The 144,179-nt window shown below is 39.2% G+C and overlaps 4 protein-coding genes, 1 non-coding gene and 5 pseudogenes across 12 annotated transcripts in view; 6 read left to right on the top strand and 4 right to left on the bottom strand.

The window, feature by feature from the left end:
• The first annotated feature begins 18,272 nt into the window (after positions 1-18,272).
• Positions 18,273-20,464, top strand: LOC124098529 (serpin B9-like; annotated as a pseudogene).
• Positions 20,465-45,953: 25,489 nt separating this feature from the next.
• On the bottom strand, positions 45,954-108,485 carry LOC124098528 (dnaJ homolog subfamily B member 6-like; annotated as a pseudogene).
• LOC124098665 (serpin B9-like) lies at positions 55,304-63,332 on the top strand. Its single transcript, XM_046453574.1, has 6 exons — positions 55,304-55,471; positions 58,787-58,924; positions 59,515-59,632; positions 61,015-61,157; positions 62,070-62,225; positions 62,928-63,332. Exons 1-6 carry the CDS (start codon positions 55,304-55,306, stop codon positions 63,330-63,332), a joined length of 1,128 nt encoding a protein of 375 aa, XP_046309530.1.
• On the top strand, positions 55,732-56,429 carry LOC124098522 (ubiquitin-like protein ATG12; annotated as a pseudogene).
• On the bottom strand, positions 91,644-91,716 carry Trnal-caa (transfer RNA leucine (anticodon CAA)). The gene has a single exon. It is a non-coding gene; the product is annotated as a tRNA-Leu (tRNA).
• LOC124098521 (pseudouridylate synthase PUS7L-like) lies at positions 92,809-93,789 on the bottom strand (annotated as a pseudogene).
• Positions 94,159-105,995, top strand: LOC124098664 (serpin B9). 4 transcript variants are annotated; one of them, XM_046453570.2, is made up of 7 exons: positions 94,177-94,307; positions 96,315-96,492; positions 100,135-100,272; positions 100,923-101,040; positions 102,398-102,540; positions 103,630-103,785; positions 104,362-105,995. In XM_046453570.2, exons 2-7 carry the CDS (start codon positions 96,325-96,327, stop codon positions 104,764-104,766), a joined length of 1,128 nt encoding a protein of 375 aa, XP_046309526.1. In that variant the 5' UTR covers positions 94,177-94,307; positions 96,315-96,324; the 3' UTR covers positions 104,767-105,995. The 4 variants fall into 4 exon arrangements, with proteins under 4 accessions (XP_046309528.1, XP_046309526.1, XP_046309527.1 ...); XM_046453571.2 differs by lacking the exon at positions 94,177-94,307 and adding an exon at positions 94,337-94,642; XM_046453572.2 differs by lacking the exon at positions 96,315-96,492 and having other exon boundaries at positions 94,159-94,307.
• Positions 108,486-115,736: 7,251 nt separating the features above from the next.
• Positions 115,737-126,712, top strand: LOC124098663 (serpin B9). Of its 4 annotated transcripts, none has more exons than XM_046453568.2 (7): positions 115,739-115,946; positions 117,494-117,671; positions 121,011-121,148; positions 121,967-122,084; positions 123,412-123,554; positions 124,390-124,545; positions 125,658-126,712. In XM_046453568.2, the coding sequence occupies exons 2-7, from the start codon at positions 117,504-117,506 to the stop codon at positions 126,060-126,062; spliced, it is 1,128 nt and encodes a 375-aa protein (XP_046309524.1). In that variant the 5' UTR covers positions 115,739-115,946; positions 117,494-117,503; the 3' UTR covers positions 126,063-126,712. The 4 variants fall into 4 exon arrangements, with proteins under 4 accessions (XP_058438330.1, XP_046309524.1, XP_046309523.1 ...); XM_046453567.2 differs by having other exon boundaries at positions 115,740-116,000; XM_058582347.1 differs by lacking the exon at positions 124,390-124,545 and having other exon boundaries at positions 115,737-116,000.
• Positions 126,713-133,273: 6,561 nt separating this feature from the next.
• On the bottom strand, positions 133,274-134,873 carry LOC124098527 (pseudouridylate synthase PUS7L-like; annotated as a pseudogene).
• A 7,496-nt stretch (positions 134,874-142,369) lies between these two features.
• LOC124098662 (serpin B9) overlaps positions 142,370-144,179 on the top strand; it is a 10,934-nt gene continuing 9,124 nt past the window's right edge. The window contains exon 1 of one of the 2 annotated variants that reach the window (XM_046453564.2): positions 142,370-142,733. The gene's annotated coding sequence lies outside the window, so the exon portion shown is untranslated. Of the gene's footprint in view, positions 142,734-142,803; positions 142,985-144,179 lie in introns of those variants that run through there. The other variant, XM_046453566.2, reaches the window with a different exon arrangement.

Below are 144,179 nucleotides of genomic sequence, written 5' to 3'. Positions count from 1 at the left end.
GTATGGCCACACTGCTTGCTTCCGAGGGCCATGTGAGTGGTATGATTTTTTCCCAACCTTTTACCTTCAGCCTGTGTATGTCTTTTCCTATCATATGAGTCTCCTGAAGGCAGCATATTGTTGGATTTGTTTTTTGATCCAGGTTACTAGCCTATGTCTCTTGATTGGTGAGTTTAGGCCATTAACATTTAAGGTTACAATTGAAATATGATTTGTACTTCCAGTCATATTTATTTATTTATTTATTTTAGTTTGGCTAGTTTTTACTTTTTGGTTATTTTCCTCCCCCTTTACTGAGATACCTCCCGCTGTTAGTTTTGGGCACTATTTTTCAATTCCTCTTCTTGTAGTATTTTGCTCAAAATGCTCTGCAGTGCTGGTTTTCTGGCTGCGAATTCTTTTAGCTTTTGTTTATCGTGAAAAATTTTAATTTCATTGTCAAATCTGAAGCTTAATTTTGCTGGATACAGTATTCTTGGTTGGAATCCATTATTTTTCAGTGTTTGAAATACATTGTTCCAGGATCTTCTCGCTTTCAAAGTCTGTGATGAAAAATCAGTCGTTAACCTAATTGGTTTACCCCTGAATGTAATCTGCCTCCTTTCTCTCGTAGCTTTTAATATTCTCTCCTTGTTATGTATGTTGGCTATCTTCATAATTATATGTCTTGGAGTTGGTCTATTATGGTTTTGAATGTTTGGGGTCCTGTAGGCTTCCAGGATTTGGCAATCAATTCCATCTTTCATCTCTGGGAAGTTTTCTAGAATCATTTCATTTAATATGTTGTCCATTCCTTTGGTTTGAATGTCTATGCCTTCTTCTATCCCGAAGACTCTCAAATTTGTTGTTTTTTTATGACATCCCATATCTCTTGAATAGATTGCTCGTGAGATTTAAGCATCTTTTCTGTGTTGACTACATTCTTTTCAAGTTGATAAACTTTGTCTTCATTATCTGATGTTCTGACTTCTATTGATCTAGTCTATTTGTAATATTCTCATTTGAGTTTTTAATTTGGTTTATAGTTTCCTGCATTTCTAGGATTACTGTTTGATTTTTTTTAAGATCTCTATCTCCTGGTAAAGCTTGTTCTTTGCCATTTTGTGGTGAGCCGCTTCTGCCGTTTCTGCAGACTATGGTCGCCATTACAAGATGGCGCTGGCTCCGCTGTGGTCTGTGACAAACAACTCCTTATTTGGGAGAGTTGGCGCATGGTTTTTCACCACCCTATGAGAAAGCTCCACGTGGCAGCTTCGCATTGGGGCTTGAGATGCTTTATTAAGGCTGGGAGGGGCATCCGAAAGAGAGAAGAAGAAATATCAAGGGCCTGAATAAACTGCTGAAAGAAGATTCCTGAGTTGCATCTTCCTTGCGGGCAAGGGGTCGCGACAAGTGGTGCCGAAACCCGGGAACCAGAACTTTCAGCAGTCAGGGGTGGTGCACCGGTTAGTCCCAGGTAAGTGGGATCCGCGACCAAAGCGGGGTTAGTCCCAGGTAAGTGGGATCCGTGACCAAAGCGGGGCAGCTCCTCTGTAAAGAAAGAGAGAGCATTACATTTTATTGCAGCTGCACTGTGTACTTTCGCTTTTGTTTTCTGTGTTTCTTTTGTTGTGTCATTTCGCTTTTGATTTTTGTGCTTCTTTTGTTGTTGTGACGACAGGGAGGCTCCCCTGTAAAAGGAAGAGAGCGGGGAATTCATAGAACGGAACGCTCCCCTGTAAAAGGAAGGGAGCGGGGACTTTTGTACTTTCACTTTCTTTATAGCTCTAAAAACATTATGGGCGTTGCTTCTTCAAGCCCAATTTTGTTGGCCCTAGATGGGTTGTTACATTCAAAAGGACTTAAGATAAAGCAGAGTACTTTGCAGATGTTTTTAAGAGAAGCTGATATAGCGGCTCCTTGGTTTGCTTTTTCAGGGAGTCTTATGGTTCCCAGCTGGGACAAATTAGGGAAAGATCTAGATTTCGCTCATGAGCAAGGTACCTTGCAGGGTGGCATTATACCACTTTGGAAGTTAGTTAGAGGATGTATAACAGATGGTAAATGCCAGGAAGCTGTGAGTGAGGGTCAAGCTATTCTTGAGCAACTGCATGAGGAAAAATCTGAAGGATCATGTAGTGAAGTGGCAGAGAGTATTAAAAGTAACAGTAGTGAGAAGGCAAAAGAGCCTGAAGATAAAAATAGGAGAAGGCTCTACCCAGACTTGACCAAATTAAAAACGCCTGAGAACACAAGCGACTCAGAGAGTTCTGAGGACCTTGATATATTGTTACAACAACTACATAAGATAAAAATGAAAAAGAAGAAAAAGGAGACACAGGGCACGCAGGCCTACTGTAAGAAGGGGAAGGGAGTTAACATCGGTCAACAAAACTCTGAGGAGGAGGAGGTAGAATATCTAGAAGAAGATATGGTGCCGATTGCCCCACCTCCGTATGGGGGGGGGAGCCAAGGTTCCGGGAGATCTTTTCATGCACAAGTTTGGAGGACAGTTAATACAGATATGGGACTTGCATACCCTGTATTTCAGGACAATAACAGGGGAAGATATCATGAGCCTTTAGACTTTAAGATAATTAAAACCGTGGCAGAATCTGTCCGCACTTATGGCATAGATGCCGCTTTCACTCTCACTCAGGTGGAGGGACTTACTAGATTTTGCATGACTCCCTCACATTGGGCTAGTCTAGTCCGTGCTTGTGTTTCCCCAGGGAAATATTAGGAGTCCAAAGTTGGCTGTTTAATGTTTCTGGCAGTACCCAAGACTCGGAGCGAGGTAGGAGGCTTAAAATTTCTGCAAATAATTCACAATTATCTAATGCTACATTACCCTCCGCAGCAGTCTGTCTCCAATCTCCGTTCCTGTTTATTTTGGCTAATGTTACATTACAGGGGATGCTTAATTGTTCTAATGTTACCTGTCTCTTATCTGAGTGTTGGAATGGTTCTTGGACTGTAGCAGTGGTTATGAAAATTCCAACTTTTGTCCCAATCCCAGTCATTGCGGACCCACATAAATTCCCCATTGTTGAGCTACTTAGAGTCCACAGAGATTTTGGAATTACAGCAGCTATAGTGACAGCTGTGGCAGTGTCTGCTGCTGCAGCGGTTACGGCCGGAGTGGCCATGGCCAGCCAGGTTCAAACTGCTGCCACTATTAATCAGGTTATTCAACAAACATCCACCATACTTGAATCTCAAAGTAGAATTAATCAACACATTTTATCTGGGATTCTGGCTGCTAATCAAAGGATAGATCTGCTTCAAGCTCAAGTTGAGGAATTGTCTGTTCTAGTACATTTAGGTTGTGTTGATCAACGTGCACATTTATGTATAACCTCTGTCAGATTTAATGATTCCAGCAATGCCTCCCACATCATCGGGGAATATCTATCCGGAACCTGGTCCATGGAAGCAGAAAACTTGATCCAGTCTCAACTAACTCAGATTGCTGTTCTGAATAGGACCCGTGTCGAACCAGTGACTTTGGGTCAATTCACCAGTTGGCTATCCTCTGCCTTTTCCTTTTTTAAGGAATGGGTGGGAGTGGGCATTTTTGGGGCAATGTGTTGCTTCGGTGTTGTACTTTGTTTGTGGCTTCTCTGTCGCCTTAAAACTCGCCATGCGCAAGAGAAGGCTATGATCGTACAGGCTCTTGTGGCCTTAGAAAATGGCAACTCACCTCAAGTCTGGCTTGCGCATCTTAAACAGTAAACCTTTGACATGGTCGTTACACCCCAAGTTATTATAACATTGCACTGGGATCGACATGACTTTCCTTGTTATTCTCTTAGTGTTGGAAAGCCCTTGCACTCTGCCAGTCTTACTGCCATTGCACGCAGATGGGTTTCCACACTAGTGCTTTTCTATCGCCTTAAAGTCCGTGCCTTTCTTTCAGGGTGCTGTCAACTTGTTTGTCGTTATGAACAGCCACAGTTCAGCCTCAGCTATCCCCCTTTGTCCACCATCATCATGATACAGGATGCGAGGCAAGGCACTGCACTTGAGTGATCCTTGACGAGGACCTCAAGGAGAGCATGTCCTATTGCATGCGGGTTAGACGCGTCCACGCCCCGCCCCACGAAAAAAGGCGTCGGCTGATATGGCCTCAGATCTGGGGAAGGGCCCTCCTTAAGACTGAGCCATACTATGCAGCCACTTCTGCACAGTGGGATAGGACCTCTACTCTCGCCTGTATTGTTTTAAGAAAACAGAAAGGGGGAACTGTGGTGAGCCGCTTCTGCCGTTTCTGCAGACTATGGTCGCCATTACAAGATGGCGCTGGCTCCGCTGTGGTCTGTGACAAACAACTCCTTATTTGGGAGAGTTGGCGCATGGTTTTTCACCACCCTATGAGACAGCTCCACGTGGCAGCTTCGCATTGGGGCTTGAGATGCTTTATTAAGGCTGGGAGGGGCATCCGAAAGAGAGAAGAAGAAATATCAAGGGCCTGAATAAACTGCTGAAAGAAGATTCCTGAGTTGCATCTTCCTTGCGGGCAAGGGGTCGCGACACCATTTGAATTTGTTTTTTAATTCATTTTCAAAATATACTTTTATTGCTTGGACTTGCTGTCTCATGTCTTCTCTAATATTCCTTTCCATCTGAGTTAGGTATGCCTTGAGTTCTTTCCCTATCCATGTTTCTGATGCTTCTAGGTCCTCCTGTAGATTTAAGTTGTTCTGCATTGTTTGTACTCCTTTTTTCCCTTGTTTTTTCATGATGTTCATGTTACTTTCCAGCTCTATTTGATTGCTGTGTTTCTGCTCTCTTCTATAGATTTGTTTTGGTTTTGTATATCTCTGTTGTCTCTCCTTTGTGTTGGTAGACATTGCCTGCTAAAGTGGATTCCCCTGGGAAGGAATTCCGACGGCCAAGCAGCGAATTCCCCACTGTATGGGAGATGATCTGAGTAACACACACCTGTTTTATTGTTGCAATCTGTCAGAGAGTGGTGGTGGTTACTTCAGCTCTCCAAGATGGTGGCCGCTGGTTTCCTTGGTGGAGTTTCCATTGTGGGGGATAGAACTGTACCACTTCCTTCCCCATCTGAAATCCCGAACTCAGCCCGGGGCTCAATGAGGGCTCAGCCGGCGGATTCCACAGTATCCGCAGCAACGCTTCTCCCTGCTTGCTGGTCGCTTCTCGGCGGTGCCCTGCCTTCTGTAGCCGCAAGGCGGGCCGCGAGGATCAGTTAGCCTGGTTCTCCGGTCGCACAGTTGGCTCGTGTTTGAGACTCAATTACCGGACCTCGGTGCTGGAAATCCTTCCTCTAGGTTTCGGTGCACCCCCATTTTGCTGTAAGTTCCTAACAAGATAGTTTTTTGTCGTTCTAACTCATTATTCACCTGTGCAGTGGCACGGTACACGGGGTGTGATGCACTCTATTCGCGGCCATCTTGGAGTCCCCCAGATCGCTGCTGGGATTATGATTGGCATTGCATTAAACCTATAGAGTACTTTTGTTAATATCACCATTTTAATGATGTTAGTTCTGCCTATCCATGAAAAACGTATATCTTTCCATCTTCTAAGGTCTTCTTCTATTTCTCTCTTTAGGGTTCTGTAGTTTTCATTGTATAGGTCTTTCACCTCTTTTGTTAGGTTGATTCCCAAGTATTTTATTTATTTATTTATTTGAGGATATTGTGAATTGGGTGGTTGTCCTCATTTCCATTTCAGAAGATTTGTCACTGATATACAGGAATGGTTTTGATTTATGCGTGTTGATTTTATATCCTGCCACTTGCTGAATTCATTTATTAGCTCTATAAGTTTCTTGGTAGAACCTTTTGGGTCTGCTAGGAATAGGATCATGTCAACTGCAAATAGTGATAATTTAAGTTCTTCTTTTCCTATCTTTATGCCTTTAATTTCTTTCATCTGTCTAATTGCTCTGGCCAGTGTTTCAAGAACTATGTTGAATAGAAGTGGTGAGAGAGGGCATCCCTGTCTTGTTCCAGATTTTAGAGGGAATGCCTTCAATTTTTCTCCATTTAGAACTATGCTAGCCTGAGGCTTTGCATAGATAGCTTTTACAATGTTGAGGTAAGTTCCTGGTATCCCTGGTTTTTCTTGTGTTTTGAACATAAAGGGATGCTGTATTATGTCAAATGCTTTTTCTGCGTCTATCGAGATGATCATATGGTTCTTATCTTTAAGTCTATTGATGTGGTCAATAACATTTATTGATTTCTGTATATTGAACCAGCCTTGCATGCTCACCATCTCTAGCAATCAGAGAAATGCAAATTAAAACCACTCTAAGATACCATCTCACTCCAGTAAGAATGGCAGTCATTATGAAGTCAAACAACAAGTGCTGGCAAGGATGTGGGGAAAACGGTTCACTTGTACATTGCTGGTGGGACTGCAAATTAGTGTGGCCAATTTGGAAAGCAGTATGTAGATTCCTTGGAAAGCTGGAAATGGAACCACCATTTGACCCAGCTATTCCCCTTCTCGGACTATTCCCAAAAGGCCTAAAAAGAGCATACTACAGGGATAAAGCTATATCAATGTTCATAGCAGCACAATTCACAATAGCTAGACTGTGGAACCAACCTAGATGCCCTTCAATAGATGAATGGATAAAAGAAAATGTGGCATTTAAACACAATGGAATATTACTCAGCACTAAAAAATAACAAAATCATGGCATTTGCAGGGAAATGGATGGCATTAGAGCATCCATTAGAAATGAATGGCATTATGCTAAGTGAAGTTAGCCAATCCCTAAAAAACAAATGCCAAATGTCTTCTTTGATATAAGGGGGGGGGGACTCAAAACAGAGCAGGGAGGAAGAGCATGAGAAGAAGATTACCATTAAACCGGGAGGAGAGGTGGGAGGGAATGGGAGAGAGAAGGGGAATTGCATGGAAGATGGAAGGAAACCCTCATAGTTATACAAAAATACATATGAAGATGTGAGGGGGAAGGGAAAAAAAGAGAGAGAGAGAAATGAGTTACAGTAGATGGGGTAGAAAGAGATGATGGGAGGGGAGGGGAGGAGAGGGGGGATAGGAAGGGGATAGGAAGAGCAGCAGATTACAACAGACATTAGTATGGCGGTATTATAAACATGGCTGTATAACCAATGTGATCCTACAAACTGTACACGTGGGAAAAATAAGAATTCATACCCCATTTGAATCAAATATATGATATATGATATGTCAAGATCAATGTAATGTTTTGAGCAACTAATAAAAAAAATAATGTGAATGAGGATAAATCTCAATAAGGTCAAGATGCAAATGGAGTAGGCCTTTGATAGGGGACTTATAGGGTCAGCAGGGTATCAGGAGATACACATGGTAGAAACAATCAGTCTAGGGAGAAAAAGAGGTGTCAGCAGTTCTGCTTCACTATAAAAGGGTTTCTAAGTCACAGCACAATTAACATTTTGGGTCACATCACCTTTTGTTATAGTCAGAGTCTAACATTTTAAGGATTTGTAGCAAAATCCTGACCTCCACCCAAGAGATGTCAGTGGCACATCTGTCGCCAATTATGACAACCAAGAATGTGTCCAGAAACTACCAAGTGTCCCCTAGGATGTGGGGGCAAAATCATCTTGGACAAGAACTAATGATACAGAATATATGCAAGCACATAGACACATACATACAAGGATACACCCATATACACATGCATGAATATATGTGTGCTTCAGGAAAACCCAATCCTGGTGTTATGACAACAGGTTACCAAAGGTGGAAGATGCCATGAGAACAAAGAGGCAGACAGATCCAGGGTTTCACTAAAGGCAATTTACTAAGGATTCATGGACAGAAGCATGTTTAGGGCAGCAACAGTGCAGGGGAATCCCTGCACCCCAAGGCAGGAAGAAGGGGGAATGCTAAGCTAGACAAAGGGGGGCCATGACCACTGGAATGCACCTGAATTTTCACAAAAATTATTAAAATACCCAATATCATTTTAATAAATAATCCAGGCATCAGAGGCCAGCACCATATGCTCAGCTATCTTAATGATGTGGTTTGTACTATAGGGTCTGGGATGCATGCTAGGGTCACCTGATAGCAAAATGGTGGCTATAACCAAGGTGAATATAGTCAAGTGAAGCTAGATCCTTATAACACACACACACATACATACACAAACACACACACACACACACACACACACACACACATATATATATATATATATATATATATATATATATATATATATATATATATATATATATATATAAATTGCAAAACTGTATAGCTGAGGTGAGTTATAGTGAGTGGGCCTCAACCTAGATGGTGTCAATGAATGGCAAAGAAAGAGTGAGCCAGAGGGATTTTAAGAGCAACTTTGTTGAATGCATTACCATTTAAGATATTAAACATATTTAATGTATAAAATTGGCTGAGTTTTGAGACATTTTTATACTCAAGAAATCAATGTTACTGTCAAGATAGTGAAAAGATCCACAAGTCCCCCAAATTTCTTCATTTCCCTTTATAATCCCTCCATCCTTCTCTGGAGCCCAATCCTCAAGCAGTCATTGATCTTTCTGTCACTGCAAATTGGTTTGCAATTATTGGAATTTTATATAATTAAATAATACAATATTATTCTTTTTTGGGGGGGGCTGGCTTCTTTAACTCAGCCATATGCTATCATTTGAATGTCTCTTCCAACATTCATATTAATTTATTTTCTTTTGGGCTATTGGGGTTGAACCCAGGAGTACTTTATCACTGAGCCATATCTCAGCCCTTGTAGTTTTTATTTTGAAACAGGATCCCACTAAGTTGCTTAGAGCCTCATTAAGCTACGTAAGTCCTTGCTAAATTGGTGAAACTGTCTTGAATTTGGGATCCACTTGCCTCAGCCTTTGAGCTGCTGGGATTACAAACCTGTGGCAAAACCCTGCTGTCATATTGAAATTGAACTACATTTGTAACAGTGTTAAGACGTGGGACTTTAAGTGGCCATGGCTATACTCTCATGAAGGGATAAATGCTATCACTGTGGGAGCAGGCTCCTGATAAAAGGGTAAATTCAGGATCCTTCCTGTCCTTGTGCTCACTTACCTTTAGTCATGTTATGATGCAGCACAAAGGCCCTCACCAGAAGCCAGCACCATGCTCTTGGACCTCCCACTCCCAGAACTGTGAGCCAAGTAGACTGGTATTGTTTAGCAATTACCCAATGTGTTTTGCCATGATATAGCGACAGAAAATGGACTAAGATCTGCAATACGACCAGCACGCCAGCTTCATAAAAGAGGTTTGAAACATAAAAATTAACTAGTGACTTTTAAAATTAAAGAGACATAATTCTCGTTATCTTTAATGCCCAGCTCCAGAGACAGCTTCTCCTAGCTCCCACATCCAGCCACCTAATGCGGTGGGGAGGTTAACACAAGAGGAGAGAGAGAGAGAACACACCAGGGAGTGAGCTTTTATTGGGGAACAAAAAAAATTCAAGGGAAAATTCCATCCAATGAAGGTTGACGGGGGGCAGCATTCCAAGGTCAGGGTCAGTGATTGGTCTTCGGGTCAGTGGCCAGGCACCCCTCCACACGGACAAGCCCTTGCACCTGGGACAGGATGAGGAAGGCTCTGGCACAGTTGTGTCTAAGCACCTCTCACCCAACCAGGGAAGTAATTCAAATCACGTGTGAGAATGGCTTCCCAAACTAGATAGTTTATTTTGAGGCTTATCTTTGTTATTGAGTGTATCAATAATCAACTATTTATTTTTTGTTGAGTATTATTGTGCCACATGGTTATATCAGTTTCTTTATTCCTTTGTCTGCTGATTGACATTCACCCACCAAGGCAAGAGGGAGACTTGATCAATTCTGTTCAATTTTTTGCTATACAGGTAAAACTTAGAAACTATTCTCTACAAATCTTTGGGTAGGCATATGCTCTCCTTTGTAGTACATAGCTTAAAGTTAAATGGCTGGGTTTTATGTCAGGTGATTTTTTATCATTTTAGGAAATTGTTTTCCAAAGTAGTTAGTGTACTAATTCACATTTCCACCAGTTGTATGGACAATCTTTTTCATTTTAATCATTGGTTTCAGTGACTAATGATGTTGAACATTTTTTAGTGTGATTGTCTTTTCCTTGTTGTAGGGCCTGTTCACATCTTTCTGCCCACTTCACAAATTTGGGGTGTTTTTTCCTACTATGTAATATGTTTTATACACTAGGAAAAATATTCTCTTTCAAATATATATCTTACAAGTATTTTGCCCTTGCCTGTGGCTTGGTTTTGAAAAGAAAAGAGGGTTTGTTTTGTTTTGATTTGTTTAATAAAACCCAATATATTGTGCTTTTATTTTATAATTTGATCCTTTCATTTGTCATGCTATGTTAAAAATCTCTTTGATAAATTCAATGTTACATTTTTTTCTTGTATTTTATTTTGAAAACCATGCAATTTTTTTAGCTTCTTCTTTTATTTCTTTCTTTTTGGTGCTGGGGATTGAACAAAGGGCCTTTTTCATGAGGTGAGCACTCTACCAACTGAACAATATTCACAGCCCCCGGATCTCTGCTTTCTTTTGTAGTAAATTTTTGATATTAAAATTACATAAAGGGAATAAACATCGAGATTCCCATTTTTGCATATTTGTGTCCAACTGTCCCATAGCTACCTGTTGAAGAGTTTATAGATTGTACTTTCCCCAGAGATTTGCCTTAGCACATTTATTTTCAAGTAATTCATTATGTATCTGTGGGTCTATATCTGGGCTCTCTGTTCTCTTCCACATGTCTATAAGATATAGACATATTTGTAGATATCTATATATCTCCTTAATTTTATTACTATGTTCTTGATTACTGAAGCTTTTTTATGACTTAAAATCAGGTAGTTTCAATTGTTGAGAGCCACAGCCGAGTCAGAATAGCCCCTGGTATTTTTGCCAGAAGTAGTGGTTGAGAGGTGACGCCAGCGAGCCATTAAGATGATGACTTTTGAATTCTCGCGGAGTTCCCGTTGAGTTCCGGTTGAGCTCTCACAGGGATTCCTGAAGAGTTCCTGTTGGTTGGTGAAGTTCCGGTGGGGAGAGTTCCGGTTGGTGTGTGGTGGTTCCTGGAGGAGCCACGTGGGTGGCGTTCGGGAGAGTTCCTGGGAGTGTGCTGGTGGAGTTTGGAAATAAAGTTTGTTCCTGCTTGAGTGGCTCGTGATTTGTGCCCAGCCAGACTGCGGCATTCAACCTTTCAAATGTTTACTTATTTTCTAAGTTGCTCAAGTAGAATTATCCTAGGTCCTTTGCAATTCCATGTAAATTTTAGAATGAGTTTCCACATTTCTATAAAAAGGCTCCTGAGATTTTGATTGGAATTGCATTCATGAACAGATTAATTTAGGGAGAATTGACACACTAACAATATTGAATCTTCCAATCAATGAGTACATTCTCATCTTTTGTTTTACACCCTTTCTCTGAGCGCTGATTGTAGTTTTCAGTGTACAGGTCTTACATATATTTCAAAAAGTTTATTTCTAAGTATTTCACACTAATTCTAGTGAAAGTGATTTTTTAAAAAGTATTCTCAGTTTCTGATTATTCATTATGCATACATAGATATATAATTGATGTTTATGCATACTATCGCCTTACTGAAATTTTGTTAAATATTAGTTTCAGTAGCTTCTTGAATATTTATTGGAATTTTCTACATGTATGGTCATGTTGTGCATGAAAAAAAGGCAATTTTAGTTTTTGCTGCACAATTGGATGCCTTTAATTTCTTTTTCTTGCTTCATTGAATTGGTTAAATCTTACACTACAATACTGAAAAGGAGTTATGAGAACAGAAATCCTTGCTTTGGTCTTGTTTATAGAGTGAAACTATTCAGCCTTTCACCATTAAATATGTTAGCTGTAGGATTTTTGTTGTCTTTTCCTTTGTTTTTTTGTAGATGTCCTTTATTAGGGTGAGGAAGTTATCATCTTTTTCTAGTTTGCTGAGGTTTTTGTATTACTAAAAAATCAATGTCCAATTTTTTAATGTTTTTCTGCATCTATTGAGATCATCATATTGAGATAACCATGAACATAGTATTTTCATGCTAGAATTAAATTGATTGTGTTTTAAATTGTGCTTAGCATGATGGCACATGCCTATGACTCCAGCTCCCCAGGAGACTGAGGCAGGAGGATCACAAGTTAAAGGCCAGTCTGGGCAACTTAGCAAGAACTTACCTGATTATAAAATAAAAACTGCTCAATGGTAAAACAATATTCATGAGGCCCTAGGTTTAATTCTTAATATCACAGCATATAAGGAGAACAAACACTTTCTATCTCACTGAATCCCTACTTTGTTTAAGGCAGGGACTCAGAATACCGACTTATAGGACTTTCCTCCCCTAAAATCCCAGCCTATCATTCTGCCTTTACTTTCTAGAAGTAGGAAAGCCCAGAGTTCTAACTTCTGTGCTCTGCCCCAGCCCCCATGGTGTTTCCCCAGCCAATGCCCCAAGGCACTCTGCAGAATGCCTATGGTTGTAAGTTTCAGAGCACTTTTCAGTTTCCAAATCTTTGTACAGACCATGTGGTGCCCAATAAGAGTGGCCAAACCTGAATCTGGCATGGTGTTCCAATGTATACTGGTCATTGGTGATAATGACCCATCCCTGGGCAGAGAGGAGACCCTTTTCTTGCCTTGACCCAGGTCACACTGAATGTCCTCCCTGGAGCAGTGCCCTGCAGACTGGAAATCCCACAGCCAAACATGGCTCATAAAAGGTCTCTGGGAGTACAGAGACCCCAGAGTGGACCTGAGAGAGGCACAGCTGCAGACTCCTGTTCCTGTGACTCAGAGGTCAGCACCCAGGCTAACAACATTGAGACCTGAGGTAAGGGCTGTATGGAAGGTGGCAGGTGAGGGCTTCTATGACCAGGCCCAGGAGTGGTAGGACACCAAGAAAGGCAAGTTTTGAAAATCCCAGGCTGCCACTGGAACCAGAAAAAAAAATGAAAAGACAAAAACAAGAGAAACTCAGAAGGTGGTGTCACACTGTGTTTACAGAAATAGCTCCTTGGGCAATCACAGCTGTTAGTGGTGCAGCTGGACCTTGCTCAGATCTGGTCTCAGAGAAGGGCAGCATGATTCCAACAAGACAAAGACACTGCACAGACTCCTGGCTTCTCTGCTTGCATCTTGCCTGCCCCTGTGGCCCTGGCCTTCACCCTGGTGGGTGTTCATGCTCCAACACCACTCCTACCTACTGACCGTATTTTCTCTTCTCTCCTCTCTCCTCAGAGAATCACAGCATGACTTCTTCCTTACCTCTTCTCTGTGCTTTTAATTTTTTTATTGGTTGTTCAAAACATTACAAAGCTCTTGACATATCATATTTCATACATTAGATTCAAGTGGGTTATGAACTCCCGTTTTTACCACAAATACAGATTGCAGAATCACATCGGTTACACATCCACATTTTTACATAATGCCATATTAGTAACTGTTGTATTCTGCTACCTTTCCTATCCTCTACTATCCCCCCTCCCCTCTCCTCCCATCTTCTCTCTCTACCCCATCTACTGTAATTCATTTCTCTCCTTGTTTTTTTTCCCATTCCCCTCACAACCTCTTATATGTAATTTTGTATATTCTCTGTGCTTTTAAAATCTCAAGTATTTAGTTCAAAATCCCAGCACTCACTATTCATCTGAGACTTTTCCCAAATGTGCCCTAAATTGATGGAGCTCTTGTTTTTCCTGAGCATGCTTCCAGTGCTTAGAATCAGGATGCCAGGCACCTTGCCTTCAGAGAACAGGCAGTCTTGTGGGTCCAACAAAGGATGAGACAAGGAATTACAATAAGGAGTTATGAATCAGAGTTGGGGGATGTGGGAGCTCCATAATAGGACATCAGAGGCCTCCTAGTGGAAAGCTTAGGAGGGAAGAGTGAGTGATAGGAGCCTAGTGACATGGATGTAGTAGGGAGTCTTTATAATTGGATAAGAGTGTTTGCCAAGGCTCAGAAGTGATTGGGGGATCAGGGAGGGTAGAGGTGGAGACTATGAGAAGTGGGAGGCTAGAACAAGGAATGGAGTCAGGCAGATGGGAAGCCATTTAGAAAAGGCACTTTGGAGGTTATCCCCAGGGCTACTGGAGATTTAAGGGAGGGTTCATAGGATCAAAATAATACTTCCCTCTCAGGATGCTATGTGTCTGCCCATCTGGGGTCCTGATGGGGGAGTCCATGAGATTCCTCAGTCAACTTAATTTGCATTTTAGTGAGCAAGGGCTGACTGCAATGGAGAGCACAGCAGCAGGGAGGTCAGAGACTCTGGAGAAGAGCCAGGTGGTTTGAACTAGGCACAGGGTCGCAGGAACAGGAGAAGTGGAGAGGGGTAGAAAATTTGGGAGGGGTCTAAAGGCAGGTCTAGAAAATGTATTTGGGGGTACTTGGGAGAAATAAGAAGGAGCCAAGAAGTCTTCCCAGGGTCTAAGTTCAGCCACTGGTGAGGATGGGTCTCACTGCATAGAGCTGCCAACTGGTGTTTTCAGTCCACCTCCTCTGGCTTCACCTACCACCTCCCTGCTCTTGCTTTGACCTGTCTCCTGCTGTTCTTTCTGCATGCCTTTCTGCTCTTCCTTGCCTTGCCGTTGTGCTGTTCTACAGGGACCATTCCATTCCTCACATGCAGAATCTACTCCCATGGTTTTTGCAGGCACTAATAAAGTTTCTCACTTTGCAAGATACATGAGACAACAGAGACACCACTCAGCCCCTTTCATTCTGTTTCTCTTTCTTCTTGGCCCTCAGAACCTGCAACATGGATTCTGTTTCTGGCCAATGGCACCATTGCCATCCAGGTTTTGAAGATGTTGTGTCAAGACAAAACTTCACAAAATATGTTTTTGTTTTTGTTTTTGTTTTTGTTTTTCCTCCCCTGGAGATAAAGGGGAACACCAAGGTCCAGATGGCTCAGGTAAGCTCAACTGTCACCCAGGAGGAGGGACTGGTCTGCAAGGCTTGTCTCCTATCCCCTCCTTGATTGTTTCCACAACTGTTGAGGAAGGAGGGGTGATCCTGGACTATTTCAGGGAGGAGGGTGCAGGAGGAAGGAAGGTGAGGGTACTCCTCCAGTGAGATTTTGAGTGTGTGTGTGTGTGTGTGTGCGCGCACACGGGGTGTGTTGTTGTGTAATCTCTTTTTCTTTTATATCTTTCCATCTGAGCACATTTAAATTTTTTTCTTACGATTTCTAATGTAGTCCATTTTGTATAAATTTGTGTGCTTTCTTTGAGTCAAATTCAAAGAAATCAAGTTCTTGGACTCATAGATCATTTTATGTTTTTCCCTAAATTCCTTGGGAATTTTTCTCTACCTTTTCTAACATCATGAGTTGGGTGTTTTTTTTTATATCATTATTTCCATTGTAACATTAAAATAGTTAATCCTATTTTAACAATTTTTTGGTCTCATTATTTGGTCCTGTAATATAACATTCATTTTGATTATTTTCTAAATCGTATGTCAATATTTAAATATTATGTTAACTAAGTTTTTAGAATCATTCTTTAGAAGTGCAGAAACATTCTTAGAGTTTAACTTTTTAAGGGTAGTCAACATTTAATTATTTGGTTGTTACATAGGGGAGGCATTTCCTTAGGAAGTATTTTCAATAGCTACTTAGTAGGTTAATTTCCATGTTGGTGGTATTTTATTTTTGTGTTGTTCACTTTTAGTTTCCTGCACTGAGGCTACTGAATGTAAATTGTGTGACTTGTGTATTTCACAGTCAATTCAAACACTTCTTGTGGCCCCATACATGACACAATTTTTGAAATATATAGTACCATTTAATATACATATATTATCTCTCTAGTATACTTTTAAGAAATAATTTATACCTATTAATCATATTGCTCATTTTATACTTTTATTTCCTTTCAAGATTATAATTATAATTACATTCCCATCCAATTTTTTCTTGAATTTTTAGTGTTGTAACTGCATATTTTTTGAAAGACAAATTTTAATGAAACATTTTTCTCTGATACATTTATACTGTTTGTGAAATGGAGGACTAAAGAATAGTGCCTTTTCTGAACCTCTCTTGCCCCTTTTATTTTTTTCTATTGCTCATCTATAAACTATGCAGAGAGCTCACTACAAGTATAAGAGCTATAGCTTTTACTCACAGCTTTCTGGCCCTCTCTCCATCTATCCCACCAGTGTAACTTTTCAATTAGAATCAACTTCCTCTCAAAGGATAAATTCATGCAGTATTTGAGAAAAAACATTGCTTGAAATTCTTGTTGAGGCCAAGATCAAAACTGAGAGGGTTTTATTGCTTTCCTTCATAGGTGATGTGTTTAAACACAGAGGAAGACACCCATAAGGGCTTCCAGATGCTTCTCACCCAAGTGATCAAGCCTGGCTCAAAGTACTTGCTTACAACAACCAACAGGCTCTTTGGAAAGAATACCTGTGATTTCCTCTCAGTAAGTTGAGTCAACAGAACAATAAAAGTTGTATTTAAAATACCTGGTGATATACAACCCAGAAGAGAGACCCTAGACACCAGGCAGGATGGCACACTTGGAAGGCTGAGACAGGAGAATAGAGAGTTAGAGGCCATCTTGGGCAACCTAGTGACACCCCTGTCTCAAAGACAAAATGAAAAACATGCCTTGGGACACAGCTCAGTGGTACAGTATTTGCCTAGCCTGCTCAAGGCCCTGGGCTCAATCCCCAGAACTGCAAAACAAGCCAAAAAAAAAAAAAAAAAAAAGAACAAAACCCTAGAGAAATTGAGAACTGGAGCTTCTGTCCTTTGCCAAAGCTACAGAGAAGTCCAGGAAGCATAGACATACATGGGTCTCAAAAGAGACAAAAGGTCAGAATTATGGGTCATTCCTTTCTCCTCCCACCACAGCTCTGTCCTCCCTTCCCCTACTCTCCTGTTTCTTGTCACTGCAAATGTCATTGGTGTTGCAGGAGGTCAGAACAGGGTTGCCTGGCTGAGCATCATGGTGTGTGTGAAACTTAATGGGCTCACAGAAGATCTGATCAATCCTTATGTTATCAAAACCAATGGACAAATAGTATTTGTTTTCCTGGGAACAGAATGGCTGATACAAATGTTAAAGAAACTCATATGCCAGATTTCCCAGTTAATATTTTATATGAGAACATATTGTCACTTCCTGTAATGTTTACATGGCAAGTGACTAGCACCTCTGGGAGAAGATCAATGGCCAGATATTCTCCAAGTCATGCCCTTGGCAAGGGGTTCAGTTTGTTCTTGGGGTCAGTTTGGACTGCATTCCTCCATGTGAACCTGACTTCTACTGCTTCTTTCCTGACTCTCACTTAAGCGCCCTTCATTCAGACATGAGAAGCCTAGACTTGATAAACAGCTACAGAGCCTTTCTCAGGGCTGATCCATTCCACACACTGAAAATACCATCATGGGGGCTAAAACTTATCCATTGCTCTTTCAGAGTGGAAGTTCTAAGCTTGGTCCTCAAGAGCAATGATGGTTTGATGCTTAAAGCATTCAGTTACTGCTGCACCACTCAGAACATCCCTATTTCTGCTAATAAATGAGACCATAAAAAATAGAGGTAGTCCTTTCCACTATTTCTTCTTGGAATCTTTATTTCTTGTTGTCCTCTTGAGGCAGAAAATTTCTAGGGATGCTCTTTATTATTTATTTTGGGGGGAATGTACCACTTGTTATCCAAGTTAAAAATAGTAACTTCACCTACGCAAATCATTATTTGTTCCAGGGATACCAGGTACCAGGAGGATGCAATCATAATATCTCTTCTAGTACTTTCCAAAAACTCCTCCTATGATCCTTATCTGGAGCTATGCAATGTTGTCTGCTGCTAAAATTTTGCTACGTAGCTATACAATGTTAAAACTGGGCCTGACCACAGGGCCTTAGACCTGACACTGCTCTTACCCACACCAGGTAATGTCAGCTCCTACCCAGCCCCTCTCTCCTTCATGGCTTGTCTTCTTCTCCATCCTGGTGTGAAGTTTCTGCTTTATGTCAACATGCTTTCCTCCAGTGAATTAGAAGTCTTTCACCATCTTCAACTTGGTGGATTTTGCAGTGGCCATTGTCATGTATGCAATCCCATAGATGGAATTTTTAACTTTTGTACTTAACCATCCAAACTCAGCACATTTGAAACCAGAATGTTCGGATCTCTGACAATGTTTGTCATCCTTATTCACCTCGGGTTCAGAAAAACAACTGATACAGTCTCTGCTTCTCTTGAAAGTTCAAATTCAAAAGTTGATATTTGTCAATGCCAGCTACTTCAAAGGAACAGTTTGAGAAAACATTCAGAAGAGAAATGCCTTTCAAAATAAACCAGGTAGGAGAAACTTTTTAAAAAATCATAATAGTATAATGAAGAATTTGAATAGAAAAGGTTAACTTTGTAAAGGCTTAAATGGATAATAATAATTTCAAACTTATCATCTCTCTTAATAAATTTTAAAATCATTGGAAAAATGTATAAATAAATAATAATACTGTCTATTATGGTTTCAACCTATTAGCACTCTAACTGCCTCTGATAAAGTCTCATACATGTATTGGCTAAAACGCATTCTGGACATAAAGATCTTCCTATAGACACAAGTAGCATAGATAGAAAGCAAAAAGAGGCGATATATATATGTTTATATATATATATATATATATATGTTTATCAAACATGAGGTAGGGTTTACACAGGGAATGTGATCATACTCTTATTGAATCAAGGGTTTTGTTTTGATTATGTTTTTGCACATTGGGGCATCAACTGTAGGGCTTGTGTATGTTAACCAAGCACTGTACCACTGAGCCACACTCCACATTTTCAATCAATTATTTTTAAAATTAAAATAAGCTTTCATTTGAAGTGTTGTTAATAATAACTTCTCATTATTGATTCAGCATCTGCAGCTTCCTACCATTAAACATGAGAGGCAAAGGCCTTAGTTGACTATGAGATATAATTTCAATTAAATCAGATTAATTAGAATAGTTTGGAAACTCCCTAATCTCTGAAAATACAATTTAATGCAACAAGGAAGCGTGTATGTAATAAACTACTCTCCTCTCTTTTTAAGGCATGTTTTAGAGAACTATTTATTAGTTTTACCAGTGATGGATCACAGAGGAATTGAGAGTTTTCTTGCCCCTTTCATACTTTTTTAAATTTTGTGCTTGTGTTGTCCTTCTTCTCAGGAGGAAGAAAAACCAGTGCAGATAATACATTAGGAAGCCAATTTTAGCACTGCCTACATCAGTGAGGCCCAGATACAGGTGCTGGAGCTGCCCTATGCTGGCACCAAGTTGAGCATGATCATTCTGCTCCCAGATGAGCATGTGGACCTCAGTTCAGTGAGTCGGGGTGGGATGCATTCTTTTGCATGCAGAATTTCTGTGGGAAGAATTGGTTACAGCCTGTGCCCAGTTTTCACCATATCTACAACCCAACAGCCGAAATCGCCCATCCATGTCCTCCTTGCTTCCTTGCAATATGATCCCATAACAAGAGAGTTAACCATCTTCTCAATGGTGGCAGTGAATTGTGATGATCTAAGGGGTCTCTGTGAGCAAAGAAGTTCCCATGGGCTCTCCCTTTGTTTATCTCTCTAACCGTGATGAGGAGTTTCCACAAAGAGTGGCAAACTCCATGTGAGCAGGTGTCCTCTCCAGGAGTGGCTCACACTGAGAGCCCTTCCTTTTCCAGTAGTATTTTTTCTTTCCATCAGTGGTTCCTAGTCTTCAAAACTAAGCCTCATTCAAACCAAAAATACCACCAGAAAACCACCATCCACTGGGCATAGACACTTCTCAGAAGGAAACATATTTCCATAGTGGATGGATAAGGAGGGGCAGCCACAGTCTCCCTGCAGGGAAATCACATATGGGATAGCACATGGGGTAGTGGATGAGTCAGAGCCCTCATAACTTTTCTGGCAGCTGATGGAACTGCCTGTCCTGTGTGGACAGTCAACATAAAATGTTCATGGAAATGTCTGTGTGTTTGTAGATACACACTGAAGTCTGAATGTAAACTGGTGATTCTTGTCTTTCAGGTTGAAAATAACCTTACTTTTGAGAAATTCATAGCCTGGACTAAGCCACATTTTATACTATGGTGAAGATGAAGATTTCCTTCCAGAATTTAAACTGCAGGGGGATTATTACATGGAGACTGTGCTTCAGCGTTTGGGAATGGTTGATGCCTTCCAACAGGGCTAGGCAGACTTGTCTGCAATGTTAACTGAGAGAGATTTGTGTCTGTCCAGGTTTGTGCACAAGAATGTCATGGAGGTGAATGAGGAAGGCACTGAGGCTGCGGCAGCCATGGCCACAGACATTGTGGAAGACTGCTTACCATGTATACCAACTTTCCGTGCTGACCACCCCCTCCTTTTCTTCATCAGGCAAAACTTAACCAACACCTTTCTGTTCTGTGGCAGCTTCTCATCTCACTAAGAGTTGTACTTCCTCTGCATGGAGAGTTTTGCTCTTTCAGTGTTCCCAAAGTCCCTCTACAGTTTCATAAGGATAGGCCTTTAGGTGAACACCAGTAGGAAGAGGAGGGCAAGGTCCCAAGTCTTCTGAACAACTTGCCAGCATGTGACCTCATGAGGCATCATCCTTGTGTTAACCAACATAAAATAGTAAACCAAAAGGTCACCCTTTTGGTTCTCCAAAAATCTCATGGTTTAAGAGATTTCAGGCTTGGTTGACCTTTTTTTTTTTTTTTTTTTTTTTTTTTTTTTTTTTTTTTTGCTTGAGGGCCTATGGCAAGACAATTCATCATGGACACAGTAAGGGATAGAGCAAAGATACTCACTCATTGTGGCCTGGAAGCCAAATGAGGGCATGGCTTGTTTCCTGAATTTCCTTTCAAAGACACACCACCAATGGCTTAACTTCCTCCCACTAAAACCCACCTCCAAAGTTTCTACCCCTCCCAGAATCACAGGCTAGTGATTATACCTTCAGCCCATGGGCCTTGGGGAATATCCCAAACCCAAACTACAAACCACCTCTCTCTAGAAATCTTTTCCTTCTACTCTTCCCCTTCCTCCAACATCCTGTACCCCTCCCTATCACTGGCTAACCCACACTAATCCTTGCCAAGGTTAAAGAAATCCCAGCACCCATGTAATTGATTATTTTGCAGGAGTTGCATTTATTGGACTAGATTAAATTGAGCTGTACTCCATCTGCCTGCAGTAGTTGGGAAACTTCCTGAGGGCAGGGTTTCCTAGGGTTGTTTGCCCTGCACCTAGTTCCAGGACTGGCTTTGCCATCTATGAGGCCCAGTGCAAAGTACAAATGAAAGGCCTCTTGTTTGAATTTCAGGATGTGGACAGCAGAATGTCAAATCAAGGGAACCACACAGCTTGCAGGCTCCTAAAACAGGACCCCCAGAGAAAATGCTAATCAGGGCGTCTCTGAGATTACCTCAGCTTCTGAGCAGGCCACTGCCCTGTAATAAAGTCTTAAGAACAATTTCATATTAATGCTCAAATGGTGCTTGTGATAGTTTCACATTTCCATTAAATGCATGCATTGAATTACTTGTTATCCAAACACAGCAGCTACTCCTTACCATTGATCATTAAGGATTCCAGCCCTCATCTCTAACTTCTACTCTTTCTTGATGATACGTGACAATTCCCTTGGGGGAATTTTCCTGACATATATTATTTTAGCAGACATTGATAAATTTGAAGTTCCCATCTCATGACTCCAAATGACACAGAAGAGAATGAAGTGAGGCACCCATGACCTAGTGAGCCAAGTGAAGTAAACCTTTATCAAATCAAGAAAATCACCTCCAAATGATGTTAATCCCCAGAAAACAGGGAAAATCCAGCCACAACTTGGCATCTGCCTTCCAGGGCACCCTATTGGTTCTCCAAAAATCCTCAAGTAATTTTCAGGTGAGTGTCATGAAAATGGGTCCCTTCCACCATAATACTGACAGAAGTCATCACCCAGATTTCGCAATGGGAAGTGAAACCTTATTAAATGGACTATAAAATTACTTCCATCACCTCCTACATCACTGAAGCCTTCCTTGCCATACTTGCCATAGATGTCTTTTTTTAAATCATCTGAGAATATCCTCACATGTCTCTCACACTTGTTTAAATTTTCTCTCTGCACTTTTTCATTCTCTGAATATTAATCTGGATGTCACTTTACTGTTAGTTCTGATATGCCATTATGATACCCTGGGGTGAGGCTTGTCTCTGAACGCCTAGAACTTCATAGCAACACATCCTGTTTTAACAAATTGTTGAAACAACTTCAGGTCTCTGCTCAGGCTGCACAAAGGACTAAAGGGAGCAGTGGGCCTTCTAGCTCTCCTTGGGGCTCCTCCCACTTTACTGTCTCTTTCCCCTTATTTTCCACTATTTATTTAATGTACTTGTAGACAACTTGGATAATTACAATTATGTGTATTATGTCCTAGACTATTATAAATGTCCTAAATATTTTCTCATATACTCTGTATTTCTAAAGAAATATCCTTGAAAATGGAATGGAGGAAAGGGTGCATGGAGGTAGAAAAGATGGTGGATTGAGATGGACATCATTTACTCTAGGTATAAGTGTGACTGCACATATGGTTCAACACTATCTCATAATCAACCAGAGAAATGAAAAGCTGTGCTGCAATCATGTACAATGAATGAAAATGTATTCTGCTGTCATATATACATAATTAAAAATAAGTAAGTTAGTAAAAACAAACAAAAATAATATCCCTGAAAATGGAGCTGTTGACATAAAAGTTGGGACACATTGTGAAGCTTCTTCCAAGCTAGTACAAAAACATTGTACTGATTTTCACTCCCACCTACACTGCCATTTACACTACTACCTGCTGCCTGACTTATTTTGTATGAACAAAACTAAACAGTGTCTTCTCCTGGCTCTTATTTTTGGACTCATAGTTCATGATCTGTTAAACAAGCCATTCATTACACAGCTCTTACTAAAATTTTACCAAGTTAGACCATGTTCCCCCTTGACTACATTCATTTCAGGGAACACACTTTTCAAAGTGGATTTGGCAAAAAGTGCATCCACAGAACTGCCAAGATGTAACAGAAAGTTTTTTATTTCAACTCCTCCTCTAATTTTTAAAACATACTATTACATTTTTTAATTAGGTATAATTGACCTAATAAACCTCATAACCTGCAATTTGATGAATTTCAACATTGGTTGCTCTAGGAAACCATCACCATCAAGATCATGAGCATATACATTACACTCAAAACATTCCTCTTTTGCAATCCCCCTTTTTTCCACCCCTCCTTGCATTGCTCCATTCATATATTTCAGAACTCATACAATTGTCACAGGATCAGCCTTGAAGGTGTCCCAAAAGTGAAAAGGGGACCTCCACTCAGCTCAGGCAGGTTCTTGACTTACACCACAGAAAGAAATTTCAGGCTGCATCAAAAGACAAACAAGTAGAAAATGATTTAGGAAAGCAAGGAGATTTATTAAATGGAAGCAAACAATAGAGCAGGATACTCACCTAGAGAGAGGAGTGTGAGTGCTCCATAGTGAGGAACTCACTGGGGTCTCACACTCCTTTTGGAATAATTTTGCTGAATTCTAATTAAACAATCTTTTTGTCCATGCCTGTGATTCTCTTGTTACTTATAAGAACCCTCTGCCTCATCCAAGGTAACAGGGATCATCTCCTGTTTCTTTCTTTCTTTTTTCTTGAATTTATTTGACCACAGAAACATGTTTAATGGGGTATCTATATAGTCATGTCCTCAAGGAATTTTTTTATTATTGAAATATTATTAGAATTTATCAGTGAACTTATATTTTGTGATCACAGATTTGTTGAAAGACCATTTATTCTCCTCTGAATTGCAATTGCATCTATTTTCTGATTTCTAGTTAATTCCACTAATCTCTTTGTCTATCATGATTCCAATAGCACACTATCTTATTTTGTGTTTTTTTCTTTTGAAGGCTAGAGACTGAACCCAGGGCCTCCAGTATGCTAGGCAAGTGTTTTACCAATGGGCTACAGCCCTAGTCCTTTTTTATTTTGAAACATGGTCCCACTAGGTTGCCCAGGTTGGTCTTCAACTTGCACTCCTCCTGTTTTAGGACTAAATAGGATTACAGATGTGTGCTGACAGGCCTGGATTCCTCTAAAAGTATTATTGTCAAAATTGTGTAGGCTGGTTTGGGACCTTTTAATTTCCCTGTAAATTTGAGATTTAGCTTACCACATGTAAATATGAATGATGGGTTTGTTGTTGTTGCATTGAACCTAAATATTAAATTGAACAAAACAGCTGTATTAACAATATGTAAACTTCCAACCCAGGAATCAGATATTTTCTCAATTTTTTAGCATGTTCTTCAATTTTTAACAATGTCAATAGTTTTCAATATATAGATCTGTACTTCACATCATTTGTCAGGGTTATTTCTAAGGATATTCTCCTTTTTGAAGCTGTTATACATGTGTTACTTTATATTTCAATTTCTCATTAATTGTTGCCAGTATTGAAAAATACAATTTTTTTCTGGTATTTCAACCTTGTTTATTTGCTAAGGGCACTTAGTAGTAGCTTTTCATACTGGATTATATTGGAATTCTCATATAGACAATTGTATCTATAGCCAATAAAAACACATTTTCTTCTTTGTTTCCAATCTGAAAGTGTTCCTCCCCCCTTTTTTTTCTCTATTGCACTAGGTAGATCCTACAGCACAGCATGCAGTTTTTTTAATAGATGATCCTTATCAGGTTAAAGAAGTTTTCTTCTATTTCTAGTTTGATGAGGGGTTTTGAGGAGGAATTGATATACAATTTTGTCAAATATTATTTCTTTATCATCAAGGTGATCATGTTTTCTTCTAGACTGTTAATACAATGAACTGTATTGCTTAATTTTCAAACATTAAACAAGTCTTGCATAACAGAGTCACTTTTTATCTTTGAGTTTGAACAACTGGATTATGATATGCCTTGGAGTTTATTTCATCATGTCGTTTGTTCTTGGGGGGTTGTTGAGATTTGTGGATCAATAGGATTACAGTTTTTATCAAATTTGGACAATTTAAGTAATTATTTCTTAAAATATTTCATCTGCCTCCCTCCTTCCCAGGACATTCCTATTATATACATATCAAGCTGTTTAACGTAGTCCCATCCTGCCTTCCCCTCTGGATATCAAGTGGTACCTTGTCAATGATGTAAGAGCATCCTACCTAATATACTGCCTTAAGAGGGCATAAGTGGTAAAGATTCCATGAAGAAATGGGGGAAATAATTGCTCAGTCACAAAGGAAACACTACCTTTCATTTTTCACTGTCTCCTATGTTAACAGAAATACGAATATTCCTAGTGGTAATTCAGGGCATGAGTGGCATTTATCTGTGCCTTCTTGAATTCATGTTGAATATAATTCTCATTGTAAGATATTAAGAAATGGGACAAGGTGAGACATTTAATAGGTTCATTAGGTTCCAACCCAATGAACAAAATCAAGAGAACTCAAGCCAATTTAAACCATTCAAACAAAGATAATTCTGGGTTCATGTATTATCTTGAGAGTGGGTCTGATATAAAAGCTGGTTTGGCCATGTGTCTAGCACACTCCTTGTTCCTCACGCAAAATGAAAAGTCATTAAATAATTTATTGTAAGAATTTTAAAAGAGATTTTGGAAGATGACAGAATAGAGGAGCTGCTTCACTGAGAACCAAGAAAAGCAGACAGGCAGCTTTTCAACAAGTGGGTGAATGATCAAGAATTAGAGAGGAGCCAGGTGCTGTGTTGAATGCCTGTAAGCCCAGTGGCTGGGGAGGCTGAGACAAGAGGATCATAAGTTAAAAGCCAGCCTCAGCAATGGCCAGGTACTCAGTAAGACCCTATCTCTAAATAAAATACAAAATAGGACTAGGGATGTGGCTCAGTTGTTGAGTGCCCCCAAGTTCAATCTTTGGTATCTCTCCCCCCAAAAAAAATAACTAGGGAGGACTTTATTGGAATTTAATTTACTAAAGCATACTGGACACTCAAAACAGATCAGGGACTCAGGAGATCTTGTATAATTAAAATAAGGAGGAAAGATAGCCACTCCAATAGCTGCAAACCAGAACAGTCCCTATGTGAACACAGTAAAGTCATAAAGGAATTAAAGGAACCTTCACTCTTTGTAAGACTGAGGTATGTCAGGGTACAGAGAGTTTAGAGACCAGAGACAGTGCTCGAAAAAAAAGTAAGTCATACTGCACAGCATCCCTGTATGGGAGGGAAACCATGGCAGTGTGTACAAAGGCAGCAGAAAAAAATCATTGTGTACCATGGCCCAGGGGCCAGTAGCTGGAGGAGCTGATTACTGGCAGAAGTGAGTCTGGTCAAAAAGTGAGCTGGACAAACCCACATTGTGTGACTGAGAGTGTGCCTGAGTGACCCAAAGAAAATCAAGTGTGGAGAGAGGTTTATACAGGGGAATACTGGTCCTGGAAACCCATCTAGTTTCACCACCACCCTCCAGTATGGCTGCTAGCAGGAATGGCTGGGGGAGAAATGCTGGACCCAGAATTTGAAATGGCAGAGTTGGTCGAGACCAAGTTTAGAAGCAGAGAACAGGCTGAGAAGAGGTTCCCATGCCCCAGGAGTGAAAGCTGAAGGAGATTCCTGCATGCAGCCTTCCACGAGGGACCAGAATTGCTGGTACTTGGAGGTACTCTGACTTAAAATCTCCAGACTAATAGGCAACTGACAGACGAAAGCATACTTAAGCCTACAATCTGTCTCAAAACGTTCCTTCTCCAGGCCAACCTCTCACCCTAGCAACCCCCAACCATCCTGGGGGTGAAGCTTGAATCAAATTCCAGACAACACCAGTTGACTGCTGAGAAAATTTTGAATCCCAAGTGAAATAAATATATAATTTTTCATTGAGATCCTTTTTTTTCCCCCTTTCCCCTCACATTTCTACCATTTTTAAAACCAAGTGTTTTTCATGCACCAATTTTTTAAGACCCGGGATGTCTGAATATTATATTACAGTTTCATTGTGTATTCTTTTATTTTTACTTTTGTTCGGTTTATTTTTAGGGTTTTTTTAAAAAAAAAAAAAAACATGTATATTTTCCTCTCACTTTTTTGATTCTCTTTCTCTCTTTTCTCATGCTAACAGCCAACCTCTATTTATTCCTTCTTTAATCTTCCTCTAATTTTATACTTCTATCTTCTCTCCTCTTCATAACCGTCACAACCTGAACCACTACTGTTCTTTGTCTACCTTTTTTTAAGTCCTTTTGCAAACTTACTGTTTCTATTGCAGACAATAATTGAACAAACCATTTCTGTTTGATATGACAAAACTGTAGATGTCTTAGTGGGACCTATTTGGTTTAAGGCTATTAGTCTTTGCATTGGGTACAGTTATTCTTTGCCTTCCCCTTAAAGATGAGGAATTAGAAACCTCAGGGACACTATAAGTCAACAGGATAGAAACTGTACTGCCTCAAATACACATTGTTGGATGGGCAGACACACACAAAACAACATGAAAAAAACAATTAAACCAAGTGCCCCAAACAAACAAAGATAATCCAATAATAGAATCCATTGACATCACAGTAGAAGAAAAATCAGAGGAGGAGTTCAGAATGTACACAATTAAACTGACCTGCAATGTAAAGGATGAGGTAAGTAATGAAATCAGAGATAAATTACAGGAGGTCATTTCAATAAAGATAGAGATCCTGAAAAGAAATCAAGAAGAAATCTGCAAAATGAAGGAATCAATAAACCAAATTCAAATTCAATAGTAAGTATCACCTCAACAGACAAGACCACTTGGAAGACAGAACTTCAGGCAATGAAGACAAAATATATAATCTTGAAAATAATGTTGACTATGAATAAGTATGGTAAGAAACCATGAACCAACCTTCTAAGAATTATGAGATAACATGTGAAAAGACCAAGTTTAAGATTTATCAGAATAGATGAAGAAGCGAAGATAGAAACCAAATAAATGCACAATCTTTTCAATGGAATAATATCAGAAAAATTCCCAAACTGGAGAACAAAATGAAGAAAATCAAATGCAAAAGATTTACGGGACCCCAAATGTACAAAATTACAACAGACCCACATCAAGGCACATTACGATGAAAATGCCTAACATACAGAATAAGGATAGAATTTTAAAGACTGAGAGAGAGAAATATCAGATTATGTGTACTGGGAAAACAACTTGAATCAAATGATTTCACAATCCAGATCCTCAAAACTAGGAGGTCCTGGAAAATACATACAATCTCTAATAGAAAATGGATGCTAACAAAGAACTCTACAACCAGCAACATTAAGCTTTAGATTTGAAGATAAAATTAAAATCTTCTATGAGAAACAAAAGTTAAAACAAATACACAACTAGAAAGCCTGCAATATACACTCTCAAAACACTCCAAAAAGATTAAATGGGAAGGAAAAAAACAGCAAAGGGAAGAACCACACTAAAGAGTAGTAAACCAAAGGAGAAAATATTTCAAATTAAAAACTGGAAATAAACCAAAATGATGAAGAGCAAAAATCATATCTCAATAATAACTTTGAACACTAATGGCCTAAACTCATCAATCAAAGGACATAGACTGGCAGATTGGATTAAAAACAAGATCCAGCAATATGCTATCTTTAACAGACTCACCTCCCAGTAAAAGATATCCACAAACTGGAGGTGAAAGAATAGGAAGAAACATCTTATTCACACGGATGGAATAAACAAGCAGGGGTTTCTATCCTCATATCAGATAATGTGAACTTCAAGACAATGTTTATATGAGGTAATAAAGAAGAACATTTGATCCTTTTTAAGGGAAGTATCAGCAATACAAAACGATCATAAATAGTTATGCCCCAAACAATGGAACATCTACATACATCAATAACCCTTCTCAAATTCAAAATTAAATAGTCCACACCACAATAATACTGGGTGACTTTAACACACCTCTCTCACTACTGGACAGATATTCCAAATAAAACCTAAACAAGGAAAAATAGAATTAAGTAATACAATCAATAATTTAGACTTAACAGACATATATAGAAAATTTCACCCATCAGTGAGTGAATACACTTTCTTCTCAACAGCACATGAATCCTTCTCTAAAAGAGACCATATCCTAGGCCACAAAGCAACTCTTAGCAAATAAAAACAAAAGAGAGAGAGTACCATGCATTCTATCAGGTAATAATGGAGTGAAATTAGGAGTCAATGCTAAGATTAAAAGAAAATAGAAGCTACTCTTAACACTTTGATACTAAATCATACTCTATTAAATGATGAATAGAGAATAGAAGAAATCAGGGATGAAATTAAAAATACTAGGAAGTAAATGAGAATAACAATATGACATATTAAAATCTCTGGGAAACTATGATGGAATGCTAAGAGAAAAGTTCCTTGCATTGAGATCATTGATTAAAAATATAGAAAGTGAATGAATTCCTAACATTGTATGTCAAATTCCCAGAAAAGGAACAAATCAAAACAAAAAGGGGCAGAAGACAAGAAATAATGAAAATCAGAGCTGAAATCAATAAACTTGAAACAAAAGAAACAAGTCAAAAAATTGAGAGGGTAGGCCTAGATCCATCCTACCAAAAGCAGACACCCGCCAGAACTCAGGTTCCAGCACAGGACCACCTCCTCCAACCAGCAGACCCCGGCTGGAGCTCAGGCCAGCCTAGATCTGCCTCTGCCCACCTGTGTGGGGCACAGGCCCAGTGTAGGTCTGGGTCCATCACCTCACCAGCCCAAACCTAACCTACTTCCATCTTGGGACACTGCAGACATCACCATAGTCTTCCCCATGCAGGGGCCTCTACCTTTCAACAACAGACAGAGCCAAGAAGCAGCTGCATCTTGAAGAAGGTATCCCAAAACCAGTGTAAGGCCCACCATTTCAGCCCCATCTCTGAAAGACACTGCATCCATCTTGGGGCACCTCCACTGCTATCTCAAGTTACCTCTGCTATTGCTGCCAACAACTTTAGATGTGGTAGCATACATTGAGGGACACCTGCAGGGTCTGGAAGTTCAGCATCAAGGTGAGGTACAGATAATCTGCATGAATACTACAAGATTATAGGTAGAAACTGTAATATCTCAGATCCACAATGCAAGAAAGGAAGACACATAGACAACATGAAAAACAAAGGAGGAAAGTGCTCCAAACAAACCAGGATACTACAATAACAAATCCCATACACCGTGAAATTGATAAGATATCAGAGAAAAAGTTAAGAATGTTCATAGTTGAAATGATCTGTGAATTAAAGAATACCTAAATGAGCAAATGCAGGCAAAAAAAAAAATGATCACTCCAACAATGAGATAGCACAGCAAATATGGGTAGAAAAAGAGGACTTCAAGAAAGAGATAGAGACTGTGGGGAAAAAATGAGAAATCCTTGAAATGAAAGAAATAATAATCCAAATAAAAAACTCTATAGAAAGCATCACCAACAGGCTTGATCACCTGGAAGACAGAATATCAGATAATGAAGACAAAGTATAGAATCTGGAAAATAAAGTTGACCACACAGTGAAGATAGTAACAAACCATGAACAGAACATCCAAGAACTATGGGATAGCATCACAAGAGCAAATCTAAGAGCTCTTGGGTTAGAGGAAGGCATAGAGTTTCAAACTAAAGAAATGCACAATCTCATCAATGTGATAATATGAGAAAATTTCCCAAACATAAAGAATAAATTGGAAAATCAAATACAAGAGGCTTACAGGACACCAAATGTGCAAAACTACAACAGATCTACACCAAGGCACATTATAATGAAAATGCCTAGCATACAGAATAAGGACAGAATCTTAAGAGCTGCAGGACACAGAAATCAGATCACATACTGGGAAGACCAATTTAAATCTCAGCAGATTTTTAAACCTAGACCCTAAAAGCCAAGAGATCAAGGAACAACATATACCAAGCTTTGGAATAAAATAGATGCCAACCAAGAATCTTATATCCAGCTAAATTAAGCTTTAGATCTGAAATAAAAACCTTCCATGATAAACAAAAGTTAAAAGAATTTACAGCTAGAAAGCCTGCACTACAGAACATCCTCAGTAAAATAATCCATGAAGAGGAAATAAAAAGCAATGACAAAAGTCAGCAGACAGAGGCATTACACTAAAAGAAAAACTAATCAAAGGAGAAAGCAAGTCAAGTTAAATACCAAAAATCAACAAAAATGGCTGGGAATACAAATCATGCCTCAATAGTAAACCTGAATGTTAATGGCCTAAACTCACCAATCAAAAAATATAGACTAACACATTGGATTAAAAAAAAAACAACAATATACTGCCTCCAAAAGACTCACCTCATAGAAAAAGACATCTAGACTGAAGGTAAAAGGTTGGGAAAAATCATATCACTCACATGGACTGTGGAAGTAAGCAGAGGATTCCATCCTCATATCAAATAAAGTAGACTTCAAGCTAAAGTTCATCAAAAGGGATAAAGAAGGACACTATATACTACTCAAGAGAACCATACACCAACAAGACTTAACAATTATAAATTTATATGCCCCAAACAATGGAGCACCTATGTTCATCAAACAGGTTATTCTCAAGTTCAAGTGTCAAAGAGACTATAATACAATAATTCTGGGTGACTTTAACACACCTCTTTCACCATTGGATAAATCTTCTAAACGACAGCTGAACAAAGAAACTATAAAACTCAATAATACAATCAATAATAGACTTAGCTGAAATCTATAGAATATTTCATCCTTCAACAAGCTTCTCAGTACCACATGGATCTTTCTCTAAAATAGACCATATATTATGCCACAAAGTAATTCTTAGCAAATAAAATTGACAAACATTGAGCCATGCATATGAAGAAAGAAAACTCAAATTTCTAACATACAAGATGAAAAATGAAATATCACACCAGACACTACAGAAATACAGAAGATAATTAGAAATTATTTTGAAAACTTGTACTCCAATAAAATAGAAAATACTGAAAGCATCGACATATTAGTAGAGTCATATGATTTTCCCAAATTGAATCAGGATGATATGCACAATTTAAACAGATCCATTTCAAGCAATGATAGAGAAGATGTCACCAGAAGCCTACCAACTAAGAAAAGCCCAGAAATGTGTGAATACACAGCTGAGTTCTACAAGACCTTTAACAAAGAACTAATACCAATACTCCTCAAATTATGTTGTGAAGTAGAAAAACAGGCAGCACTTCAAAACACATTCTATGAGGCTAATGTCACCCTGATTCCAAAACCAGGCAAAGGCACATCAAAGAAAGAAAACTTCAAAACAATATCTTCAATAAATATAGATGCAAAAATTCTCAATAAAATTCTGGTAAATCAAATACAAAAAAAATACATCAAAAAGATAGTGTACTACAAACAAGTGGGGTTCACCACACAGAGGCAAGGTTGATACAACTTGAAACACTGGCCAGAGCAATTAGACAGATGAAAGAAATTAAAGGGATTCATATAGGAGAAGAAGAACTCAAATTGGCTCTATTTGTTAATGATATGATTCTATACCTAGAAGATGCTAAAAATTCCATCACAAAACTTCTAGGACTAGTAAATTGGGAGTTTATAACCCACTTGAATCAAATGTATGAAATATGATATGTCGAGAGCATTGTAATGTTGTGAATAACCAATAAAAAATAAAAAATAAAATAAAATAAAGGCTATCTATACTAAATCCCAGGCCAGCATCATTCTAAATGGAGAAAAATTCACAGCATTCCCTCTAAAAACAGAGAGAAGACCAGGATGCCCTCTTTCACCATTTCTATTTAACACAGATCTTTAAACACTGGCCACAGCAATTAGACAGACAAAAGAAATTAAAGGGATATAGATAGGAAAAAAGAACTCAAATTAGCACTATTTACTCATGATATAATTCTATACCTAGAAGACCCAAAAAATTCCATGAGAAAACCTCTAGAACTAATAAATGAATTCGGCAAACTAGCAGGATATAAAAGCAACACCAATAAATCAAAGGCATTTCTATATATCAGTAACAAATCCTCTGAAAGGGAAATGAGGGAGACTACCCTATTTACCATAGCCTCAAAAAATAAAATAAAATACTTGGGAAACAATGAAAGAGGTGAAAGATCTATATAATAAAAACTACAGAACCCTAAATAAAGAAATAAAAGAAGACCTTAGAAGATGAAAGATCTTCATTGCTCTTGGATAGGCAGAATTAATATTGTCAAAATGACCTTACTACCAAAAGCACTATACATATTTAATGCAATTCCAATCAAAATCAAAATCCCAATGACATTCCTCATAGAAATAGAAAAAGAAGTCATGAAATTCATCTGGAAAGATGAGAGACCCAGAATAGCTAAAGCAATCTTTCGCAAGAAGAGTAAAGCAGGAAGCAGCACAATACCAGTCCTTAAACTATACTGCAGAGCAACAGTAACAAAAAGGGCATGATATTGGTACCAAAATAGACTGGTACACCAATGGTACAGAATAAAGAACACAGAGACAAACCTGCATATCTACAGTTATGTAATATTAGACAAAGGCATCAAAAACATACATTGGGGGAAAAAAAGCTTCTTCAACAAAGGTGCTGGGAACACTGGAAATCCATATGCAACAAAATGAAATTAGAGCCGTATCTCTCACCATGCACAAAACTCAAAGTGGATCAGGGATCTAGGCATTAAACCAGAGACACTGTGTCTAATAGAAGAGAAAGTAGGCACAAATCTCCATCATGATGGGTTACCACCTGACTTCCTTAATAAGACTCCTATAGAGCAAGAATTATAATCAAGAATCAATAAATGGGATGGATTCAAACTAAAGAGCTTCTTCACAGCAAAAGAAACAATCATTGAGGTGAATAGAGAGCCTACATTTTGTGAAAAAAAGTTTTACCACACACACATCAGATAGGGCATTAATCTTTAGGGTATATAAAGAACTCAAAAATCTTAACACCAAAAAACAAATAACCCAATCAATAAATGGGCCAAGGACTTGAACAGACACTTCTCACAATATAATATACAATCAATCAGCAAATATATAAAAAAAAGTTCAACATCTCTAGCAATTAGAGAAATTCAAATCAAAACTACTCAAAGATTTCACCTCACTCTAGTCAGGTTTTAATGTAATAAAAGTATTATTAGGCTTTTGAATATCTTTCCTACTTTAAAATATTTTAAGGATAGGATTGTGACTTTGGGATTTTAAAAAATATTTCTACAAAAAAGAGGGAGAGTACTGGTGAAAAGGGATTGTCGAATTATTGCAAATTAACATAGCTAGAAAATTGATACTGGGTAAAAGTCATGATTTATTCACTTTAGTTTTCATGTTCTGAGTTTTGCATAACAAAAAAAAATTAGATAGATAGACAGTATTACCTGTACTTTATGAGCATTTTTTTATATTGTTGGGATTGAGCACAGGCCTTGCTCCACAATAAAACCTTAATGAAATAATTTAACAAAAAAAATTGACAGAAAAAAAGTTTGGTTCTTTGAAAAAATAAATAAAATTGGTATACTCTTAGCCATGCTAGTGAAGAGAAAGAGAAAATTCATCTTACCAAAATTCATGATGAAAGGAAATGTTTTTACAGACAGTACTGACATACCGAGATAATCAAACACTATTTTTAAAAGTTACACTCCAATAAAATAGAAAATCTTGAAGACACTGACAAATTTTTAGAGACATATGACCTATACAAACTGAATCAGGAGACCATGCACAATTTAAACTGATCAATTTCAAGCAATAAAATGGAAGACACCATCAAAGCCCTACCAAGTAAGAAAAGCCCAGTCCCTATGGGGAATAAGTTCACAGCCTCTTTCCTTGTCTTTCTTGGGCTCCCAGCCATGAGATGATCTGTTTTGCTCTACTATTCATTTCCTCCATGATGTATTGCCTCACCATAGACCTAAATCCATAGGTTCAAGTAACTAGAGTGGGACATCCCAAACTGAGTAAATTAAATGTTTTCTAACTTGATTACCCAAGGAATATTTTATAGTAAAGGAAAGCTAGATAACACAGGTATTTATGACAATAAATTATTCTGTGCTGGATGGATTTCACCCCAAAATCTCTGCAGAATTAGCAACAGATCAAGGCTTAGTAAACCTTTACCAGAGATGTCTTTAGTGTATTTTAATCAGCTCATCTTCCAGAGAAAACTTTTCCCTGTGACAGTCATTAATTCAAGTGTGGAAATAAATAAAACTTAATATCAGTTAGTTCAAATCACTATTTTTTGAAGCACTAAACCCAGATTTAAGAAAAGATAGACATCTATTCAATTATACTTACTTATTAGACTTTAATATTTTTATAATCACAGAAATGCATTTTTAAAGAAAACAGGTCTTTGTGTCCATTTTTTAAAATTTCTACTTGTGTTTTATGACCTTTATAAAATACATAAATGTTACCACATATAATTTTATAACAATGAATTAGGGATGCATGCTAAAAATAGTACCAATGGGTAGAAACTATTGGCTTGAGGAAATTTTAACATCTGGTTTTGCTTTTAGTCAATTTTCAAAGTAAAGCCACTACTTTGAAACTATTCTTCTATATGCACACCAAACCTAAATACTGCCAATACCATAACAGTGAAAACAATCTGTGTCTGGTGAAGCCTTCATAGCCATCCTCAGAGGATAAACCCTGATGTGAATGATGAGGCAAGAACAGTAATAATAGTAGCTGCAGCAGCAGAGGTGATAGTAGCATAGTCTTCCCTTGGTAACTCAGAGGGAATTGGTTCCAGGACCCCTCACAGATACCAAGATCTGTGGATGCTCGAGTGCCTTATACAAAATGGTGTGGTATTTGTGTAAACTCCATGCAATCCTCTGGATTTATCTCATGTCTAGTTGATCTATAATACCTAATGCACTGTAAATGCCTTATAAAACATTGCTACAATGTATCATTTGGGAGTAATGACAAGAAAAATATATTTGTATCCAGTACAGATGCATTTTTTTCTGGTGCTGGGGACTGAATCCAGGGATTTGCACATGCTAAGCAAGTGCTCTATTACTACTGAGTTATACCTCCAGCACAAGACAAGATGAAGTTTAAAACTATTTTCTGTTCACATTTGGTTGAGTCCATAGATATGGGACCTGGACATAGAGGGGTGACTGTGATAGTAGTATTGGACTGTTAGTGGCAGTAGGGGGAGTGGACTGTCAGTGGCAGTAGGGGTAGTGGACTGTCAGTGGCAGTAGGAGTAGTGGCAGACGTAATGCTAGTGGTTGTCATAGTGGTGGAGGCACTGGCAGTGGTAGGCACAGTAGCAGCAGAGCAGTGGCAATAACAGTAGAGGTAGAAGCAGTGGCAGTGGACATGCAGATACCTTCCAGGTGCTAGGCTGCAGAGACGCAGGCTCCTTGCACTTGTAGTGGTGGAATTATGGATAATTTGTCTATTATCCAAAATGCCCTAAATAGTAACATCAAGGGACTTGGAGAAACAGAGGTGCATTGATGATTGTTGATATGAGCCTCAGCCTGGCCAAAATAACCCTATTATTATTTAGTAAGGGTTAACAGAAGTAAATGATTTGAAGCTGACATTAAATTTGCTAAAATTATAACAACAAACAGTAAGCTGTAATAATTTGGGGTATAGTTCTATAGTTTTTATAACAGGGTCTTAGGAACTGCTTTTTCTAAAAGGTAGTGTTGCTTTGCTTAAGCCAGTCTAATGGATAAGTAAAAGCAGAATTAAAGATCAGGCATCTCATGTATAATGTATCAAAATGTATTCCACTGTCATGTATAACCAAACAGAACACTTTTTTTTCAATTGTTTTTTTAAAGAGGTGTGCATCTCTATCTTCATTTTGTATCTATTTCCTTTATTGACCTTTGGATCAGATTCTTTCCCATTCACACATGTAGGCATATTAATCCTTTAAAAAAATCCTCCTCTTTAAGTTGCAAAACCTCCTACTTCAAGGTTGAAGACTGCAAATTCAAAAAATTAAGGCCTTTCTTTTTTTATGACCTTTATAAAATATATAAATGTTACCACATATAATTTTATAAAAATGAATTAGGGATGCATGCTAAAAAATAGTAACAATGGGTACTTTTTAATATCAAAGTATCTTCTGTTTTTTAAAGGTTAATATGTGCATTACAGGAATAATAAAAACACAAGCAAAGAACAAAGTCATCCAGTCACAAGCACCTTAGTTGGACATGTCTCTCAGGTTGTGTATATACATACAAAACATCCCTTTTTGTGTTATTCAGAATAGAGTTTGTTTCATGCTTTTCCACACATCATGAATAAAGTCACCAATTCAAAATCCCAAAGCTACATGAGTATTTTTGAAAACCAAGAATACACTGCACCAACTCAATCTGTTAGAAAAAAATTGTAATACGTTCTTGGGTACAAAAATTTCACCGAGGACAGAAATGGCAACAGGCCTTTAGATAGATATATTGATAGAGTTACAACTAAAAGAATGCATTCCTTTAGTGCTCAAATAAAAATGAGACAAAGCAACAGAATACACTAAGCTTCTTTCTAGGAGGGATCATTACCAGATTTCTACTACTGAAATATCAGCAAGAATACATCTTCCCAGTGCATTAAAGTATTCCTCTGACACAGCCAGAAGATGCACACACACACCATTGTCCACATCAAAACATTAATCCTTGGGCAGGCACAGTGGCACAGTGTGTAATCCCAGCAGTTCAGGAGGCTGAGGCAGAGTTCAAAGTCAGCCTCAGCAAAAGGGAAGCACTGAGAAATTCAATGATACCCTGTCTATAAATAAAATACAGAACAGGGCTAGGGCTGTGTTTCAGTGGTCAAGTTCCTCTGAGTTCAATATATAGTATCAAAAAACATTAATCCTTGAGCACTTGCTGCCAGCTTGTCCTGGGTGTTTCCTGCTACCCCTGTGCTGCCAGTCTGATGAAAAAGCCCTGCTACACATTGTCCAAAGACAAAACAATTCCAAGTCCAAGATGCACCTTTTCGGTCAATTATAACAAAAAGAATTTTACACATTGGCCAATTCATTAGGTCTACTATTTATAATACACTGTAACCTCAGGATATCTAGAAAGCATAGATGTTGTGAAATAAAGTATGAATTCTGTACACAATAAACACAAGTACTTTACCAAATATATATAGACCTATATATATTTGAATATAGAGATCTATGGTTATAATCTCAAATGATCTTCCATATATGGAGAGAATAGCAAAGAGCACTTCCCCTTACATTTCCTCTTCTCCCTCTTAGTTCAGTGACTAAGTTCAGGACTACACCTAGTTCCAAGAGGTGGATTAACAAAGGGCATTTCCAGAAGACAGTTCTTCCTAAAACTTAAAAATGAATATTTATATAGAGGGCTTTTTTTTTTTTGCTACTTCTAACAAACTTTAAGCATTAGGACTTATCCTTTAATGCCTAGCAATATTAACTAAAATACACACAGAACACTGGCTACCTAATTCAGCTAATCTAAGGGGCACAGGTTGATTTTCTATGTATGCTTTCTCCTTCCCCCACCATCAACTGGTGAATTTTCAACAAACTCTCCAAGACATCAAGTTCAACAATTCCATTCCCCTGAAAGGCACCAATTCCAATGTACTAATAAAAAATACACAAAGGCATTATTTTAACCCTTTACTTTCACCATGTGAAAAAAGACTAGCTGTTTCCAACAAGGACTTAAGTTTCCATGCACACATACAGTAGCATAACAAAGGCTAGACTTTGAAGCAAAAATCTCCTGTTTTTAAAGGTTAGATGTTAAAAGTGTCTTCCAAACAGGAACATTCTGGCCTAGAACCCTTCCCCTTTTCATCTTTAATCAACCCAAGGGTCAGATACATACATCTGTAAAGCTTCACTTCCTAAATGGTTTTAAGAACAGTCTTTCCTATGGATTTTAACACAGTGTACTCAATGTGTTTACTTACTCTACTTTCCTTATATGCTGGTAAACTCTTAAACATCTAGATAGTCTAGATGTAAATTAGGGCTCACTTGTCCTTATATACACAATTTACACAGTAAACAACACCCACAGACATCAGGGACAATGGTCAATATTGCTTCACAGAAAATACATTGGTATAGAGCCCTTTGCATTTTCTTATCCTTCTTCACCCTAAAACAGCACAAATATAATATGCAGTGCTCAGAGAAGTGTTTTGATCATTCCATTTCCAAAAGAAAGTTATCTCCTCATGACTTTTAACAAAAAGATCTCTACAAAATGCTTTATTTACAACCTCTACTTTTTTAATGTTTATTAATATTAACTTTTTTAGTTGTACTCGGAAACAATACTCTTATTTCACTTATTTATTTTTATGTGGTACTGAGGATCGAACCCAGGGTCTCTCACATGCGAGACAAGTGCTCTATCGCTGAATCACAACCCCAGCCCACTATTTCCACGTTTAACATATTTTGTGCTCTTCTGAACATCTACAAAGACAAGATGTTTCAAATAAGTTTGTCCACTATGTATATAGTAGTGTTGAATAAATTGTGCACATGTAACAATGGTTATATAGGACAATGTCTTCTAAGTCAGATTGTTCTGGCCTAGAATTCTTCATTTCTTCCTCTTCTTTCTCCTTTGTCACATGTGATATATGCACAGTATGTAACATCACTCAGAGGTGAAGATACAATTTCACTTCCAATAGTTATTTTCAGAAAATACCTTCCTATAAATTTTAACACAAAGTGTACACAATGTGTTAGTTTAATGTCTCTAGTTTTGTCAAACACTGGCAACCTCTTTCCCATCTAGAGTCTCACTATTATAAAATTAGGACTCCTTTGTCCAGGGTATACACAATATATACTGTAGAGCAAAGTTAAATGAAATGCACCTGCCAGGGCAAGGGATGAGATGAAACTTTCTAGCACATTCTAACAAGACAGCTTGTGCAGCTTCTTTCCTCCCACCTCCCTCAGCCCAGTGAACAAGTACAGACAGTAAACTCTTCAGAGGTAGTTTAACAATTCCAAACACAGTTTATAAAAGCTATTTTCAAAAACTTTCATTCTAATACTTCTACTTTTAAATGTATTAAGCACTTCTAAATATATAGAAAAACTAGATACTCCTCCTAAGAACATTTCCTTGATGGACACAGCACTGGTAAATAAAATTGCACATGGAGTAATGGTTATAATCTGAGGTATCTTCTTGTATGACTATTTTGTCCTTGAACCTTTCCCTTCTCACTTCTTTCTCTCTATTTTCAGTTCAGTGGACAATACAGGCATATGTAAGGCCTAAAGATGGTTGAACATTTTTTTGTCCAAAAGTAATTTTCAGAGGACAAGCTTCCTTGTGAATTGCAACACAAAATGTATGAACTGTGCTCATTTAACTAACAACTTGGTCATACACTGGCAACGACTTTATACATACAGACTAGATATTGCAAATCTGGACTCATTTGTCCACTATATAAACTATGTACACAGCTAAACAAAAAGCACACATCATAAAGCAAACTGATGTCTGAAAATGTCCACGTGTGAACACACTAACATATTACCTTTTGCAATTGTTCCCTCTCACCTCCTCCACATCACTGAATAGGTAAAGACAGTACTATACTGCTCACAGAGGTGGTTTAAGAGTTCCATTCCCAAAAGACTATTTCATATGAAGTTTAGCAAAAAGATATTTCAACATGATATTTTACTACCTCTACGTTTAACATACATTGCACACCTCTAAACATCTAGCAGAATAGATTTTGGAGTAGAAACTCAATTTGTCCACTTTGTCCACTATGCACAGGAAAGTCTGGAATAAACTGCATACATGTAGCAATAGTTCTAATTTGAAAATGTCTTCAAAATATGAGCCTTCTGGCCACTCACCCACCCAATGGGCTACAATATTCAAAGTTAGAGAAGATAATCCTTCCAAGAATTTTAACACAAAGCATACAAAATTTGTTTACTAATTTGATTTTTGTCATACATTGGCAACCTTTTTAACATCTAGAAAAATGAGATGTAGATTAGGACTCATTTGTTCTTTCTGTACACAAAGTAAAACAAAACGCATAGACACAGGAAACAACTCTGGCCTCCTCATAAGCACATTGGCAGGGTGCTCCTGAGGACAAGCACGCTACTGTGTCCTACTCAACAGGGGGTTTGGCTATTGCCCTCTCCCCCCAAAAAATTTTTTCTTAAGATTTTTAATTAAAAGATATGTACCAAATGTGTTATGTTTTACCACTTCTACTTTTAACGCAATTTGGGCATCTGAGAAAAGTCTAGATGTTTTTTAAAGTACTTAGCATTGTTAACTATATAAGCAGTATTGAGGAATAACATGTGCACACAATACAATGTTTGCCGTACCAATGTGTTTTGCTTATAACCAGTCTGGCACAGGACCTCCTCCTCCTTCTCAGGGTTAAAGTATTCTCCATGTCCTCTATCCCACTGACCCAATGTGGACACGTGTGGCTCCTAGAGGTGGTCTAACAACTCCATTTTAAAGTCACTCCTGAAAACATTCCGCAGTTTTTGAAACAAATGGCCATTTATAAGACGTTATTTTCTTGCTCTGTCATATCTCGGCAACCTCCTGACATCTGGAATGTCCAGACGTAGCAAAGCTTTTAAAAGCTTGGGGGCAACTTGTGAGTAGCCTTTTCCCATTATATACACAGGCCTCCTACAAAGGGGCCACTAACTCTTCCCAAAGGGAGTGGGCATCTCCCATTGGCCACTGTACGTTTCCCTGTCCTTTAGGGTAGAAGGAAGAGGCACCGACCAAGGGTCGCCTAAGAGCTCCACCAACCTTCCTCAGGGTCTTCACTCACCTTCCAGGGCAGTTAAGGCCTTTGCCTTGTGCGACAAGGTGCAGTCCCTGGGAGCCAGCACAGAGTGGTCACCAAGGGCCCTGGTCTGCCCAGCTCTCCTGCCTAGTGCGTGGCAGAGCTCACGGGGGTCCACTCACCTTCTTGGCCCTCAAAACCTCTGGCCGCCCTCCAGGAATTCAGAACCATCCACCTCATGCCAAGACTCTCATATGATGCCCCTCACGCCACGCCCATCATGCCACGCCCATCACGCCACGCCTCTCAGGCCCCATCTGCCACCACCCAAAGTCTCCAAGCTCTTAGAAGCCGCTTTTGCTGGGAAGGGCAGGATTGTGCCAGAAGGCCTGAAGTCCACTGGGTGCTGGGTCCCACGGGTCTTTGCCACCATCAGGTCATCCAGATGGGGGTGAGTCTCGAAGCTCTTTCAAGGACTGAGCCACCCAGTGCAGGCCTGAGGAAAGTCCTCTTGAGAGACTTTAAATAAAAATGAAATAATATAAAGGAAAGAAAAGAAAAAATTTCCATCACTTGTTGAAACTCCAATTTTACAAGGATGGGGAGCAAATCTTAGACACCTAGGCCTCTGGGGGACTGTTCATAGCCAAACCACAGATAGAGGTATACTAGGTGGCAAACTGTTCTTTTTTCAGTAGTTTGATTTTAATTTCATGCTTTCAGGAGACACATACAATACAGATGATTCTTAAACTGAATTTAAAGTGGGCCATGTAGACATGTGCACACCAGGTCACAGACTTGTCCCAAGTGGGGAAAAACTGAGTATGGTTACTTTGTGTCCCTGTGAAATTCCCAATGACCCATCTTGCCATTATGAGCCCTGAGCAATAGGTCCCTGTGTGGTTTCCAGCTGAGCTCAAGTCTATCCACCTAAAAGCAATGGAAGAGTATTTATGTACATTGAATCATCAGATTTGTGGTAACATATTGATGCTTAAATAGTTTTGGAATTTGGAAAATCTCAAGATTTCAGAGAGAGAATGCTCAAACTATAGTACTGGCTAAATACCATTTGTCTTCAGTGAGCCTGTGTATGTAGAGTGTCTCATAGTGGAATTGTTGGTCAGAACAAATATTGATGAGGCCTATGAGAGAATTCCAAATACATCAGAATACTTTCCTTTATGCTGAAGCAACAGCCCAGTGTGGAGCCAATAATTAATGAACATGAATCTTGGAAGAGAAGGTAGGGGTTGAGCAAGTCTGTTTTCCAAACATTAATGGACATTTGAATCCCTATGGGCTTAGTTGTGCCCCCCAGCATTCATATGTTGAAGTCTAGTTTGTAGTACCTCAGGAAGTGACTGTATTTGGACATAAGGTCTTTAGAGAGGTGATTAAGTTTAAATAACGTCAGCAGGATGGATTCTCATCCAGTATAACTTCTGTCTTTTTAAGGAGAGAAAATTGGACATAGAACAATAGAAAGGGAAGACCATGTATAGACACATCAGGAAGGCTACAAGCCTAGGAGAGAAGCATGGAAAAGATCCTACCTCACAGCCTTTAGAAGGAACCCTGTGAACACCTTGATCTCAGACTTCCAGCCTCAAGAACTTTGAGAAGAGAAAATTTTGTTACCTAAGCCAGCATCTAGTCTGTGCTGCTTTGTTGTGGCAACCCTAGGAAACTTAACCATGATTCTCCTGGGCTTTTGTGAAAATGCAAGTTCTCATTTGGTAGGTCTGGGGTTTAGCCTGAGTTTTTTCACTGCACAGGATGCTAAAATAGGGGCTCTCTGATTTACCTGGTTTCTCCTATGAGATCAACAGTCTTTGCCACAAGACAAATATGAGATCTGCCATAGCTACTTAAGAGAATTAGGAGAGGCTGAGGATAGAGTTAGTGTCTGGGAAGCTGTCACTGTAACGCTGTATGTGTGAAGGCCCAGGTGATGAGGAGAAGGGAAGGTACAAGTGGAAGCCTTCTCTCTCTCTTTCTTCCTTCTGTATGAGTGGAATGAATGTAAATCTCAGAGGACTTTAAGACAGCTCCCTGGCAGGCAGTTGGCCTGTTGTGTGGTGGCAAACAGGGATACTGAAGCAGTGACCTTTGCTATTTCTTCTGTTCCATCCCCAGAAGCATGCCTCCATTCCTGTTCAGAGGATCGCTCATCTCTTCCTCTTCAACAGGCAGGTATTTGATCTGCCTATTCAACAAGCAGATATTTGTCTCTCCTCTCCAACTAGTTTTCCACTTACAGTGACATGTGCTACATCACTGCACATTGTGTATATGTGGGTATATACATTACATGGATATAATATAAATATAACCAATGGGTTTGAATTTTTTGAAATTAAAAGATAAACATCTGAAACAAGTTTAGAGCAAGTAATTCTTTTAAAAAATCCATGATGCTAACAGGCATTCTTACTGCTGTTTTACTATTTCCCATAAGATTACAGGGAATGGAGAGACACAAATATTTGCAGAGAATCTTGGTGTGTTTATAAGAAAAAAAGTCTATAGACTGTGTGACAGCTCACCATCCACTTGTATAGGAGCCTGGAGTTGGGTAATCAGTGTGTGCAGGAGGAGATGTGGTGTTGTCTGGACCTGACTTTTTCCAGATAGAAAAAAAACACATGTGACAATTTCAGAGTCTAGAAAAATCCAGAAAAGATGACTAAATAAAGTTCAATTTTTCCTTTGTTGGATAAAGAGAAAAGTATAAACTCAAAGTTTATCTTTACCGTTTAGGAATGACTGGCGCTTTTGGGGAAACCAGGGCTGACTATGTTGGAATGTGGACTTAGATATCACAGTGAACAGAAGGTCCAGGGGAAGCAGAACAGGACAAGATTTGGTGCTGGCCACCTTTCCTTTTCTCCACTGGGCAAATCCCATGGTGGGTTCTCTTCTCCATGTAGAGGTATGACTCCTATTCATAAGTCCTTCTCCCTTCTGAATACCTTGCATTAATTTAAATTTTAGAGGTTCAAATTCATGCAGCAGGTGGTTTGTAAATGTCAATACTGAGCATTATGTAAGGTGTAAATCAAAGAAGGTTTGGCCCATTTGGAGCATTTGGGTACTTCTGAGTGGCTCTGACAATTCCTACATACCACACCTCCCAGGCTATGCCCAATAATGTGGGCATTCTCAGGAGCTTCTCAGGGATTCCTGGAGCAGCAGGGCCTCTGATGAGATGCTTATAAACACATTAGGTATAATTACACTACAACTATGTTTGTTTGAAGTTGATAGGGAACAGAGAGATGTGAGCAGTGGGATCATGACGTTAAGGGAATAATTCTATTATGTGTGTGCATGGTACCAACTTCCAAGTGCTTTATTTTTTAAAAAGCAATTTGCCTCCAGTTTTGTCTGGCCTAAGTTGTCAGAATATGTCACATTCCTCAGAATACTATCTGTTTTCTGTAGGAGAAATACAGGCAGGAAATGCTAATAAAGGTTCCCTGAAGGGGAATATTTGTGATCCTTATAAAGACCAGTTTGCAAAACTCAGGGAGATAAGGATCATTCCCCCTAACCATGACTTCTGTACTAAAGTGACCTCGAGTTGTCATGGTGGGGACTTTAAAATCTGATGTCATCCTGTTTTCAGTGAAAACTCAAGAGGTGGAACTGGGTGGGATTTTTTAAACTTCCTTGGGATGGCAAGAGAAGAGTGCCACCCTTCTTTCCTGAGAGGAACCCCCTCACAAGACAGTGTATTCTTTTCCCTTTTTCTGTCCCTTCTAATGAACTCACACCTGTTACTCTGAGAGACATGTCTTAAATCTTTCTGGCACAATTGTAAGAGTTGGGGTTTGAAGAGGGGACTCTGAGACTCCCTCAGCCTCTCAGCAAGCCAGTGCCCTATAACAACATCTTCCAAAAAGAGTTCCTGTTAATCCTCACATGGTGCTGGTGATAGTTTCACATTTCTGTTTTTAATTAATGACTTGTTATCCTAGCTTTGCAGCTACTCCTTCTCATTGCTCATTAGGAACTGTGGCCATCTTCTCTAACTTCTACTTTTTCTTCACCATTCTTGACAAATCTCTTTGTAGTGATTATCATGTCATTTATTAGTTTTGCAGGAGTTGATATGAATTTGAAGTTGCCCATCCCATGACTCCAAGTGACATGGAAGCAAATGAATGAGGCCCCCCGACCTAGAAAGCCAAGTGAAATATAGTCTGTATCATACCCAGAAAAATCCACGTCCAAAGAGTGTTAATCTCCTAAAAGCAGAGAAAATAACAGGCACAACATGGCCTCTTTTTTCCAAGGCAGCCTTTTTGTTCCCCACAAAATTCTCAAATGGCCTTCAAACAAATATAACAAAAATGGGTCCCTTCCACCAAAATATTGCCTGAAGTCATCTTCTGGATTCAGGACTATAAATTCAAATTCAAATGGATTATGAAAATGATTTCCACCATGTCCTTCTTTACCACATTTGACATACATGTCTCATTTTTAGCATCTGAAAAATTCCTCGTGTGTCTCAGTCACTTGTTGGAATTTGCTCTCTGGGTCCTCTTTATTCTCAGGGTTTTTATCTGGATGCCACACATTAGTGCCAGTTTCTGACATGCCTTCTGGATCCCCTTGGGTGAGTCATGTCTCTGCACACCTGGAACTTCCTACCAACACATTGTTTTAACAAATAGTTGGCACATATTTGAAGTCTCTGGCGCAGGCAGCAGGAAGGACAAAAGGGAGCAGTGGACCTCCTAGCTCTCTTCATGGCTCCTCCACTTTCCTCTCTGTTCCTCCTTATTTTTCATCATCTATAAATTACTTATAGACAGCTTGGATGATTACAATGATCTGTATTAGGTGCTAGACCGTAATAAATATGCTAAATATTTTCTCATATCCTTTCTATTTTAAAAGATATATTGCTGAAAATGGTGTTGTGGAGATAAAAGTTGGGTACATTTTGAAGCTTCTCCCAAGCTGGTCTCCAAAATGTTGTGCCAATTTTCACTCCCATGGACACTACCATTCACACTACTAACAGGGGCCTGACTTATTTTTTATGAACTGAGCTGCACAGTGTCTTCTCTGGCTCTTATTTTGGACTCACAGTTCACAACCTGGTATACAAGCCATTTATAATACAGCTTTCACTCAAAATGTACCAAGCTAGACCATGTCCCCCCTTAGACCACATTCATTTTAGGGGACACACATTCCAAGCACTTAGAGGAGACAGGCAAGTGGATCTGGCAAAAAAAAAAAAAAAAACCAAATCCACAGAACCCCAAACCTTGTAACTGAAAGTTTTTAATTCATTTTTTCTCTAATTTTTAAAACATGTTCTTAAAATTTTATTAAGTATAATTGACATGATAAGCCTTTAAATGTATAATCTCATGAATTTCAACATTTTATTCTCCAGTAAAACCATCACCACCATCAAGATAACGAGAATTTTATTACACACAAAACATTCCTCCTTTGAAATCCCTTTGTTTAACTTTCTGTACATCACTCCACTCACATACTTTCAGAAATCATGCAACTGTCACAGGATAAGCCTCAAGAATATCCCCAGCAGGTAGGAGGGGACCTCAACTCAGCTCAGGCAGGTTCTTGACTTACACCACAGAAAGAAGTTTCAGGATCCATCAAAGACAAATGTGGGAGAACAACCTCACACGTGACTGAGTTACACTCCCTGACTGGTGCTGAGGCCTTCAGTCACAGAAATGTGGCAGAGTTTTCCCTATCCTTCTTGGGTTCAAGGGTCAGTGTCTCGTGCATGGCTGTGTCTTGCTACAGCCCCATGGGTGAAGCTATGCCACCTGTTCCTTTGTAATATAAGCCCTTGCCCTGTTTAGGATAGAATCTTCCATGGAAGTGCCTTGTGTATGTCCCCTTCTCTTACTGTGCCCTTAAGCGTGGCCTACCCAGGTGTCAGTCAATCTGCTGACAGTGGACATCATGAAGATAGACTCAGTCCCCTGAAACCTGACCCCTTGCCTCATTTGAATAGTTTCTTCTCAATAAAAGGGGTCAGTGTGTGCTCTCGCTCTCTCTCTTTCTGTGGACACTTAAGGTCACGGGAGCCAGCACAGTGACCCCAATGAAAAAGGTATTTGTGTCTCTTGTGGTTATTTCATGCAGCCCAGTTAGCCCAGTTCAACTGGAGTAACCCCTGAGCCTTTTAGTCATGAGAACAGAAACCCGGCAGACAAACAAGTAGAAAATGATTTAGGAAAGCAACAAGATTTATTCAAAGGAAGCAAACAATAGAGCAGGATACACACCCAAAGAGAGAAGGAGTATAAGTGCTCCAAACTGAGGCATGCATTGGATTTTCAGGTTCCTTCTTTTATAATTTTACAGAATTTTAATTATCAGGTATTTTTGTTTTCTCATTGTATTTTTATCATCACATATAAGAAATATTATTATTAGATTTTGTAATTATATATATTTTGTACTTGCATATGAGGAAAAGACCATTCTTTCTCCCCTGAATTGCAATTGCAACTTGGCCAAAAATGAATGGATCATTTATAATGGGGCTATTTCTCTGATATTTGCATTGCACTGGGACTCTGTCAGCAAGTAGGTCATAACCAGATAAGAACACTTGATCCCTTATCAGAAATGTGACCCAAAGTAAACTGCCCTTATTTTTTCAAAGCAAACACAGTCTGTTATTGTGTTATTAGCAACAGAAGTTGGACTAAGACCTGGTACACAGTACAACTGGTGCAGAGGCATCTAAATGGCTCAAACATCAGGTCATCGTTAATCTCAGGGGCTACGATTAGAACATGTCATTCTCAGAAAAAGAAACAAATGAAGTTTGAACCCAGAAGAAGGGTGTTTTCAGTCTGCAGAACTGCTCAATCCTGAAAGAGTCTGTAGTTAATCTATCAAATATAGTTATTTCAAGTCCAGTTAAGACAGCTTAAATAGGAAATGTGAAAGAAGTAGCTTCTATAACATGTAAAGTTGGTAGAAAAAGAGACGCCCACTCTAGGAAGGGCATCCCAGGTGCATGAGTGGGGAAAAGATGGGTCCATCAGTCTCTGTCTCACAGAGATGGTACAGTCAGTCATCTGACATGTTATGTAGTGGATAAATATTTTAACCCTGGGAAAATTTAGAACTCACCCAGAGATGAGGAAGTAACCAGAACTCCTGTAGTTAAAAATTTGGTGTTCAAAAACTCAGTAGTAAATTAAATACTGACCCAAATTAAAACTAGGCAAAAGCATTTGAATGGGCATTTCTTTGAGAAAGATATTTAATAGATCAATAAGAACATGAGAAGAATCTAGATATCATGATGCATCGGGGAAATACAATTGTGAAAGCTTTAGTGAAACATCTCATCATGCCCATTAGAATAGCAACAAACAGACAATATCATGAAGAAACTGAAACTCTCATTCCTAGTGGGCATTTAGATTTGTGCAGCAGTTTTGCAAATTAGTTTGGTAGTTCCACCGGAAGTTAAATACAGAGTTATCATATGAACAAGAAATTTCATACTTAGGTCTATATTCAAGGTAAATTCAAGAAAATATGTCTACACAAAAATTTTACACAAATGTTCAAAACAACATTATTCTTAACAGACAGATGATGAAAAGGACTCACTTGCCTACCAATTGATGAAATTTAAAAAGGAACATATATGCACTCAATATTATTATGGATATTTTTCCAACACAAAAAGAGATAAATGCCCATACCTTGAACCAACGAGGATAAACCTTGAAAATATCAGGTTAGCATAGCACAAAAGTTAATAACTAGAATCAACAAATGGGACTTACTCAAACTAAAAAGTTTTTTCTCAGCAAAAGAAACAATAAGAGAGGTAAATAGGGAGCCTACATCCTGGGAAAAAATCTTTACTCCTCACACTTCAGATAGAGCCCTAATATCCAGAGTATACAAAGAACTCAAAAAATTAGACAATAAGAGAACAAACAACCCAATCAACAAATGGGCCAAGGACCTGAACAGACACTTCTCAGAGGAGGACATACAGTCAATCAACAAGTACATGAAAAAATGCTCAACATCTCTAGCTGTCAGAGAAATGCAAATCAAAACCACCCTAAGATACCATCTCACTCCAGTAAGATTGGCAGCCATTAGGAAGTCAAACAACAACAAGTGCTGGCGAGGATGTAGGGAAAAGGGTACACTTGTACATTGCTGGTGGGACTGCAGATTGGTGCAGCCAATTTGGAAAGCAGTATGGAGATTTCTTGGAAAGCTGGGAATGGAGCCACCATTTGACCCAGCTATTCCCCTTCTTGGTCTATTCCCTAAAGACCTAAAAAGAGCATGCTACAGGGACACTGCTACATCGATGTTCATAGCAGCACAGTTCACAATAGCAAGACTGTGGAACCAACCTAGATGCCCTTCAATAGACGAATGGATAAAAAAAATGTGGCATTTATACACAATGGAGTATTACTCTGCATTAAAAAATGACAAAATCATAGAATTTACAGGGAAATGGATGGCATTAGAGCAGATTATGCTAAGTGAAGCTAGCCAATCCCTAAAAAACAAATGCCAAATGTCTTCTTTGATATAAGGAAAGTAACTAAGAACAGAGTAGGGACGAAGAACAGGAGAAGAAGATTAACATTTAACAGGGATGAGAGGTGGGAGGGAAAGGGAGAGAGAAGGGAAATTGCATGGTAATGGAAGGAGACCCTCAGGGTTATACAGTGGAGGGGGTAGAGAGAGAGGAGGGGAGGGGAGGGGAGAGGTGGGGAGGGGGGAGGGTGGATGATGGGAAAGGCAGGGGAGCACAACAGACACTAGTATGGCAATTTGTAAATCAATGGATGTGTAACTGATGTGAATCTGCAATCTGTGTATGGGGTGAAGGTGGGAGTTCATAACCCACTTGAATCAAAGTGTGGAATATGATATGTCAAGAAATTTGTAATGTTTTGAACAACCCACAATAAAAAATTAAAAAAAAAAAGAAAAGTGAAAGTGAAAAAAAAAAAAGAAAATATCAGGTTAGTAAAAGAAGGAAATAAACAAAATATCTCATATTGAATGATTCCTTATATGAAATGCTCTCAATAGGCAAATACATAGAGAAAAATACAGATTAGTCATTGCCAGAGCTTGGGGAAGAGGGAGGAGGGAATGGAGAATAATTATAAATGAGTATCCCATTTGTATTTGAAGTGATGCAAATGTTCTGGACTCAGACAGTGGTGACAGTTGTACAGTTCTGTGAATATCCTGAATTGTAGGATTTAAAGGGGTGAATATTGTTAAATCATAATTTTGAGATGGAGAAATCTCTGAAATACATGGGTTTATCAAGCTGTGCATGTTGCTAGCCTGGTCCTAGGGCAAATTCCCTAAGTCACTAGCAGCATTACCAGGTAGCAGCTAGAAATGTCCATTGGATCTAAGGATATTTTGTCATAAAAATCCTGGGAGCAGGAGGTGAATATTACTTTCATTAAGTCTACAATGGATACAGAGAAGAGGGATATAACCTGGGATAGGAAGAGAGTCAGCAGAGACATGTTTCTGTAGCCTCTTGGTTGGTTGAGTCTATAAGCACAATAAAATTTTATCAGGATGGCTTATCTTAAAAACATGGGAAAAAAATACACTGCAGTTATTTATTTTATTTTATTTTATTTTGGTTTACCTTGAAACTATCAGTTAAACTCTTATCTTTCTTTCCTCCATCCTGCTGGTAACTGTATTTAGAATGTCTCAGATTCCTTCTCTTATCAATATTATGGTATGCATATTCACCTTTTAACAAGCATTATTTATCTGTTTAATTGCTTGTTTATTCATTTATTTATTTTTGTATACAGGGAATAAAGCCAGGGACACCTAACCACTGAACTACATCCCCAGACATTTTCATTTTTTAATTGAGTCAGGGTCTTGCTAATTTGCTGAGACTGGGTTTGAACTCTAGATCCTCCTATCTCTGTCTCCCTAGCTGCTGGGATTATAGGCATGTGCCAGAAAATATAGGTGTTATTTTAAAAATGGCATGGCATCTCCAATGAAAATTTTTTAAAGCCCTCATTCTCGGGGTCATGTAAATGGAGGGGTAGCACCTAAGAAAGTGTGCCTGATAAATGTTTTGCCTCACCCTAATTCAGGCACTCAGGAGAGAAAACTAATTTTCATTAATTTGAAAAAAGACAGTTATCAGCTTGATAACTTGAGGTCCTGAGCCATTTTGATTCAGTCTCTGTTTCTGTCACATTGCCCATGAGAAGTAGGACTGCTTATAAACCAGTTCCACAGCCTAAGCACAAGAAGTTGGAAAAGAGCTCAGCTGCTCAGATTTAGGACACCTATGTTCTCTATGAGAGTACCAGACTGGTAATACTGAGTGGTGAAGAAACTGGAAAACAAAATTTTTATTTTTATTTTTGTGATGCTGGGGATTAACCCAGGACCTTGCGCATATGAGGCAAGCACACTACCACTAAATTATAATACACAGCCCATGGAAAGAACATTCTTTAAAATTTGTTTTTACATAATTATGAGTGCATAGTAAGTATGCAAAAAATTATTTAATTGTAGCAATTTCATACATGCATGTAAAGTACTCTAACTGAATCCACTCTACCTGTAACACATTCTTGCCCCCTTATACTTTTCCCTCTCCATTACCTTCCCAATTAGTTCATCTTCAAATTTTATGTCACTTTTTATTATTCTCTAGATTTCACATATGAAAGAAATCATGAGATCCTTGTTTTTCTGAGATTTATTTTGCTTAACATGATGTTTTCAAGTTTCATCCATTTTCCTGCAAATCACATTTCCTTCCTTTTTATGGTAAATAAAACTCTACTGTACACATATACTTACTACATTTTTCTTTTGATGAATTTATCTGTTAATAGGCACCTAGGCTGATTCCATAACTTGGCTTTTGTGAACAGTGCTGGGACAAACATGGGTATGCAGCTGTGTCTGTACTATGCTGACTTTGATTCCTTCACAGGTACACAGAGAAGAGTGGTATAACTGGATCATGTGGTAGGTAGCACTACCTTTAGTTCCTGAGGAAACTCCTTACCATTTTCCATAGTGGTGGGGCTAATTTACATTCCCACCAACAGCATATAAGGGAAACAGACACATTCCGGCACCCTCATAGAGAACACAGGTGTCCTAAATCAGAATCCCACCTTTGTGTCACACAGGAGGCTCAGAATACAGACATATAGGACTTTCCTTCCCTAAAATCTGAGCCTGTCATTCTGTCTTTGCTTTGTGTCAGTAGGGAAGCCCAGAGTTGTAGATTTTGTATCCTTCCCCAGTCCCCACTGTGTTTTTCCCAGGGGACTTTGCAGCCTGCCTTTGGTTGTCAGTTTCAGAGCGCTTTCACTTTCAGAATCCTCTAGAAAACATGCTTTGTCCAAGTCTACCCCAATGTCTCCCTTGGTGTTCCAGTGAAAAGCAGTGGGTGACAGAGGCCAGGCTAGAGGAGCAAGAGCAAGAGGATTAGTGACCTATCCCTGGTCAAGGAGAAGTCCCAATCCCCTGCCATGATTCAGGTCACACTGGATTTCTTCCCTGAGGCAGTGACTTGCTGATTGGAAGGCAGGAATTCCCACAGCCAAACAGGCCTGATAAAAGGCCTCTGGGAGTGCAGAGGCCCCAGAGGCACAGCTGTGGATCCTGGTCCTGTGATTCAGAAGTCAGTACCAGGCTAGCAGCACTGAGACCTGAGGGAGAGACTGTGTGGAAGGTGGCAGGTGAGGACTTCTCTGTGCAGGGTCTGAAGTGACAGTGGACCAAGGCAAGTTTTAGAAACCCCAGGCCACCACTGGGAAAAGGGATGCCAGAGGCTGAGATGAAAAAAGATAATCTAAAAAGTCAGTGTTATTGCTGTGTTTAGAAAACAGCTTCTTGGGAGATCATGGGGGTTAGTGGTATAGAGGGATCTCGCTTAGGGCTGGTCTCAGAGAAGGGGAGAGAGAATTCAAGAAGGCAAAGACACTGCACAGCCTCCTGGCTTCTCTGCTTGCCTCTTGGCTGCCCGTGGCTGGCCCTGGACCTCACCATAGTGGGTGTTCATGCTCCAACACCACTCCCACCACTGGTCTTATTTTTACACCTGTCTTCTCTCCTTAGGGAGCCTTACCTTTCTCTGTGCTTTTAAAATCTCTAGTATCCAGTTCAAAACCACAGCACCCTTTATTTATCTGAGATTTCCCCCTAATTGATAGAGCTCTTGCTATTTCCTGGGCATGTTTGCAGGTGCTTAGAATCAGGATGCCAGGCAACTTTCCTGCAGAGAGCAGCCAGTCTTGTGGGTCCAACAATCAATGAGACAAGGAATTACAATAAGGAGGGATGAGTCAGGTTGGGAGGAGGTGGGAGCTCTAGACTAGGAAATCAGAGGCCTCCTGATGCTGAGCCTAGGAGGGAGGAGGGTGGAGCTTGGTGACAGGGATGGTGTAGGCAGTGTTTTAAGTTGGATATCACTCTTTGCCAAGGCTCAGAGATAATATGGGGGGCTGGGGGGATAGAGGTGGAGGCTGTGACAGAGGTGGACAGCATCAAGGGATGGGGCCAGGCAGCTGGGATGCCATTTACAAAACACATTTTCAGATTCTCGCTATGGCTACTGGAGATTTAATGGTGAGGTCATAGGATCAAGATAGCACTTCCCTTTCAGTATTTTGTGTGTCTATCCATCTGGGTTCCTGATGGAGGGAGCCTATGTTCTGAGGCTCCCCAGCCCACTTGATTTGCATTTTAGTGAGCAGGGGCTGATGGTACTGGGGATCTCAGGGTCATGGAGGTCAGAGGCTCTGCAGAGGAAGCATGTGGTTTGTAGTAAGCACAGGATCACAGGGGCTGGAGAAGTGGAGTGGGGTAGAATGATTTGGGAGGGGGCTGAGGCAGGCTTGGACATAGTTTTGGGGGGATCTTTGAGAAATGGGAAGGAGTCAGGGAGGTTTCCCAGGATCTAAGGCCCTCCCCTGGTGAGGGAGGGTCTCACTGCATAGAACTGCCCCATGGTGTTTACACTCCACTGTCTCTGGCTTCAAGCAGCACCTCCTTGCTCTGGCTTTGACTACTCACTCTTCTTTCTTTTATCTATCAACTTCTGTTCTCCTCTGCATGCTTTTCTGCTCTTCCTTTCCTAGACAGTTTGATGTTCTACAGACACCAGCCCCTTCCTCACATGTCTAATCAGCTCCCATGGCTTTCACTGGTACTCAGAAATTTTCTGAATTCACAAGAAAAATGAAAGCCAAGCAGAGACCACACACAGTGTCCTCAGCCCCATTTCATTGTGTTTCTCTGTCTTCTTTGCCCCCAGACCCTGAATCATGGATTCACATTCAAAAGCAAATGGCACCTTTGCCATCCAGGTTTTGAAGATGCTGTGTCAAGACAGACCTTCACAAAATGTGTTTTTTTCTCCCCTGAGCATCTCCTCTGCCTTGGGCATGGTCCTCCTGGGAGCAAAGGGGAACACCAAGGTCCAGATGGCTCAGGTAAGCTTTCCTGTCACCGATAAAGAGGGACTGGTCTGCAAGGCTTGTCTCCTATCCCCTCCTTGATTTTTTTCAGAACTTTTGAGGAAGGAGGGGTGAGCCTGGACCATTTCAGGGAGGGGGTACAGGAGGAAGGGAGGGAGAGAGCTGAGGAGTTTCCTCCAGTGAGATGTTGTGGGGCTTGCTTGCAGGGGTTACTGTGTAATCTCTTTTTCATTTATAACTTTCTTGTATTTGTAAATTTTCTCTTACAATTGCTGATGTCTGTCTATGTTGGGTAGATATGTATGCTTTTTTTGAAAGGATCAAGTCTTGGACTCATTGAGCATTTGTGTTTTTCTCTAAACTCCTCAGGATTTTTTCTCGCCCTTTTCTAAAATTATGCATTGGGAGTTTTGTTATATCATTATTTCCTTTGTAACATTAAGATAATTGATTGTGTTAAGCTATTTTTAATAAAATTATTTGGTGTAGTAATACAACATTCATATTATTTTCTAAAATAAATAATTGTTGAGAATCATTCTTTAGAAGAGGAGAAACATTTTTAGTGTTTACCTTATTGAGAATCATCAAGGTCTGTGTGGAAGCTCTCTTCAACTGCTGCTTCTGGCATGAAGGACTTACGGATGTCTCCCCAGATACAGCCACTCCACAGCGCCCTCCTTCTGATTCAGTCTTGTCAGGGAGAGGAGCCTTCCAGTGGCACCAATATAAAAATGGACATCCTACTAAAGGCTGTGGGGCACGCCTATCATGAAAACAAAATGTGGGTTGTAGAGAGAACCTTAACCATGCAAGGACTCATTCACTTCATCAAGATGTTCCTTAAACTTGTGGCCTTGGAACAGTGTTCACCTATGGGAATCAGTCCTTTGCTCCTCCCCCAGATGAGGGATGTTTGGGCAGTGATGGTAAACTGGTCCTACATTACTGCAAATCTCAGGCCTGGGCATGAGCCACAGAGGAAAAACAACTTGCTACTCAAAATGGTGTTTCAGAGAGGAAACGGTTCCAAGAAGATCTAATGCTTGTTGTGAAAAGAGACTTAACAGATATGAGCTACTTAGCATGTGTCCACTGTGACTCATGTTTATGCATAAGAAAATATCTGTAGAGTGAATAGACTAACAAAAATATGAGTATGTTAATACACAAATATTACTGAAAGATTGCCATTCCATTACGCCTGTTGCTCCTGCCTGTTACTACTGTTGTTCCAGATCTGCCTCCAAGGTTGAAAAGACTAAAGCTACATAAACCAGTATTACCGCTTTTCAAAATGATTCAAATTGACATTGTACCAATTTCTTTCATGGTAAAAATTAATTTAGTAAAAGGTTTCTCTTTTTGTTTTTAACTTATTCAGGAAACTTCAGTTTGTGTGGGATATAAGATGTTTACATTTTTTTCTCTTGAATTAATGTGTCAAACCAAGTCTCCTTGACCTCTTAGCTGAATGCCTTATATAGTCCAGTAGAGGGCAATCCAGCTGATACAAAGGTTTGGAAATTTGGTTGTACATCTTTACCAGGTGATAAGCCTTTTCTTGTTATTTTCTGGCTAATATTTACCAAAGCAATCAGGTATGTTGACCAACTGGAAGACTGAGAAAATAAATGTTGTTAAATTTAATTATTTGGGAAATGGAAGTAATTTTACAAATTCTAGAAAAATTAGTTTTGTAGCTTTTTTCAATACTGTCATTTAAGATTGCATCCCAAAATTGTGCTGTTCTGTCACTTATTTATACAATGTCAAAAGCCAGTGCTGAGTAATCCTAAAGATGAAAATAGACAAGATGTTAGTTATTTGATTGCTACATAGGAGAGTTATTTCTTTAGAAATTGTTTTTAATAATTAGTTAGTAGGTTAATTTCCATGTTGTTGGTATTTTATTTGTAGTGTTGTTGATTTTTTATTTCCATCACTAATGTTATTGAATATAAATTGTGTCATTTGTGTATTTCAGAGTCAAATGAAACTCTTCTTGTGATGTAATATGACACCTTTACTGAAATATAAAGTATCATATAATATACATATATTATCTTTCTCTAGGGTACTGGGTATTTTATTTTTAATTAATTTTTAATTTGTTTTAATTATACATGACAGTAGAATGTATTTATTCACTTTGATATAGCATACATAGATGGGATGTGATTTCTCATTTTTCTGAGTGTAAATGTTGTAGAATCATATTGGTTATGCAGTCACATATATACATAAAGTAATAATGTCTGTTTTATTCTACTATCTTTCCTATCCCCACATCCAATCCCCTCCCTCCCATCACTTCCCTCTACATAACCTAAGGTAACACTATTCTTCTTTAGTGCCCCCTGCCTTATTGTGAATTAGCATCTTCATATTAGAGAAAACATTCAAACTTTGATTTGTTGGGGATTGGATTGTTTTGCCTATCATGATATTCTCCAACCCCATCCATTTACTGAAAAATGCCATAATTATCTGAGATGAGAATGGAAACCCCTGCTTTTTTATGCAATCCATGAGTGATAAGTTTTGTTCCCATCCTTTCACCTTCAGCCTGTGGATCTTTATCCATAAGGTGAATCTCTTGAGGACAGTGTATTGTTGGATCTTGCTTTTTAATCCAATCTGCCAATCTACATCTTTTCATTGATGAGTTTAGGCCATTAACATTCAGGATTATTATTGATATATGATTTGTGTTCCCTGTCATTTTTATTTATTTCTGGGTTTTGATTTGTTTTAGTTTCTCCTTTGGTTGAATGTTCCTTTAGTGCAGGGTACTGTTCAAGAACTGATTTATTCTTATTAATCATATTGCTCATTTTTCACTCTTATTTCCTTTTAAATATTATGATGATGATTGCATTCCTGTCCAAATTTTTGTTTGGATTTTTAGTTTTTTGAACTGCATCTTCTTTATAAATAAATAGAGGCAAGTTATTTTAATGTTTGAACTGCATTACTTTGTACATAAATAGAGGCAAGTTACTCTCTAATTCTGACAAATTTATGGTGTCCATAGGATGCAGTACTTACCAATAGTCCCTTATCTGAACCTCTCTTGCCCCTTTCATTTTTTTTCTATTGTTCATCTATAAACTATGCAGAGAGCTCTGTGTCATGCAAAACCCATATCTTTTTTACTCAGGAGTTTCCTGGCCCCTCTCTCCACCTATCCCACCAGTGTCACTTCTCAATGACAATCAACTTCCTCTCAAAGGATAAATTTATGCAGTATTTGAGGAAAAAAAAGCTTGCAAATTATTGTGGATATCAACAGCAAAACTGAGAGAATTTTGTTGCATTCCTTCATAGGCACTGTCTTTAAACACAGAGGAAGACATCCATAAGGGCTTCCAGATACTTCTGACCCAAGTGAACAACCCTGGGTCAAAGTACTTGCTTACAACAGCCAACAGGCTCTTTGGAGAGAAGACTTGTGATTTCCTCTCAGTAAGTTGAATCAGCAGAACAATAAAAGTTGTATTTAAAACACCTGGAAATATACAACCCAGAAGAGAGACCCTAGAGACCAGGCAGGATAACACATTTGGGAGGCTGTAGCAAGAGGATGGAGAGTTAGAGGCCATCTTGGGCAACCTAGTGACACCCTTCTCTCAAGAACAAAATGAAAAACTGCCTTGGGACATAGCCCAGTGGTACAGCATTTGCCTAGCATGCTCAAGGCCCAGGGCTCAATCCCCAGTACTGAAAAAATGAGCAAAAACAACAACAAAAAAAAAGAACAATATTCTAGAGAACTTGAGAAACTCACAGTAAACTATTTTTAGTAAAGACCCCAGTTCTACAATCATAACATATTATTTCAATTTAGGCAATGTCTCAAATTTCATTTATTATCTCTGGTTTTTCAGGGCTCAGAAAATATCTACTTACAAACTAAAATGTTTCACCATCAAGTAGCTTAAGATTTGATCATGTTTTTAATTTTAAGAAGAGCCTAAAGGTAGCATTCAGAATGATTTGAAGCTCACTGTCATTTTATTTAGCAACCTGGTCACCTGAATTATTTCTCTCCAAAGACATTTAAGGAGTCTTGTCTTCAGTTCTACCATGGGGAGCTAGAACTGCTGTCCTTTGTTGAAGATACAGAGAAGTCCAGGGAGCATATAAACGCTTGGGTCTCAAAAGAGACAAAAGGTCAGAATTATAAGTTATTTCACTTTCCTCCCACCACACCTCTGTTCTCTTCACTTCTCTCCTCTACCTCTTCTCCTCATTGCTAATGTCACTAGTGTTGCAGACCCATCAGAGCAAGGTTGCCTGGCTGAGCTTCTTGGTGCCTGTGAACCTAGTGGCTCACAGAAGATCTGATCAATGCTCAGGTTTTCAAAACCAGAGGATTAATGCTGTCTGTTTTCCCAGGGCCAGAGTGGCTGATGCAAGTGTTAACAGAAACTTGTGAGTCAGATTTCCCATATAATACTTTACATGTCACTGGCCTGTATTGTTTACACAGCAGGTGACTCTCATCTATGAGAACAGATCAATGGCCAGATCTTCCAAGTCATGCCCTTGGCCCTCCTCTTCCTGGGGGTCAGTTTGGACTTCATTTCTCCCACTTCTACATGTTAAGATGACTTCTCCTACTTCTTCTTTTCTATCTCTCATTTAAGTGCCCTTCATCAGACTTGAGAAGACTAGACTTAGTCAACTACAGAGCCTCTATCAGGGCTGATCCATTCCATGATTGAAAACACCCTGCTTATGAGGTTAAAACATACTCATTTCTGTTTTAGAGTGTGACATGTTCTAACTTTAGTCCTCAAGATCAATAACGGTTTGATATTTGAACCAACCAGGCACTTATACACCACTAGGAACATCCCTATATCTGCTAACAAATGAGATAGTAAAAACTAGAGGTAGTACTTTCCACTATTTCTTCTTGGAATATTTTCTTTTTGTGCCCTCTAGAGGCAGTAAATTAGCAAGGATGCTCTTAGTTCTTTGGAACCATACCACTTGATATACAGGGAAAGAAGGACTTACTTTCACCTACCCAAATCATCATCTGTTCCAAGGATTCCAGGTGCCAGGAGGATGAAATCATAATATCTTTTCTGTAGTTTCCAGAAACTCCTTCTGTCCCTGCTCTGGAGCTATTCAATTCTATCTGCCCCAGGAATATTGTCAGGTAGCTGTACAATGTTAGAACTGGGCCTGACCACAGGGCCTTAGACCTGACACTGCTCTTACCTACAACAGGTAATATCAGCTCCTACCCAGCCCCTCTCTCCTTTGCTGCTTGTCTTCTTCTCCAACCTGGTGTCAAGTTTCTGCTTTGTACCAACCTGCTTTCCTCCAGTGACATAGAAGTCTTTCACTATCTTCAACTTGGTGACTTTTCCAGTGTCTGTCATCATGAATACCAGTCATGCTAAGATTTTTAACTTTTATACATATCATCCAAACTCAGCACATTTGAAAACAGAATGTTTGGATCTCTAAGACATCGTATCATGATTATTCACTAAGGATTCAGAAAAAGCAACTGATAGATTTTGTGCTTGTCTTGAAAGGTAAAATTCCAGAGTTGTTACCAGTGAACTCGATTGATGAGCAGGTCAGGCTGCTTCTTGTCAATGCCATCTACTTCCAAGGAACATGGGACAAGCCATTTGACAAATCATGCACAGAAGTAAGGCCTTTCAAAATAAACCAGGTAGGGAGAGACTTTCAAAAATTATGCTAGTCTGATGAAGAAATTAAATAAAAAAATTAACTTTGTAAATGTATAAGTGATTAATTAATAATTTCAAACTTATCTCATTTAATGAATTTTAAACTATTTGGAAAAAAAGGCTACAAATAAGTAATACTTCCTGTGTATTATGGTTTACATCCTATTAGCACTCTAACTGCTTCTGATGAAGTCTCATACATGTATTGGTTTCATCTCATTCTGGACACAAACATGTTCCTATAGACACAAGTTGCTTACATAGAAAGCAAAAAGAAGATAGATATATATATATATATATATATATATATATATATATATATATATATATATATATATCAGACACAAAACAAGGTACAAACGGGGTGTGACAACACACTTTCTAAATCAGAATTTAGGAACTGATTCAAACATCAAACCACTGTGGCTCAGTATTAGAGTGGTCATGTAGTATGTGCAAGTCACTGGGTTTGATTCACAGGACCACATAAAAATAAATAAAATAAAATAAAGGTATTGTGTCCAACTACAATTAAAAAATATTTTTAAAAAAAAATCTTGCATTTGAATTATTGTTAATCATAACTTATTATAGATTCAGCATTCACCATATTGTATCATTAAATGTGAGTAGCAAAGGCCTTAGTCAACTGTGAGCTATAACTTTAATTTAAATAGATATTAGAATACTTTGCTAAATTCTCTAATCCCTTAAAATACAATGTGATGCAATAAGGAAGCTTATATGCATTAAGCTCCTCCCCTTATTTATAAGGCATGTTTCAGATAACTATTTATTAATTTATAGCAGTGCTGGACCACAGAAGGGTTGAGAGGTTTTTGTCCCTTTTCATACTCTTTTAAATGCTGTGCTCATGTGGTCATTCCTCTCAGAGAGATAAAAGGCCAGTGCAGATGATGTGTCAGAAAGCCAATTTTAACTTCATCTACATCAGTGACGCCCAGACAAAGGTGTTGGAGCTGCCCTACGCTGGAAAGACACTGAGCATGATCATCCTGCTCCCAGATGAGAACGTGGACCTCAGTGTGGTGAGTCAGGAGGGGCTGCACTCCTTTGAACTCAGAATTTCCATGGGAAGAATTGGGTACACCCTGTGCCTTCTTTCCTAGTATTTCAAACCAGACAGCCTAAATGGCCCAGCCCTGTCCTCCTTGCTTCCTTGTGGTATGATCCCTATTGCAAGAGAGTCAACCATCCTCTCAATGGTGGCAGTGCACTGTGATGACCTAAAGGGTCTCTGTGAGCAGAGCAGCTCCCATGAGCTTTCCCTCTGTCCAGGTCCCTAACTGTGAGGATGAGTTTCCACAAACAGTGCCACATTCCACCTTAGACAGATGTCCCTGTCCTGGAGAGGCTCACACTGAGAGCCCTTCCTTTTCCCAGTCTCTTTGGCTTGCCAGCAATGGTTCATTGTGTTAAAACTAAACCTCATTCAAACCAATAAATACCATTAGAAAAGCACCACTGACTCAGCATAGATGCTTTTCACAAATAAACATGTTTTGCTAGTGGATGGATAAGGAGGGGCAGCCACAGTCTTCCTGCAGGGAAATCACATATGGGATTGCACGTGGGGTGGTGGACAAGTCAGAGCTCTCATAAGCTTCTGGGCAGCTGAAGGAGCTACCCATCCTTTGTGGGCAACCAACATGGGATGCTCAAGGAAATGTCTGTGTGTCTATAGATATGTGCCATAGTCTGAATATGAACTTGTGATTCTGGTCTTTCAGGTGGAAAAAAATCTTACTTTTGAGAAATTCACAGCATGGACCAAGGCAGCCTCTTTGCAGAATATTGAAGTAAAAGGTCTCTTTCCAAGATTTAAACTGCAGGGGGATTACAACATGGAGTCTGTGCTTCAGCGTTTGGGAATGGATGATGCCTTCCAACAAGGCCAGGCTAACTTGTCTGCAATGTCAACTGAGACAGACCTGTGTCTATCCAAAGTTGTGCACAAGAGTGTCATGGAGGTGAATGAAGAAGGCACTGAGGCTGCAGCAGCTATAGATATTGACACAATCTTTGACTGTATATCATGTGCACCAACATTCCATGCTGACCACCCCTTTCTTTTCTTCATCAGGCATAACAGAACCAACACTCTTCTGTTCTGTGGCAGGTTCTCATGTCCCTAAGGCTTGTAATTCCCCTCCATGGAGAATTTCCATCTTTCCATGTCCCCCAATTCCCTCTACAGTTCACAAGGATGGGCCTTTAGGTGAACACCAAGTAGAAAAATGAGGGCAGCGTCCTAAGCCTTCTGAACAACTTGCCAGTATGATCTAATGATGCACCACACTCAGCTGTCCCCATACTGCCCACTCATTTGTACCACAGAACTAGGTCATGGCCAATAGACTGTCCTGATTCCCTGTTGTACTTAGGATGCGTGCAGTACAGAGGCCATATGATAGCTTGCAAACTTTCCCTTAGATGGGCCAAACACATTTCCCACTCATTCCACATGCATTTCCTCCTTTCCTGGAACTTCAAACTTGTCACACAGCTGCCTTAGCCTGAATGCCTCAATAATAATAAATGCTGGTATATACTGTTACTACCATTCTAGTTTAAAGAGAAACAACAAATTTTAGTCTGGAGGTTGTCTCAGTGGTAGAGCGCTTGTCTTGCATGTGTGAGGCACTGGGTTAAACCCTCGACACCACATAAAAATTAGTATAAATAAAATAAAGATGTTGTGTCCATCTACAACTAAAAAATAAATTCTGTTCAAATGTCATCTTCTTCAAGATGTTTTCCCATTCTCCATAATCAGATGTACATCTTTGAACTTTCACAATAACTGCCGATGACAGTTGCATTGCTTATTTATTAATCATTTTTATTATTAGTCTTTTGACTGGACCTTAAAATCTTTAGGATTTGTGATTATATTCTACATGCTTTAGTGCAGTAATAAACAATTTGATCATATATGATCTCTGTAGTATGGATACAACTAAATACAGAATAGCAACTTTGCCCATTGCTAATAAAACAAAGAGACAGCATATAGGCAGAAACAGGTCAGTTATTAGCTTCACAATTTGCCTAGAAATGATCTATAAATGCATTTTCCACTGGCTACTTACCATAAAGTGTAAAGAGAGCGTTAAAGAAAATTTGTTGGTTCCTATCATATGAAAGATGCTGTATTCTATTTTAGCAGGGCCAGCATATGGAAAATAAGGAAATTAAATGTTATTACAAAAATGAAGGAGTTATGAGATTCTGGTTAAAGAGGATACCAAATGAGAATAACATATATGTAAAGAATCCAAAACAAAAAAAGCAGTTGTTATTAAAGCGCTCTAGGTGCATGTATGCATATAGGGTTTTTTTCCCGTGTTTATTTTTAAACAATGGAAGTGTCAAAAATAAGGGTCAACTGTGTTAGACTAAATTACATTATTGTATAGACTGTATGGGATACAACGTATTATACTTATCATAGAGAAGCATAATTTGCATCATATTATGGCAGTTTATACTCTATGAAAACCTTCCAGGGTCCCTTTATATTGAAATATCCTATAAACAACTAGACCACCAGATGATGATTGTACAATAGTAAGTGTTTTATTGAATAAAACTAAAGAGATATTTTGAATAATAATTTTAAAAAGGAAAAGAAAATGTAAAATGGTACTTAGAGCTCTTGCTTTCTAAGTACAAAATCCCCTGCCCAATTCAAGGCATCTTAATCTCCATCAAGAACAACAACAACAAAATAAGTTTTGTAGTGCTGTTAAATCTATCATTATGAATACAACTGGTGCAAATTGGTCAAACAGAGTCAACAAACACATGAGTATTTGGGGAACATTCCATATTCAAATGACAATAGTCATATAAACAAATGACCTAATTTTTATTCAACTCTCATTTTATAAATCAAAAAGCATATATTACCATATTATTCTGTCTCATAAGTAGAATTTACTGTAAGTAAAGAGGGGCACTCACCTCCCACAAATGAGTTAATTTAAATTTGTTGGTAAGGTAAAATTCAGAATGCCTAAAATTAGCCAGGAGCAGTGGCTCACACCTGTAATCCCAGTGGCTCCAGAAAATGAGGCAGGAGGATTTTGTGTTCAAAGTCAGACACAGCAAAAGCAAGGCACTAAGCATCTCAGTGAGATCCTGTCTCAAATAAAAAAGTAGGGCTGGGAATATGGCTCAGTGGCCAAGTGCCATTGAGTTCACTCCCCGGTAACCCCACACACACAAAAATAAATAAATAAGTTAATAAAATGTCTAAAATTGTTAATATTTTTCCCCAAGTTTCTGGCCATTCAGGATTATATTTATCTCTGTTAGGTGTTTAAGATGGAATGTCCATTGCTTTCTGTTTTAAGTACAATATCAACTTTTAGGTTTGACAAAGAAATAAGGTGTTAACTATGCTGGTCTGATATCTTGGTTTTCATGAGTAATCAAAAAATGGGTAAATTAGGTAAATATAAGAAGGTAAAAGTTTATAAATGGAGATAAAACATGTGAATCATTTATATATTACAACAATAACAAATCAATTGCTAAATATAAATTCAAGTAGTCTTAGCTTCCTGATAAAAATATCTATTAAGTGTATTTTTATAAATGATTGGTATGTAGGAAAACAACTTACTTTTGCTCTTCCCTGGATATTTAGTTAAAAATAAAGCTTTAATGAGTACAGTGGCACCTACCTGTAATCCAAGTGGCTAGGGAAGCTGAGGCAGGAGGATTGCAAGTTCAAAGCCAGCCTCAGCCATTTAGCAAGGACCTCAGCAACTTCCTGAGATCTTGTATCTAAATAAAATATAAAAAGTACTGGGATGTATGGCTCAGTGGTTGAGTGTCCTTGGGTTCAATTAAAAAGGGCTTTTAAGAGTTAATGTTCAAATTAGCTTGTGCAGTTCTATACAGAAAGAAAGAAAAAGGGAGAAAGACCCTAACGTGTATTTTGATGAAAAATTGAAAAATGTAGTATTGTATCTTATTAAAAAGAAGTAATTTGTCTAAATTTTAAAGATTTATATGGTTTGTTTCAACCTGTAAATTTAAATTTAAGAAAGAAAAAGGCAGAACAAACTTTTTATCTTATTTCAAATAAAAAGTTGAGGGGAAAAAGAGACAAAGAAAGTTAAAAGGATGAGGATATGTCTTTTAGAGAATGTTTTTGAATGAGGAAAATTTTTGTATGTAAATTATGATGTTTGTCCTAAAGTAAAATAACTGAGTTGTTTCAAAATGGGAAGAAAGATAGGCCAAAAGCTCAAAAGCTAAAGGCTTAAACAAGTTGCAGAGTCTAAGCAGGTTGCAGGTTTGTGAAGGACCGATGTCCTAAAAGGAAATGTATGTGTAATTATGCTGTCTATAATCAAGAGGAATTATTTGCAGGGTTTTCAAAAATAAAAATTTAATCCACTGGATGCAAAACCAGGACATAGGTTTCTATGTTTTGTTTTTTTAAAAATTTGTTTTGTTCTGTTAACAGGATTTTTGTTTGACCTGAGGTACACTTAACCCCTGAGCCACATGCCCAGCCAACATTAGCCTTCAGGCTATAGAGAGAACTCAAAAAACTTAACAACAAGAAAAAAATAACCCCATCAATAAATGGTCTAAGGAACTGAACAGAAATTTCACAGAAGAAATACAATCAATCAGCAACTGTATGCAAAAATGTTCAACATCTCTAGCAATTAGAGTAATCAAATCAAAACTACTCTAAGATTTCATCTCACTCTAGTTAGAATGTCAATTATGAAGAACATAAGCAACAATAAATGTTGGCAAGGATGTGGGGGAAAAGGTACACTCATACATTGCTGATGGGACTGCAAATTGGTGCATCCATTATGGAAAGCAAAATAGATATTCCTCAGAAAACCATTAATTGATCCAGCTATCGTACTCCTGGGTCTATACCTAAAAGTCTTAAAATCAGCATACTACAGTGATGCAGCCACATCAATGTTTATAACAACTCAATTCATAGTAGCTAAATTATGGAATGAACCTAGGTACCCTTCAATAGATGACTGGATGAAGAAAGTGTGGTATATATACTCAATGGAATATTAGTCTTAAAGAAGAAGAAAATTATTCCATCTGTGGGTAAATGGATGGAACAGGAGACTATACTAAATAAATAAGCCAATCCCCCAAAACCAAAGGCTGAATGTTTTCTCTTATATGTGAATGCTAATTCACAATGGGGTGAGAGGGCTGGGGAAGAATAGAGGTACTTCAGATTAGGCAGATGGCAGTGAATGGAGGGGGAGGGGGATGGGGGAAGGAAGGATAGCAGAATGAATCAGACACTAAAAACCTATGTGCATATATGAGTACACAACCAGTGTGAGCCACATCATGTACAACCAGAAGAACGAGAAGTTATACTCAATTTATGTATGATGTGTCAAAACGAATTCAACTGTCAAGTATAATCAATTAGAACAAATTAAAAAAGAGAGAGAGCAATCTAATCAGATTAAAATTCTAAAATAAACTATGACCAAAATGTGGGGTTGAATAGGATGTTATCATATGCCCAACAGAGAAAATGGGATCTTTCGTGATGGGGTGAGGATGGGTGGTGGTTGAGACACCTGGGAATCTGCAGACATGGGAGTCAAAGGGTCAGACAGGTGTCTAGCTTGGGGGTAAAGTGTCATTTCTGCAACAGTAATTGAGAAGAGGCAAGTTATGGTTAGGAGGTTTCTGACTAGAGACTTAACCTATAACTCTCTCCCCTTAGTCTCTGCTAAGAAAGTATTTGGAGTTTTTTGAAAGAAGAAAACTCACAGACAGTGTGATGAGAATAATTCTGGGATTGTAAGAAATTATAGAGGCCACAATTATGTAAATGTAGGCTGCCAGCTGTCCTAGATGTTAGCTTTTCTTAATCCATAAGAGGGTGACACTTTCAGATACAGAGACTATTTCACAATCATCATAATGTACTTGATGGACCTCTACAATCCCTGTCTGTTTATTACCAACAGATGCAAGCTTAAGATGCAGGCTCAAGCAATCATTAGGGCACATTGCTATGCTCTATAATTTAGTTGTGGTCCCTAATCTTTTACAATTTAGAGTCTTAGAAAAGCCATCTTGACAATAAATACAGATAATTTAAAGATCTCTAAATATCTGCACAGATTGAGAGGCTAAATGAAAACACTCTTGAATTGGGTGTCCTAAAACCATGTAGTCCCAGCTATGTAGGGGAACTGAGGCAAGAAGATCACGTGAGCATAGGAGTTGGAGAGCAAATTACATCCTGTCTCAAAAAAAATATTTTTGTTTGTTTGTTTTTATTGGTTGCTCAAAACATTACAATGATCTTGACATATCATATTTCATACATTTGATTCAAGTGGGGTATGAATTCTTATTTTTACCACATGTACAGATTGCAGGATCACATTGGTTATACATCCACATTTATACATACTGCCACACTAGTGTCTGTTATATTCTGCTGCCTTTCCTATCCCCTTCCTATCCCCCCTCCCCTTCCCTCCCTTCCCCTCCCATCTTCTCTCTCTACCCCATCTACTGTAATTCATTTCTCTCTCTTTTTTCCCCCTTTCCCCTCACATTCTCTTCTAGTAATTTTGTATAACAGTGAGGGTCTCCTTCCATTTTCCATGCAATTCCCCTTCTCTTTCCTATTCCCTCCCACCTCTTCTCCCTGCTTAATGGTGATCTTCTTCTCATGCTCTTCCTCCCTACTCTGTTTTGAGTCACTCTCCTTATATCAGAGAAGACATTCATCATTTGTTTTTTAGTGATTGGCTAACTTTACTTAGCATAATCTGCTTTAATGCCATCCATTTCCCTGCAAATGCCATGATTTTGTTATTTTTTAGTGCTGAGTAATATTCCATTATGTATAAATGCCACATTTTTTTATCCATTCATCTATTGACGGGCATCTAGGTTGGTTCCACAGTCTAGCTATTGTGAATTGTGCTGCTATGAACATTGATGTAGCTGTATCCCTATAGTATTCTCTTTTTAGGTCCTTGGGGAATAGTCCGAAAAGGGGAATAACTGGGTCGAATGGTGGTTCCATTTCCAGCTTTCCAAGGAATCTCCATACTGCTTTCCAAATTGGCCGCATCAATTTGCAGTCCCACCAGCAATGTACAAGTGTACCCTTTTCCCCACATCCTCGACAGCACTTGTTGTTGTTTGACTTCATAATGGCTGCCATTCTTATTGGAGTGAGATGGTATCTTAGAGTGGTTTTAATTTGCATTTCTCTGATTACTAGAGAAGGACATACCATCAATCAACAAGTACATGAAAAAATGCTCACCATCTCTAGCAATCAAAAAAAATTTTAGCACTTATACATTGTAATTGAAAGGCTGATACTTTATTTCAGAGAGAAAATTCACTAATAACAGCCATGCTCAATACTATCTCCTTGGAGAACTCTCCTGATCAGAATGAACCAACCAACAAGGGTTATTTTAGCACTTTTCATGGTATGCTTCATATTTCCAGCAAATTACCAGGATCCAAAAAAGACACCAAGATGAATAAGAAGTGGGTCTGTCCTTAAGGAGCTTATGGTCAGTCTCTGCAATTTTCAGACAGGAACACCAATGGTAACTCAAGGAAGTATGTTATAAGTGTTAAAGGAGGTGCCAGATAAAGCAACTAAGTGCCAAGAATGTAAATCAGGATAGCTCTCAATAAGGTCAAGATGCAAATGAAACAGGCCTTTGATAGGGAACTTAGGGGGTCAGCAGGTGTCAGGAGGTACACATGGTAGAAACAAGCATTTTAGGGAAGAGATGTCAACAGTTCTGCTTCACTAGAAAAGTGTTTCTAAGTCACAGCATCATTTTTGATATTTTAGGTCAGATCATCTTTTGTTATAGGCAAAGTCGAACATGCTGAGGATTTGGAGCAAAATCCTGACCTCCACCCAATAGATGTCGGTGGCACATCTGCTCCCAATCATGACAACCAAGAACATGTCCAGAAACTGCCAAGACTCCCCTAGGGTGGGGGGCAAAATCACCTTGGACAAGAACTACTGATACAGAATATATGCAAGCACATAGACACATACATACAAGGTTACACCCATATACACATGCATGCATATATGTGTGTTTCAGGAAAACCCACTGCCGGTGTATGACAACAGGCTACCAAAGGTGGAAGATGCCATGAGAACAAAGAGGTAGACAGATCCTGGGTTGCATTAAAGGCAATTTATTAAGGATTCATGGACAGGAGCACATTTGGGGAAGCAGAGGTGCAGGAGAATCCCTGCACACCAAGGCGGGAGGAAGGGGGAATGCTAAGCTAGATAAAGAGGGGCCATGACCACTGGATTGTACCTGACTTTTCTCAAAAACTATTAAAATACCCAACATCATTTAAGAAATAATCCAGGCATCAGAGGCCAGAACCATATGCTCAGCTATCTTAATGATGTGGTTTGTCCTGTAGGGTCTGGGATGCATGCCAGGGTCACCTGATAGCAAAATGGTAGTTATATTAAGGTGAATATAGTCAAGTGAAGCTAGATCCCTATAACACATATGCATATATATAAACATAAAATGCAAAAATGTATAGCAGCAGAGAGAGATAGTGAGGGGGCCTCAACTGATAGTGTCAGTGGAATGGCAAAGAAAAAGTGATGCAGAGAGATTTTAAGAGCAGCTTTGTTGAGGTGCATTAGCACATAAGATATTACACATATTTAATGTATAAGATTGGCTGATTTTTGACACATTTTTACACATTGTTTCATTTTACACCTGAGAAATCAATGTTACAGTCAAAATAGTGAATATACACACAAGCCCCCAAATTTCTTCATTTCCCTTTATAATCCCTTCATCCTTCTCTCCAGACCAATCCTCAAGCATTCATTGATCTTTCTGTCACTGCAGATTGGTTTACAATTATTGGAATTTTATATGGTTAAATCATACAATGTCATTGTTTTGGGCGGGGGGAACTGGCTTCTTTAACTCAGCCATATGCTATCATTTGAATGTCTATTCCAACATTCATATTAATTTTTTTTCTATTTTTGATATGGGATTGAACCCAAGGGTACTTTATCACTGAGCCATATCTCAGCCCTTTTTAATTTTTGTTTTGAAACAGGATTTCACTAAGTTGCTTAGAGCCTCATCAAATTGCTTAAGGCCTTGCTAAATTGGTGAAGCTGTCTTGAATTTGCGATCCACTTGCCTCAGCCTTTGAAGCTGCTGGGATTACAAACCTGTGGCAACAACCCTGCTGTCATATTGAAATTGAACTACATTTGTAGCTGTGTTAAGATGTGGGGTCTTTAAGAGGCCATGGCTATGCTCTCATGAATGGATAATTGCTATCAGTGTGGGAGTAGACTCCTGATAAAAGGGTAAATTCAGGATCCTTCCTGTCTGCTGTGCTCACTTGCCCTTAGTCATATTATGATGCAGCAGGAAGGCCCTCACCAGAAGCCAACAGCATGCTCTTGGACTTCCCACTCCCAGAACTGTGAGCCAAGAAGACTTGTATTGTTTACCAATTACCCAATGTGTGTTGCCATGATATAGCCACAGGAAATGGACTAAGATACTTTATTTTGTGATGCATCCTTCTTACTGAGTATATCAATAATCAACTATTTATTTTTTGTTGAGTATTATTGTGCCACATGATATATCAGTTTGTTTATTCCTTTGTCTGCTGATTGACCTTCACTCACCCATTAATCAATTCTGTTCAATTTTTTGCTATTACAGGTAAAACTTATGAACTATTCTCTACAAATCTTTGGTTAAGCATATGCATTTCTTTCTAGTACATAGCTAAAAGGTGTATTTTTCAACATTTTAGGAAATTGTTTTCAAAGTAGTTAGTGTACTAGTTTACATTTCCACCAGCTGTGTGGACAATCATTTTCATTTTAATCATTGGATTAAATGACTAATGATGTTGAACATTTTTTGGTATCTTTGTCTTTTTCTCCTTGTAGGGCCTGTTCACATCTTTCTTCCCACTTCACAAATTTGGGGAGTTTGTCTTCCTACTATGTAATATGTTTCATATACTAGGAAAAATGTCCTTTTTCAAATATATAACATACAAATATTTTGCCCTGGCCTATGGCTTGGTTTTGAAAAGCAAAGAGTGTTTGTTTTGTTTTAATAAAACCCAATGTATTGTGCTTTATGCCATAATAAAAATATATTTAACGAATTGAATGTTACTCAATTTTCTTTCTGATATTTGTATTTATGCTTTACTTTTTTTTTGGTGCTGGGGATTGAAAAAAAGGGCCTTTTACATGGAGGCAAGCACTCTACCAACTGAACAATATTCCCAGTTCCCTGGATCTATGCTTTCTTTTGTAGTAAATTCACAAATGGAATAAACATTGAGATTCACATTTTTGCATATTCATGTCCAGTTGTCTGATGGCTATTTGTTGAAGAGAATATATTGCTCCATAGAATGGTCTTAGCACATTTGTTTTAAAGTAATGCATTGTACATGTGTGGGTCTATATCTGGACTCTCTATTCTCTTCCACATGTCTATATGATATAGACACGTTTGTAAATATCTATATATCTCCTTAATTTTACTACCACATGATCTTGATTACTGGAGCTTTAAAATGTCTTAAAATAATGTAGTTTAAAGCTTTCAACTTTTTCCTTATTTTCTAAGTTGCTTAAATAGATTTATACTAGGTCCTTTGCATTTCCATGTAAATTTTAGAATGAGCTTCTAGATTTCGATAAAAAGGCTGCTGAGATTTTGATTGGAATTACATTCACCAATAGATTAATTTAGGGAGAATTGACATGTTACCAATATTGAACCTTCCATCCATGAGTACATTCTCATCTTTTCTTTTGTTTTATGTCCTTTCTCTGAGCTATAATTGTAGTTTTCAGTGTACAGGTCTTATATATATTTCACCAAATGTATTTCTAAGTATTTCACACTAATTCTAGTGAAAGTGATTTTTAAAAAATATTTTCAGTTTCTAATTATTCATTATGATATATAGTTGGTGTTTTTGCATACTGTAGCCTTTACTGAAATTTTGTTAAATATTAGTTTCAGTAGCTTCTTACATATTTCTTAGAATTTTCTACATAGATGGTCATGTTGTCCATGAAAAAAGACAATTTTCATTTTTGTTGCACAATTGGATGTCTTTAATTTCTTTTTTCTTGCTTCATTGCATTGGCTAAAAGTTCCAGTACAATACTGAATAGAAGTTATGAGAACAGAAATCCCTGCTTTGGTCTTATTTATAGATTTGAAACTATTCAGCTTTTAACCATTAAATATGTTAGCTGCAGGGTTTTTGTCGTCTTTTGCTTTGCTTTTTGTAGATGTTCTTTATTGGGTTGAGGAAGTAGTTTTCTGAGGATTGTGCATTATTACAAATCGATGTTCAATTTTTTAATGTTTTTCTGTATCTATTGAGATCATCATATTAAGATGACCATAAACATAGTATTTTCATGTTAGAATTAAATTGATTGTTTTTTAAATTGTGCTCAGCATGATGGTGCATGCCTATGAACCCAGCTCCTCAGGAGACTGAGGCAGGAGGATCACAATTTGGAGGCCAACTTGAGCAACTTAGCAAGAACGTATCTGAATATAAAATAAAAACTGCTCAGAAAATACTTTTCTAATATTCATAAGGCCCTAGGTTTAATTCTTAATATCACAGCATATAAGGAGAAAAAACTCATTCCAACTCACTGAATCCCTCATTTGTGTAAGGCAGGGACTCATAATACAGACTTATAGGACTTTCCTCCCCTAAAATATCAGCCTGTCATTCTGCCTTTACTTTCTGAAAGTAGGAAAGCCCAAAGTTCTAGCTTCTATGCTCTTCCCCAGCCCCTATTGTGTTTTCCCAGCCAATGCCCCAATGGATCTTGCAAGTCTGCCTTTGGTTGTCAGTTTCAGAGCACTTTTCAGTTTACAAATCTTTGTACACACCATGTGGTGCCCAACAAGAGTGGCCTCCCAATGAGCAGAATACATGGTGTTCCAGTGTATTCTGCTCATTGGAAAAGGAAAAAAAAGTAGAGTGAGCAGGTGATAGTGACCCATCCCTGGGCAGAGAGGAGATCCTTTCCCTGCCTTGACCCAGATCACACTGAATGTCCTCCCTGGGGCAGTGCCCTGCAGACTGGAAATCCTATAGCCAAACAGGGCTCATAAAAGGTCTCTGGGAGTGCAGACCCCAGAGTGAACCTAGAGAGGCACAGCTGCAGGCTCCTGTTCCTGTGATTCAGAGGTCAGCACCCAGGCTAACAGCATTGAGACCTGAGATAGGGGCTGTGTGGAAGGTGGCAAGTAAGGGCTTCTCTGCACAGGGCCAGGAGTGGCAGGGCACCAAGAGAGGCAAGTTTTGGAAATCCCAGGCTGCCACTGGAAAATGGGATGCTAGGACCAGAAACTGCACAAGGAATGGCACAGAAAGGCACCGGTCTCTATGTTCCCTTAGGAGTTTGTGTAGAAATGTGAGATTGGGCAGGTAGGACACAAGGGGAGGAGATGTGATTGGAAAGTTTGGTTGATTAAGAAAGGGTGCCCACAGAGTTGCTCAAAGGGGCTAAGGCCTGAAGGAGCTCTAGGGGCTGTCCAAATTTGGGTGAGGGCCAACAGCAGGAGATTGGGTCAGGAGATCCTGAGTTCAATAGCAAGTTTAGTGAGATGATCCTTGAGAATGTCATTAGGCCTCTCAACCTTACTGGAGGATTGGGGTTGGTAGGTGATATGGAGCCTCCAAGTGATGTTAAGGCCTTCGGAGACTAGTTGAATAACCTGAGAAGTGAAGGCCTGACCATTGTCTGACTGGATGGAGGTGGGAACTCTGAACCTGGGAATGATCTGCTCAATGAGGATGGAGGCAATGGTGTTAGCAGTTTACCTGGATATAGGGAAGGCTTCTATCCAACCTGAAAAAAGTATCAACCAAAGTAAGTAGGTAGTGAAGCTTTTTGTGCCTAAGCATGTGAGTGAAGATGATCTACCAGTCTTCACCTGGGTGGTGGCTCCAACTGATGCATGGTAAGTTTAGGTTTGATGTTTCCTTGTGGGGATACTGTGGAGCAGACAGAACAAGCAAAGTGGACCTGCAGAGGAGTAGTTCTCATTCTTAGGAAGTGAAAGAGGGGTTGTAAAAACTGTAAAAGTGGTCATGGAGTGTTTCAGGTGGGGGCAGAGTCTCTGGAGCTGGAGGAGTTGGTCATGAGTCATAGGTCTCCGTCTTGGGCATAAGGGGCTGGCAGTCTTAAAGAAGTAGTTATTGACTGGTTGGTGAATTTGTGTAGCTGATCTTGTAGGAACTTCTGTAGGCAATTTAATAGACATGGTCCTATTAGGAGAAACATAAAGAGGACTAATAGGGGTCCTGTGAGGGGGAGGAGCCAAGGCCATACTTGTCTGAACATTCCCCATGGAGACTGTTGGCCTAGTTGCTGTTTCCTCTTTTCTAGCTGTTCTTGTTCTTCATTACTCCCAGGAATGACTGTATTTTGGTTTAACTGTTTTTGCTAGGTGTTTAAGATCAAGCTGGCCAAAACTGACTTTGCCTCTATCTATTGTTAAGAGTCAACCGAGTTCCCATAGAGGTCACACATGGGGGAACTTGATGCAGGTTCTTAGTTCTGATAGTGCCATTTGCAGTAGGATGGGTCCAGGTCTTGCTTGACCATGTAGCTTCCCTTAGAAGCATCAGGGATGTCTCCTTTCTCCAGTGACCCTCCTATTCACAGCAAGTGCACTGATTAGCTTTTCATTCTCCAGTGGTCTCATTAATCTCCCTGATTGGGAGGTTATGTGGCCCAGAGTTACAAAGCTCTTTAGAGAAGTTCCCTGTTCCCTGGTATTCAGACTGACTCAGAGGATAAGAGCCAAATATTGGCTTTCTTGGCCATTTTAATTTAACTTTAATTTTAAGTTTTGTTTTTAAACATCTAGCAAGTCAGTCTCACCAGCCTTAAAATAAGAATACTGGGCTTTAGAGTACTGGGCTGTAGAGCAGACAGAACAAGCAAAGTGGACCTGCTGAAGTCTGGCCTACTTTGGAGTCATACTGACATGTAGTAAGATGGGAGGCAGAGCCTTATCTCAGGTAAGGCGGGGCTCTTTATGAATGTTAGGTAAAGTGTTCTAGTATTGAAACTGATCTTTGCTTCTTAAATATTATTTTATAAAGTTTACATATATACTTTTTCAAGGTAACATGAATATTAGCTAACACAATATGATATCACATTTAAATTGTACCCCAGTGTATAGAACTTTATATTAATCTTATTGATAACAGGTCCAGTTATAAAACATTAAATGATATAAGTAAATCTCCAGTATGTTATTCTTATAAGCCTAAAATTACCATGCAACTTTAGTTTGGAGAACACCAGCTTGATATAATGCTCTTTTAAAGTTTGAACCTTAAAGACTTTTATACCTGGAAAATATGAACATTTTTAACATACTGTGGTTCAGTAATAGAACCACAATTACATTGATGTTTTTATATTAATAAAGTTTAGCTCTTAAAGAAATAACATATTACAATATTGATAAATAACAGTTGTTGTTTAACCACAGTTGTATAATCCTTAATTCCTTCAAGATTACTTGCTCATAAAACTTACATATATAGCCAACGTACACAGACCTTCTTTATCACTTACTTAAACCCTATTATTTACTTAATCATATAGACTTTCTTATCCAGAAACACCTTTTATCCTTTCTATTAAATCCATACCTAGAACCTTCTAATTTCTCTTTTCCATCTGTTAACCCTTCTTTATTCACATTTTGAAACAATCCTTGTAAATATCTGAACTTAGACAAATTATTCCATCTTGATAAGAAAAATTTTGTTATTTACACTATATAGTTAATCACATCTGTTTTCCATTTCATCAAAACCTAAACAATGTTTAAGTATATAATATTATACTGTTGTAGGGATGAACAAGGCAAGGCACCTAAGATAGCACCAAAGATAGGAAAACAGTTTTATTTGGTTGCAGCCAGATTCAGAGGGCACAATTCTGCTGTAATCAACTACCCCAAGTTCAGGTAGTTTCAGAATTTTATATCCAGCATGTAAGGGGAGGGGCTCAGAAGTTCACCATCTACAGAAGTTCACATAAAAGCAGTTGTTTTTTTTTCCTCTGTTCTGGGCAAGTTAACTCCTTAAGGACACTTGAGAAGGGAAGAGCTTCTTTCCCCTTTCTTTTCTACCACCACCAGCTGTTACCATGGAGCCCAGTTAGTAACTCCTCTTATCTTTGAAATGTAGACATCTCTGTGAAGCCCCAGCTCAAGGCCAGAGGCCTTGTTTACATATTTTTGTGAAAAACTAGTAAGGGGTTATCTAGCATATGGAGAGCTGATTTTTTTCTAGCCAGTGGCCAAGTAAAACAGGACAACATGAAAACAGGAAGTTTATCTACATTAAACTTTTTTTAGAGACTTTTTTGCTGACAGTCCTAAAATCAGCTATGGTGAATATTGCTGGAGAAGTTCAGTTAAGACTTTTCTGTGGGCCTGGGTAGGGAGGGGGAAGACGGGAAGGTGGGGATGAGAGCAGCTTGGGTGGACCTGAGAATGAGAAAGGAGATGTAAAAGAATACTGGGAAAAGGGTTTGGGATTTTCCCTGGCAAAGAGAACTTGAGCAGTAGAACAGGTAGAGCAGAGGAGAGGATGGGAGTGAATATCCCAAAAAGCCTGTAAAGGACTTTAAATTTTTAGTAATCTTGTTTTCAGTGATGAAAAAGCAACTTTAAATTTCACCAGATCTTGGATAGGGGTCTGAGGGCTCTCCTCAGCTCATTTGAGCTTTGGGTTAGCTGGTAAGAGGGCCTGGTGGGTCCAGGTGTGGGCAATGATAGGAAAAGAAAGTAGTGAGTGGGTGGAGGGATACCATTAGTACCCGCTACCTCATGCAAGGGGGCAACGGTCTGAGGAAGGGCTGTGGTTTGGGTTTTTGATCTAGTAATTGGAGGGGAGAAAGCAGGTTGTTGAGGCAGAAATGATAGTGCAGAGGCTGGGGCAGAAGATTGAGGGTGAGGACCTATTCCAGCCAGGTGATCTGGTGGAGGTTCATCAGCAAGGTCAAAAGTAGTGGATGAGTCCAGAGGAGGAGAAGGTTGGGGATTGGTGGTTGGGGGACTTGGTTTGCAAGCTAGAAGAATTTGCAGAGGTCTGCAAGAGGTATAGAGAGCAGGATTGGATCAGCGTAAGAACAAAACTTGGATATAAGCTATCTCTACCCATTTTTTCGAATGCTTACAGTAATTGTAAATCCCTTAGAATGGAGGGATCCAGAAACCCAAAAGGCAAAAGGGGGCCACTTGCTTTGGTTGTCTAGGGGATAAGTGGGCCAAGCATGGTGCTATATTTGATCAGTTTGAGGGGGTTGATGTCTGGTGTCAAGGAGAGGGTTTTACAATATTGAAAAATAACAGTTGTTGTTTAACCACAGTTGTAAACCCTCCCATTCACTTAATCATATAGACTAAAAGGCATTGTATCGGATAGCCGACTGGCAGAAAGGACGCAATACCCATGTTGCAAACATAGTACAGTGGGGAGGGAAGGAGACAAAAAGGTAATATAGGGAAGATGGAAGGAGAACCAAAGATAGTATAAGGGAGAAGGAAGGAGACGCAAATGTAGTATAAGAGAGGGGGAAGGAACTGATTTATTGGCAAAAGGGGTGTCCCTGCTAGAGCCAAAAATCAGGAGTGCCTAGTGGCAGGTACAAGCTGCAGAGATTGATTGTCACCAAATCCTGACAGTCAAGGCTCCCGTTCTGGATGAGGGCAGAGCCATGGGAGACCTTGGCCAAGGCTTTTCGGGACCCCTCCTGGAGAGGCCGGAGAGGAAAGAGGAATGGGGAGGGAGAGGGTAAGCATATCTCTGTGGCCAAGTCTTAAAGGTGAGAGGACTTTATGAGGGACACCGTGACTGTGAAGGTCTAGATGGGGTGTGATTTTTAGTTCTCTATTATGTGTCCCTGGAGGTTACACAGTCCCTTGAAGATAATGTATAAAGCCTATGCTGGGGAAGGGGAAGGGACATAATTTTAAACCCAAGAGTCGAATCTGTGGGAGGAGGGAGTCCTTAAGGACCACCGTGGCCTTGAAGGCTGTGGTGGGGTGCTTTCCTCCCCGCAGGTGGGCAAAGAGGTTTGCCGGACGATCAACAGTCAAATCCTCCAGACACCACCATTGGGTTTAGGACACCAGGAAGGGGAACCTCACCAATCAGAGGCCAGTGGTTCTGGAGGTCCATAAAATGGGTTCAGGTCATCTGGTGAGTGGCACTTCCCAAGGAAGAGGGACCCAAAAGTGGGTTTTCACTCTCTTCCCGGGTTTCGGCACCAGATGAAAGGAAAGTGACCACAACACTCAGAGTGACCAAGAGATCTTTAGTGCAGCAGAGAAAAAGAGGAGAAAAGAGAGAAAGAGAAAGAGTGGGGGGAAAGGGAAGAAAGGGAGGAGAGCAGAGAGAAAGAGAGAGTGGAGAGGAGAGAGGGAGCGTGATAGCAAGAGAAGAAAGAGAGAGGGTGAGAGGGAGAGGGAGAGAGAATGAAAGTGAGAGACAGCAAGAGAGAGGACCCAGCAGGAGTGAGTTATTATAGCCAAAATCTAATGGGGTCTTTGGGTCTGCAAGCTGCCTTGTTGGCATAGAGTGACTGGATCATACAGTAGTTGCTAAGGGTGTAATCTTCTGCCTTCAGGCAGATGGGGCAGGAGTCAGATGTGGGTTTCTGTTGCATCAGAGGGGTGGGGCCCAAGTGTTCAGCCTTGAGTGGGTTGAGTGTTCAGCCTTGATGCAAACAGGTGATAAAAGACCAGACAGAGGGGGGTTTCAGTGCCCAGGTTATCCTGCAGCTAACATTCCTTCAGCCTGCCTGAAGACAACTTAGTTCAGCCTGCCCTGCACATAACACCCAGAAGGTGGTGCCACACTGTGTTTACAGAAATAGCTTCTTGGGCAATCACAGCTGTCAGTGGTGAAGCTGGACCTTGCATAGGGCTGGCCTCAGAGAAGGGCAGCGTGATTACAACAAGACAAAGACACTGCACAGACTCCTGGCTTCTCTGCTTGCCTCTTGCCTGCCTCTGGCTGGCCCTGGCCCTCACCCTGGTGGGTGTTCATGCTCCAACACCACTCCCACCTACTGGCCCTATTTTCTCACCTCCTCTCTCTCCTCAGGGAGTCACAGCATAACTTGTGCCTTACCTCTTCTTACCACTTTTAAAATTCCCAATCTCTAGTTCAAATTCCTAACACCCTTTATTCATCTGAGATTTTCCCCCTAATTTATGGAGCTCTTGCTGTTTTCTGAGCATACTTGCAGGTGTTTAGAATCAGGATACCAGGCTCCTTTCCTGTTGTGGGTCCAACAATCAATGAGGCAAGGAATTACAATAAGGAGTGATGAGTCAGGGTGGGGGAAGGGGGAGCTCTAGACTAGGACATCAGAGGCCTCCTGGTGCTGAGCCTAGGAAAGAATAGTGATTTGAACCTGGTGACAGGGATGGAGTAGGGAGTCTTTTAAGTTGATGATTACTGTTTACCAAGGCTCAGAAGTGATTTGGAGGATCAGGGAGGGTAGAGATGGAGGCTGTGAGAGATGGGAGGCTAGAGCATGGAGTGGGGCCAGGCAGATGGGAAGCCATTTAGAAAAGGCATTTTGAGCTTATCCCCAGGGCCACTGGAGATTTAAGGGAGGGGCCATAGGATCAAGAGAGCATCTCTCAGGATGGTGTGTGTCTGTCCATCTGGGGTTCTGATGGGGGAAGCCCAAGTTCTGAGGCTCCCCAGCCCACTTGATTTGCATTTTAGTGAGCAAGGAATGATTGCAATGGAGAGCCCAGGGGCAGGGAGGTCAGATTCTCTGGAGAGGAGCCAAGTAGTTTGGACTAGGCACAGGGTCTCAGGGGCTGGAGATGTGTAAAGGGGTAGAATGATTTGGGATGGGACTGAAGGCAGGCCTGGACAATATGTCTGGGAGACTTGGGAGAAATAGGAAGGAGTCAGGGAGGTTGCCTAGTGTCCAAGGCCAGCCACTGGTGAGGGAGGGTCTCACTACATAAATCTGCCCACTGGTGTTTTCACTCCCCCTCCTCTGGCTTCACCTACCACCTCCCTGCTCTTGCTTTGACCTGTCAGCTTCCATTCCTACCTGCATGCTTTTCTGTTCTTCCTTGCCTTGCCAGTGTGCTCTTCTACATGGACCAACCCTTCCCCTATATGCAGAATCTACTCCCATGGTTTTTGCAGGCACTAATAAAGTTTCTCAGTTTGCAAGATAAATGAAAGCACAATCTTCTGAGAAGTGCCTGTTCAGGTCCTTGACCCATTTATTGATTGGGTTATTTGTTTGGTAGACCAATGGTACAGAATAGAGGACACAGAGACTAACCCACAAAAATTACAATTATCTTAAAGGTGCCAAGAACATGCATTGGAGAAAAGATAGCCTCTTCAACAAATGGTGCTCTGAAATCTGTATGCAACAAAATGAAATTAAACCCCTATCTCTCACCATGCTCAAAACTCAACTCAAAATGGATCAAGGACAACCAGAGACCCTGCATCTAATAGAAGAAAAAGTAGGCCCTAATCTCCATCATGTGGGATTAGGCCCCAATTTCCTTAATAAGACTCCTAAAGCACAAGAAATAAAATCAAGATTCAATTAATGAATGCACTCAAACCAAAAAGTTTCTTCTCAGCAAAAGAAACAGTCTGCAAGGTGAATAGACAGCCTACATCTTGGGAGCAAATCTTTACCCCTCACACATCATATAGAGCACTAATCTTTAGGGTATATAAAGAACTCAAAAAGCTAAACACCAAAAAAAAAACAAATAACCCAAGTGTTGTTGATTTTTATTTTTCTATACTGAGGTTGTTAAATATAAACTGTGTTATTTGTGTATTTCAAAGTTAATTCAAACTCTTCTTATTTTTTGAAACATAAAATGTCATTTAATATACATATATTATCTCTGTAGCATATTGTTTAAGAACTGATTTATTCTTATTAATTATGCTGCTCATTTTATACTCTCAAAGATTATCATTATGATTGCATTCCTGTCCATTCTTGAATTTTTAGTGGTTTTAACTGCATATTTTTTGAAAGATAAATTTTAGAGTCAAGTTTTTCTCTGTTTCTGACACATTTATGGTGTCTCTGGGATGCAGGACTTAAGAATAGTCTCTTTTCTAAAATTCTATTGCCCATTTTATTTTTTTCTATTGCTCATCTATAAACTATGTCTCAATTAGAAACTACTTCTGTTGTAGGAACAGAGGAGGCAAGACACCAAAGGCATATTTATTGTTTATTTATGGTTGCAACCAGGTTCAGAGGAAATAGCTCTCCCTGTAAACAATTACTCCCCCTGAACCCCAAGTTCAGACAGTTTCAGAACTTTATACCAAGTGTGTAGGGGGATAGGCTCAGAAGTTCACAATCTGAGCAGTTCACACAAAAGCCATGCTTTCACTGTTCTGGGCAAGTTAACCCTTCAATGACAGCCCCTGAGAAGGGGAAAGCTTCTTCTCCTCTTTCTTCCTTCCCCCTGCCAGCTGTTACCATGGAGCCTAATTAGTAACATCTTCTCTTACCTTTGAAATATAGATGTCTCCATGAAGCTCTGGCCCAAGGCCAGAGGCCTTATTAAGGTATCTGTCTTTTTATCATACTTTGCATTTACAAACACACTTCCTCCTTGAAAACTTTTATAAACATATAATATATATATTTACATAGTTACTATACTAGGTATAAATGTTTGTGAAAAACTAGTAAAGGGGTGTTCAGCACCTAAAGTGCTGATCTCTTTCAGGTGTGGTCAAATTTAATTATTATAAGGTAGAGCAACATTGAACTCTTTTGCAGAGATCCTTTTGCTGATAGGCCTAAGATCAATTATGGTGAAGATATCTGGAGATGCTTAGTTAAGATTTTCTGTGGAGAAGGGGGTGCTACTACACTTCCTACCAAAGGATAATTTAATGGAGTATTTGAGAAAAAAAAATTTGCTTGCAAATTCTTTTTGAGACCAAGATAAAAATTCAGAGAGTTTTGCTGCTTTCCTTCACAGGCAATGTCTTTAAACACAGTGGAAGACTCCACAACGGCTTCCAGATGCTTCTCCCCAAATGAACAAACCTGGCTCAAAATACTTGCTTACAACATCCAATAAGTTCTTTGAGAGAAGACTTGTGATTTCCTCTCAGTACGTTGAATCAGTAGAGCAATAAGTCATAGTTAAAATACCTGTTGATTTATTGCTGAAGACCCTGAAGCCCAGGCAGGATGGCATAGTTGGGAGGCTGAGACAGGAGGATGGAGAGTTAGAGGCCAGCCTGGGCAACCTAGTGACACCTTTGTCTCAAAAACAAAATGACCTTGTCTCAAAAACAAAATAAAAAACTGCCTTGGGAGATAGCTTAGTGGTACAACATTTGCCTAGCATGCTCAAGGCCCTGGGCTCAATCCCCAATACTGCAAAAACAAACAAAAAATGAACAAAATCCTAGAGATCTTGAAAATCTTACAGTAAACTTTTTTATAAATTCTTTATTCATACCTTGATTATTTCAAATTTGGCTATGTCTAAAATTTCATTTCCTTTTTAATCTCCAGTTATTCAGGACATATCTCCTTAGAAACTTAGATGTTTCAACATCTAGTAGTTTAAGATCTGATCATGTTTTTAATGTTGAGAAAAGCATACAGCTAGCATTCAGAATGTTTTGAAGCTCACTGTCATTTTATTGAGCAACCTGGCCATCTGTACTTTTTCTTTCCAAAGATATTTAAGGAGTCCTCTCTTCAGTTCCACCATGAGGAGCTGGAGATGCTGTCCTTTGCCAAAGCTATGGAGAGTCCAGGAAGTATATAAACACTTGGGTCTCAAAAGAGATGAAAGGTCAGAATCAAGAGCCACTCCTCTCTCCGCCTCCTCCTCACTGCTAATGTCACTGTGTTGCAGGAGGTCAGAGCAAGGTTGCCTGGCTGATCCTCATGGTGTGTGTGAACCTTAAGGAGCTCACTTAAGATCAATGTTCAGGTTCTCAAAACCAGAGGATTAATGCTGTCTATTCTCCTAGGACACAAGTGTCCTATTGATACAAGTGTCAACAAAAACTCATAGTCCAGATTTCCCATGTAATACTTTTCATTAGAAGATCCAGAGAATGGCAAAGCTTTTAACTGAAAGGTTTATTTATTTCATCCCCTTCTCTAATATTTAAAACATATTGTTACATTTTTATTAAGGTATAATACTTAAATGTAAAACTCGATGAATTTTGACTTTGTATGCTCCAGTAAAATCATCACCTCCATCAAGATAATGAACATATTCACTACACTCAAAACATTCATCTCTTTAAGCCCTTTTTCCCTCCCCTCCTTGCATCATTCCACCCACTTACAGAAATCATGCAATTTTCACAGGATGAGCCCTGAGGATGATCCCAGAAGGGAGGAGACTTCAACTCAGCTCAGGCAGGCTCTGGACTTATACCACAGAAGGAAATTTCAGGATGCATCAGAAGACAAACAAGTTGAGAATTACTTAGGAAAGCAAGGCGATTTATTCAAAGAAAGCAAACATAGAGCAGGATATGCACCCAGAGGGAGGAGTGTGGGTGCTCCAAAGTGAGGCACATATTGGGTCTCAGTCTCCTTCTTTTATAATTTTACTGAATTCCAAATTATTAGACCTTTTTGTTCATAAATTGTACTCAAAAGTAGATGGAATTACAGGTGGTGCTGCCACATTTGGATCCCTCTGAAGCTATTATTGTCAAAGTTGTTTAGGCTGTTTTTGGTCCTTTCAATTTCCCTGTAAATTTGAGATTCAGCTTGTCCATAGGTAAAAATGCCTGATGGGGTTGTTTTTGCTGTTGTGTTGAATCTAAACATGAAAGTGGATAGAGCAGTTGCTTAACAATATTTAAACTTCAAACCCATGAACCAGACATTTTTCTCCATTTTGTAGCATGTTCTTTAATTTTTCATAGTCATTTTGTAGTTTTCAATGTATAGATGCATATTCCACATCATTTCTCAGGTTTCTTTCCAAGGATATCTTGCTTTTTTGATGCTGTTATAATTGGTGTTATTTTTTATTTCAATTTCTGATTGTTAGTTGCTGGGGATATGATTTTTGCTGTTGTTGTATTTCAACATTGTTGACTTGCTAAAGTCACTTAGCAGTAGCATTCCAAAATAGATTACACTGGATTTCCTATATAGACAATTGCTGAGAGCCATAGCCAAGTAGGAATGACTCATGGCATTTGGGGTTGAAAGGTGACCCTGCTCAGGGATTAGGGTGGCTCCAGGTTTAGGGTGGATCCTGCTGGAATAGGGTGGCTCCAGGATTAGGGCATATCCTGCTGCCTCAGGCGCCTGCTCCTTGGGAGTTCCAGATGAGTTCTCTCGGGGTTCTGAGAGTATTGGTACGCAGAGCCCGGTGGAGGGAGTGTATTTTTCCCAGAACGTTCATGTAGAGTGCCAGTGAGAGTTCGAGGAATAAAGAGTTGCTGTTTGAATCTACAAGGCTTTGTGGCAGACAATTTTATCTCCAGCTAATAAAGAGCATTTTCTTCTTTATTTCCAATTTGAATGACTTTATCCCCCCCTCTTTTTTTTCTCTCTTTATTTCACAGAGTGGCACCTATAGCACAGCACAACTTTCATCATTATTTATGATGTTAGCTATTTTGTTTTCATAGATGCTCTTTACCAGGTTGATGAAGTTTCCTTCTATTTCTAGTTTGATGAGGGCTTTTTTAAATAACTCTGTTTTCTTTATTTATCTGTAATGTGCTGCTGAGGATCAAACCCCATGTCTCACATGTTCAAGGCAAGAACTCTTCACTGGAGCTACGACCCCAAACTGATGATGAAGGTTTTTAAGAGCAGGGATGATATACAATTTTGTCAAGTGCTGTTTCTGTATCTTCAAGATGATCATATTTTCTTTCAGATTGTTAATACTATGAATTATATTGCTTGATTTTCTAACATTGAACCAGTCTTGCAATACTGAATCACTTTGGACCTTTGGTTTTGAACAATTGAATAATGATGTGCCTTGGAGTATATCTCTTTGTGTCTCTTGTGTTGGGGGGTTGTTGAGATTTGGGACCAATAGCATTATAGTTTTTAACCAAATATGGACATTTTTAGTGATAATTTCTTAAAATATTTCTTCTATCTCCTTTCTCCCTAGGGGGTACCTATTTCATACATTTCAAGCTGCTTAAAGTAGACCCATATTGCCTTCCCCTCTGGATATCAAGTGGTACCTTGTCAATGATGTAAGAGAATCCTACCTAATATACTGCCTTAAGAGGGCATAAGTGGTAAATATTCCAGGAGAAAATGGGGGAAATAATTGCTCAGTCCAAAGGGAAACACTACCTTTTTTTTTATTGTCTCCTATGTGAATAGAAAAATGAATATTCCTCTAGGGCTTGAGTGGGGTTTATCTGTGCCCTCGAAATTAATGTTGAATGTAATTTCATTTTAAGATATTAAGAAATGGGCCCTGGTGAGACTTTTACTAGGTTCATTAGGTTCCAACCTAATGAACAAAATCATTACTCCATTCAAACCAAGACAATTCTGGGTCCATGGATTATCTTGAGAGTGGGTCTGATATAAAAGCTGGTTTGGCCACGTGTCTAGTGTGCTCCTTGTTTCCTCTTATGTTTCTGCCAATGGAAAGTCATTAAATACTTTATTCTATGAATTTTATAAGAGAGCACAGAAAGGTATTATTAACTATAAGAACACTTGCTGAAATTTACCGAGAATTTACTAAGTGCCAGACACGATTCTTAGTTTTTCACAAGATTTTTTAAAATAAATTCTTTATTAGTAACATGTTAAGATGATCACTACTACCTCTATTCATAGTATATATGCATATATGCATATATGATCACTACTATCTCTGTTCATAGTATCTTGAATTTGTATATTTTTCATAATTTGCTTTACATAACATTACCTGTTACTGACAAAATGGAAACTTAACAAAGAAAAATTCAGTGGGTTACTAAAGTCACTTACCAAAGCACTGGTGGCATCTGTTTCTGAGTTCAAGGATTCACAACTACACCAGTATTTCTTAAACTTTAATCATTCTCCACTAAAGAAGAAATAGAAGAAGACCTTAGAATATGGAAAGATCTCCCATGCTCTTGGATAAGTAGAATTAATATTGTCAAAATGGCCACTACTCAAAGCCCTATACAGATTCAATGTGATTCCAATTAAAATCCCAATGTTATTCCTTATAAAAATATGAAAAGCAAGCATGAATTCCTTTGGAAAAAAGAAAGAAATGCAGGATAGCCAAAGCAATCCTTAGCAAGAAGAGTGAAGCAGGAGGCATCACAATACCCGACTTTAAACTATACTACAGAGAAAACAGCATTGTATTGGCACCAAAATAGACATGTAGACCAATGGTACAGAATAGAAGACAAGACAAACCCACATAAATACATTTATCTGATACTAGACAAAGGCACCAAAAACATACATTGCAGAAAAGATAGCCTCCTCAACAAATGGTGCTGGGAGACTGGAAATCCATATACATCAAAATGAAACTAAACCACTATCTCTCACCATGCACAAAACTCAACTCAAAATGGATCAAGAACCTAGGAATTAGACCAGAGACCCTGTGCCTAATAGAGGAAAACGTAGGCCTAAATCTTTATCTTGTCAGATTAGTCCCTGACTTCCTTAACAAGACTCCTAAAGCACAAGAAATAAAATCAAGAATCAATAAATGGGATGGATTCAAACTAAAAAGCTTCTTCTCATCGAAAGAAACAATGAGGTGAATAGAAAGCCTACATCTTGGGAGCAAATTTTTACCATTTACACATCAGATAGAGCACTAATCTCTAGGGTATATAAAGAACTCAAAAAGCTAAACACACACACACAAAAACCAAATAGCCCAATTAATAAATGGCCAAGTATCTGAACAGACACCTCTCATAAGAAGTTACACAATCGATCAACAAATAAATGAAAAAAATCAATATCTCTAGTAATTGAGAAATGCAAGTCAAAACTACTCCAAGATTTCATCTTACTCCAGTCAGAATGGCAGTTATCAAGAATACAAACAACAATAAGTGTTGGTGAGGATGTGAGTGAAAAGGTACACTCATACATTGCTGGTGGGACTGCAAATTGGTGCAGCCAATCTGGAAAGCAATATGGAGATTCCTCAGAAAACTTGGAATGGAACCACTATTTGACCCAGCTATCCCACTCCTCAGTTTATACCCAAAGGACTTAAAAACAGCATACTCCGGTGACACAGCCATGTCAATGTTTATAGCAGCTCAATTCACAATAGCTAAACTGTGGAAGCAATTTAGATGTCCTTCAATAGATGAATGGATAAAGAAAATGTGGTATATATACAAAATGGTATAATACTCAGCATTAAAAGACAATAAAATTATGGCTTTTGCAGGTAAATGAATGAAGTTGGAGAATATCATGCTAAGCGAAGTAAGCCAGTCCCTATAAAACAAAGGCCAAATGTTCTCTCTGATAAGTGGATGGTGATCCATAATGGAGGGTGGGGTGGGGGGAGAATGAAGGAATTTGGATATGCATATATGATCACTACTACCTCTGATTAGGCCAAGGAAAGGGAGGAAGGGGAGGAGGCATGGGGGGTAGGAAAGATGGTGGAATGAGAGAAACATTATTACCCTAGGTAATGTATGACTGAACATGTGGTGTGACTCTACATTATGTAGAGTCTACACAATGAGAATCTACTCTACATTGTGTAGAGAGAAATGAAAAGTTGTGCTCCATTTGTGTACAATGAATTGAAAAGCTTTCTGCTGTCATGTATAACTGATTAGAACTAATAAAAAACAAATTTAAAAAAGAAACAAAAAAAACCTTTAATGGTTCTCATATTACTGTCATAATTACTGCTATATTTTCACTTTTATTTACTGAATACATTTCAATTAATTTTTCCTTTTTAAAATTAAATTTAGTTTTAAAGGAAATACAGTATTATCACATAGACTGGACACCAAAATCATTTGCCATAAATACACAGTAAGTGGAAAAATACATTCAATAAAACAAAGTGATCTCGAGTCTACTGATATGCCTGAGTATGAGATCCTAGCTGTTTCTCCTAACAGAGTAAATCAGCAAACATTACTAATATATGCAAATTAGCATCATCAGCTTTAAACAGAAAGATTAATGAGATGACTAAAAGAGAATTCAGCAACTTTCTCACTGGGCTTTTCTAGTGACATTTAACATTGGGCTAGGATTTTCATCTAAAACAATTTCCTAGGACCAATAATTATTTTGAACTTCATTACAATACAAATCCCAACATATTTTGCAAAATATTGCAAAATGATTTGGAAATTTCCTGAAGGATCTCTTTTACATCTATTTTAGTCACAGAATCTCAAAAGGAATCTTGTTTCTCTCAAGACACACTCCAATATGCCTATTAACTAATAGCAGGCAATATTAAGCTGGCAGACATGAACTTATTATCTAAAAAAATTGTCTTCAGAAGGCAAATATTGGGTAGATGAATTAGTACTGATCTAGGAAACATAATCAAATTCAATTATATACTATCTTCTTTGACCTTAAATAGATCAGTAAACCACTCAGATATGTTTTTAATCCACAGAAAGATGGTGGCAGATGCTTCCTCCCCATGGGGTGGGTGTAAGGATAAAATGAGAGACACTGGCATAACACTCAGTACATGACAGTTGGCTCAAAAGTTACAGGTAACCTTTAGTTTATTACAACTGATAAAACATCCAGGTGTTTTTATCTTGATAAAAAGAATTAAAAATTGTTTCCTTTTACTAATCCAGGAGAACTATTATTCATTTTTCAATAAACCTTGGAAAATAAAACTAAACCAGTGGTTGTGCTTACGAAGATCTGAACCCCATAAAAAGTTTAAAAAACTGGGTGACTGGTTAATTAGTTGGTCCATAATAAAGTCCCTAAATTGCAGAACAAAAATTATCAAGGCAAATATTATTGGTACATAAATTATTTCTCACATGATTAATATCTGAATATACTTTATAATGGCTTGAAATAAATTTAGCGATCCTTTCTTCATGCACGGCTGAAGTATTTACTAAATAAATAAATAAGATGTCTAAGATTACAGTGCCATCTAGAGGCAAAGAAAATAAAGAGCAAATTTCATTCCTTTCATTTTTTCTAATAGCTACTCAACATTACAAGAAAACTAGGATTTTAGTAATTTATATAACTCATTTTGTAATTACATTTATAGGATATAACTTATGAAATAAAGTTAAAACATTTTTCTAATATAAAAATTTTACTACCTGAAAACTATTACTTAATTCTCAATAAACACTGAAAGTGTGAAGGCAATTAAAAAAAATGATAATATAATATCCAATTTTTTGTTTTGAGATTTATTTATTGACAAATTATAGAATGCCAACAACAGTAACTTTTTAGTATTTAAGAAAAATCAAACACTCCATAATCTTAATAGAACATTTTCTAATATTTTTTCTCTTCGAAAATTGCACCTGAAGACATTTATTTAATAATAAGTGCCAGGCGCTTCTTAAAGCTACTTTACATATTAGTATATTAGTTAAATTTCAGGAAATCCTCACAAAAATCCTATGTAGTAAGTAATGTCTATATTAACATACCTAGTGTGAATATTGAAACTGAAGTACAGAAACTTAAATAACTTTCCCAATGCTATAATTAGCAGATGCAGGGTTCAAATTAGGAGAGTTTGTTTCCAATATTTGTGCTCTCAATCACCATGCCAACACCTCTCATTTGTAATACTTGAATTCAGCACCTTACTGTATTTGTAATAACTGTGTTCTGCTTTTATGGAGCAATATTATCTAATGTTACTAAATCCTTCATCACCATTTTTAATAACTACATGTTTGTCATCAATTTGGTATATCTCATTTTACTTACAGTAGTTATTTAATGCTAGTCCTTGAAATTATTTTTAATTTCTTTTAATATATATATATATATATATATATATATATATATATATATACTGACTCAAGCAAACTTTTTGCAAGGCACACAGTATTTTTTTCATTCTTTTAAATTTTATTTTCTTATACTAACACTTCCTAAATAGTTAGACTGACTTACGTAGATAAAAGTGCCATGTTATTGATATATAATATTCCATACGGCTTTTTAGATTTCATCATGATATGATGCAATGAAAGGATGCTCAGATCTTCTCTTTCCAATTAATACATATCAGTCATCCCCTGGCCTCCCCCCAAAAATGTGTGGGGTGGGGGGGTACTGGGGATTGAACCCAGGGCCTTATGCATTTGAGGCAAGCACTCTACCAACTGAGCTATATCCCTAGTGCCCTACATATACACAACTTAACTGATATAATGAATGTTTCATCATATGGGACAGTGAAACCAACAAATATTAAGTTTTTCCAATGGGCAGAATGTTTTTCTTGTAGCAACAGAAAAAGTAGAAATAATCCTCTTACTTATCACTTATGAAGATGAAATTGTCTTGATTCTCAAAAAGATTCCATAACATATGCAAAGTCACTGGTAAATTATCGGAGCTGTATCTGAGCACAGATCTGACTCTAAAGTGTGTTTCAAATAATAACCCAAAAAGTTAGGGGTCAATATACACTGATATATGAAAGTTATATGAAAATATTTATTTAAGCCTTATCAAAGATTATCTCATAAAGGACTAACTATCATAAAGATGGATAATTTCTTTATATATAGTTACGAGCAATAATTTCAAAAGAGGAATAGATGACATTATTAATTAGCAAATGCTTCATCTATGTTTCTCTCCAACCACGAATTATTTCATTGCAACTTAGTTTCATCTCCATTCTAAGGAAGAAGGTAGAGGATATGAATTCTATTTCACAATTTTTTTCTTAAGTGTTAGCTTACAGTGATATACATTCCTACTTGTTTTTAAAAAAATTGGAAATTTTATAACATAGAAAAGTTCACTGAAGCACCCTAAAATAGAAAGAACATAGGCTTTCACATACATCTTAATTCAGACTCTGACACTTATTTGCTATATGTCTCCTGGAACTTTAAAGCATCAGATTCCAGCTTCTAGGGATGTTGTGAAATTTAAAGGTGACATCAATACATACTCCAAAAATTTTAGCTCCCTTTCCTTCAGAGTGACCTATATGTGATTATATTAAGGATATCAGTTTTTAAACATCATGTTTCATTGTTTCCCTCAAACTGTGGCATACCTGAAGTCTGAAGATCAAAAGAGATCAAGTTGACTCATTGATGTGAGAAGCTTCCATTTTAGCATCATAATCTCCCATCCATTGGTATGAGAGGTGATGGGCATGTTTCAAAATCTGTCTATAGCATTCTGGTATCTTCCTTTTCAGAGTAGGTACGTTAAACCTACATGTTTGTAGTCCATCTCTGCTAAGTATTTCATGGTACCACTGCCCAAATTGATTCTTTTGATATAGAATATTGTATCCAAGTACTGGAAGAACCCATGAAATGGGGAAAAGAGAACCAGTCCTGGGTATAACCCTACTCTGTCATGTGAAAGTGATACAATGACTCTAACCCATGTTCTCTTTGAATTCAGGCATCAGTCAAAGTGTGCCTTTAGCATCCTCAGTTTGAAGAAAATATTTCTTTGCTTTATTTATAAGATTATCCATGTCTTCTTGTGTAAGAAATAATTTTATGGTCTTCAGTATTTCATTCTTCAGCAGAGCCAATCCAATTTGGTCTGTATGAACATTCCTTCCCTTTCCAAATCTCTGTGGTCCATAGTAAGTCACAAAATTTTGATTATAACATTTTCTATTGTCTTCAAAATTCTCTTTTTCAGATTTCCAGAATCACTTATGTGATTTTGTAAATTTCTGATAACAATATCAAAGTGATTCCCTTTGAGCTGTCCAAGTCTAAGGGACATTCATTCTTTTCTTTTCAATTTTTTTTCCAATATTTTTCAACCTCCCTGAAGTCAGTTTTCTACAACCATTGCTCAACAGGTGACCGTTTTCTTGTCTTTAAGGCCTACATAACTAAAATCCGAAGGAATCACTCCAAGTTTAATAGCTGAAAAATCTACCACTTCAAACATCTTCAGATTTTCCTTTCATAGGGTAAAAGCTGTATGTATAACTTTTTTTTCCTGTTTTTATTCAAGAAGATACCTTTTCCTGTACTACGTGTTTTTTGGTTTATTTTTTGTTTGTTTGTTTGTTTGTTTTTGTTTTTGTTTTTTTCCAAAAAATCTTACTGTTCTCACTCCATTTAGATCACCAGCACTGTAATTCTGTTCAGGAAAAGATTTGGTTTCTACAAGCTTTCCAAACTTCTGTTGACAACATGATAGCTTTTCTGTGGTCTTTGTATCAGGCTTACAGGTAATTTTGGAATTTTCTTTCTTTGCATCCAAATATTTTAAAAAGTCAAGTGATTCTTCCTCGGATATCAAAGATTTATACTCAATATTTGGTTTATAAAAATTTCACTGTTTTCTCCTACAGGGAGAAGAGCGGTATAACTGAATGATAACGGTAGTCCTACTCTTAGTTTCTGAGGACCCTCCCTACCATTCCCATCACCAACAATCTATAAGGGGAACAGACACACTCCATCCAGGGGAATCCCTCCTTCGTGTCAGGGAGGAGGCTCACGATACACTTACCAGACTTTCCTCCCCTAAAAACCCAGCCTGTCATTCTGCCTTTGCTTTCTGAAGCAGGAAAGCCCAGAGTTCTAGGTTCTCTGCCCTGCCCCAGCCCCAGTTGTGTTTTCCCAGCCAATGCCCCTTGCAGTCAGCCTTGCAGTCAGCCTTTTGTTGTCGGGTTCAGAGCACTTTCGGTTTCAGAATCTTGTAAAGAGCATGAAGTGCGCAACTCCAGCCCCAACCCCTGGCGTCTGGCGTGGTGTTCCAGTGCGTACCGGTGAGTGACAGAAGGGCAAGGGGCGTTAGTGACCCATCCCTGGGCAAGAGCAGATCCTAGCCTGTGACCCAAGTCATCCGGGGCGCCTTCTCTGGAGCTGTAGATTGGAAGACAGAAACTCCCGCAGGAAAACCGGAAGGATAAACGGTCTCTCCTCCTGCTGAGGCCCCAACTGAACCTGAGAGACACACAGCTGCAGGCGCCTGGTCGTGCCTTTGGACGTCCGCACCAGGCTAGCAGCACTGAGACCTGAGGCAGCTGCGGTGCTGAGGCTGGTAGTGAGGACAGGGGACCAGGAGAGACAAGTTTTGGAAACCTGAGGCCACTCCTGGAAGGTGGGATCCGAGGACAGGGGATTGAGCAGAGTAAAAAAGAGAACCCCAGAAAGCAGTACCATTTCTGGGTTTACAGAAATAGCTTATTGGGCAATCACAGCTGTCACCTTGCTTAGGGCTGGTCTCAGAGAAAGGTAGCATGATGTCAATAAGACAAAGACACTGCACAGCCTCCTGGCTTCTCTGCTTGCCTCTTGCCTGCCCCTGCTGGACCTGGACCTCACCATGGTGGGTGTCCATGCTCCAACACAGCTCCCACCTCCTGGCCCTATTTTCTCACCTCTCCTCTCTCCTCAGGGAGTCACAGCCTGACTTCTGCCTTACCTCTTCTATGTGCTTTTTTTTTTCCCTCAAATTACTGGGAAATCAATTTATTGTCATCTTGATTTGGAGATGTGTAACTTTCATTTTTAGGAAATTACAAAAAATAAGTGAAACAGCAATTCCTTTTCCAGATTCATATAATACTTTTTTTTTGCATTTCATATACTAAAATATCTGTTTCTCTGTGCTTTTAAAATCCCCAGTCTCCAGTTCAAAATCCCAGCACCCTTTATTTATCTGAGATTTTCCCCCTAATTGAGAGAGCTCTTGCTGTTTCCTGAGCATGTTTGCAGGTGCTTAGAATCAGGATGCCAGGCACCTTTCCTGCAGAGAGCAGCCAGTCTTGGGGGTCCAACAATGGATGAGGCAAGGAACTACAATAAGGAGGAATGAGTCAGAGTCAGGGAGGAGGGAACTCTAGAATAGACATCAGAGGTCTCCTGGTGGTGAGCCTAGGGAGGAAAGGTGAGTGATTTGAGCCTGGTGACAGAGATGGGATAGGGAGACTTTTAAGTTGGTTATCAATGTTGGCCAAGGATCAGAGGTGATAGGGGGATCAGGGAGGGTAGAGGTGGAGACTGTGAGAGGTGGGAGGCTGGAGCAGGGTATGGGGACAGGCAGATGGGAAGCCATTTAGAAAAGTCATTTTTGAGCTTATCCCTAGGGCCACTGGAGATTTAACGGAGAGCTCATAGGATCAAGAGAGCACTTCTCTCTCAGGATGCTGTGTGTCCATCTGGGGTCCTGACATTCTAATCCCATGTCCTGAGGCTCCCCAGCCCACTTGAATTGCATTTTAGTGAACAGGGGCTATTCCAATGGAGAACTCAGGGGCAGGGAGATCAGAGGCTCTGGAGAGGAGCCAGGTGGTCTGGACTAGGCACAGGGTCACAGGGGCTGGAGAAGTGGAGTGGGGTAGAAAGATTTGGGAGGGGTCTGAAGACAGGCCTGGACAATAGGTTTGGGGGGAACTTGGAGAAATGGGAAGGAGTCAGGGAGGTTTCCCAAGGTTTAAGGCCATCCCCTGGTGAGGGAGGGCCTTACTGCATAGAGCTGCCCACTGGTGTTTTCACTCCTCCTCCTCTGGCTTCACACCTACCACCTCCCTGCTCTTGCTTTGACCTGTCACCTGCTGTTCCCTGCATGCTTTTCTGCTCTCCCTTGCTTCCCAGTGTGCTGTTCTACAGGGACCAGCCCCTTCCTCACGTGCATAATCTACTTCCATGTCTGTTGCTGGCACTAATAATTGAAGTTTCTGAACTCATAAGATAAATGAAAGCCAAGCAGAGAGCACACACAGTGTCCTCAGCCCCATTTCACTGTGTTTCTCTGTCTTCTTTGCCCCCAGACCCTGCATCATGAATTCTGTTTCTGAAGCAAATGGCACCTTTGCCTGCCAGGTTTTGAAGATGCTGTGTCAAGACAGACCTTCACAAAATGTGTTTTTTTCTCCCCTGAGCATCTCCTCTGCCCTGGCCATGGTCCTCCTGGGGGCAAAGGGCAACACCAAGGTCCAGATGGCTCAGGTAAGCTTTCCTGTCACCCAGGAGGAGGAACTAGTCTGCAAGGCTTGTCTCCTGTCTCTTCCTGCAGTTTTTCCAGAACTGTTGAGGAAGGAGGGGTGAGCCTGGACCATTTCAGGGAGGGGGTGCAGAGGAAGGAGGGGAGAGAGACGAGAAGTCTCTCCAGTGACATTTTTATTTTTGTCGGCAGGCATGAATAATTTCCCCAATTAATAATCTGAAGAATTTCTCAGAACTCTTTCAGAACTTTGCCTGGCAGTTTGTTTAGAAAATGAAGCTCAGATCTGGGGGAGTAGCTTTGTGGTAAAGCATGAGCCTAGCATGCGCTTAATCACATGCACAGACCATGAAAACAGGAGTAGTTTAGTTGAACAAGCATTCAGTGAACATCTGGAAATGATTAAGAACCAGTTCCTGCCTCTGAAGGTTTTGCCTGGTAGGGTTGGGGGGATGGGGGTTTGGGATGGGGGTAGTAAGACACAGATGCCTGAGAAAAAGCCTAAAAGCTTGTGTCATTGTTGAGCTCTACCCTTGCTCACACTTTTGGGTGCTGATGAGGCAGTGTGACTTTCTGTTTCCTGGAGCGCCCTTTTCAGTAATGACTGCTCATTTTAATAATTCCGCTGTTCTGATGAAGGAGTGAAGGTTTAGGCATAGAGGAAGTTCTCTCTGCTTATGTCTTGGGATCTGTAGAGTGTATTTTGACATAATATACATACATGGAGTATAACTTATTGTAACGAGGATCCCATTCTTGTGGTTGTAAAGGATTTGAGGTTTCACTGGTGGTGTTTTCGTATATGAACATAGGATATTTATATCCAATTTATCCTACTGTCATTCCTATTCCCATCCCTTCTCCCTTCCCTTCATTCCTCTTTGTCTACTCCACTGAACTTCTATTCTTCCCTCTACCCCATCATTGTGTGTGAGCATCCACATATCAGAGAGAACATTTAGCCTTTGTTTTTTGGTGATTGGCTTATTTCACTTATCATGGTAATCTCCAGATCCATCCATTTACTGGCAATAATCATAAAATCGTTCTTTTCTATGTCTGAGTAATATTCCATTGTGTATATATACCACCTTTTCTTTATTCGTTCATCTGTCAAATGCCATCTAGGTTGGAATCATAGCTCAGCTATGGTGAATTGGACTGCTTTAAACATTGATGTGGCTGCATCACTGTAGTATGCTGACTTTAAGTGCTTTGGGTATAGACCATGGAGTGGAATAACTGGGTATAGACCATGGAGTGGGATAACTGGATCATATGGTGGTTCCATTCCAAGTTTTCTGAGGAATCTACATATTGCTTTCCAGAGTGGTTGCACCAATTTGCAGTCCCACCAGTAATATATGAGTGTACCTTCCCCGCCACACACATCCTTGCCACCATTATGAAAGTCTTAAAAAAGAAAACTAGAAAAGAAAAAGTCCCTGAGGACCCACTCTGAGGAGACAGCCATCTGAGAATGTGAAGTATTTTCTTCTAGTTTCATGTCCTCTTTTTGGCTTTAAATTTTACACTTGATGATCAATGGCATCTTCATGTTCACAAATATTCTTCAATTAATGGGAGGACTCATTGAGATGATTCATCTAAAGCAAAGTTCAACATGAATTAGCTGTTACTATAATAGTGATATCACAGTCTCAGGTCAAATCGCTTTCAGCCTTCAGTTTTCAATTGTGGTAAAATACACACATAATTTGCCACCTAAATAATTTTTAAACCTACAATTCAGTGGCATTTGTTCTGTTTTTGACAGATTTTCTTCTCAATAATCTATAAACTTTATGAAATGAATTTAATTGCTTTTTATCTTTTTCTATAAGACAGTGTGTATGTAGTATATGAGAAATATAGCTGTTGAATATTAGAAAAAAATTATTTCCAAAGATCATCTAAGCCATTTAAAAATTTTATCTTTCATTGTTTTTTCTTTGTATATTCACACTTTTGGTGGAGGGGTGGATTTTTAAAATTAAAATATATTTTTAAATAATAGACAGAAACATGAAAATTTTACATATTTGTGGGGTAACTATGTGATGTTTTAATTTGTGTAATGTTACATTGTGTAATGTTCAAACCAGGGTAAGCAGATCTGTTACCTCAAATGCTTATCATTTCTTTGAGGTGAAAGCATAGAACATTCTTTCTTTTAATTTCATAGCACATTCTTCTCACTATAGTCACCTACTGTACTTCAGCTACCAGAACCTCTTGTTCCTAATGGTAACTCAATGCCCATTGACCAACTTTTCCCCATGTTCATATCTCTGGGCTTTTATGTGGTGATTCATAGTTTACACTTTGATGAAAATAATCTAGTTTTCATTATTTTAACATTTCCTCTGTATCCATTTCTGTGTAATTTCTTTTTCATTTATAACTTTACTTGTGGGTAATTTTAAAAAATTTTTTTCTTTATCTTTTTCAATAGCTGATGTCTATTTTATGTGGATATGTGTGCTTTCTTTGAAAGAACCAGTTCTTAGGCTCATTATCTATTTTATATTTTCCCCTAAATGACACCTTTTCTAACATCATGAGTTGGAGGTTTTGTTATTTCATTATTTCCTTAGTAATATGAAAACAATGCTGTTTTTACTATCTTTGGTCAAATTCTTTGGTCTGGTAATATAATATTTATTTTGATTATTTTCTAAATCATCTGTCATATATTTAGGATAGTAACTTAAATGACTCTTTAGAATCATTTATTTAGAAGAGAATTACTTATTTAGAATAAACAACTTGTTATTTGGCTGTTACATAGAGGAGTTATTTCTTTAGAAAGTGTTTTCAATAATTACTTAGTAGGTTAAAATTCCACATAGTTGGTATTTTATTTGTAGTGCTATTAACTTTAAGCTTACTATATTGAGCTCCTTGAATATAAACTGTGTCAACTGTGTAATTTGTAATTTTAGAGTCAATTGAAACTTTTCATGGCCTAGTATGTGACAATTGTTTTGAAGTATTAAAGAATCTTATATTATCTCTCAAGGGTACTGTTTAAGAACTCATGTATGTGTGTTCAGTGGTAGAGCAATTGCCTGGCATGGGTGAGGTCCTGGATTCAATTCCCAGCACAGCAATAAATAAACAAGTCTTTAAAAATACAAATAAATATATAAGTAAAATTGTAAAAAAGAAGGAACTCTTTGTTCTTATTAATCATATAAATTATTTTACACTTTCATTTCTTTTCAAAGATTATTGTTATAATTGCATTCCTGTCCAATTTTTTCTTGGATTTTTAGTGTTTTTAACCGCATATTTTTTTGTGCGATGAATTACAGTGAAGTTTTTCTCTATTTCTGACACATTTATGCTCTCCCTGGGATGCAGGACTTAAGAATAGTCCCTTTTCTGAACCTCTCTTGCCCCTTTTAATTTTTTCCTAATGCTCATCTATAAACTATGCAGAGAGCTCCGTGCAGGTGCAAAACCTGTATCTTTTACTAACCAGTTTCCTGGCCCTTATCTCCACCCACCTCACCAGTGTCACTTCTCAGTGTGAACAACTTCCCATCAAAGGATGAATTTTATGGAGTATTTGAGAAAAAAAAATTGCTTGCAAATTCTTATTGAGACCCAAATTCAGAGAGTTTTCTTGCTTTCCTTCACAGGCACTGTCTTTAAACACAGAGGAAGACATCCATAAGGGCTTCCAGATGCTTCTCACTGAAGTGAACAAGCCTAACTCAAAGTACTTGCTTAGAATAGCCAACAGGCTCTTTGGAGAGAAGAACTGTGATTTCCTCTCAGTAAGTTGAGTCAGCAGAACAATAAAAGTTGTATTTAAAATACCTGGTGATATACAACCCAGAAGAGAGACCCCAGAGACCAGGCAGGATGGCACACTTGGGAGCCTGAGGCAGGAGGCTGGTGAGATTGAGAACAGCTTGACCTCCTAATAGGACCTTTATCTTAAAAATAAAATGGAAAAAGATCTTGGAACATAGCTGCTTGATAGAGCATTTGCCTAGCATGCTGAAGGCCCTGGGCTCAATCCCCAGGACTCCAAGAAAAAAAAAAAAAAAGAAACAGAATCCTAGATAACTTGAGAAATACATGGCAAACTTTATTTTTTATAAAGACCCAAATTCTATAATCATACCTTGTATTATTTCAAATTATGCCACATCTAAAATTTTATTGCATTTCATTATTCATCTGTGGTTATTCAGGGAATAGGACATACCTCCTTAGAAACCTCAATATTTTATCAACTAGTAGCTTAAAATTTCATTAGGTTTTAAGAGATATTCCTGTTCTTTTTAATTAATATATATATATATATATATATATATATATATATATATATATATATATCTCTAGCAATCAGAATGTTTTGAAGTTCACTGACATTTTTTATTTAGCAACATGGCCTCACTGAACACTTTTCTCTCCGAAGACATTTAAGGAGTCCTGTCTTCAGTTCTACCATGCAAAGCTGAAGCGGCTGTCCTTTGCCAAAGCTACAGAGAAGTCCAGGAAGCATATAAACACCTGGGTCTCAAAAGAGACAAAAGGTCAGAATTATGAGTTAATTTACCCCCCTCCCACCCCAGCTCTCTCCTCCTCTCCTCTCTCCTCTCCCTCTCCTCCTGACTGCTAATGTCACTGGTGTTGCAGGAGGTCAGAGGAAGGTTGCCTGGCCGAGCCTCATGGTGTGTGTGAACCTTAATGGCTCACAGAAGACCTGATCAATGCTCAGGTTTTCAAAACCAGAGGATCAATGCTATCTGTTCTCCTAGGATGAAAGTGACTGATAAAAGTGTAAAAAAAAAAAAACCCCTCATAGGCCAGATTTCCCGTGTAATACTTTACATTAGAACATACTGTCACTGGCCTGTAATGTTCACATGGCAGCTGACTGTCCTCTCTGGGAGAAGATCAGTGGCCAGGTCTTCTCCAAGTCATGCCCTTGGCCCTCCTCTTCCTGGGGTCCCTTTGAACTGCATTCCTCCCACTTTTACATGTGAACCTGACTTCTACTGCTTCTTTCCTATGTCTCACTTAAGTGTCCTTCAAGAGACTGAGAAGCCTCGACTTCATTAGTCAACCACAGAGCCTCTCCCAGCACAGATCAATTCTACACACTGAAAACACTCTCCACGTGGAGTAAAAACTACACATTCTAACCTTGGTGCTCAAGATCAATGATGGTTTGATGTTTGAACCATTCAGACACTTATGTACCACTAGGAACATCCCTATTTCTGCTAACAAATGAGATAGTAAAAAATAGAGGTAATTATTTCCACTATTTCTTTTTGGAATCTTTATGTCTTGTGCCCTTTTGAGGCAGCAAATTAGCAGGTAATACTCTTATTTCTTGGAAACATACCCTTTGATATCCAGGGTAAGAAGGAAGTACCTTCACCTACCCAAATCATTGTCTGTTCCAGGGATACCAGGAGGATGCAATCATAATATCTCTTCCAGTTGTTTCCAGAAACTCCTCCTGTGCCCCTTGTGTGGAGCCGTCCATTCCGGCTGCCTCTGGAATGTTGCCAGGTAGCTGTGCAGTGTTAGAACTGGGCCTGACTACAGGGCCTTAGACCTGACACTGCTCTTACCCACAGCAGGTAACATCAGCTCCTACCCAGCCCCTCTCTCCTTTCCTACTTGTCTTCTCCAACCTGGTGTCGAGTTTCTGCTTTGTCCCAACCTGCTTTCCTCCAGTGACATAGAAGTCTTTCACCATCTTCAACTTGGTGGCTCTTCTAGTGTCTGTCATAACTGAGATTTTTGACTTTTATACATATCATCCAAACTCAGCACATTTGAAAACAGAATATTTGGATCTCCAAGACATCGTTCTCATGCTTATTCACCACAGATTCAGAAAAAGCAACTGACAAGAGTTTGTGCTTGTTTTGAAAGGTAAAATTCCAGACTTGCTACCAATGAACTCTATTGATAAGCAGGCCAGGCTGGTTCTTGTCAATGCCATCTACTTCAAAGGAACATGGAATGAGCCATTTGTCAAATCATGCACGTGTGAAATGCCTTTTAAAATAAACCAGGTAAGGAAAAACTTTAAAAAAAAATCATGCTTGTCTGATGAAAAAATTCAATAGAAAAGGTTAACTTCATAAGGTATAAGTGGTTAAAAATAATTTCAAACTTAACATCTATCTGAATGAATTTTTAATTTATTAGAAAAATTCATATGAATAAATAATTTCTTATCTATTATGATTTGCATCTTATTACCTTTAACTGCTTTTGATTAAGTCTCATGCATATATTGGTTTAACCTCATTCTGAAAACAAAGAATTTCTGTATACATAAGTTACCTAGATTGAAAGCAAAACAATGTGATATATATATATATAATATTATATTATATACACATATATATCTCACACATAAGGCAAGGTACAAAGAGGGAATATGATGTCACATTTCTATAATCGTGGTTTTGTTTTTGTGATATTTGCAGTGCTGTTGATCAACCCCAGGACTTGTGCATGTTAATCAAACCCTGAATCACCATGCTACAACCCAGCCTTTTATTTATTTTTGTTTTTAATTTTTTTGGTACCAGGGATTGAACTCAGGGACACTCAATCCTTGAGCCACATCCCCAACCCTATTTTGTGCTTTATTTAAAGACAGAGTCTCACTGAGTTGCTTAGTGCCTCACCATTGCTGAGTCTGGCTTTGAACTCATGATCGTCCTGCCTCAGCATCTCGAGCCTCTGGGATTACAGGCATGTACCACCATAACCAGCCATTCCAGCCTTTTAATCAATTATTTTAAAAATTAAAATAAACTTTCATTTGAATTGTCGTTAGTACTAACTTATCATTATTAATTCAGCATCTGTTGCTTTCTACTATTAAAAATGAGTGGCAAAGGCCTTTGTTGACTGTGAGGTATAACTTCAATTAAAGTAGAAATGAGCTTAGTTTGCCAAATTCGTTAATACCTTAAAATATAATTTAATTCAATGAGGAAACTTGTATGCATTAAGCCCTCCCCTTTATAAGGTATGTTTCAGATAACTATTTATTAATTTCTAGCAGCCGCTGGACCACAGCAGGGTTGAATTTTCTTGTCTCTTTTTGTACTATTTTAAATTTGTGCTCATCTGTTCATTCCTCTCAGAAGGAGGAAAGACCCGTGCAGATGATGTGTCGGGAAGCCTATTTTAACATCGGCTACGTGAATGAGGTGCAGACTCAGGTGTTGGAGCTGCCCTACGCCGACAAGGAGCTGAGCATGATCATTCTGCTCCCGGACGATGGTGTGGATCTCAGCTCGGTGAGTCAGGAGGGGCTGCAGTCCTTTGCACTCAGAATTTCTGTGGGAGGATTCCAGTTATATCCTGTGCGCCTTTTCAACAGATCTCTAATCCATCAGCTTAAAATGGCCCATCCCTCTTCTTGCTTCCTTGTGGTATGATCCCTATATTGAGAAAGTCACCATCCTCTCAATAGGGGGGTAGTGCACTGTGATACCCTAAGAGATCTCTGTGCGCAGAGTGGCCTCCATGGGCTCTCCCTCTCTCCAGCTCCCTAACTATGATGAAGAACTAAGCCTCGTTCAAACCAACAAATACCACTAGATAAGCACCATCCACTGGGCGTGGACACTTGTCAGAATGAAACATCTACAGTGGATGGATAAGGAAGGGCAACCACAGTCTTCCTGCAGGGAAGTCACATATGGGATAGCACATGGGGTGGTGGACAGGTCAGAGCCCTCACAAGCTTCCAGGCAGCTGAAGGAGCCGCCCATCCTGTGTGGACAGTCAACATGAAATGTTCATGCAAATGTCTGTGTGTCCGTCGATACCCACCATAGTCTGACTATGAACCTGTGATTCTGGTCTTTCAGGTGGAAAATAACCTGACTTTTGAGAAATTCATAGCCTGGACCGAGGCAGCCTCTTTGCAGAATACTGAAGTAGAAGTTCTCCTTCCAAAATTTAAACTGCAGGAGGATTATGAAATGAAGTCTGTGCTTCAGCGTTTGGGAATGGTCGATGTCTTTCAAGAGGGCCAGGCTGACTTCTCTGCCATGTCAACTGAGACAGACCTGTGTCTGTCCAAGGTTGTGCACAAGAGTGTCGTGGAGGTGAATGAAGAAGGCACTGAGGCTGCGGCAGCCACGGGCATAGTCATTGTGGCAGACTGCTCATCATGTTCACCAATGTTCTGTGCTGACCACCCCTTCCTTTTCTTCATCAGGCATAACCAAACCAACACTGTTCTGTTCTGTGGGAGGTTCTCATCTCCCTAAGAGTTGTACTTCCTCTGCATGGAGAGTTGTTCTCTTTCTGTGTCCCCAAGTTTCCTCTACATTTTATAAGGATGGGCCTTTAGCTGAACAGGGTCCTAAGCCTTCTGAACAACTTACCAGTGTGATCTCATGATGCAGCACACTCAGCTGTCCCCATACTGCCCACTCGTTTGTACCACAGAACCAGGTCATGGCCAATAGGCTGTCCTGATTCCCTGTTGTATTAGGATGAGTGCAGTACAGATGCCTAGGATAGCTTGCAAACTTTCCCCAGATGGCCCCAAACACATTTCCCAGTCATTCCACATGCAATGCAATTCCACCTGCCTTAGCCTGAATGCCACAGTAGTAATAAATGCTGGTCTACAATTACTACTATTCTAGTTTAAACAAAAAAACTTTAATGCACATTTTAATTTTATCTTTCTTTAGCTTTCACCATTCCCCTGGTATATGCTACGCACTGAATTAGACACTGGGGATACAAGGGGATAGAGTCATGGTCCTTTGACCCCTGCTTTTTTTATGTGGGTTCCCAATTCATATAGTGTTTATGACAACCAGATTGGATGGTTGTATAACTTTGAACTACTCTGTGATCCTCTTGCAGCCGGAACACCTTGCCTCATGGTATTGCATTGCTCTACCTCCTACCCCAATAGTTAAATGACATTCAGCCCTCAAAGTTAAAAAACAGTTCAAATGTCACCGTCTTCAAGACATTTTCCTATTCTCCATAATCAGATATACATCTTTGAACTTTCACAATAACTGCCCTTGGTAGTTGCATTATTTATTTATTCTTAGTTATGACTAGGCCTTAAACTCGCCAAGGCTTATGATTATGTCCTGCATGTGTTCATGCTATTTATAGTGCAATAATAAATAATTTGAGCATATAAGACCTCTGTAATGTGTGTTTTTTAAGTGGCTGAATATCAACAACTCTATTATTCCTCTTAGATATTTTTATCCCTACGACACTTGCATTTACACAGTCCAATGCCATCAAAATACGTTGTGCAAAGATAATGTGCAAACATGAGTTTTACTGTCACCCAAATTTTCATTGCCTCAAAGAAAAACCCATATCCACTAAGCAGTAAATCTTTATCCCTTTCTCCCTCCAGCCACTGACAACCATGAATCTGCTTTTTGTGTCCATGGATTTACCTGTTCTGCATATTTCATGTAAATTGAATTATGAAATATATTACCTTTTGTGCCTGGCTTCTTCATTTAGTGTGATATGTTCTAGGTTGAATCATTTTGTAGCATGTATCTGTATTTTAATCCTTTTTATGACTGAATAATATTCCAGTACCTGAATATGACACAATTGTTTTATTCACTCATCCAGTGGTGGGAATTTGGATTTTTGCCCCCTTGTGGTTGCTTTTAATAGTGCTGCTATGAAAGTGCATGTATGTGAATTTGCTTGTTTGTGCATATACAGATTTAGGAATGAAATTGATGGTCATAAGATAATTCTATTTAACATTTTTTGTGGGGGGGGCACTGGGGATTGAACTCAGGGGCACTCAAACAATGAACCACATCCTCAGACCTATTTTGTATTTTATTTAGAGACAGGGTCTCACGGAGTTGCTTAGAGCTTGCATTTGCTGAGGCTACCTTTCAACTCTCAATCCTCCTGCCTCAGCCTCCTGAGCTGGTGGGATTACAGGCACGGTTTAATTTTTTGAAGAACCACCAACCATGTAACATTCCTACCAGCAATGTATGAGATTCCAATTTCTCTGCATATCTTTATTTCAAAATCATGAACACACTCATGGCGATTCTTTCCATGGTGTTGGATACTCTGCCTCATCCCTGGTCCAGTGCCCTGGAGCTGGCCAACCATGGACGGAGACTCTGCAACTGTGAGCCAAAAGGAAATCTCCTTCTCCTGGTCATTCTGGTCAGATATTTGGCCACAAGCAATGAAGAACTAACACAAATGTCACAGGTGATTGCAAAAAAGCCAAGGATAAGTGGCCCAGCTATATTCCTGCTCGGGGGTGGGGTTGGGGGGACCCCCCATCTGGTGAGCAGAATCAATAGTTTTCCATTGCTTTTAGGATAAAGATTAAGCTCCTTTTGAAAAGCTAACCAGGTAGTTCCTGATTTAACCTTTTCTCCTATCCCCCTTTGCCATTTCTCAATGTCAATCCTTTACTCTAGCCTCATAGAATTTTTTTGCAGTTTCCAACTATTCCACGCTCTGCCTTTACTCTGGGGCTGTACAGTTGTGACCAATGATAGTTAGCTTCCCATTACTGTGACAAAGTACTTGTGATAATCAACATGAAAGGAGGAACCATTTATCGTGGGTCACAGTTTCAGAGGTTTCAGGCTTGGTTGGCCTCTTTGGTTGCTCTTGGGCCTGTGTCAGGACAGTTCATCATGGTGGCAGTAAGTGATGGAGCAAAGATGCTCACTCACTGTGGCCTGGAAAGCAAAGGAGGAGGTGGCTGGTGTCCTGAATATTCCCTTCCAAAACACACCACCAATGGCTTAACTTCCTCCACTAGGCCCCATCTCCAAAGGTTCCCCCTCCTCCCAGGAGCCCCTCAGGCTGGTGAATACATCTTCAACCCATGGACCTTGGTGGATATCCCAAATTCATACTCCAGCATCATCTTCTCCCTAGAAACCCCTCCTCCCTGCCCACAACCTATCACTGGCAAAACTTCACTAGTGTTTGCCAGGGTTAAAGACTCCTAAGAGCCCAGTGCAAAATGCAAATGAAAGGTCTCTTGTTCAGATTTCAGGATGTGGACCCTAGAATGTCAAATCAAGGGGACCACACAGGTGGCAGGCTCCTGAAGGAAGCTTCCCCTAGAAATTTCTATGAGTGTGGGGCAGGAGGGTTCTGAGACTGCCTCCTCTGTTAGCAAGCCACTGGCCTGTAATATAGCCTTAAGAACAAGTTCCTTTGTGAAATATGATATATCAAGAACTATGTAATGTTTTGAACAGCCAATAATAAAAAATTAAAAAAAAAAAGAACAAGTTCCTGTTAGTCCTCAAAGGGTGCTTGTGATAGTTTAACATTTCTATTAAATGCATGCATTGGATTATTTGTTAACCAAGCATAGCGGCTACTTCTTACCATCCATCATTAAGAACTTTGACAGTCTTTTCTAACTTCGACCCTTCGTTCACCATTCTGGAAAATTTTCTTTGGGGGTGATTTTTCTGTCATTTCTATCTTAGAAGAAAAGTTGAAGTCAAGAAAATCCATGTCCAAATGATGTTAATCCCCCGAAAGCAAAAAAAAGAAAAAGAAAAAAAAACAGCCACAACTTGATTCCTGCTTTGGAGAGCACCCTGTTGGTTCCCACCCCCCAAAATCCTCAAATGGTCTTCAAACGATTATAATGACAATGGGTCCCTTCCACCAAAATATTGCTGAAGCCATCATCTGGATTCTGGAATGTGAAGTCAAATTCAAATGGACTGCGAAAATGACTTCCGCCACCTCCTCCACCACGGAAACCTTCTTTGCCACATTTGATACACGTGTCCCATTTTTAGCATTGGAAAAATTCCTCATATTCCTCAGCCATTTGTTTGAATTTTCTCTCTGCATCTTCTTTATTCTCAGGATTTTTTTTTTCTGGATGCCACATTAGTGCCAGTTTCTGCTATGCCTTTTTGATACCCACGGGTGCGGCATGTGTCTGCACACCTAGAACTTCATAGCAACACATTCTGTTTTAACCCAATTGTTGGAATGAGTTTGAGGTTACCGCTGCAGGAAGTAAGAAAGACAACAGGAAGCAGTGGGCCCCCTTGGTCTCCTCAGGGCTCCTCCCACTTTTCTGTCCCTTCCTCCTCACCTGCCATCATCTATTTAATGAACTTGTGGACAACTTGGATAATTACAATTATTTGTATTATATACTAGAGTATTATGAATGTCCTAAATATTTTCTCATATCCTTTGTATTAAAAAAAAAATCCCTGAAAATGGTGTTGTTGAGATTAAAGTTGGGCATATTTTGAAGCTTCTTTCCAAGCTGGTCTCCAAAATGTTGTACTGATTTTCGCTCCCACATACACTACCATTTATGCTACTAACTGCTGCCTGCTTTTTTTATGAACTGAGATGCACAGTGTCCGCTCCTGGTCCTTATCTTGGACTCACAGTTCATGACCTGTTAAAGAAGCCATCCACAAAATAGCTCTTACTCAAAATTTACCAAGCTAGACCATGTTCCCCCCAGGACCACATTCATTTCAAGGAAGATGCTTTGCAAAGTGGATTTGGCAAAAAATAAATCTACAGAACTTCGCAGCTTGTACCTGCAAGTTTTTTTTTAATATTTACTCCTCTAATTTTAAAAATATATTGTTTCATTTTTATTGAGGTATAATTGATGTGATAAACTTCATATATTTAATATATACTGTCCCAAGCTGTCATGGGCTGTGTGTGGACTGTTGCACACACCAACCTCCTGAGGGCATAGGTCTGGCATTGCAAACTCCCTGTAAAACCTGCTCAGGGACTGATGGCCTGATGCAGGAGAACCTCCCCCTCCAGCTCTGCCTAAGATCTCACGCAGCCAAGATGTCAATCAATCTGCTGACCACAAGACATCACCAAGCAAGACTCTGCCCTTGAAACCTTACCCCTACGTTTAATATACCCCCTTAAAGAAAATACGGGAGACATTTGGTCTTTGTCTAGTTCAAGAACTCATGTGGACTAGATCTATCAGAGGCTTTGCTTTTGTAAATCTATTTCTGAGTGTTTGCGTTTTATTATTTGTTAATTATTGGACATATTAATATTTAGGGTGGCTTAATTATTTAAGATATTAAGATTTGGAGTGGCTATTTAGGGTGGCTTGGATTTCTCTGGGCAGAAGAATCCTCCAATGAGACGCTGGCCATCTTCCCCTTAAAAATATACAACTTAATGAATTGTGAACATTGTATACTTAGTAAAACCATCACCACCATCAAGAAAATGAGCACATTCATTACACTCAAAATAGTCCTATTTTGCAATTCTTCTTTCCATTTCTCCTTATCTCACTCCACTGCAGACATGTTTTTCCATTTTTTAGCATGTTCTTTACTTTATCTGATAGAGTGTCATTTTGTAGTTTTATATATATATATATATATGTGTGTGTGTGTGTGTGTGTGTGTGTCTGTGTTGTACATTGTTAGTCAGGTTTATTCCTAAGGATATTCTGCTTTTTGATGCTGTTGTGAATGGTATTATTTTTTATTTCAGTTTCTGAGTATTTGTTGCTAGCATATAGAAATACAGTGTTTTTTGTATTTCAACCTTGTAAACTTGTTGAAGTCACTTAATAATGGCTTTTCAAAAGAGATTACATTGGATTTCCTATATAATTTTATCTTCAGCTAATAAAGACATATTTTCATCTTTATTTCCAATTTAAAATTCTCCCCCTAGACCCCCCCACCTGTTCTCTTTCTTTTTTTTTTTTTTTTTTTTTTTTGCTTGATTGCACTGGGTAGAGCCTATAGCACAGCGCTCAGTCTTATAAATTATTTATGATGTTAGCTATTGTTTTTTAGTAGATGCTCTTTATCAGGTTGATGAAATTTCCTTCTATTTCTAGTTTGATGAGGGTTTTAAAATAAGAATGGATGTACAATTTTGTCAAATGCTATTTCTGTATCTTCAAGATGATCATATTTTCTTCCAGATTGGTAATACGATGAATTACATTGCTTAACCTTGTCATGCTTTACTAGGTCACTTTTTAATTTTGGTTTTGAGCAATTGTATTATGACATGCCTTGGAATATATTTCATCCTGTTTTCTGTGCTTGGGGATTGTTGAGTTTTGTGGATCAATAGGATTATAGTTTTATCAAATTTGGACATTTCAGTGATCATTTTTCAAAATATTTCTTCTGTCTCCCTTCTCCCTAAGGGATACCTATTACATACATATCAAGCTGCTTGAAATAGTCCCATACTCCTTTCCCCTCTGGATAGTGGTACATTGTCAACAATTTAAGATTTAATTTGCTAATATACTGTCTTAAGAGGGTATAAGTAGTAAAAATTCCATGAAGAAATGGGGGAAATAATTGCTCAGTCCCAAGGGAAACACTACCTATGTTAACAGAAATACAAATATTCCTAATAGTTCTCTAGGGTTTGAGTAGGGCTTATCTGTGCCCTCTGGGATTCATGTTGAAATGTAATCCTCATTGTACAATATTAAGCAATGGGACGAGGTGGGACATTTAATAGGTGATTAGGCTCCAACCTAATAAACAAAGTAATTAATCCATTAAACCAAGTTAACTAAGGGTTAATGGGTTGAGAGTGGGTCCAATATAAAACCTGGTTTGGCCATGTGTCTAGTGTGCTCCTCGATTCTTGCCATGGATACTTTGCATTGCACTGGGACTCTGCCCTTAAGTCGGCCATTGCCCGGTAAAGACCCTTGAACCTGGACCAGAACTGTGAGCCAAAATGAACCTCTTTCCTTTATAATAAAAACTGTCTGTGGTATTGAAGATGAACTAAGTCATGGTACTCAGTTTCAATGGTGCTGAGGCACCTAAACAGTTCAACCATCAGGCCATCGTTGATCTTGGGGGCTAATGTTAGAACATGTCACTCTGTGAAAAGAAACAAATGAGGTACAAACACAAATGGAGGGTGTCTTCAATCTGTGGAACTGATCAGCCCTGAGAAAGGGTCTTTAGTTAATCAATCAAGTCTAGGTTTATCAATTCTGATTAAAGGACCTTGAATAAGACACATGAAAGAAGCAGTCACCTTAACAGGTAAAGGTGATAGGAAAAAAGACTCAGACTCCAGGAAGAGGCTTCCCAAGTGCATGAGTTGGGGGAGATGGGTCCATCAGTCTCAGTCTCACAGAGGTGGTACAGTCAGTCACCTGACATGTTAGAGAATGGATAAGTATTTTAACTCTGGGAAAATTTAGAATTCACCACAGAGATGAGGAAATAACCAGAACTCGTGTAGTTAAAAACAGATGTTAAAAAACTCAAAAGTAAAATAAGTTCTAAACCATTTTAAAACTAGGCAAAAGCATTTGAATGGGCATTTCTTAGAGAAAGATAATAAGCTAAAAAGCGCATGAGAAGTTCGACATCATGACTCATCAGGAAACACAACTCAAAGCTGTGGTAAAATACCACATCATGACTCCTACATGACATGTTCTCAGTGGACAAATGCATTGAGAAAAAAAAAAAAAATGGAGTAGTGGTTCTAGGGTTTGGGGGAGATGGAGGAGGGAAATGAGTAGTCCATTTGCTTTTGAAGTAATGAAAATATTCTGGAGTTAGACAGTGGTGACAGTTGTACAGCTTTATGAATATCCTGAATTGTATGCTTTAAAGGGACAAATATTGTTAAACGAAAATTTTGAGATGGTGACATCCCTGAAATAAATGGTGTTATATAGGTTGTTAGCCTAGTCCTAGGGAAAATTCCCTAAGTCACCAGCAGCATTGCTAAGTAGCATCTGGAAAAATGTCCACTGGATCTAAAGATATTTTATAATAAAAATCCAGAGAGCAGTAGGCACAGATTGGTGAAGGCGTTCCTGCACACGATGTCTGACAGGGTCACAGCATGGGGGATGCTGAGGCAAGGCCGTGCCATCTGGAAACTGGAACCATTAGGAATATTAAGTGTTTTGTTTATGATACTCATGATGTGGATAACAGGGCATATGTTAATCAATAATAAAAGGACATATTGCCTGAGATTGCAGGAAAATTCCCAAAATGAGACTAAGGATACAATGGAGACATGCCATGAGGTGTGTTTCAGTGTCTCTCAGGACACAAACAATGGTGTTATTCCTCAAACTTAAACAACAAGAAATATTTATCCCATGGTTAACAATTTACACTAGCCCCCACCAACCCCATCCTAAAGCCACAACCTGTTCAATAGCCTAGCTACAGAAAAACAATTGCTGTGCCAACTGTACAAGGACCACCGTATGTAGCTTATGGTATCCCCTTGAGGACAAGAGGCTAATAAAAATACATTCCCCAACCAATAGACCCTCCTTTGCTTTATGCAGAAACTTATGATGAAAATGGAAAACACATAGTTAATATAAATGACGAATGGGTTGAGGTGTAAAGCCTGCCCTTTAGTTAAAGATTACAAAGACATGAGAATTGGTGTGCTTTGACCAAGGATCAAGGAAGTTCTTTAAGAAAGCAGCTGAATAGGTCATATGAAAAGAAAGGGAATTACCTTGGAAGTTAAAATAGAATAATGTAAAATTAACATAGATATATTTTAGAGGCACTTCAAAGTAGTAGGCTTTTAAATAATAGACTTTCACTACTTTAAGTGTGTTTTACTGGGATTTTAGTTTAGAAGTAAGAAAGCTTACCAATAATCATAAGTATGATTTAAAGTTAAAGGTTAATGAAATAATTATAGGTATGCTTTAAAGTTAGAAGGGAATAATAGGTCAGGAGTCATGTAGTCTAGTTGCATCCCCTAGCACCTAGTGATTGAGGTGAAAACCTAAAAGCTTAATCATAATTGACTAAGGTTACAGAAAAATACTTTGAACAATGCACTCAATATCTTAGGTAATCAATGTATGTCAGAAAAGATTGTAATTCTTGAAAATTATGTAAATCAAGAGAGTTTCAGGCTTTGAAGTTATCCATTATCTACCTGAAAAAAACACCTGCAAAAAAGGTACAAAAATAAAGGTCCCTCCAGAGGCAGCATGAGATGTCTTCTGGAGGTTGCTCCTAACTTGCAACCTGTCATCCAGACTTTTCTTCTTTCCCCGATGCCACTCCTCCTTCAGGACCACCCTGGACCCTCACTCCCCCCCTGGGGCTGGACCTCAGCAACAGATTAATTTCATGAACCCTACATTGGCTAGAGAGGAGAGGGACAGGACAACATGAAGTACACAGAGACCTGGGAGCGGAAGAGAATCTGTACGGACAAGTTTCTATAGTTTCTTGGTTGGTTGAGTCTATAAGCAGGATGGAATTTAGTCATGATGGCTAATCTTGAAAATATGGGAAAGGAATGTGAGGCAGTTTTACTTTTCTTTCTTGGTTAAGCTTAAAACTATCAGTTAAACTCTTACTTTTTCTTTCCTCCATCCTGCTGGTAACTTAATTCAGGATGTCTCAGAATACTTCTTTTCAATTTTATGATGTGCATGTTATATATTTAAAAGGTGTTATTTGATATTTATTTATTTATTTATTTATTTATTGGGGGGTACTGGGGATTTTAGCCAAGGGTGCTTAACCACTGAGCCACATCCCTAGCCCTTTTTATTTTTTGAGACAGGGGATCACTAGGTTGCTGAGGCTGGCTTTGAACTCTAGATCCTCCCACCTCTACATCCCTAGCTGCTGGGATTACAGGCATGGGCCAGAGAATAAAGATGTTATTAGAAAAAAAAAATTAAGGAGGACCTAGAGTTGGGGCCTCCTTAAAATTTTAAGAAAGTGTGCCTCTAAATGTTTGGTGGTAAACATCTGTCTTGCCTCACCCTAATTCTGGCCCTCAGGAGAGAACACTAATTTTCATTAATTTGAAACAGGTGGGGTAATCTGCTCATGGACAAGCTTCTGGGAAAGGTTCCCTGCTTCAGAGGAAAAGTCATTTGGTCTGTTCTCTTCCTGGGGACAACAACATGTCAACATGAAATATTTCCAATTGCTTCCAGCCTTGAGGAGAAAGCTGATACAAAAAAAGCACAGGGAAGAGTGTGGCTCTTGGATGACATGAACTACTAAATTAACTTGCTTAAAGTGGTCCCTGCTCTGCACCTCCTGATGAACACAAGTCATGTCCTGAGCCATTTGACTCAGTATCTGTTTCTCTCACATTGCTAGAGAAGAGTAGGGCTGATTATATACCAGCACCACAGCCTAAGCACCAGAAGTTGGAAAAGAGCTCAGTTGCTAAGAGTTAGGACACTTGTGTTCCCTATGAGGGTCCTGGACTAGTACTAATTAGTGGGGGAGGAGCTAGAACCAACAGTTTTAAAAAACATTTTTAAAACAATTATGAGTGGATAGAAAGCATACCAAAAAATATTACGAGTGAATAGAAATCATACCAAAAAATGGGTTTCTCTGTTGCAATTTCATACAAGCATATTCATATTTTCACTAGATCCACCCTACTTCTTAAATTCTCTTGTCACCCCATGCCATACCTCTGGTCCTACTCCCCTTCTCTATTAGTCCCTACTTTCATGTCTTTTTTTATTGCCCCGTACATTCCACATACGAGAGAAAAAAGTGAGATATTGCTTTTCTGAAATTAATTTATTTTGCTTAAAATGATGATCGCCAGTTTCATCCATTTTCCTGCAAATTAACTTATTTCGTTCTTTATGATTGAATAAACTCAGCCATATTTATGCACATATATGAATATATATGTGTGTGTATATATATAATATTTTCTTTATCCATTCAACTTCTAACAGGCACCAAGGCTCATTCCATAACTTGGCTTTTGTGAACAGTGCTGGGATAAACATGGGGATGCAGCTGTCTCTGTACTATGCTGACTTTGATTCTTTCACATGCACACGCAGAAGAGGGACCTCGGCGACTGAATCATAACAGTAGTCCTACTTTTAGTTTCTGAGGAACCTCCCTACCATCCCATCCTGATGGAGCTAATTTACATTCCCATCAACGGCCTGTAAGAGAAACAGACACATCCATCCAGCTGAATCCCTCCTTCCTGTCAGGCAGGAGGCTCACACTTACAGGACTTTCCTCCCCTAAAATGCCAGCCTCTCATTCTGCCTTTCTTTCTGGAAGCAGGAAAGCCCAGAGTTCTAGGTTTTGTGTCCTTCCCCAGCCCCAGCCTCTTCCTGTTGATTTATTAGTTTTTTCTTTCGGTTTCCCTGAGAATGCAGTGCACAACAGCTCCAGCTTGTGGCGAGGTGCTGAAGCACAAAGGGGTGGGTCACCAAGGCGAGGCCAGCGGCAGGAGGAGGGGATAGTGACCCATTCCTGAGAAGGCCCTATCCTGGCAGAGTCGCAGGTCACCCAGGACGCCTCCCCAGAAATTTCCTGCGGCCAAACAGGGCTGATTAAAGATCTCTGCGAGTGCTGAGTCTCCAGGCTGAACCCGCCTGACCACAACACCAGGGTCCTGGTCCTGCGATTCGGAGGTCCTTATCCTGTGGCGCTGCAAGTAGAAGAGGCCTTGGTGCAGAAGGTGGCAGGTGGGGGTTTCTCTGCGCGGGGCGGGGTTTAGCAGGGGAACCTGATGCAACCAAGTTTTGGAAACCCGATCCCCCAGCTGGGAGGTGGGATCCTGGAACATGGAATGTGAGCAAAACAAGAGAATCCCAGAAGGCAGGAGCTGGTCCCAGAGCAGCTCAGGGCAATTCCAAGAAGACAAAGAAGCTGCACAGCCTCCTGGCTTCTCTGCTTGCCTCTTGCCTGCCCCTGGCTGGCCTTGGCCCTCATCCTGGTGGGGGTTCAAGCTCCAACACAGCTCCCTCCTACTGGCCCTATTTTCTCACCTCTCCTCTCTCCTCAGGGAGTCACAGCATGACTTCTGACTTACCTTTCACTGTGCTTTTAAAATCTCCAGTCTCCAATTCAAAATCCCAGCACCCTTTATTCATCTGAGATTCCGCCCTAATTGATGGAGTTCTTGCTGTTTCCTGAGCATACTTCCAGGTGCTTAGACTCAGGATACCAGCCACCTTTCCTGCAGGTGCAGCCAGTCTTGTGGGTCCAACAATGGATGAGACAAAGAATTACAATAAGGGGTTAAGAGTCAGGGTGGGGGAGTGGGGAGATCTAGATTAGGACATCAGAGGTCTCCTGGTGCTGAGCCTAGGAGGGAGGAGGGAGTGATTTGAGCTTGGTGACAGGGATGGTGTAGGGAGTCTTTTAAGTTGTATATCACTGTTTTTCAAGGCTCAGAGGTGATGGGGGGATCAGGGAGGGTAGAGGTGGAGGCTGTGAGAGGTGGGAGGCTGGAGCAGGGTATGGGGCCAGGCAGATGGGAAGCCATTTAGAAAAGGCATTTTTGAGCTTATCCCCAGGTCCACTGGAGATTTAAGGGAAGGTCATAGGATCAAGATAGTACTTCCTACTCAGGATGCTATGTGTCTGTCCATCTGGGGTCCTGATGGGGGAGCCCAAGCTCTGAGGCTCCCCAGCCCACTTGAATTGCATTTTAGTGAGCAAGGGCTGATCACAATGGAGAGCCTAGGGGCAGGGAGGTCAGAGGCTCTGGAGAGGGGCCAGGTGGTCTGAACTAGGCACAGGGTCACAGGGGCTGGAGAAGTGGAGTGGGGTAGAAAGATTTGGGAGGGGTCTGAAGGCAGGCCTGGACAATAGGTTTGGGGAGACCTGGAGAAATGGGAAGGAGTCAGGGAGGTTTCCCAAGGTTTAAGGCCATCCCCTGGTGAGGGAGGGCCTTACTGCATAGAGCTGCCCATTGGTGTTTTCACTCCTCCTCCTCTGGCTTCACACCTACCACCTCCCTGCTCTTGCTTTGACCTGTCACCTGCTGATCCCTGCATGCTTTTCTGCTCTTCCATGCCTTGCCAGTGTGCTGCTCTACAGAGACCTGCCCCTTCCTCACGTGCAGAATGGACTTCCATAGCTGTGCTCACTAGAAAAGTGAAAGCCAAGCAGAGAGCACACACAGTGTCCTCAGCCCCATTACACTGTGTTTCTCTGTCTTCTTTGCCCCCAGACCCTGAATCATGGATTCTGTTTCTGAAGCAAATGGCACCTTTGCCTGCCAGGTTATGAAGATGCTGTGTCAAGACAGACCTTCACAAAATGTGTTTTTTTCTCCCCTGAGCATCTCCTCTGCCCTGGCCATGGTCCTCCTGGGGGCAAAGGGCAACACCAAGGTCCAGATGGCTCAGGTAAGCTCACCTGTCACCCTGGAAGAGGTACTGGTCTGCAAGGCTTGTCTCTTATCTCTCCTTGAGTGTTTTCCAGAACTGTTGAGAAAGGAGGGGTGAGCCTGGACCATTTCAGGGAGAGGGGTGCAGGAAGGGAGAAAGGCGAGGAGTCTCCTCCAGTGACATTTTTTGAGGGATGGCAGGGGTAGTTTCCCCAGTTAATAATCTGGAGGAGACTCTCACAAGTTTGCCTTGCAATTTGTTTAGGAAATGACGATGAGAAGTTGGGGTATAGCTCAGTGGTAAAGCATGTGCCTAGCATGCCTGAGGTCCTGGGTTGCTACTATCTATTTTTTATTGGAGTAAAGGTTTGCAACTGTAATTAGTCATTGATGAGCAAGGTTAATAAGTTTTGCTTTGTTTCTCTACCAACCTGCCTTGCTGAGTGGGGGGGATAAACAAAATATGCAAAGGAAGGTTAACAGGTGTGTTCTTATTCACTTCTATAGACCATGGAGACCTGAGTAGCTATAATGAAAAATCATTCAGTGAACATCTAGAAATTATTACAAATCAGTCACTGTCTCTTAAGGTTTTTTTGTTGTTGTTATTTGGGAGGGCAGGGGAGACAGGTGCCTGAGAAAAAGCCTAAAAACTTGTGTCATTGTTGAGCTCTACCCCTGCTCACACCTTTATGATTCGAGTATTAGGCACTGATGATGCAGGGTGACTTTCTGTTTCCTGGAGGACCCTTTTCAGTAGTGTCTACTTGTTTTAATAATTTTGATGCTCTGATAAAGGAGTGAAGGTTCATGCATAGAGGAAGTTCTCTCTGCCTAAGTCTTGGGATTTTTTTTTCTAGGTTTTATGCCCACTGAGAGCCCCTTTCCAACAAAGTGTGAATTATGAATTCCCAAATGAAAGTGAAGAAACAAGAAGGGAGGGAAAGTTTGGTCAATGGGCATTAAGTTACAGTAGGTTAGGAGCAGGACGTTCTGGTGACTATAGAAAAGGATGGTCTAGTACATATATTTCAAAAATAGAACTATTGCCTGTGACTTTATCAGATGTGACTTGGGAGATCTGCATACCTCCAGGGTTCAACTGGATGATAAGCACATGCTCATGACACTTTACTGCTGATAGCCGGAAGGAAAAGTGTAAGGCTGCAGAAATCTCCTTAAAGGTTATTTGTTTTCCTTCATGTTGTAAGTGGTAAGACACCATTATTAAAAAAAAAAAAAAAGCTTTTAAAAGGAAAGTAGAAAAACAATTAAAAGTCCCTAAGGACTCACTCTGCAGAGGCAGCTCTCTGAGAATGAGAGACACTTTCTTCCAGTCTCATGTCCACATTTTGTATTTAATTTTTATACTTTGATGACACACTGTATTTTTCTTTGCATAAATGTTCTTTCAATTAATGGGAGGATTCAGTGAGATAATTCATCTAAAGCAAATGTTCAACATGAGTTAGCTATTATTATCATAGTGATATCACAGTCTCAGGTGAAATTGCTTTGATCTTTTAGTTTCCAATTGTGGTAAAATACACATATAAAATTTGCCATCTTAACACATTTACAGCCTGTAATTCAGTGGCATTTTGTTCTATTTTTGACAGATTTTCTTCTTAATAATCTATAAACTTGATGAAATGAATTTAGTTGCTTTTTATCTTTTTCCATGTTATAGGACACTGTGTATGGCATAAGATATATAGCTGTTGAATATTTTTAGAAAAAAAAATTCCCTCCAAAGATCATCTACAGCTTTCAAGAATCTTATCTTTTATTGTTTTTCCTTTGTATATCTTTAGATTCCTTGGGGGGGCACTTTTTTAAATTAAAATAACTATTTAACTGATACCCAGAAACATAAAGATTATACATATTTACAGGGTAACTCTTATGTGATGTTTTAATTCATGTGTACATTGTGTAATGTTCAAATCAGGTAAACATATCTATCACTTCAATCATTTATCATTTTTTATGGTGAAAGCATACAATATCTTTTCTTGCAATTCTTTGAAATGTACCCTACATTATCATTCTCTGTAGTCACACCTACTGTGCAGCAGCCACCAGAATCTCTTGCTCCTATCTGTAATTCAGTGACCATTGAGCAACTTTTACCCATGTCCACATCTCTGTATATTCACTTGGTAATTCATAATTTACACTTTGATGAAAATAATTTAGCTTTCATTTATTAACAATTTATCTGTATGCATTTCTGTGTAATCTGTTTTTTACTTATAACTTGCCTTCTAGGTACTTTTAAATTTTTTTTCTTGCAGTTGCTGATTTCTGTCTATTTTGTGTGGACATGTGTGCTTTCTTTCAAAGAACCAGTTCTTAGGCTCATTGACCATTTTATGTTTTTCCCTAAAATCCTTAGTAATTTTTCTGTACCTTTCTTAACATCATGTGTTGGAAAATTTGCTATTTCCTTGGCAATATGATAACAATTAATGCTGTTTTTACTTACGTTCTTGGAAATGTTATATTACCTTCTGGTAATATAACTTTTATTTTGATCATTTTCCAAATCATCTGTTACATAGTTAAAATAGTATTTCAAGAAATTCTTGAAATCATTTATTTAGAAAATGTTTGCAATAGTTACTTAATAGGTTAATTTCCATGATGTTGGTATTTTATTTGTAGTGTTATTCACATTTAGTTCCCTATGCTGAGGTCATTGAATATAAACTGTGTATTTTCTGTATTTCAGGTCAATTAAAACTTTTTTATGGCTTAATATGTGACACATTTTATGAAATATGAAGTATCATAAAATCTGTGTATATATATATATATATATATATATATATATATATATATATATAATCTCTATAGCATACTATTTTAAGTATTCTGTTTTTTTCATATTTATTACCCTGCTCATTTTTATACTTTGATTTCCTTTTGAAGGTTATCATTATGATTGCATTCCTGTCCAATTTTTTCATGGATTTTTAGTGTTTTGAACTACATGGTGTTTTGGTGAAAAATTGTACAGGCAAGTTTTCCTCTATTTTTGATACATTTATGCTGTCCATGAGATGCAAGACTTAAGAATAGTCCCTTATCTGAACCTCTCTTGCCCTTTCATTTTTTTTCTATTGCTCATCTATAAACTATGCAGAGAGCTCTGTGCAAGCAGAAGAGCCATATCTTTTACTTACCAGTTTCCTGGTCCCTCTATCCACCTATCCCACCAGTGTCACATCTCAATTAGGAACTACTTCCTCACAAAGCATAATTTCATGCAGTATTTGAGAAAAAAGAAATTGTTTGCAAATTCTAGTTAAGACTGAGATCAAAATTGATAGTTTTCTCTTGCTTTCCTTCACAGGCATTGTCTTTAAACACAGAAGAAGACATCCATAAGAACTTCCAGATGCTTCTCACCCAAGTGAACAAGCCTGGCTCAAAGTACTTGCTTACAACAGCCAACAGGCTCTTTGGAGAGAAGACCTGTGATTTCCTCTCAGTAAGTTGAGTCAGTAGAACAATAAAAGTTGTATTTAAAATACCTGGTGATATACAACCCAGAAGAGAGACCCTAGACACCAGGCAGGATGGCACACTTGGGAGCCTGAGGCAGAAGGATGGAGAGTTAGAGACCAGCTTGGGCAACCTAGTGATATGCTTATCTCAAAAACAAAATGGCTGGCACAGTGGCATATACACCAGAGGCTCAAGAGGCTGAGACAGCAGGATCATGAGTTCAAAGCCAGCCTCAGCAACATCAAGGAGCTAAGCAACTCAGTAAGACCCTGTCTCTAAATAAAATACAAAATTTGGCTGGCGATGTGGCTCAGTGGTCGAGTGCACATGAGTTCAATCCCCATACCGAAAAAGAAATGGAAAAAAGAAAAAGAAAACAATGCCATGGGACATAGCTGCTTGATAGAACATTTGCCTAGCATGCTTAAGGCCCTGGGCTCAATCCCCAGTGCTTCAAAACAAGCAAACAATGAAACAAAACCTAGGTAAGTTGAGAAACTTATAGTAAATTTTTTTTAAAGACCCCTGATTCTATAATCATACCTGTATTGTTTCAAATTATACCATATCTAAATTTTATTTTCTTTCATGTATATATCTCAGGTTATTCAGGGCTCAGGACATACTTCCTTACAAATTTAGTTATTTCAACATCTAGTGGCTTAAGATGTGATCATGTTTAAAAGATCTGTGTGCTCTTTTTAATTTTAAAAAAGCATATAGATGGCATTGAGAATGTTTTGAAGCTCACTGACATTTTATTTAGTAACATGGCCTCACTGAACACTTTTCTCTCCCAAGACATTTAAGGAGTCCTGTCTTCAGTTCTACCATGCGGAGCTGGAGCTGCTGTCCTTTGCTGAAGCTACAGAGGAGTCCAGGGAGCATATAAACACCTGGGTCTCAAAAGAGACAAAAGGTCAGAATTATGACTCATTCCCCTCTCCTCCCACCCCAGCTCTGCCCTCTCCTCCCCTAGGCTAACTGCCTCCTGACTGCTAATGTCACTGGTGTTGCAGGAGGTCAGAGCAAGGTTGCCTGGCTGAGCCTCATGGTGTGTGTGAACCTTAGTGGCTCACGGAAAATCTGATCAATGCTCAGGTTTTCAAAACCACAGGATTAATGCTATCAGTTCTCCTGGAAGTAGAGTGACTGATAAAAGTGTTAAAAAAAAAAAAAAAACCTCTTAGGCCAGATTTCCCATGTAATATTTTACATGAGAACATACTGTCACTGTCCTGTAATGTTCACATGGCAGCTGACTGTCCTCTCTGGGAGAAGATCAGTGGCCAGCTCTTCTCCAAGTCATGCCCTTGGCCCTCCTCTTCCTGGGGTCAGTTTGGACTGCATTCCTTCCACTTTTACATGTGAACCTGACTTCTACTGCTTCTTTCCTATCTCTCACTTAAGTGCCCTTCATGAGACTTGAGAAGCCTCGACTTCATTAGTCAACCACAGAACCTGATGTTGAGCCACATGGCTGATTCATTGCACAGACTAAGAACACCCCCAAGATCAATGATGGTTTGATGTTTGAACCATTCAGACACTTGAACCACTAACAACATCAGTATTTCTGCTAACAAACGAAATGGTAAAAAACAGAGGTAGTTCTTTCCTCAATTTCTTCTTAGAATCTATTTCTTGTGCCCTCTTGAGGCAGCAAATTAGCAAGTAATATTCTTAGTTCCTTGGAAACATACCCTTTGATATCCAGGGTAAGAAGGAAGTACCTTCACCTACCCAAATCATTATCTGTTCCAGGGATACCAGGAGGATGCAGTCTCTTCCAATAGTTTCCAGAAACTCCTCCTGTGCCCCTTGTGTGGACCCCATCCATTCTGTGTGCCTCAGGAATGTTGCCAGGTAGCTGTACAATGTTAGAACTGGGCCTGACCACAGGGCCTCAGACCTGACACTGCTCTTACCCACAGCAGGTAACATCAGCTCCTACCCAGCCCCTCTCTCCTTTGCTGCTTGTCTTCTTCTCCAACCTGGTGTCAAGTTTCTGCTCTGTCCCAACCTGCTTTCTTCCAGTGACTTGGAAGTCTTTCGCCATCTTCAACTTGGTGGCTCTTCCAGTGTCTGTTGTCATCCAAACCACTCATAGCTAGAATTTTTAACTTTTGTACATAACCATCAGAACACCATATTTGAAACCCAATTGGATCTCCAAGACATCGTGTCATGCTTATTCACCACGGGTTCATAAAAAGCAACTGATAGTCTCTGCTTTAACTTGAAAGGAAAAATTCAAGAGTTGCTGCCACCTAACTTGATTGATGAGCAGGCCAGGCTGGTTCTTGTCAATGCCATCTACTTCAAAGGAACATGGGACGAGCCATTTGACAAAACATGCACGTGTGAAATGCCATTTAAAATAAACCAGGTAGGGAGAATCTTTAAAATATCATGCTAGTCTGGTGATGAAATTGAATAAAAAATTTTAACTTTGTAAGATATAAATGGTTAAAAATAATAATGAATTTTAAATTCACTAAATATTATATGAAAAAATAAAACTTGCTGTGTGATTGTTTGCAACCTTTACAGGCTTTACTACTTCTGATAACTCTTATGCATGTATTGCTACTATTAATTCTGGAAACTATAGGTTTCTGAAAAACCCAGGTGCTTAGATAATAAACAAAAATTAGGTGACACAAACACACACACACACACACACACACATAGATACACACACACATGTCAAATATGGGACAGGCTGGAACAAGGGAATGTGATTATACATATTTTTTATTTAAGATTTTTTGGTGTGTTTTGTTTTATGCTTTTCATTGCTAGGATCAACCCCAGGGCCTTGTGCTGGTCCTCTACCACTGAGCTGCAACCCTGCCTTTTAATCAATTTTTTAAAATTAAAATAAGCTTTCCTTTGAGTTGTTGTTAATAATAACCTATCATTATTAATTCAACATTTGTTGCTTTCAATTATTAAAAATGAGTTGTAAAAGACTTAGTCAACTATGAGGTATAACTTCAATTAAAGCAGAAATAAAAATAGTTTACCAAACTCCCTAATCCCTTAAAATATAAATTTAATGCAATAGGAAGCTTGTATGCATCAACTCCTCCCCCTCTTTGAAAGGCATATTTTAGATAACTACTAATTTTTAGCAGTGCTGGATCACCATTCATTTAATAGTTTTCTTGCCCCTTTTTGTACTGTTTTAAATTCTGTGCTCATCTGTTCATCCCTCCCAGAAGGAGGAAATACCAGTGCAGATGATGTGTCAGGAAGCCTATTTTAACATCGGCTACGTGAATGAGGTGCAGACTCAGGTGTTGGAGCTGCCCTACGCCAGCAAGGAGCTGAGCATGATCATTCTGCTCCCAGACGATGGTGTGCTTCTCAGCTCGGTGAGTCAGGAGGGGCTGCAGTCCTTTGCACTCAGAATTTCTGAGGCAAGAATGGTTATGCTGTTTGCTCTTTTTCATGAAAGCTCCACCACCATTTCCGACCTTTGTGTTAGCCCTTCAAGTGAGTGATGCCTACAAACTCAGCCTGCAGAGCACAGTTTAGTTCAAGACTGGCTTCCACTTTACTCTATGTGAGGCCCTTCCAATGACATAACCCAACTCAGCCTCAGCTTTTTCATTGCTAGAATTGGAAAAAGATGATGTGTGCCTGATAGTGGTATTGGGAGGACACAGTGCGGGCAGCTTCTGTAACAGCTCAGCATGTTGCCTGACAAACAGTAAACTCTCTCCAGATGGGTTTCATCAGCATCACCATTGTCAGCATCATAATTAAATTCTAAGAACCTATGCTAGAGGTTGAGACAATCCTACACTTTGACCTAACAAAGCAGGAAGGGGAGAATGGTGGCAGTTAGGGAGGTGTGAGGTCCAATGCTCAGAAGGTGGAACCAGAGACAGCCCCAAATGGCCCATCCCTGTCCTCCTTGCTTCCTTGTGGTATGATCCCTATAGAGAGAGTCAACCATCCTCTCAATGGTGGCAGTGAAAAGGGATGACCTAAGGAGTCTGTAAGCAGAGCCACCCTATGGGCTCTTCCTTTGCCCAGCTCCCAACTGTGACAATGAATTTCCACAAACAGTGTCACATCCCACATTAAGCAGATGTCCTCCCCAGGAGGGGCTCACACTGAGAGCCCTTCCTTTTCCAGTCTGTTTTTCTTACCAGTGATGGTTCATTGTCTGCAAAACTAAGCCTCGTTTGAACCAACAAATACCACTAGATATGCCATCCACTGGGCGTGGACACTTGTCAGAATGAAACATCTACAGTGGATGGATAAGGAGGGGCAGCCACAGTCTTCCTGCAGGGAAGTCACATATGGGATAGCACGTGGGGTGGTGGACAAGTCAGAGCCCTCACAAGCTTCTGGGTAGCTGAAGGAGCCGCCCATCCTGTGTGGACAGTCAACATGGAATGTTCATGGAAATGTCTGTGTGGTCTGTAGATACGCACTGAAGTCTGAATGTGAACCTGTGATTTTGGTCTTTCAGGTGGAAAATAACCTGACTTTTGAGAAATTCATAGCCTGGACCAAGCCAGCCTCTATGAAGAATATTGAAGTGGAAGTTTTCCTTCCGAGATTTAAACTGCAGGAGGATTATGACATGCAGTCTGTGCTTCAGCGTCTGGGAATGGTCGATGCCTTCCAACAGGGCCAGGCTGACTTCTCTGCCATGTCAACTGAGACAGAGCTGTGTCTGTCCAAGGTTGTGCACAAGAGTGTCGTGGAGGTGAATGAAGAAGGCACTGAGGCTGCAGCGGCCACAGGCATAGCAATTATGGGATGTTGTGCGGCCTGTTTACCGAGGTTCTGTGCTGACCACCCCTTCCTCTTCTTCATTAGGCATAACAAAACTAACACCCTTCTGTTCTGTGGCAGGTTCTCATCTCCCTAAGGGTTGTACTTCCTCTGTATGGAGAGTTTCCCTCTTTCACTGTCCCCAGATTCTCTCTCTAGTTCCATAAGGATGGTCCTATACATGAATCAATTTCGAAAATGAGGGCAGGGTCCTAAACCTTCAGAACAACTTACCAGCATGATCTCATAATGCACCACACTCAGCTGTCCCCATACTGCCCACTCATTTGTACCATGGAACCAGGATCCTAGCAAATAATAGGCTGTCTTGATTTCCTGTTGTATTTAGGATGAAGGCAGTACAGATGCCATAGGATAGTTTGCAAAGATTTCCTAGCTGTCCCCAAATGTATTTCCTAGTCATTTCACAAGCGGTGCATACTTGTTATGCTGTGCTTTCCTGGCACCTCACATCTTGCCACACACTTGCATTAACCTGACTACCTCAATAATTGTGCCCACGTGATTGAGCACCTCCCTGACTGGGTTGAGGCGTTCCAGCCAAGCTGTGTCAGAACTAATGCCCACCCTTTTTAGGTGCGAGAGCCCGTCCATGTGGGGGTTTGACTGACCACTGACCCAGAGACCAATCACTGACCCTGACCTTAGAATGCTGTCCCCCTTGACCTTCATTGGATGGAATTTTCCCCTGAATTTCTTGTTCCCCAATAAAAGGCCACTCCCTGGCGTGCCGTCTCTCTCTCCTGCTAGTCTCCTGTGTAAACCTCACTACCCCACCGGGTGGCTTGAGGCAGGGGCAGAGGGGGCCGTCTCTGACCTGGTCAAGAAAAAGGTAAATTGGGTTTATGTGTGTTTATTTTGATCTCACTAGTTAATTTCTATGCTTAGAACCTCTAGTATGAAGCTAGCATGCTAGTTCCGCGGCAGACATTGAGATTCACATTTTTGCATATTCATGTCCAGTTGTCTGATGGCTATTTGTTGAAGAGAATATATTGCTCCATAGAATGGTCTTAGCACATTTGTTTTAAAGTAATGCATTGTACATGTGTGGGTCTATATCTGGATTCTCTATTCTCTTCCACATGTCTATATGATATAGACATATTTGTAAATATCTATATATCGCCTTAATTTTACTACCATATGATCTTGATTACTGGAGCTTAAAAATGTCTTAAAATAATGTAGTTTAATGCTTTCAACTTTTTCCTTATTTTCTAAGTTGCTTAAATAGAATTATCCTAGAATTATCCTATGCTTCATTGTATTGGTTGAAAGTTCCAGTACAATACTGAATAGAAGTTATGAGAACAGAAATCCCTGCTTTGGTCTTATTTATAGATTTGAAACTATTCAGCCTTTCACCATTAAATATGTTCGCTGTAGGGTTTTTGTTGTCTTTTGCTTTGCTTTTTGTAGATGTCCTTTATTAGGTTGAGGAAGTCCTCTTCTTTTTCTAGTTTTCTGAGGGTTGTGCATTATTACAAATCGATGTTCAAATTTTTAATGTTTTTCTGTATCTATTGAGAGCATCATATTGAGATGACCATAAACATAGTATTTTCATGTTAGAATTAAATTGATTGTTTTTTAAATTGTGCTCAGCATGATGGTGCATGCCTATGAGCCCAGCTCCTCAGGAGACTGAAGCAGGAGGATCACAAGTTGGAGGCCAGCCTGGGCAACTTAGCAAGAACGTATCTGAATATAAAATAAAAACTGCTCAGAAAATACTTTTCTAACATTCATGAGGCCCTAGGTTTAATTCTCAATATCACAGCATATAAGGAGAAAAAACTCATTCCAACTCACTGAATCCCTCCTTTGTGTAAAGCAGGAACTCAAAATACAGACTTATAAGACTTTCCTCCCCTAAAATCCCAGCCTGTCATTCTGCTTTTACTTTCTGAAAGTAGGAAAGCCCAGAGTTCTAGCTTCTGTGCTCTGCCCCAGCCCCCATTGTGTTTTCCCAGCCAATGCGCCATGGGACCTTGCAAGTCAGCCTTTGGTTGCAGTTTCTGAGCACTTTTCAGTTTACAAATCTTTGTACACAGCGTGTGGTGCCCAACAAGAGTGGCCTCCCCAGCCCTATGTATTGGATCATCTTCCTATAAATTTATGGGGACGAGATGTCCTAGATCAATTAGGTTTGACATTAACAAATAACATCAATCCAAATGCGCCCACTATTAGGGCTAGACAAGGTTTCAGGAAAGAAAAAAGATTAGGAGAACAAGAACAAGGTATAGCAGCACCAATTCAAATAGATCAAGGAATAAATAGACATGGATTGGGTTTTCAGAAGGGGTCACTGAGGCAATAAAAATTACTTGGAAATCAGAAAGACCAGTATGGGTTCCTCAGTGGCCCCTGACAAAAGAAAAGATACAAGCAGCCCATGACCTGGTCAAACAACAATTAGCGGAGGGACATATACAACCTTCCGTATCTCCCTATAATACTCCCATTTTTGTCATTAAAAAGAAATCTGGTAAATGGAGATTATTGCAAGATTTAAGAGCCATTAATAACGAGATGGTTATTATGGGACCTGCTCAATCAGGGATTCCTCAATTGTCTGCTTTGCCAAAAACCTGGTACGTTTTAGCTATAGATATTAAAGATTGTTTTTTTTTTTCAATTCCAATTCATCCTGAGGATAGTCCATGTTTTGCATTTACTATCCCTGCACTGAATCATGAAGGTCCTGATCAGAGATATGAATGGAAAGTACTCCCTCAAAGGATGGCTAACAGCCCAACTATGTGTCAAATTTATGTTAACAAAGCAATCCAGCCACTTAGAAATCAAAATCCTGAACTACAAATATTTCACTATATGGATGATGTATTGTTAGCACACAAAGATAAAAACACATTGCTAGAATGTTATGCCACACTTACAAATTTATTAAAAAATTATAATCTAGAGATAACAATAGATAAAGTACAATTAAATTTTCCAATTAATTATTTAGGAATTCTATTATCTTCAACCATGGTCCATCCACCAAAAATTCAAATATAAGATCAACTCAAATCACTTAATGACTTTCAAAAGTTATTAGAAGACATAAATTGGATAAGGCCTTATCTAGGCATACCAACAGGAGAGTTGGTACCTTTATTTGATATCTAAAAGGTCCATCAGATCCAAATTCACCCCGAATGTTAACGCCTGAGGCAAGAAAGGCATTAAAATTAATGAAACATAGATGGAAAATATGCATTTGGATAGAATTGATATAAGTTTGCCTTTATTATTTATTGTACTACCAACAAAAAATATTCCTACAGGAGTATTTTGGCAAGAAGGTCCATTATTATGGATACATTTATCTTATTCTCCTAACACTATTCTTACTAGGTATCCTAAGGCTGTAAGACAATTAATACTCAAAGGAATAAAAGCAGCAAAGGGAGTGTTTGGAATTTCTCCCAATAAAATTATTACTCCATATACTATGAATCAAATTGATGAGTTAGCTAATGAGTTAAATACTTGGGCAATAATCATGTGTAAATCTAATGTTTCATTTGATAATCACTTACCATCTAATCCTTTATTGTCTTTTTGGTCTTCACATCCTGTAGTTTTTCCAAAAATGACAAGAAAAACACCTATCATGAATGCTCCAAATGTATTCACTGATGGGTCAAATAATGGTACAGCAGCAATAGTTACACCTGATCAAACTTTTACATTTTTAGTACCCAAACAATCAGCTCAAAAGGTAGAGCTTAATGCAGTATTACAAGCTTTTGTGATGTTTAAAGATTCTGTATTTAATTTATTTTCTTATAGTCAGTATATAGTTAATGCTATAGTATCCCTCGAAGATGCTGGTAGGATTTCCCCTTCCTCTACTGTTTTCTCTTTGTTTTCCACTATACAAAGTCTTATCTGGGACAGAAAAGATCCATTCTTTATAGGATATATCAGAGCACATACAGGATTGCCTGGAGCCCTTAGTTTGGGCAATGATTTAGCAGATAAAACTACACATGACATATATATTTTCTCTACACTAAAAGAAGCTACAAATTTTCATAAAAGGTTCCATGTCAATGCTAATACTTTACAAAAGCGTTTTAAAATAACTAAGGAACAAGCTAGACAAATAATAAAACAATGTCAAAATTGTGTGACCTTTTTACCACAAGTTAATCTTGGAGTCAATACTAGAGGATTGATACCTAACCATATTTGGCAGATGAACATCACACACTTGCCAGAATTTGGAAAATTAAAATATTTGCATGTTACAGTTGATACTTCTTCCGGATTTTTGATGGGATCCCTAAAAAACTAAAGATATTATAGCTCATTGCTTACAAAATTTTGCCACTGTGGGCGTTCCAAAACAGTTAAAAATGGATAATGGTCCTGTTTATACTTCCACCTCCTTTAAACAATTTTGCTCATCATTTGGCATTACTCACGTAACAGGAATTCCATACAATCCTCAGGGACAAGGCATAGTTGAAAGAGCTCATCAAACTATTAAAATGTACTTATTAAAACAAAAAGAAGGAATTGGAAAGGGGTATATATCCCCCAAAGATAAACTTAAAATAACCCTTTTTACTCTAAACTGTTTAAATTTGGATTCATCAGGGCTTAGTGCTGCAGAAAGGCATATGTGTCCAAAAAATGTACATAAGCCCAAGGCACTTTGGAAGGATATTCTGACAGGACAATGGAAAGGTCCTGACCCAGTGATTGTCTGGAATCGGGGGTCTGTTTGTGTGTTTCCACAGGGAGAACAGCAGCCAATTTGGATTCCAGAGAGATTAACTAAGGTCCTGACCCAGTGATTGTCTGGAGTTGGGGTTCTGTTTGCATGTTTCCACAGGGAGAACAGCAGCCAATTTGGATTCCAGAGAGATTAACTAAATCGATTTCTACAGACCAAAAAGAAGAGGATTTGGCTCAAATCCATAACAGCTTATATCCAGAGCTCCAGCTTGGCTATTCTTACATCTGTGACAGTGATTAACCAGGATGCTTTTTTCAATATCTATTTTATTATCGCCTTTTCCCACATCATAAAGTTCTATTTTATTTTTTGAGCTCATACAGACCTAGGTTAATGTTTTTCTGATCAGTTTTATTTTTTTGACTGTGGAGTTTTTAAACATTGCAATGGAGATTTCAATGGTGTAAAGCTACAAGGCCTTTGCTATTGTCTTATGTGTTGTATGTTTGTGTGCACACTTGTGTTTTGTGTTGTATGTCTGTGTGTGCGTATGTCCATATATCATATATGAGGAGCGCTCATGAAAAAATGGATCCGAATTTTTTTTATTCATGTGATTTTAATGGTTTAATTTAAATTGGATAAACAGCTGTTGAGGATTGTTTTAATATGTGAACAAATAAGGAGGTTAACAGATCAGTTTGTTTACTTTCACCTTTCCTTTTCATTATATTTAATAATTCTGTTCAGGATAATGTAAATTGTTCAGAAAATTGTTTTCTTAGTACCTGTTGGAATGTTACATAATTTTTTTAACATCATTGCCAGAATTCCTATCTTCATCCCAGTGCTGGTGAAGACAAAGATAAAACCAAACTACAGCTTCTTGATAGTTATCACAACAAACTGTATAAACTGATGCATCAACGAATAATAAGTCAACAAGTAATGCTCAATCAAGGAGTCGATTTACTTTGGGAGGAAATGGACATATTGATGGATTCCTCTGCTTTGAACTGATTGCAGAACTTACCTGGACTATGTATCACTTGTATGCATTGTGAACTATCTGTTGGTGCAGCGAATTGTGGTAGTGCTGGCATATCTTTGCTGATGGTGTCACCGGTGATACAATTTTTCCAAAGGAGCCGTCAATTGGCTTGGTGTCATGGCATTTCTGTATCCTCCTCCCTTCTGCTAGTGATGGTCTAAAATTTGGGAGCCAACAGAGGTGAGGCAAAGAACCTCACCCCCCCACTGGCACCAAGGCCAAATTGGGGGCCAACAGAGGTGAGGCAAAGAACCTCACCCCCCCACTGGTGTAAAAGCCTATCCACAAGTATGGCTGTATGCTGGACTGGTAGTCAGTGATGGGAATGATCCAATTGCACTGGTACCAACCTAAGACAGGAGGCTGATGCCTAGAGGTCAGCTCATCCAATGACTGGTAAGGACCATGTGTAGTATGGGACAGCTTAACAGTCATGGTCCCTAAGCCACATTGCTTGTTGTTTAATTAAACAGAACAGGGGAGATGTTGAGGGCCACAGCCGAGTTGGGATGACACATGACATTTTTGCCAGAAGTAGTGGTTGAGAAGTGACGCCAGTGAGTTCTCACGGAGTTCCCGTGGAGTTCCAGTTGAGCTCTCATGGGGATTCCCAGAAAGTTCCCATTTGTTGGGAAAGTGCCGGAGGAGGGATATTTCTGGCTGCTGGTTCCTGGATGAGCCACGTGGCATTCGAGAGAATTCCCGGGGAGCGTGTGTGGAGTGTGCTGGTGGAGTTCAGAAATAAAGTTTGTTCCTGCTTCAGTGGCTCATGATTTGTGCCCAGCCAGACTGCAGCAATGCAAAGTCACTGGTAAATTATCAGAGCTGTATCTGAGCACAGATCTGACTCTAAAGTGTGTTTCAAATAATAACCCAAAAAGTTAGGGGTCAATATACACTGATATATGAAAAGTATATGAAAATATTTATTTAAGCCTTATCAAAGATTATCTCATAAAGGATTAGCTATCATAAAGATGGATAATTTCTTTATATATAGTTATGAGCAATAATTTCAAAAGAGGAATGGATGACATTATTAATTAGCAAATGCTTCATCTATGTTTCTCTCCAACCACGAATTATTTCATTGCAACCTAGTTTCATCTCCATTCTAAGGAAGAAGGTAGACGATATGAATTCTATTTCACAATTTTTTTCTTAAGTGTTAGCTTACAGTGATATACATTCCTAATTGTTTAGAAAAATTAGAACTTTTATAACATAGAAAAGTTCACTGAAGCACCCTAAAATAGAAAGAACATAGGCTTTCACATACATCTTAATTCAAGTTTTTAAACATTATGTTTCATTGTTTCCCTCAAATTGTGGCATAACATGAAGCCTGAAGATCAAAAGAGATCAAGTTGACTCATTGATGTGAGAAGCTTCCATTTTAGCATCATAATCTCCCATCCATTGGTATGAGAGGTGATGGGCGTGTTTCAAAATCTGTCTATAGCATTCTGGTATCTTCCTTTTCAGAGTAGGTACATTAAACCTACATGTTTGTAGTCCATCTCTGCTAAGTATTTCATGGTACCACTGCCCAAATTGATTCTTTTGATATAGAATATTGTATCCAAGTACTGGAAGAACCCATGAAATGGGGAAAAGAGAACCAGTCCTGGATATAACCCTACTCTGTCATGCGAAAGTGATGCAATGACTCTAACCCATGTTCTCTTTGAATTCAGGCATCAGTCAAAGTGTGCCTTTAGCATCCTCAGTTTGAAGAAAATATTTCTTTGCTTTATTTATAATATTATTCATGTCTTCTTGTGTAAGAAATAATTTTATGGTCTTCACTATTTCATTCTTCTGCAGAGCCAATACAATTTGGTCTGTATGAACATTCCTTCCCTTTCCAAATCTCTGTGGTCCATAGTAAGTCACAAAATTTTGATTATTAACATTTTTCTATTGCCTTCAAAATTCTCTTTTTCAGATTTCCAGAATCATTTATGTGATTTTGTAAATTTCTGATGACAATATCAAAGTGATTCCCTTTGAGCTGTCCAAGTCTAAGGGACATTCATTCTTTTCTTTTCAATTTTTTTTCCAATATTTTTCAACCTCCCTGAAGTCAGTTTTCTACAACCATTGCTCAACAGGTGACAGTTTTCTTGTCTTTAAGGCCTGCATAACTAAAATCTGAAGGAATCACTCCAAGTTTAATAGCTGAAAAACCTACCACTTCAAACATCTCCAGATTTTCCTTCCATAGAGTCAAAGCTGTGTGTATAACTTTTTTCCCTGTTTTTATTCAAGAAGAGACCTTTTCCTGTACTGTGTGTTTTTTTGTTTTTTGTTGTTTTTTTTTTTTTTTTCAAAAAATCTATCTGTTCTCACTACATTTAGATCACCAGCACTGTAATTCTGTTCAGGAAAAGATTTGGTTTCTACAAGCTTTCCAAACTTCTGTTGACAAAATGATAGTTTTTCTGTGGTCTTCATGGCTTACAGGTAATTTTGGAACTTTCTTTCTTTGCATCCAAATATTTTAAAAAGTCAAGTGATTCTTCTTCGGATATCAAAGATTTATACTTAAGATTTCGTTTATAAGAATTTCACTGTTTTCTCCAACAGTTACCAAGAAAGGAAATTTCTGCTTAACAGCATTGTGTAAAATAACCCTTTGTTTTTGTCAAGGATCCTGCCTAATGAGAATTCCCGAGATGGCCCAATAGTTCAGTTTTTGAATTCTGCTTCTCTTTTACATCACAGGCAAACTGATTCTGTAATTCTTTTTTTTTTTTTCCATCTAAAAATAAGCTTAAATACATCAGCTTTTTCTTCTTCACACTTGGAAGTCCTATCACTGGTGGTATCACCTTCTTCTAAATCAGACTGATGTCTTTGGTCACCATCAGAGCACCTAGCTAAAGTATTAAGTTCTTGGTAACTCCATCTTCAAGGGACACATTTTGAAGATCCAGTTTTGGGGTTTTTTGGAAAAATGATTCAGCTCAGATATTTTACCAGTCTTATTAATTGGTTCATCAATGTCTTGTTAATCGATCTCCATGATAATAAAGTCATACAGTGAGCTTTTCAGTGCCCTGAAATCCAACATGCTCCCTGATGAACCACAAAGAACTAAACCTGATTCTATAATCTGTATCCTCCTCCATTCTTAAGTGATAATGCCTCCAAAAAATCCCAATTCCTTGCAGATCATGCCATCAGACATTACCAATTGCTGCCATCCTGTCTCTCCTGATGACTCTTTGTTATTCAGGGATAACATCTGGCTCACTATCTTCTTATCCAGGGTGACCGCAGGATCACCTGGTCACGGACACATGCATGATCCCCACGTGTATGTCCAGGTGTAGGCATACTTCTGCCCCTTCTTGTTTTTGATCTGTGATAATTGCCATCAAGTAGGCCATTGAAGATAAGAACCCTTGAACCTGGACCAGAACTGTGAGCCAAAATAAACTTCTTTTCTTTTTTTTTTTTAACTTGTTTTAGTTATTTATACATGGCAGTAGAATGCTTTGATATATCATACATAAATGGGGTACAGTTTCTCATTTTTCTGATTGTACATGTTGTAGAATCACTTTAGTCATGCAGTCATATGTGTATGTAAAGTAATAATGTCTGTTTCATTCTATAATCCTTGCTATCCGCATATCCCTTCTCCTCCCTTCATGCCCTAATCCAAAGTACTTCTATTCTTCCCAGCCCCTCCTCCCATTGGGAATTATCATCAGCATATCAGAGAAAACATTCAGCCTTTGGTTTTTTGGCTTATTTGCTTAGTATGATATTCTCCAACTCCATCCATTTACCTGCAAATGCCATAATTTCATTCGTATTTAAGGCTGAGTAATATTCTATCATATATATATATATATATATATATGATGGAATATTATATATATATATATAGATAGATAGATAGATATAGATATAGATAGATATAGATAGATATCACATTTGGTTCCATAGTTTAGCTATTGTGAATTGAGCTTCTATAAACATTGACATGTCAATGTAGTATGCTGATTTTAAATCTTTGGGGGTATAAACTGAGGAGTGGGATAGCTGTGTCAAATGGTGGTTCCATTCTGGGTTTTCTGAGGAGTTCCATACTGCTTTCTATAGTGATTGCACCAATTTGCTATCCCAATAGCAATGTAGGAATGTACCTTTTCCCCCACATCCTCACCAACATTTATTGTTGCCTGTATTCTTGATGTTCCCACTCTGACTGTAGTGAGATGAAATCTTAGTTTTGATTTGCATTTCTCTAATTGCTAGAGATGTTGGACATTTTTTCATAAATTTGTTGATAATTTTATTTCTTCTTCTGTGAAGTATCTGTTCAGTTCCTCAGCCCATTTATTGATTGGGTTTTGTTTGTTGGTTGGTTTTTTTTTAAGTTCTTTATATATTTAGAGATTAATGTTTTTATCTGAGGAGCATATGCTAAAGATTTTCTCCCAATCTGTAGGTTCTCACTTCAAGTTTTTATTTTTGTTGATGAGAAGAAGCTTTTTAGTTTGATACCATTTCATTTATTGATTCTTTTTTTTTATTAGTTGCTCATGACAATACAATGATCTTGACATAAAATACATTTGAATCAAATGGGTTATGAATTTCATTTATTGATTCTTGATTTTACTTCTTGTGCTTTAGAGGATCTTGTTAAGGAAGTCAGATTCTAGTCCAACGTGGTGAAGATTTGGCCCGACTTTAAACCTCTTTTCTTCATAATGAACACAGTCTGTAGTTTTGTGTTTTAGCAACAATAAAAGGACTAAAATATGGCATTCAGTTCAACTGGTGCAGAGGCACCTGAATACTTGAAACATCAGGCCATCATTAACCTTGGGGGTCCAGGTGGAAACATGAAAGCAACAAAGACCTGGGATAGGTATATCTTATCTGTTACAGACAAGTTTTTGTGACTTCTTGGTTGGTAGAACATATAACCAGAATGCAACTTTGTCTTGATGGCTAATTTTGAGAATATGGGGAAAAATATGCAGCAGTGATTTTTTTTCTTCATTGGTTTAGCTTGAAACTATCAGTTAAACACTGACCCTTTTTTTCCCTCCATCCTGCCAGTAACTTAATTTAGGCCTCTCAGAATACTTATAAATAGTATGGTATGCATATTTATCTTTGCAAAGGTGTTAATTTATCTTTGTTTATTTATTTATGTGTTTGTTTTTGGATGCCAGGGATTGAAGCAAGAGGCACTTAACGACAGAGCCACATCCCCAGTCCTTTTGATTTTTTTTTTATTGGTTGTTCAAAACATTACAAAACTCTTGACATATCATATTTAATTTTTTTATTATTTTTATTTTTTTATTTATTGGTTGTTCAAAACATTACAAAGCTCTTGACATCATATTTCATACATTAGATTCAAGTGGGTTATGAACTCCCATTTTTACCCCAAATACAGATTGCAGAATCACATCGGTTACACATCCACATTTTGAATTAATGCCATATTAGTAACTGTTGTAATCTACTACCTTTCCTATCCTCTACTATCCCCCCTCCCCTCCCCTCCCGTCTTCTCTGTCTACCCCATCTACTGTAATTCATTTCTCTCCTTTTTTTATTTTCCCATTCCCCTCATAACCTCTTATATGTAATTTTGTATAACAATGACGGTCTCCTTCCATTTCCATGCAATTTCCCTTTTCTCTACCTTTCCATCCCACCTCATGTCTCTGTTTAATGTTAATCTTTTCCTCCTGCTCTTCCTCCCTGCTCTGTTCTTAGTTGCTCGCATTATATCAAAGAAGACATTTGGCATTTGTTTTTTAGGGATTGGCTAGCTTCACTTAGCATAATCTGCTCTAGTGCCATCCATTTCCCTGCAAATTCCATGATTTTGTCATTTTTTTAGTACTGCTTAATACTCCATTGTGTATAAATGCCACATTTTTTTTATCCATTCATCTATAGAAGGGCATCTGGGTTGGTTCCACAGTCTACCTATTGTGAATTGTGCTGCTATGAACATCTATGTGGCAGTACCCTGTAGTACGCTCTTTTAAGGTCTTCAGGGAATAGTCCAAGAAGGGCAATAGCTGGGTCAAATGGTGGTTCCATTCCCAGATTTCCCAGGAATCTCCATACTGCTTTCCAGATTGGCCGCACCAATTTGCAGTCCCACCAGCAATGTACAAGTGTACCCTTTTCCCGACATCCTCGCCAGCACTTGTTGTTGTTTGACTTCATAATGGCTGCCAATCTTACTGGGGTGAGATGGTATCGTAGGGAGGTTTTGATTTGCATTTCTCTGACTGCTAGAGATGGTGAGCATTTTTTCATGTACTTGTTGATTGATTGTATGTCCTCCTCTGAGAAGTGTCTGTTCAGGTCCTTGGCCCATTTGTTGATTGGGTTATTTGTTATCTTATTGTTTAATTTTTTGAGTTCTTTGTATACCCTGGATATTAGGGCTCTATCTGAAGTGTGAGGAGTAAAAATTTGTTCCCAGGATGTAGGCTCACTATTTACCTCTCTTATTGTTTCTCTTGCTGAGAAAAAACTTTTTTGTTTAAGTAAGTCCCATTTGTTGATTCTTGTTATTAACTCTTGTGCTATGGGTGTCCTATTAAGGACTTTGGAGCCTGACCACACAATATGTAGATCGGAGCCAACTTTTTCTTCTATCAGATGCAGAGTCTCTGATTTGATATCAAGCTCCTTGATCCATTTTGAATTCACTTTTGTGCATGGCGAGAGAAGGGGATTCAGTTTCATTTTGTTGCATATGGATTTCCAGTTTTCCCAGCACCATTTGTTGAAGATGCTATCCTTCCTCCATTGCATGCTTTTAGCCCCTTAATCGAATATAAGATAGTTGTAACTTTGTGGATTAGTCTCTGTGTCCTCTATTCTGTACCATTGGTCCACCGGCCTGTTTTGGTACCAGTACCATGCTGTTTTTGTTACTATTGCTCTGTAATATAGTTTGAAATCTGGTATCGCTATACCGCCTGATTCACACTTCCTGCTTAGAGTTGCTTTTGCTATTCTGGGTCTTTTATTTTTCCATATGTAGAATATATAAACCATCATCAAGTGGATATACTTTTTTCTCAGCAGCACATGGATCCTTCTCAAAAATAGACCATATATTATGCCATAGGGCAACCCTCAGTAAATATAAAGGGGTGGAGATAATACCATGCATTTTATCTGATCATAATGGAATGAAACTGGAAATCAATGATAAAAGAAGGAAGGAAAAATCCTACATCACATGGAAAATGAACAATATGTTACTGAATGATCAATGGGTTACAGAAGACATAAAGGAGGAAATCAAAAAATTCTTAGAGATAAATGAAAATACAGACACAACATATTGGAATCTATGGGACACAATGAAAGCAGTTTGAAGAGGGAAATTCATTGCCTGGAGGTCATTCCTCAAAAAAAGAAAACACCAACAAATAAATGAGCTCACACTTCATCTCAAAGCCCTAGAAAAGGAAGAGCAAAACAACAGCAAATATAGCAGAAGGCAAGAAATAATTAAAATCAGAGCAGAAATCAACGAAATGGAAACAAAAGAAACTATTGAAAAAATTGACAAAACTAAAAGTTGGTTCTTTGAAAAAATGAATAAGATCGACAGACCCTTAGCCATGCTAACAAAGAGAAGAAGAGAGAGAACTCAAATTACTAACATACGGGATGAAAAAGGCAACATCACAACAGATACTACAGAAATACAGAAGATAATTAGGAATTATTTTGAAAACCTATATTCCAATAAAATAGAAGATAGTGAAGACATCGATAAACTTCTTAAGTCATATGATTTGCCCAGACTGAGTCAGGAGGATACACACAATTTGAACAGACCAATATCAATGGATGAAATAGAAGAAGCAATCAAAAGACTACCAACCAAGAAAAGCCCAGGACCGGACGGGTATACAGCAGAGTTTTACAAAACCTTTAAAGAAGAATTAATACCAATACTTTTCAAGTTATTTCAGGAAACAGAAAAAGAGGGAGCTCTTCCAAATTAATTCTATGAGGCCAACATCACCCTGATTCCGAAACCAGACAAAGACACCTCAAAGAAAGAAAACTACAGACCAATACCTCTAATGAACCTAGATGCAAAAATCCTCAATAAAATTCTGGCAAATCGGATACAAAAACACATCAAAAAAATTGTGCACCATGATCAAGTGGGATTCATCCCTAGGATGCAAGGATGGTTCAATATACGGAAATCAATAAATGTTATTCACCACATCAATAGACTTAAAAATAAGAACCGTATGATCATCTCGATAGACACAGAAAAAGCTTTCGACAAAGTACAGCATCCCTTTGTGTTCAAAACATTAGAAAAACTAGGGATAACAGGAACTTACCTCAACATGGTAAAAGCTTTCTAGGCTAAGCCTCAGGCTAGCATCATTCTGAATGGAGAAAAATTGAAGGCATTCCCTCTAAAATCTGGAACAAGACAGGGATGCCCTCTATCACCACTTCTATTCAATATAGTTCTTGAAACACTGGCCAGAGCAATTAGACGAAAGAAATTAAAGGCATAAAAATAGGAAAAGAAGAACTTAAATTATCAGTATTTGCGGGAGACATGATTCTATACCTAGAAGACCCAAAAGGGTCTACAAAAAAACTACTAGAACTAATAAATGAATTCAGCAAAGTGGCAGGATATAAAATCAACACGCATAAATCAAAGGAATTTCTGTATATCAGCGACAAAACTTCTGAAACGGAAATGAGGACAACCACCCCATTCACAATATCCTCAAAAAAAATAAAATACTTGGGAATCAACCTAACAAAAGAGGTGAAAGATTTATACAATGAAAACTACAGAACCCTAAAGAGAGAAATAAATAAAAGAAGATCTTAGAAGATGGAAAAATAAACCTTGTTCATGGATAGGCAGAACTAACATCATCAAAATGGCGATATTACCAAAAGTTCTCTATAGGTTTAATGCAATGCCTTTTGATTTTTTATTGAGTCAGGATCTTGATAAGTTGCTGAGAGTGGCTTTGAACTCTAGACCCTCCTGCCTCTATCTCCCTAGCCGATGGGATTACAGGCATGATTTTTTAATAAAGGTGTTATTAAAAAACAACAACAAAAAAAAGTTATGGCACCTAGGGTGCAAAATTAAAAGAGGCCCTCACTTTCGGGGTCAGGTAAATGCAGAGTTGGCACCTAACTAAGTGTTCCTCAAATGTTTGGTGGTAAACATCTGTCTTGCCTCACCCTAATTCTAGCCCTCAGGAGAGAACACTAATTTTCATTAATTTGAAACAGGTGGGGTGATCTGCTCATGGACAAGCTTCTGGGAAAGGTTCCCTGCTTCAGAGGAAGTCATTTCGTCTGTTCTCTTCCTGGGGACAACATGTCAACATGAAGCATTTCCAATTGCTTCCAGCCTGAGGATGAAGCTGATACAAAGACAGCCAGGGAAGAGTGTGGCTCTTAGATGACATGAACTACTAAATCAACTTGCTTAAAGTAGTCCCTGCCTTGCACCTCCTGATGGACACAAGTCATGTCCTGAGCCATTTGACTCAGTACCTGTTTCTCTCACATTGCTAGAGAAGAGTAGGGCTGATTATATACCAGCACCACAGCCTGAGCACCAGAAGTTGGAAAAGAGCTCAGTTGCTAAGAGTTAGGACACTTGTGTTCCCTATGAGGGTCCTGGACTAGTACTAATTAGTGGGGGAGGAGCTAGAACCAACAGTTTTTAAAAACATTTTTAAAACAATTATGAGTGGATAAAAGCATATCAAAAAAAATGGGTTTCTCTGTTGCAATTTTATACAAGCATATTCGAATTTTCATTAGATCCACCCTACTTCTTAAATTCTCTTGTCATTGTCACCCCTTGCCATACCTCTGGTCCTATTCCCCTTCCCTATTAGTCCTTACTTTCATGTCTTTTTTAATTGCCCCCTACATTCCACATGGGAGAGAAAAAAATGGTGTTTTTTTAATTGTTTTTTTTTTTTTTGAGATTAGTTTATTTTGCTTAAAATGATGATTGCCAGTTTCATCCATTTTCCTGCAAATTAACTTATTTCGTTCTTTATAATTGAGTAAACTCAGCCATATATATGCACATATATGAATATATATGTGTGTGTGTATGTATATATATATATATACATATATATATATATATATATATATATATATATAATATTTTCTTTATCCATTCAACTTCTAACAGGCACCTAGGCTCATTCCATAACTTGGCTTTTGTGAACAGTGCTGGGATAAACATGGGGATGCAGCTGTCTCTGTACTATGCTGACTTTGATTCCTTCATATACACACAAAGAAGACGGGTATAACTGAATCATAAAAGTAGTACTACTTTTAGTTTCTGAGGAACCTCCCTACCATCCCATCCTGATGGAGCTAATTTACATTCCCATCAACGGCCTGTAAGAGAAACAGACACATCCATCCAGCTGAATCTCTCCTTCCTGTCAGGAAGGAGGCTCACACTTACAGGACTTTCCTCCCCTAAAATCCCAGCCTCTCATTCTGCCTTTCTTTCTAGAAGCAGGAAAGCCCAGAGTTCTAGGTTCTGTGTCCTTCCCCAGCCCCAGCCTCTTCCTGTTGATTTTGGATATACATTTTTTTCTTTCGGTTTCCCTGAGAATGCAGTGCACAACAGCTCCACTTGGCTTTTGGCCAGGTGCTGAAGCTTAAACAGGGTGGGTCACCAAGGCGAGGCCAGCGGCAGGAGGAGGGGATAGTGACCCATTCCTGAGTAGGCCCTATCCTGGCAGAGTCGCAGGTCACCCAGGACGCCTCCCCAGAAATTTCCTGCGGCCAAACAGGGCTGATTAAAGATCTCTGCGAGTGCTGAGTCTCCAGACTGAACCCGCCTGACCACAACATCAGGGTCCTGGTCCTGCGATTCGGAGGTCCTTATCCTGTGGCGCTGCAAGTAGAAGAGGCCTTGGTGCAGAAGGTGGCAGGTGAGGGTTTCTCTGCGCGGGGCGGGGTTTAGCAGGGGAACCTGATGCAACCAAGTTTTGGAAACCCGATCCCCCAGCTGGGAGGTGGGATCCTGGAACATGGAATGTGAGCAAAACAAGAGAATCCCAGAAGGCAGGAGCTGGTCCCAGAGCAGCTCAGGGCAATTCCAAGAAGACAAAGAAGCTGCACAGCCTCCTGGCTTCTCTGCTTGCCTCTTGCCTGCCCCTGGTTGGCTCAGGACCTCTCCATGGTGGGTGTTCATGCTCCAACACAGCTCCCTCCTACTGGCCCTATTTTCTCACCTCTCCTCTCTCCTCAGGGAGTCACAGCATGACTTCTGACTTACCTTTCACTGTGCTTTTAAAATCTCCAGTCTCCAATTCAAAATCCCAGCACCCTTTATTCATCTGAGATTCCGCCCTAATTGATGGAGTTCTTGCTGTTTCCTGAGCATACTTCCAGGTGCTTAGACTCAGGATACCAGCCACCTTTCCTGCAGGAGCAGCAGTCTTGTGGGTCCAAAAATAGAAGAGACAAAGAATTGCAATAAGGAGTGAAGAGTCAGGGTGGGGGAGTGGGGAGATCTAGACTAGGACATCAGAGGTCTCCTGGTGCTGAGCCTAGGAGGAGGAGGGAGTGATTTGAGCCTAGTGACAGGGATGGTGTAGGGAGTCTTTTAAGTTGTATATCACTGTTTTTCAAGGCTCAGAGGTGATGGGGGGATCAGGGAGGGTAGAGGTGGAGGCTATGAGAGGTGGGAGGCTGGAGCAGGGTATGGGGCCAGGCAGATGGGAAGCCATTTAGAAAAGGCATTTTTGAGCTTATCCCCAGGTCCACTGGAGATTTAAGGGAAGGTCATAGGATCAAGATAGTACTTCCTTCTCAGGATGCTATGTGTCTGTCCATCTGGGGTCCTGATGGGGGAGCCCAAGCTCTGAGGCTCCCCAGCCCACTTGAATTGCATTTTAGTGAGCAAGGGCTGATCACAATGGAGAGCCTAGGGGCAGGAAGGTCAGAGGCTCTGGAGAGGGGCCAGGTGGTCTGAACTAGGCACAGGGTCACAGGGGCTGGAGAAGTGGAGTAGGGTAGAAAGATTTGGGAGGGGTCTGAAGGCAGGCCTGGACCATAGGTTTGGGGAGACCTTGGAGAAATGGGAAGGAGTCAGGGAGGTTTCCCAAGGTTTAAGGCCATCCCCTGGTGAGGGAGGGCCTTACTGCATAGAGCTGCCCACTGGTGTTTTCACTCCTCCTCCTCTGGCTTCACACCTACCACCTCCCTGCTCTTGCTTTGACCTGTCACCTGCTGATCCCTGCATGCTTTTCTGCTCTTCCATGCCTTGCCAGTGTGCTGCTCTACAGAGACCTGCCCCTTCCTCACGTGCATAATCGACTTCCATAGCTGTGCTCACTAGAAAAGTGAAAGCCAAGCAGAGAGCACACACAGTG

This window comes from Marmota monax, unplaced genomic scaffold, assembly GCF_021218885.2.
Source record: "Marmota monax isolate L192 unplaced genomic scaffold, Marmota_monax_Labrador192_F-V1.1 WCK01_AAM20220418_F8-fsc00029, whole genome shotgun sequence".
Lineage (NCBI taxonomy): Eukaryota > Metazoa > Chordata > Mammalia > Rodentia > Sciuridae > Marmota > Marmota monax.
Note: the sequence above shows the minus strand (reverse complement) of the source record. Positions and strands in the feature narration are given on the sequence as shown.

Bases quoted from the DNA above. Each gene is read 5' to 3' on its own strand.
- LOC124098664 (XM_046453570.2), top strand. From the start codon at position 96,325: ATGAATTCTGTTTCTGAAGCAAATGGCACCTTTGCCTGCCAGGTTTTG. The intron at 100,273-100,922 runs GTAAGTTGAGTC...TTCTCTCCGAAG, and splicing joins AGAACTGTGATTTCCTCTCA to ACATTTAAGGAGTCCTGTCT. The intron at 101,041-102,397 runs GTCAGAATTATG...TTGTTTTGAAAG, and splicing joins GGTCTCAAAAGAGACAAAAG to GTAAAATTCCAGACTTGCTA.
- LOC124098663 (XM_046453568.2), top strand. From the start codon at position 117,504: ATGGATTCTGTTTCTGAAGCAAATGGCACCTTTGCCTGCCAGGTTATG. The intron at 117,672-121,010 runs GTAAGCTCACCT...TTTCCTTCACAG, and splicing joins CCAAGGTCCAGATGGCTCAG to GCATTGTCTTTAAACACAGA. The intron at 121,149-121,966 runs GTAAGTTGAGTC...TTCTCTCCCAAG, and splicing joins AGACCTGTGATTTCCTCTCA to ACATTTAAGGAGTCCTGTCT.
- LOC124098665 (XM_046453574.1), top strand. From the start codon at position 55,304: ATGGATTCACATTCAAAAGCAAATGGCACCTTTGCCATCCAGGTTTTG. The intron at 55,472-58,786 runs GTAAGCTTTCCT...ATTCCTTCATAG, and splicing joins CCAAGGTCCAGATGGCTCAG to GCACTGTCTTTAAACACAGA. The intron at 58,925-59,514 runs GTAAGTTGAATC...TTCTCTCCAAAG, and splicing joins AGACTTGTGATTTCCTCTCA to ACATTTAAGGAGTCTTGTCT.